Source organism: Siphateles boraxobius, unplaced genomic scaffold, assembly GCF_051911475.1.
Source record: "Siphateles boraxobius isolate OS27281-9 unplaced genomic scaffold, OSU_SipBor_1 55, whole genome shotgun sequence".
In the NCBI taxonomy this organism is placed as follows: Eukaryota; Metazoa; Chordata; class Actinopteri; order Cypriniformes; family Leuciscidae; genus Siphateles; species Siphateles boraxobius.
In genome coordinates, this window is record NW_027509181.1 from 11,171,544 (window position 1) to 11,315,722 (window position 144,179).

Here is a 144,179-nt window from a genome sequence, read left to right on the forward strand (position 1 = left end):
TCAGGCTGGCGGAGAAGATTTCAGAACTAGAGACACACATCCAAACTTTAATTGAGGTTAATTGTAAGAGTGCAGGGGCTTTAGATACTGCTTTGGATGTGACTAGCTTAGTGAACTCTGTACAATGTTCGGTCCCGGCTGCAGAGCCCGAGCAGCAGGGCAATTGGGTGACAGTGAGACGCTGTAGTCGCGGGATAAAACACCGCTCTTCTGTTCCGATTACCATAACAAATAGATTCTCCCCACTCAGTGAAACACCCACTGTCCTGTTGAATTTGCCCTTCTTGTTGAATTCTATTACACGGAACGTGAAAATAGAGACACCAGCCACCATTGTCACATGTTTGTTGGGAGCCAGAGCGCCTGACATCAAAGCAAATTTAAAAGTTCTGGTTAATGGTAATCGTAAATTCTCTAAGATTATTATTCATGTCGGCACTAATTATTATCGACTTCGCCAGTCGGAGATCACTAAAATGAATTTTAAAGAGGTGTGTGAACTCGCAAGTACGATGTCAGGCACTGTAATTTGGTCTGGCCCCCTTCCTGTTCGCAGGAGTGATGAGACACTTAGACAGCCAGCCATTGAGTGAAGACAGTCTACTAAGTGGTGTCCGCAAAATAATAAAAGATTCATAGACAATTGGAAACGTTTTTGGGACAGACCTGACCTGTTGAAAAGAGATGGTATTCATCCCTCTTTGGATGGTGCTGCTCTTCTCTCTAGTAATATGGCACATAGTCTCAGAGCTCAAACATGAACTGGGGCCCAGGTCAGGAAGCAGACAGACTGGCTAAACCGACCGTCTGCCAGCTGTCTCACGTCACAGAGGGCAGATAAATCTTATCACAAAGAGACTCTTCCATTTAGATATCATCATATAGTGACTGTGTCTGTTCCCCGAATTAGGAAATACAAAAAACTTCCAAACCCATCTAAGGGCAAAGATTTAATTGATGTTCAACAAATAAAAAATAGATATAATACAAATGAACAAGCTTGGGTTGCTGAATATTCAATCTTTTACTTCAAAAGCACTTATTGTTAATGATATGATTACAGACTATAACCTAGATGTGCTGTGTTTGAAACCTGGCAAAAAAACAAACAATTGCATTACTTTAAATGAGTCCACCCCCAAGATTACAGGTATATACATGAACCTCGTCTGAAAGGCAAAGGGGGAGTTGTTGCTGTAATTTATAGTAATATTTTCAGAATTACTAAGAAGTCTAGTTTCAAATATAATTATTTTGAAGTGTTGGTGCTTAATGTAACAATATCTAGAGTAAATGATAAATCACATTTATGATTTGTGCTGGCTACTGTATACAGAGTTAGTACTGGCTGCAGATAAAGCCCTAATTGTTGGTGATTTTAATATACATGTAGATAACGAAAAAGATGCATTGGGATTGGCATTTAAAGACATTCTTAACTCTATTGGAGTTAGACAACATGTGCCAGAACCTACTCATTGTCACAATCATATTCTAGATCAAATATTATCACATGGAATCAATCTTGATGCCGTTGAAATTCTGCAGCAGAGCGATGACATTTCAGATCATTATCTAGTCTTGTGTAAACTTCATTTAGCCAAGGCTGCAAAGCCTACTCCTTGTTACAAATATGTTAGAACTTTCACTTCTGCCACTAAATATTGCTTTATTAATAATCTTCCTGATCAGTTTCATCATCTCAGCATCCCAGATAGCTTAGAATAACTCTAATATTGCGACACAATAACCTTGATAATATTGCAACAGAAACTTTTAACTCTCTCTTATCCAGCACTTTAGAGACAGTTGCTCCTTTGCGCTTAAAGAAGATTAAAGAAAATAGTCCAACGCCGTGGTACAACGAGCACACCCAGGCCCCAAGAGAGCGGCCAGAAAAATGGCCCGCAACTGGAAGAGAACAAAACTGGAGATATTTAGGTATTTATTTGAAACAGTGGCTAAACTAACAAAAAAATAAAGCTTCAACCCCAGACATTTCCAAGCAGCAGAGCAGTAATAATTTTATCTTTACTTACAAGATTGATAATATCAGGGAGAAAATTATAACTGTGCAACCATCTACTACAGTATTGCATCAGGCAGTACATTGTAGTCTCCCTGAAGAAAAATTCTATTCATTCAGAGTTTTCTAAATTCGTTAAATCATCTAAATTGACAACATGTAGGTTAGACCCATACCGACTATGCTAGTGAAAGAGATGCTTCCAGAGGTCATATATTCTCTTCTTAATATCATTAATTCATCTTTGTCATTAGGATACGTACCAAAAACGTTTAAGCTGGCTATGATCAAACCGCTTGTTAAAAAAACGCAACTTGATCCTACAGAATTAGTCAATTACAGGCTGATCTTGAATCTACCTTTTATGTCAAAAATACTAGAAAAGGCAGTATCTTCACAACTATGTTCCTTTTCAGAAAGAAATGATATCTGCGAGGACTTTCAATCAGGATTTAGACTGTACCATAGTACTGAAACAGCTCTCATTAGAGTCACAAATTATTTACTCTTATCATCCGATCATGGTTGTATCTCTCTATTAATGTGACTCGATGTTAGTGCTGCATTTGACACTATCGACCACAAAATTCTTTTAAATAGACTTGAAAATTATGTTGCCATTAGTGGATTTGCATTAGCATGGTTTAAATCATACTTATCTGACCATTATCAGTTTGTAGCAGTAAATGAAGAGATGTCTTATCGATCAAAAGTTCAGTATGGTGTACCACAAGGCTCAGTACTAGGGCCGCTACCCATCATTAGGAACCATGGCATTAGCTTTAACTGTTATGCTGATGATACTCAGCTCGATATTTCTTCACTCCCTGATGAAACTTACAAATTCACAAAATTAATAGAATGCATAGCAGATATAAAAAAAACCCCGGATGACTAGCAATTTCCTACTACTTAATTCTGAAAAAACAGAGATTCTAATAATTGGACAAAAAAGTTCCTCACGTAATAACCTAGAATACTTTGTAACACTGTCTAATACTGTCTAGAGTTCTCACATGAACCAGGAAGTATGACCATATTAGCCCGGTTCTGTCAACACTACATTGGCTCCCTATTAAACATTGTATACATTTTAAAATATTGCTGATTACTTACAAAGCACTAAATGGTTTAGCTCTGCAGTACTTGAGTGAGCTCTTAACGCATAGTAGTCCTTCACGTCTATTACGATCTGAAAAATCTGGCCAGTTGATAATACCTAGAATATCAAAATCGACTGCTGGCGGTAGATCTTTTTCCTATTTATCTTTCTAGCATTGTCTGGGAAGCAGACACACTCTGTCAGTTCAAATCTAGACTAAAAACAAATCTCTTTGGCCTAGCATACACATAACACATTATAGACTTCTATAATTAAATGTTACGCTGCATAGTTTAGATCAGCCGGGAACACTTCCCATAAATCCTGATGTACATCATAAGAAGGATGGCGTCTATGCTAATATTAGTCTATCTGTTTATCCCGAGGTTTACCGCAGTCCGCCAGATCCAGGCCGTATCAGGATCTGAGAAAGGACCAGCGCCTGGACACAACAACAACAACGTGTAAGTGTCAACTAGTCAATCCCCTGTGAAGGCCTCCTTCCTTTTACCTCATTACTGTGATGAGGTTAGAGAGGACTCAAAAGCGAGAGTGACAATCACAGTTCTTTAATAGAATCAAAATGTCAGACCACAGGTAATCCAAACTGAAAGTTCAATAATAATCAGCAACCGAAGAAACCAGTAGAACTGGTGATATCACATGAACATAAATCTCTTCTGTGGTAGAGACGAACAGAAGGCTGATGAAGCAGCGGTTCTCGAAACTCACATATGGAACATATGGAGCTGGATACAGGTGACGAGCACGCAACAGGTAATCAGCTTCAGCCTTAAGCAGGTAAGGTTCTGTGGATGTACAATGACAAGCACAAAGTAATTCCAGCAGTAGAAGTTATTCCGTAGAACACGCACGATGACAGGACAGGACTGAGAAAGACTCTGGTAAATGAGTACCTGAGGCATCAAACAATCTGACAAAAAGACAAGGAAAGAGATGGTTAGAGAAAGCCAAGATAATGAGAAGAGATGAGGAACAGGTGGAGAGGAATGAGCGTAATGAAAAGTGATAACAGCTGTCAGTAATGAAGGTGAAAGCGAGATGTGTGTGTGTGTAACCAGCAGAGGGAGACAGAGAAGGAGACAGGATCATGACAGTACCCCCTCCTCAATGAGCGCCTCCTGGCGCTCCCGAGGAGGAACTCTGGCGAGACCGGAGGAAATCATCAATGAGCGAGGGATCCAGGATGTCCCGGGGGGAAACCCAGCTTCTCTCCTCAGGACCATACCCCTCCCAATCGACCAAATATTGATGCCCAAGACCCCGACGGCGCATGTCCATGATCCTGCGGACAGTGTAGACAGGAGAGCCCTCAATACGAACGGCAGAATACGAGGAGCGAGAGGGTGAGCGATTAACGGGCTTAATACAAGAGACGTGAAATACAGGGTGAACACGACGAAGATTAGGCGGCAGACAGAGCTTGACGGCGACAGGGTTAATGATCTTGACTATGCGGAATGGTCCGATAAAATGGGGTGCCAGTTTACGAGACTCAGACTGGAGAGGTAAATTGGAAGTGGAAGCCACACTCTCTGACCAGTAACATAGCGAGGGCTCTTGACGCAAGACCTGTTGGCAGCGATGCTCTTGGGTCTTCTAGAACGACAAAGCGCAGATCTTACCCTCTTCCAAGTTCGCTTGCAACGACTGATGAAAGCTTGAACGGACGGACAGTTAGAATTGGTTTCTAGTGATAGGAATAAAGGGGGTTGATAACCGAGACAACAATGAAAGGGTGAGAGACCCGTGGCAGAAGATGGAAGAGAGTTATGAGCATATTCTGCCCTGGGGAGCTGCTCTTCCCAGGAGCAGGATTATGATAGGCTAGACTGCGAAGAATGCGGGCGACAATCTGATTGGCCCGTTCGGCCTGACCATTAGTCTGGGGGTGAAAACCCGAGGAAAGGCTGGCGGTAGCTCCAATGAGGCGACAGAACTCTTTCCAAAACAGTGAGGCGAATTGCGGCCCCCTATCGGAAACAACGTCGATGGGCAAACCATGTAACTTGAACACATGATTAACCATAATCTGGGCTGTCTCCTTGGCAGAGGGGAGCTTGGCGAGGGGAATGAAGTGAGCAGACTTAGAAAAAAGGTCGACTACACTCAGGATGACAGTATTACCGGCCGAGGGGGGAAGACCGGTGATGAAATCGAGAGCAATATGGGACCACGGACGAGTTGGAACCGGTAGCGGATGCAGCAGACCATCAGGTGGGGGAATTACCAGTCTTGGTCTGGGCACAGACAGAACAGGAGGAGATGAAACGGCGCGCATCACGATCTAAGGTTGGCCACCAGAAACGCTGACGGATAAATGCGATAGTGCCCCAGACGCCAGGATGGGCAGTTAATTTGGATGAATGACCCCACTGAAGGACAGCCAGGCGTGTAGGCACCGGGACAAAAAGATAGCCCCTAGGGAAGTCTCGTGGAGTGGCGACATGAGAAAGAGAGCGCTTAACCTGTCTCTCGATTCCCCAAACCGTAGTACCCACCACACGACCAGGAGGAATAATCTCCTCCTGGGATGTGACGGTGGTCGAGGAATCAAAGAGATGAGACAACGCGTAAGGCTTGACGTTCTTAGAGCTAGGGCGGTACGAGATGGAGAAATCGAAACGCGTAAATAATAGCGCCCAACGAGCTTGACGCGCATTCAGTCTCTTAGCGGAACGGATATATTCCAAATAACGATGGTCAGTCCAGACTATAAAAGGGACGGTGGAGACCTCTAACCACTGTCGCCATTCACCCAAGGCCAGACGGATGGCGAGCAGTTTGCGATTACCGACATCGTAATTACGTTCTGCGGGAGAGAGTCGATGAGAAAAGTATGCGCACGGGTGTACCTTGCCATCAGAGGCTGACCGCTGAGAAAGAACGGCACCTACCCCCACATTGTCTAAAGTGCAAGAGTTGGGCAGTATGTTCTTGACGTTCAATTTCCAAATGCACCACGCCGTGAAGAGGCGTGAAGAGCGCCGGATTCCTCCTCCCATCGGTAGATCCGAAACGCTTCAGTTGATTATGTTTGTTTTTTTGTTTGTGATGATTCAATTCAGTTCTGTTTTATGTTTTAGGAGCGTAGGGGTGTCCTGACATTTATTTTGACTGTGTTTCTGACTGTGTTGTGGAAGCAAAATGGCCAGGATTTGTAATTTTCAGAGATTCACAGTAATGCACATTATTTGAACATGGTAAGGAAAATTATAAATATCAAGCTCACTGTAATACATAGACTTATGCTGATCCTAAATGAATGCATTTTTCCATTATACAGGTGATTACAACAGGATCCTGCTTGGAGATAGGTGTTTTATGAACCCATTCCCTGACCCAAACACCAGACCAGTTACAATGCAGCTCTAGCCAGGACAAGGGCACACTATGAAATTAACTTTGGCCAGCTAAAGGGAAGATTTAAGTGTCAGAAAAGCCTGAGGTTTGCACCTGACAGGGCCTGTGACATTGCATGTGCCATATTACACGACATTGCCAACATCAGGAAAAAAGAAAAAACACTTTCATTATATGTTTAATAAAAGACTAGACAAATATGCTGAGTTCCTTGAGTTTTATTTCAATTGTTCTTTGTAAAGAAAAGCCAGCGATCAAGTCATCTTTTGCCTGCAATAATAGATATCATGCAAGGTCAACAATAGTACTCTGTGCGAAATCGTGTATTTGCACTTACGCTGAGGTTTCCTTTGAAGCAACTCTATCTCTAGTGCCATTTTTTTCTTTAAGTAGTCAAGTTCTATTTCTCCCCCTAATTTTTGTTTTTTCAAAATACTCTATTTTCTGTTGAAGGCTCCTATTAGGGAATGAATATCACCCTTTGTCATTTGTGAGATGTTTGTGTCACACATGCCTCATGCATCAAATAAAAAGGAAAGGTTGTCTATACACTGCCCACCTCTGTATCACTGCTTTGTGCAGACTCTACTGAAGGCCTTTCTTATGTGGACTCCTGCAACTCATATTGCAGTCAGAAATAATAGGCACAAGTATAAATTAAGTAAAGTTATGTATGCACTTGCAGGTAGTCTACTTCCTCCAAATGACAGTCTTCTGAGAGGGTTTCTTCACTGTCCAGTGCAATGGAAACAAATGGGCATTACAAAGTGTTGCACTTTCTTCCCTTTTGATGTAAAGTTAGAAAAAGTCCACTTACTGTACATATTTCAGCCACCACTTTCTTAGGAAAATAAAAGTGTTGGTGTAAAACCGCACAAAAGAGAAAAACACAATATCATTACAATGAACTACACTGGGGAAAAATGCGATCAATAACTCATGGCAAAATATTTCTACATTAACATAAGTTTATCAGTTTTCACTTTCACAAGTCAAAACAGTTTATCATTGGTCAAGATTCACTGTAACAGTTGAAATGACTATACCAGCCTATACTTAATTTAATGCAGCAAGATATTATTTTACAGTGTACTAAGAGAATCTAAATCTCATTTACCAGTAATGAAGGAGTTGCTGCTAATGGTCACTGGATGTGTGTCTGGAAGAGCTGAACACAGGGATGCCCTTGTAGGATTACATATTTTATTTAAATGTTTAATTGAGCTTCCAATACAATAGTATAGAAATTGAGAAAGTTTAGTAGTCTGAATTTAGATATCAGAGTATCAGCAAGAGATTCATTGCCAGTCCTGTTCTCTCTATTGTAAGTTAAATGAGGCAGATGACTGAGACTCTCACCCTTTGTTCTAATGGCTCTCGGAGCCACTGTCCCAATCGTTGAATAGTCCGGCTGATTGGATTAGAATATTTACATGTGAATCACACTGTTAGTCTGATTGGATTAGGATTGGTAAGACTCTCAGTCTAGGGCCGTTTCCTAAACCTGTATACCTCATTTACATGCTTTTGTTTCAGAGTGCCTCCATCTCTATGTAACTCCTCCCCCTTTAAAGGTATATGAACTCTACTGTATACTGCCTTAGTTAGACTAGTTGACTACAGCGATGCCACAGCAATAAAGAACTCTGCTTAAAAGATACCCCCAAGTCTCCTGGTCATCGCTTCTGAGTTTTCTAACACTTTAGAAGAAAAAGGTTTACAACACCCTTCACAACCGGTCAATTCACATTCAACCCAAAGGCCAGCTCTTCTTTTTTTTTTAAGTTTAAAAAAATATATATTTTCTTTTTTTCTCAGCCTTTTTCTTGGTTGCTTTTATAAACAGACAAACATTTATTTAACAGTGCCCTTTTAAAAGAGACTAGTAGGCATAAGTAGGCTTAGGAAAAATTACCATTATGTAGAATATTTTTGTACTTCACTTTCACCATGTTCTAGTGTGGAGACTCTGACATGACAATGAACAAAGTAATTATGGGTCCCACTTTATATTAAGTGGCTTTAAGTACTATGTACTTATATAGAAAAATAAGTACAATGTACTTAGTGTGTTCAGGTTGTATTGTAAAACACTTTTGCTGCTATTGAGATGTGATACTGGTAAGATTAGGGCCAGGTGTGTGTGGTATGAGTAGGTTTAAGGGTAGGTTAAGGTGTAAGGGTTGGGTCAACTGTGTAATTACAAATGTAATTACATAAATTAATTACAGCTGTAATTACATGCAGGTATTTTCAAAATATAAGTACAATGTAATAACATGTATGTACAAAATAAGTCCATTGTATCAAATTATTATTTTCAATGTAAGTACATAGTACTTAAAGCCACTTAATATAAAGTGGGACCCAATTATGAAATTAGGCTTTTGCAGACTTTGAGGTGTTCCCTGGCGTTTTGCTTAAACATTAAAATTCAGCATAAACTTTTCTATTTCTTTCTCTGCTACGGAGAAAAATTGAGCGCGCTCTTTGGCCACGGTGAGCAGTCAATAGCAGCGTTGCTGATCAATGTTTCTACTATCGATACATATCCCCTTTTAAACCAGCGCATGAATGCGCAATTATATCTGATAACTCAATCCAGCTATACTAATCATAACCGGCAGGAGTGTTCGAAGAACCTAATTAGCCGGATCATGATGAGCACGATGATATTATCTTGGATGTCTCGTTTGAACTCGGATGTTTTTAGCAACGTACGAAGAACGGGCCCCTGATGAGTTTTTTTTTTATTGTCACGAAGCGGGTCATTTGATTGCTTTGTGTCCCGTTTAAAAAAAGAAAAATAAGACTAAACAGCATAGAGGAGTCGGTATACGAAGTATTACTAAACCATCGAAGCCAGTAATTGATGCAATTTTTGAACCTTTCATTGGTCAGGGAATGATTTCTTTAAGTGATTTGGAAAATGATCAAGTGCCTGCTACTATGTTGCGTGACACCGGGGCAGCACAGTCTTTTATTTTAGAAAGCTTGTTGCCATTTTCAGAGAAAACTTATTGTGGTTCTGATGTGTTACTGCAGGGAATTGAAATGCAAGTAGAGAAGGTTCCCTTGCATAAAATATATATTCAATCTGAGTTGATAACTGGTTTTGTAAAAGTGGCTGTTTGTGCTCAGTTACCTATAAATAGCGTAATTCTGATAATTGGAAATGACTTGGCAGGGGGAAAAGTTTTCCCTCTCCCTGAAGTTATTGAGAATCCGCTTGATGAAACATCCATTGTGTGCAAGCAAAATGCGGTAGATATCCGTGTTTTCTGCCTGTGTGATTACTCGAGCTCAATCACAAAAATTTCCCACCGTAATTGATCTTTCTGACATTTTTTTTCTTAATGAAAACTTGACAGATTCTGGTATATTACTGTCTGAGATGTTAGCGTCTAAGCCGCTGTCCACTAGCAGTGGTGCTGAATTTGGTTCCGCTGATCGCTTACTTTCTGTAGATCGCACGTTATTGGCTGTCGAGCAAAAACTATATCAGTCGCTCAAATTTTGCAGAGATTCTGCTGTAAATGCAAAAGAAATTGTGAATAAGCCAATTGGTTATTACTTTGAGGATGGAGTATTAATGCAAAATTAAATGGACACCTTCAGTGTCGGATAATTCCGGCTGGGATGTTGTACCAAATAGTCGTTCCCAAATGTTTTCGAGAACAGGTGTTAAGTGTGGTGGCGGCTCATGATAATGTGGCTGGCCATTTAGGTGTGGCTAAAGCGCTTTATCGAGTTTTGCGTCATTTCTTTTGGCCTAGGATTAAGTCAGATGTTACAAAATACTGCAGATCATGCTTGACAAATGGTTGGGAAGCCTAACCAGGTTACTTCCCCAGCAGCTTTTAAGCCGATTTTTGCTATTGGAGAACCATTTGAGTGCATAATATTAGATTGTGTTGGGCCTCTACCGAAAACAAAAGCAGGTCATACTTGCTTACGCTTATGTGCACGGCAACTTGTTACCCTGAGGCAATACCACTTCGTTCTTTGAGAGCTAAAGCAATTGTGAAAGCTCTAACTGTGTTCTTTTCTACTTTTGGACTTCCGAGAATCGTTCAGACGGACCAGGGAACTAATTTTATGTCCCGTTTGTTTAACCAAATTCTGTCTCAGTTGCATGTTAAAGGGTTAGTTCACCCAAAAATGAAAATTCTGTCAGTATTAACTCACCCTCATGTTGTTCCAACCTTGTAAGACCTTCGCTCATCTTCGGAACACGAATTAAGATATTTTTGATTAAATCTGAGAGCTGGATCACTCCTCCATAGGCTTCTAAGGGATTGAAACTTGCCAGCCCCGAAAAGTTATTAAAGATATCGTTAAAATAGTCCAAGTGACTACAGTGGCTAAATCTTAAGTTTATCAAGCGTCGAGAATACTTTTTGAGCGCAAAAAACAAACAGAAATAACGATTTTATATCAACTATTCATTTCCTTCTCTGTTGGCCTATCGTCAGTTAACTTAGTGTGATAGCGTAGAGCTACGTCACACGTAGGCTCACTATTGGCCGACGCTGGTGATGTGTGTGATGCGTGTGACGTACAACAACAGAAGAACTGCGCTATATCACTAGTGAACTGACTCGAGGCCTATAGAGAAGGAAACGAATAGTTGAAATAAAGTCGTTATTTATTTATTTTTTGTGCACAAAAAGTATTCTTGTCGTTTGATAAACGTAAGATTGAGTCCCTGTAGTCACTTGGACTATTTTAACGATATCTTTAATAACTTTTAGGGACTGGCAAGCTTCAATGTCATGATCCTGGTTTTTCCTATCCTTTTCCGCCCTCTTTTGGTCACTTTCATTATTGCTTTCACCTCTCTTACACGCTCTTAATTACTTACTCTCAGCTGTTCCTTATTTTCCCGCTGCTCTGCTCCTATTACTTCACACCTGTTCCCTTTTCTCTCTAATTACGTTTGCTACTTTTTCTCTCTCTTCCTCCTGTCTCTTTGTCAGGTTGTTTTTGACTACTGATGATAGAAGTGTCTAGTGATTATACCACTCTTACCTGTCCTGTCCTGTCCTGTCGGGGACTAGAAACGTCTTGCTGCAAGTATTTGTCTGCTTATACTCTAACCAGTTCTCTGTGTACAGTGCCGTGCTTGTCTATGCTGCTGCAGCTCCCCGCTGTCATCTGTCGTTACCTCTGCTGTGTGATCTAAGCCTTGCCCCAGCTGTGCCCGTGCTTCTACGACGGCTTTCGCCTTGGATCTTTTCCAAGAGGACTTCTCAGTTTGTTAATTAACGGCCACAAGTGTTGCCTGTTTTTGTTGTGTTTTATTACAAGAAGATTTCTGTTCATGTTTTGCTGCCGGCTGTTCCATTACTTTCATTAAAGAATAATATTGACTGTCATTTGCGACTGGGTCTTATCTATCCTTACAACATTCAATCCCTTAAGAAGCCTAGAGGAAGCCATTTTGGGGTGAACTATCCCTTTAAACATATCGTTTCCAGTCCTTACCACCCCGAGTCTCAGGGAGCACTGGAACGATTCCATCAAACCTTAAAAACCATGTTACGCACTTATTGTTGTTTCAGAAAAAGAATGGGACGATGGATTACCATTGCTGTTGTTCTCTGTACGTGAGACTGCAGGAGTCTCTGGGGTTTAGTCCCGCAGAGTTAGTTTTTGGCCATATAGTGTGTCCCCTTAAGCTGCTCAAAGAAAACTGGTTGTCTGAAACAAAGCCATCTTGCAATCTTTTAGATTATGTGAGCTCGTTTCTAGAACGTCTGCATAAAGCTTGAGATCTGGCTCAGTCAGCTTTGTTAAATACTCAAATAAAGAGGTAGTGTTTTGATAAAAAAGCAGCCATTCGTTCCTTTGTGAAGGGAGACAGAGTTCTTGTTTTGTTACCATTTCCTGGCTCTTTGTTGCATGAAAAGTTTTCTGGACCTTATGTTGTGGAGCAAAAGCTCAGTGATACTGAGTATATTATCTGTACCCACGATCGACAGAGAAAAATCTGCATGTGCCATATCAACATGTTGAAGCGTTATGTTGCTCGTGGTGAATAAGTTGAGTTAAACAGCTCTACTGTTCCAGTTGCTTCTCTTTCTGTGGTACCACCTTCCTGTGGGGATGAAGACGGGTTAAATGCACTTGGACAGCCCGTGCACTTCGATCCTCAGGCCAGAGTCTGTTAATGGTCCCAAAGACTCACTATAAAACCCGGGGAGCCCCCAGACTGTGGAACGCCTTGCCTTTGTTCCTCCGTGTGGCCTACTCGGCCGATTCTTTTAAAAGGCATCTCAAGATACTGTTCTTTAGACAAGCTTTTAGTTGACTGGGTTTTATTTTGGGCTCTTTAAATGTTGTAATTTTTACTGATTGTATACTGTTTTATTCTGTGGTTGCACTTTGTAAAACACTTTGTGATTTTATCTGTGAAAAGTGCTCTATAAATAAACTTTACTTACTTAAATCAACGGAGTATGCCAATGTCTGATGTCAGATTGAATAATTCTGAAATTTTGTCAGATCTTAATTCTCATTTATGTCATTTAACTGTGAATCACCGAGCTGCCTACTTGTTACGAAACCTGATGGTAGGCTACCCATCGATTTACGGATTACCGTAAGGTAAATGCGATCACAAAACCTGATTCATTTCCACTACTGTTAATGGAAGATTGTGTGGATAATGTGGGATCGGCTCAGTTTGTTACAAAGCTTGATCTTTTTAAGGGGTATTGGCAAGTTCCCTTAACTCAGTGCTTCTCAAATAGTGGGGCACGACCCCCTGGGGGGGCTCGGAGCGATGCCGGGGGGGCACGTGTGACAGCGTTTTTTGCCGCAGGGAGTAGATTTTTTTTCCGCCGAAAAAGAGCACACAGCACAGAGCAGGAGATATGAAGTGCAGATAACAAACCCTTAAGAGATACCATGGAAAATATTTAACAGGGATGATAAGAAAGTCGGAGAGAGACGTGGATAATGAGACAAACGTAAGTCTCCCGAAAGCTAAGACATGGAAATATGACGAAGTGTATGTAGCGCTTGGCTTCACTGTGACTACGATGGGAGACGAGGAAAGACCGGTATGTTTACTGTGTCTAAAAATGTTGGCAGCGGACAGCATGAAGCCAAATAAATTAAGGCGTCACTTAAATCCCATCTTTCAATTTAATTGTATAACTTAATTTATACAGAATCCTGTATGAAAATGTCAATTTAAAAAGACATACATAAGAATACATATGTTTTACAATACCCACGGGCAGAAATTAAGAAAAAAAGTGTACCTATTCTAAGCTTGGCTCCCAAAAACCGCCCTTTTCCAGAGAACGCGTCATATGACGTAACGACAGGCAAACATAGGCGCTGGTACCCTGGTTCTCAGTGTGGGTTTACGTAGTCTGAGAGGTGGTAACAGAAAAGAGAGCTTGTCGTTATCGTTATAGTTGAGTAGGTTTGAGTTGTCACAATGGTGAATTCTTGTGTTCGTTTTGGATGCAACAACTCCAACTTGTCTGGCCATTGGGTCCACCGATTTCCAAACAAGAAACACAAAGATTTACGTGCTTGGATACGTTTCATCCAGGCAAAGAGAAGCAATTTTGCTGCCTCCTCTGTGAAAAGACACACGGTGGTATGTGAAGAACACTTCACACTGGACAGCTACAACCAAGGAGATCTTATGGAATTTCGCATGGGATTTCGACGAAGAGAGTGGGTTAGGCTGGCAAATGGAGCTGTGCCATCGGTGCATGCAAGTCCACCAGCAAAATCTGGCGGGAGTGAAGAGTCTAAGGCCGTGTGTCCACCAAAGCGTTTTTAGCCAGCTGAAAACGCTAGACGCTCTGCTGAAAACGCCTAGCTGTGGGCCCTTGAGAGCGTTTTGGCAGCGCTGCGTTTTTTCAGTTGAGACGATTCGTTGCTATGATACAGAATATCCGCAGCACAGTTTACTTGTAAATGATTTCGTAGATAATTTGTTTCTTAATAAAAATTTATTTTTCATCCATTTTGTTCGGTAAGCTCTGCTTGTTGATGTCGTTGTACAGAAAGAATGTTCTGACAGTTGGTTGTGTGGTTTTTGTCCCGCCCCTCCTCCACTGTGTTTGGACAGCTGTGTAAAAAGTGACAGTGATGAGTGCTGCGTTTTACCCAAAGTTGAAAATTTTTCAACTCTCGGCGACCAGTAAAAAAACGCCGAGCGCTCAGCGCTTGAGCATTAAATACACGCTCAGCGCCTCGTTACGCAGTAAGTCTTATAATACCTTATACAAATTGTTGCATCGAAATGTAGCTCTGCATGTAATTTCTGCAAATGTATTTTTCTTGACCTTATAAGGGATTAGTCTTGGCATGACTTTTGCTGACTGTAATGATAATAGCCTTGAGAAGTTAGCACCATGAAAGCACGAAAGCCCGCCTAGCTGCCGTCAGCTTACTCTTGTTACGTTAACCCTGTGAGGCTGCACATGAGCCTCCTGACACTTATTTTATTGAGCTAATAAGATAATCTTTTTGAAAATGCATCCAAGTAATGCTTTACAATATTAGTTTTCTGGTTTTCTTAGGTACATCGAAGTTGCCTTGTTTTTCTTTGACTAATCGAAGCTGGTATCAACAGGGCACATGCGAGGGAATGCAGCTCGGGACTACTTTGAAAAGATTTTGAAAATATTAGCACTCTTTTAAATAATTAATGAATGGGGGATTTTCATGAAAGGACTTCATTTTTTAACATTCAAAGTTGTGATTTTGGTCTGTTTTCAGATTTTGGGAGAGAGTGCTGCCAGCAAAGACGGGGCGGGTGCAACTGCCACTTCAGATCCTGAAGATGATGGAGATGGAGACATCTCTACAATGGACCCTAAGCCAGTAGTGGTTCATCGTGGATCACAGTGCAACATAAGATGTTTACAACGTTCATTAGGTAGTCAGCTTATATCTAGCATTCACCATACATGCCATATACAATCACAAATAAGGATTACATGTCAAAATTTTTCATGATCTCCATGGTCACTATTTTGTAATTTACACTTTTCAGACAGTAAACATTAAAAATGATGAACTTCATAATGTTAGTAAAAGATATTTTGTACTGGGTTGCATTAGATAGTGCATGTGTTGTTACCAATGAATGTACAATGGTGAACAATTATTAAGATGAATCTCTTTCATCTAAGCTGTTTAGTTAAATCCTCAGATGGTGGATGTGGGGACTCAAACCGAAAGGTTTGAGTATCGCAGATCAACTCCACTGGCCAGTCCTGAACAAAGTAATGATGAATAGGCATTTTCTGATATCATCAACCATTCTGGTGATATGTCATGGAGTTAGGGATGGGAATTGATAAGAATTTAACGATTACGATTCCATTATCGATATTGCTTATCGATACGATTCCATTATCGATATTGCTTATCGATTCGATTCCTTATTCGATTCTCTTATCTTTTCTCATTGGGTGAGGGAATAAGTACAAATTTGTTTGTTTGTATTAACTTATTGAACTTATAACTTAACTTATTTGTTTGTTAATTATTATTAATTCGCTGACACAGCACAGAGAATTAGGGGTTAGGGGCAGCACGTTAACGCCGATAACTAATACCACCACTAATATATATTAATTATTTGTGTCTTAACTATACAGGTATTTCACTGCATCATCTTAAAGCTGCTTGCGTCTTGACTCTTCTCTCGTCTTTCAGGCCTGCGGAACTTGTGGTTATGAGCGTTACTGGCAAAACCAAGAGAAGGTGCATCGAAACATGCCTGCCTGCAACCTTTTACTCAGCGGTACCATCCACTTCTCATTTTGCATGGCTACTCAGACCATCAGGATGCTGAAGCAGTTTGGACTGCAGTCCATAAGTCCAGGCACTTTTCTCCACCATCAGCGCTATTACACTATCCCTACCATCATGCAGACGTGGAGGAATGAGCAGAGGGGGATCATCAGGGAGTTGAAGGAGACTGGGCGTGGATTGATCCTGTCTGGTGACTGCAGGTAGAATAGTCCAGCTCACGTCACTGATGTAGAAAAGGTCAGTGTGTTTTTGCATTAACCTCTAAATGTAACTGTTTTTGACGTTCTAGATCAGATTCTCCTGGACACTGTGCCAAATATGGTAGCTACTCCTTGATTGAGGATCGAATTAACAAAGTTTTGGATGTTCAACTTGTCCAAGTAAGTTGATGTCACACAGAAATCTTGTGTCTGATTTAGTTACTGATATTGCTGTTACTGTTCAGTAATAATTAGTTGGTTTTGCAGACCTCAGAAGTCCCAAGCGGCTCTTGGTGTGAGCTAGAGGGTCTAAAGCGGAGTATGCAGTTCCTGATGCGTTACCCCTTCTAAGGCCGTCTTGACCTTCGATTCGACCTCCCATTTAAGTGTGGAGACAAATAGGGTCTCAGGTAAAATGCACTCAGGAGTAGACGGGCGTTCGGAACAATCAAAAATGCGCAATAAAGAGTCGGGCTTGATGTTTTTGGAACCCGGGCGATACGAGAGAGAAAAATCAAAACGACCGAAAAAAAGTGCCCACCGAGCCTGCCTGGAGTTCATTCTTTTGGCGGTTCTGATATATTCCAGGTTCTTGTGATCGGTCCAGATGATAAACGGTACCCCCGACCCTTCTAAGCAGTGACGCCATTCCTCCAACGCTAACGTGACTGCCAACAACTCCCTGTTACCAATGTCGTAATTACGTTCGGCCGGGGATAAACGATGGGACAAAAACGCACAGGGATGCATCTTGTCGTCTGCGGAAGAACGTTGGGATAGCACTGCACCTACCCCCACCTCTTACGCTTCGACCTCCACCACAAACTGACGTGAAGGATCAGGGGCTATTAGGATGGGGGCTGAAACAAAGCAGCCTTTCAGTTTGGTGAACACAGCCTCGGCTGTGTCCGACCACCTGAACGTAGTTTTGGGGGAGGACAAGGCGGTCAGAGGTGCGGCTAGTTGGCTGAAATTGCAAATAAAACGCCGGTAGAAGTTGGCGAATCCCAGAAACCTCTGTAGGGCCTTACGGGAATCTGGGCTTGGCCACTCTACCACAGCCTTAACCTTCTCAGGATCCATACGCACTCCCTCAGACGAAATGATGTACCTTAGGAAAGGAACAGACTGTGCATGAAACACGCATTTCTCCGCCTTGACACAAAGCCCATTCTCTAGCAACCTCTGAAGCACTCATCGGACGTGCTGCACGTGTTCTTGGAGAGAAGAAAAAAATCAATGTCATCCAGGTAGACATATATGAACTGATCAACCATATCTCGCAGCACGTCATTGACGAATGCCTGGAAGACCGCTGGGGAGTTGGACAAACCGAAAGGCATGACCAAATATTCCACTCATCCCCCTCCCTGATGCGAACCAAATGATAAGCCTTACGTAAATCCAGTTTCTTGAAGATTGACGCTCCCTGCAACCTATCGAAGGCTGAAGACATCAACGGCAAGGGATAGGTATTCTTTACCGTGATGCTGTTCAACCCCTGGTAATCGATCCAAGGTCGCAGAGAACCGTCCTTCTTCCCCACAAAAAGAACCCTGCTACCGCTGGAGAAGAGGAAGGGCGGATGAACTTCGTTGCTAGAGAATCAGAAATATATTTCTCCATAGCCTCCCTTTCTGGAACTGAAAGTGAATATAACTTGCCTTTAGGCGGAGATTTACCTGGGAGTAACTCAATGGCACAGTCATAGGGACGATGCGGAGGAAAAGAAACAGCAGCTCGAGACTTACTGAACACCTCCTTCAGGTCGAGGTACTCCGAGGGCACGTTAGACAAATCCACTGCTTCCTTCTGAAACACAGAAACAGGCACAGACGGACAGGCAGACACTAGACAGGACTCATGACATGTATTGCTCAACGCCACAATGGATCTCTGGTGCCAGTCTACTTTGGGATTGTGACGGATGAGCCAGGGGTGACCGAGAACGATAGGTGCAAGGGGAGAGTTCATGATCAAAACTGAGAGGGTTTCTGTATGGTTGTCTGATGTGATGAGAGTGACTGGTCCAGTGATGAATGAAATGGTGGGAAGTTCTTGAACGTTGAGGGCGTGGATGGAAATCTTGTGTGTGAGTGTCCATGAAATTGCCTTCAGCTCCGGAGTCTAGAAGTGCTTGACTGTCGTGTGAGTGTGTTGTCCATCTCAGTCTTACCGGGAGGAGAGTAGATGATCATGAGGTCTTCTCAGCGGAGATCCCACCCGATAGTAGCCTCACAGTTACTATCGGGCTGGGGCCCTTTACTGGCCAGTTGCTCAGATAGTGCCCTGCCCCTCCACAGTAGAGGCAAAGGCCCTGGGATCTCGCCGAGCTCGCCCTACCTTTATTGGCTCGTGATCGTAGGAAGGGCTGACCGCATCTCCGCTGCTGAACCGCTGACTCGCAGCTCCTTCAGGTACTTGGCTGGGAGGGACTCGTCGCTCGACTCTGGACAGCCGTGCATCAACTCTTAAGGCCAGCTCAATCAGTCCATTGAATGTCGTCGGGAGGTCTAGGACATAGATCTCCCTCTGGACACGGTCAGCCAGCCCATGCAGGAACATATCCCACTGCGCCTCCTCATTCCAGTGACACTCTGCCGCTAAGGTCCGAAACTCGATGGAATAGTCAGATACAGATCTTTCTCCCTGAAGAAGGTTCGGCGAGCATTCTGGCCGCTTCCCTTCCGGCGAAGGTACGATCGAATACTCGCCTCATCTCAGGGGAGAGTGTCTGGAACGAGGCGCAGCATCGATCCTGGTTCTCCCACACCGCTGTTCCCCATTCCAGTCAGCAGAGTCAGCACAAAAGCGACCTTGGCTCGCTCTGTATTGAAAGTTCTTGGTTGTAGAGAGAAATGCATGGAACAACGTGTGAGGAAGGCTCTGCAGTAACTGGGCACACCGGAGTATGACTCAGCAACAGGTAGGCGGGGTTCCGACTGGAAGGGGGTCTCGGGTGGTGTGGGGGGAACTGGCGGCGTGGGCGGGCGCAGTGGGAGCTTGCAGAAGTTGAAATTGCTGGGTGAGCTCGGACACCTGCGCCACTAAAGCCTGAACAGCCCAACCCATGTTATTCAGACTCTCCTCCTGGGAATCCATCCTGTTGATGCTTCTAGCGATGAATGTCTCCAGGGAAATCGATGACGCACTCGCTGCTTCCATTGAATGGTCAGATCGTTCTGTCATGACAGGAAGTGAGGAAGCAATATTGTGAGTGAAATCTCTCTTATTTAGTCAACAATGAGTGAAGAAATGATCAGCAACACGAGGGCGATGAGTGGCGCAGGGACCTCGACGGACAACACAGGGGAATGGTGGTGACGTGGTGAATTCCAATGGTGAGAGTGAAGTAATCCAGACACAGAACGAGAAACCGCAACACTGAACGGAAACACCGACTCGCGAACACCAGACAGCAGCACGGGACAGGAACACAAACAGGAACCGGAACGCCAACAGGAAGAGGACACAAGAGACAGCACGCGGAGACATAAAACAACGATCTGACAATGGAGAGGAGAAACCAGTGAGTATATGAAGGTGAGTAAATGATTTGTTGATGAGCCGCAGCTGGCGTGCTAACGAGAGTCAGCTGTCACTGATGAGAGGAACGGAACCAGTTACCTGTCCCAACTTAATTGATATAAGTAGTGTAGAACATTATATAGAAACTGTGTCTATTCCTCGTTTAGTGAGGCCAAACAATAAATCTACTGTAGGATCTAGGAAAATTCTTATTGTAAGTAAACCAGAAAATCTCAATATCAGTGAACATAAACAATTTCTACAACTAGGTCTTCTAAACATTAGATCGCTCACACCTAAGGCGGTTATTGTGTCATGAGTGATCAAACAGAAGCAATTGCAGTTAACTATTTATTTAAATGATGAAATAGTAAGGCAGTCCAAAGTCCAGGCAAACAAGTTAGTCGCGCAGGGACTCCGATGGTCAGATGACAGTGCAGGGTGCAGTGGTAGTGGTGGTGAAAATCCAACGACGAACAGTAATCCAACATCCAACGAACAAGAACCGGAACAAGAGAAGCACACGACTGAACGAGACTGGGAACACACACACCGGGAACCACAAACAACGATCTGACAAAGGAGATGAGAAGTTGATGAGAATATATACACATGAATGATAGACTGCAGCTGGTGATGGGTGATTGCTGACGAGCGCTGATGAGCGGCACGCCCCTCTAATCAGCACACACACATACAATAACAGAACCACGAGACAAGGAGCAGACATAGGATTTACCAACCGTGACAGTACCCCCTTCCCTAGGAACGCCTCCTGGCGTTCCCGGACTCCCTTACCTGCCGATTGTAATCATCGATAAGGGAGTGATCCAGGATGTCTCTAGCCGGTACCCAACTTCTCTCCTCCGGACCGTAACCTTCCCAGTCCACCAAGTACTGGAATCCGCGCCCCCTCCGTCTTAGTAGGTTCCCCATCTACGAGACGCGGCGGGGGTGGGGGGGGGGGGGGTGGACGGGGTGGGACCGGGACAGGCGGATTAATACAAGCAAAAAATACGGGCTTAATTTTGGAAACGTGAAAGACGGGATGAATCCTCCTGTACACTGGAGGAAGATTAAGGCGGACTGTCACCGGACTAATGATTTTGGTGACAGAGAACGGGCCAATAAATTTAGGTGCGAGCTTATTTGAAACGGAGCGGAGAGGAATGTCCTTGGTAGAAAGCCACACTTTAGAACCGACGACGTATGCGGGAGGCCTCCGCCGGTGGCGATCGGCTTTGGCCTTGGTGCGTGCCCCCACTTGGAGTAGAGTCTCACGGGCTCTAGTCCAAGTGCGGTGACAACTCTGGACGAAGGCGTGGGCGGAGGGGACCGCGACTTCGGATTCCAGACTAGGAAAAATTGGTGGCTGGTAACCTACACTACACTCAAATGGTGATAGGCCCGTGGATGACACTGGCAACGTGTTGTGGGCGTACTCCACCATAGACAATTGCTGACTCCAGGAGGAAGGATTCTTGGACACTAAACATCGCAACGTTCTCTCCAAATCTTGGTTGGCTCGCTCAGTTTGACCATTGCTCTGGGGATGGAACCCAGAGGACAGACTGACAGTCGCCCCCAGAAGTTTACAAAACTCTCGCCAAAATTTGGACACAAATTGGGGTCCTCTGTCAGAAACCACGTCTGTCGGGAGGCCATGAAGCCGAAAGACGTGGTCAACCACAACCAACGCTGTCTCCTTGGCTGAAGGTAATTTGGGCAAGGGAATGAAATGGGCTGCCTTCGAGAACCGGTCCACCACGGTCAAAACTACCGTGTGACCCTGGGAGGGTGGGAGGGCGGTGATAAAATCTAGCGCGATATGGGACCAGGGTCTCGAAGGCACCGGCAGCGGTTGGAGTAACCCATCTGGAGGTTGATTGGAAGTCTTACCCGTGGCACAAACTGAGCAAGCCAATACAAAACTGCGAACGTCACGAACCATGAGAGGCCACCAGAATCGTTGCTTAACCAAAAACATGGTACGATTGACTCCTGGATGACAAGCCACATTGGAACAATGACCCCACTGAATGACGCTGGACCGTAAACTCTCCGGCACAAACAAATGGTTCGGTGGGCAACGGGTCGGAGGCGTTACCCCTTCTAAGGCCTTCTTGACCTTCGATTCGACCTCCCATGTGAGTGTAGAGATGAATAGATTCTCTGGTAAAATGCACTCGGGAGTAGACGGGCGATCGGAATGAGCAATATCATCCAGGTAGACATAAATGAACTGATCGATCATGTCTCGCAACACGTCATTGACAAGTGCTTGGAAGACAGCTGGGGAGTTGGAAAGGCCGAACGGCATAACCATATATTAAAAGTGCCCCCTAGGGGTGTTAAAAGCGGTCTTCCATTCATCCCCCTCCCTGATGCGGACCAAATGATAAGCATTCCTTAAGTCCAGTTTTGTGAAGATAGATGCACCTTGCAACCTCTCGAAAGCTGAAGACATCAACGGCAGAGGATAAGTATTCTTTACCGTGATGTTGTTCAACCCCCGGTAATCAATACAAGGTCGCAACGATCCATCTTTCTTCCCCACAAAAAAGAACCCCGCCCCCGCTGGAGAAGAGGAAGGGCGGATGAATCCCGTTGCTAGAGAATCAGAAATGTATTTCTCCATGACCTCTCTCTCTGGGACAGAGAGTGAATATAACTTGCCCTTAGGCGGAGACGTACCTGGCAGTAAGTCTATAGCACAGTCATAGGGACGATGCGGAGGAAGAGAATCAGCCCGAGACTTACTGAACACCTCCTTCAGATCCCGATACTCCGTGGGCACGTTTGATAAATCCACTGTCTCCTCCTGTAACACATGAACAGGAACAGATGGACAGGCAGACACAAGACAAGACTTATGACAAAAACTGCTCCATGATGCCACCGTTTTGATTTGCCAGTCTATTTTGGGGTTGTGACGGGTGAGCCATGGGTGACCAAGAACGATGGGTGCTAGTGGAGCGTCCAGAATGTAAAAGGAAATAGTCTCAGAATGATTGCTGGATGTGATGAGTGTAATGTCTTTGGTGATCAGTGAAATCGGGGGGAGTCTTTGTCCATTGAGGGCGTGAACGTCGATCGGATGTGAAAGGGGTTTGAGGGGAATTTGAAATCTTAGTGCAAATGAATGGTCCATGAAATTACCCTCCGCCCCTGAGTCCAGTAGTGCCCGACAATCGTGGAGGTGAGTTGACCATCGGAGCCTTACCGGGAGGAAGGTAGATGTCGATGAGGTCTTCTCGGCAGAGATCCCACCCGACAGTAGCCTCATATTTACTGCCGGGCTGGGCCCTTTTAACGGACAATTGAAAGCGAAATGTCCCGCTCCACCACAGTATAGACAAAGGCCCAGGGATCTCCACCTCTCCTTCTCCTCCCGGGAAAGCCGGGCTCGAGCCACCTGCATGGGCTCGTGATCGTGGATGGGGCTGACCGCGCCCTCGCCTCCTGGACGCTGCCTCTCGATCCCTCCAGGAAAACGATCAGGGTGAAAACGTTTGCTGACTCGAGACAGCCGTGCATACACTCTCAGAGCCAGCGCGATGAGATCCTTAAGTCCGGTGGGCAGGTCCAGGGCGTAGATCTCCTTCTGGACGCGGTCAGCCAGCCCATGCAGGAACATGTCCCACTGCGCCTCCTCGTTCCATCGTCTCTCGGCTGCCAGGGTTCGGAATTCAATGGAAAAGTCAGATACGGACCTCTCTCCTTGGCGAAGTTCCGCCAGTACCCTGGCAGCCTCTCTTCCTGACGCGGCCCGGTCAAAGACTCGCCGCATCTCTTCGGAGAGCCTCTGGAACGAGGAACAGCATTCGTCTTGGTTCTCCCACACCGCTGTTCCCCATAGCGCCGCTTTCCCAGTCAGAAGCGTCAGCACGAATGCCACCTTGGTCTGTTCCTCGTGAAACGTCCTGGGTTGCAGGGAGAAATGCATAGCACATCTGGTTAAAAATGCTCGACAGAATTTTGCTTGACCTGAGTAACGCTCGGGGACCGGAAGACGAGGCTCTGACTGGGATGGGTCCGCTGGTGGTGATGGGGGAATCAGCGGCGGGGGTGGCGCGGTGGGAACACGAAGATGTTGAAGCTGTTGGGTGAGCCCGGACACCTGCGCCACTAACGCCTGGACAACGCGAGCAGTATCGTGGAGATTATTTTCTTGAGTGTCCATTCGTTGAATACTGCTACTCACAAAATCATCCAGTGAGCTCGAGGAGTTTCCCGCTGCTTCCATGCTTTGGTCAGATCGTTCTGTCATGAGTGATCAAACGGAAGCAATTGCAGTTAACTCTATTTATTTAAATGATGAAATAGTAAGGCAGTCCAAAGTCCAGGCAAACAAGTTAGTAGCGCAGGGACTCCGATGGTCAGATGACAGTGCAGGGTGCAGTGGTAGTGGTGGTGAAAATCCAACGACGAACAGTAATCCAACATCCAACGAACAAGAACCGGAACAAGAGAAGCACACGACTGAACGAGACTGGGAACACACACCGGGAACCACAAACAACGATCTGACAAAGGAGATGAGAAGTTGATGAGAATATATACACATGAATGATAGACTGCAGCTGGCGATGGGTGATTGCTGACGAGCGCTGATGAGCGGCACGCCCCTCTAATCAGCACACACACATACAATAACAGAACCACGAGACAAGGAGCAGACATAGGATTTACCAACCGTGACATATTGTAAATGAAATGGTCACAGCTAATAGTTTCGATGTATTTTGCCTTACTGAAACCTGGCTTAAACCAAATGATTATTTCGGTCTAAATGAGTCTACTCCACCAGTATACTGTTATAAGCATGCGCCCCATCTGATCGGTTGTGGCGGCGGTGTTGCAACAATCTATAGAGATATTCTAAATGTTACTCAGAAAACAGGTCACAACTTTAATTAGTTTGAAGTACTTGAGCTAAATGTTACGCTCTTAGATGTAAGAAAGAAATCCCTATTATCTCTAGCCTTGGCTACTGTATATAGACCTCCAGGGCCCTATGCTGATTTCCTAAAAGAGTTTGCAGACTTTCTCTCAGATCTATTGGTCAATGTCGATAAAGCAATAATTGTTGGAGATTTTAACATACACGTAGATAACACAAATGATGCGTTAGGGGCTGCGTTTACAGATTTATTAAACTCCTTTGGGGTCAAGCAAAACGTCAGTGGTCCCACTCATCGTCTAAATCATACACTAGATTTAATTATATCATATGGAACCAATCCAACCGATATAGATATTGTACCGTAAAATGATAATGTCACTGATCATTACATGATAACTTGCATAATACGTACTGCTGAAATTTGTCATGTTGCGCCACGTTATCGACCAGGCAGAACAATCCTTCCAACCACTATAGATAGATTCTCAAATAGCTTACCTGATCTATCTCAGCTGCTCAGTGAACCCAAACAAACAGATGAACTAGAAGAAATGACTAGCAGTTGAGCAAAAAGGTTAGAGAAAAATAAAGCACCATGGAAACTCATAACTTAGAGCGTAAATGGAAACAAACTAATTTCATGGTCTTTAGAATTGCATGGAAAGACAGTGGGCCCTATCTTGCACCCGGCGCAAATGACTTTGTACACTGACGCATGTATCATTCCTATTTTGCACCCACGCAAAGCGGGCTTTTCCCTCCACAGACACACGTCGGTTAATTAAGAAATACACTTGCGCTCCCCGGGGCGGTTTAGCGCAAAGAGGAGGCGTGTTCCGGCGCAAACTGTCCCTCATGCTATTTTGCTGTTCTATAAAACAATTGCGCCACTGACCACAAAAAAAGTAGTCTAAAGTCAATGGCGCTTACATTCAGATGCTATTTTAAGCGCGCGTGCTTGGCCATAATACAGAGTGTGAACAACGCGCATACACTGTAGATGATTCTCTCATCTACACAGATGCATTTAACATTTTGCAAATGATACATTATTATAAGGAAAAATATAAAGAACCCGAGGGAAATCATTGTTGTGTCCATGACGATGGGGAAAATAGGCATAAAGCTTACACATTTACCCAAATTATTATATGCATGTTTAACCGAAGCTAATTTGGGTGGGTTTGTCCCATCCCCAATGTCACTTCTCTTTCTTTTACGGCCCTGACGAGAACATCGTTCTCCTAGGCTGTGAACCGATTCTGAAGCGCGCCCGGGAAATGCGCCGTTATAATAGTATTGCGCCATGGAACAAGCGCCATGGATGTTTAAGTTCATCATGCTCTTAAAGGGAATGTGATATAAAGCTCTTATTGGTTTGTTTCCCATTACGCCCAAATGACACCTATGAATAATGAAGCTACTTCAGACCAACCCCTTTTAGATTTGCGCCAGGCGCAAGAGGCATTTATCCCGCCGGGAAAATAGCAACAGCGCCGGGATCCGCCCACAAAGTTTCTTGCGCTTTGCACTTTGACACTTGCGTTTCAGATCGTTAAAATAGGGCCCAGTATGTCACGTTATAAAAAGGCTCTAAAAGCAGCCAGGGCTGAGCATCTCCGCAAACTAATAGAAAATAACAAAATTAATCCAAGGTTTTTATTCAACTCCGTAGCTAGACTAACAAATAAACAGACATCACCAGAGCAAAATATTCCGTTACAGTATAGTAGTAATGATTTTATGAATTTCTTCAATGAGCAAATAGAAAGCATCAGAAACACAATTGTAAATGTACAATCTTTTATGGTGTCTTATGATTCACCCTCAATTATCGCCCCTCAAGAACAACTACACCGCTTTACAACTATAGGACAGGAAGAGTTAAATAAACTTATCATTGCATCTAAACCAACAACATGTTTATTAGATCCAATACCCACTAAACTACTGAAAGAAGTGTTACCTGTAGTGGAAGAGCCTCTTCTCAATATTATAAACTCATCTTTATCTTTAGGTCATGTTCCAAGAATATTCAAACTGGCAGTAATTAAACCTCTCATTAAGAAACCGCAATTAGATCCAAATAACCTAGCAAATTACAGACCCATTTCAAATCTTCCATTTATGTCTAAAATACTAGAAAAAGTTGTGTCCGCTCAATTGTGCTCTTTCTTGCAAGAAAATTATATCTATGAAAAATTTCAGTCAGGATTCAGACCGCATCATAGCACAGAAACTGCGCTAGTTAAAATTACAAATGATTTACTTTTAGCTTCTGACCAAGGCTGTATCTCAATACTAGTTCTACTCGATCTTAGCGCTGCGTTCGACACTATAGATCATAAAATACTCTTGGATCGACTACAAAACTACACTAGTGTTCAGGGACAGGCATTAAGCTGGTTTAGATCGTACTTATCAGATCGTTATCATTTTGTCTGTTTAAATGGGGAAAAATCTAAGATAACTTCAGTAGACTATGGAGTGCCGCAAGGATCGGTGTTAAGCCCTCTGCTATTCTCAATATATATGCTGCCACTTGGTAATATTATAAGAAAACATGGAATTAATTTCCACTGATGACACTCAATTATATATTTCATCACGACCAGATGAAAAACTAACTCATCTAAATTGACAGAGTGTCTCAAAGATATAAAATGCTGGATGACGTGTAATTTCCTGCTATTAAATTCAGATAACGGAGGTATTACTTATTGGTCCAAAAAACTACCCACAAAACCTTGTACAATACAATACCTGGGTGTTATACTAGACCCCAACTTGTCTTTCGAAAATCATATTTCATATGTTACAAGAACTGCCTTTTTCCACCTTAAAAACATTGCTAAGCTACGTAACATTGCTATCTGTTTCTGATGCAGAAAAGTTAGTTCATGCATTCATGATCTCGAGACTAGATTACTGTAATGCTTTATTAGCTGGCTGTCCTGCATCCTCAATAAACAAGCTACAGTTAGTGCAAAATGCAGCTGCTAGAGTTCTTACTAGGTCAAGAAAATATGATCATATAACACCAATTTTATCATCTCTACACTGGTTACCTATTAAGTTCCGTATCATTTACAAAGTATTACTACTGACCTATAAAGCCCTAAATGGTTAAGCTCCTATGTATTTAATGGACCTTCTATCGCCCTTCAATCCATTGTGTTCTTTAAGATCACTAAATTCGAGGCTTCTGGTCATTCCTAGGATATCTAAGTCCACTAAACTCTGGAATAGCCTTCCTGATATTTTTCGAGGCTCAGACTCGCTGTCCCAGTTTAAAACTAGATTAAAGACGCAACTTGGGGGTGGTGATGGTGCAGTGGATAAGACACATGCCTTTGGTGTGAGAGACCCGGGTTCGAATCCACTGTGAGACACCAATGTGTCCCTGAGCAAGATACTTAACCCCTAGTTGCTCCAGAGGCGTGCGACCTCTGACATATAGAAATTGTAAGTCGCTTTGGATAAAAGCGTCAGCTAAATGAATAAATGTAAATGTATCTATTTAGCCAAGCATTCACATAATGCTTACCTTTTATACCACTGTTGAATCAGATCGAATGCAATAATTTTATGAACAGCAGCTATGCTAATTATCTCCCATCTGCTCTTCTGCTGTTATCTCGGGACGCTAGTCCCGAGCTAAATAGCGTTCGTCAGCTCCAGTTTGTATCCAGCCTCTCACGGAGACTTCAGATGCCCCAACACCTGCGATGAGATGACTAAACGCCTGTGAAGAGACGACTCGACGCCTGTGAAGAGACGACTCAACGCCGGTGATATGTTATGCCCTAAATTACTACATGATTAACTAACTGTATTTTTTCTATGTACGTTTCTGAAATGCACTTTCTGTAAAGCTGCTTTGAAACAATATGTATTGTGAAAAGCGCTATACAAATAAATTTGAATTGAATTGAATTGAATAAAAGATCCTTGTAACAATGACTATATTTACATGAACAGCATATTCCCGTCCTAACCGGAACACTAACTGCTTTCATACACGTACTCTGCAGTACATGCAAGCTCATTTACATAATGTCCGTTGGAACTAGGAGGGGAGTAGTATAACAAAACATGTGGACACCTATGTTTTGAAAGTAGCTACTGATTAAAAATCAGCTAGCAATTTCTACAAAATTTCATGATAAACTATGTTGTGCAGAAATGCACAGCATTTCCATCCCTGTCCAGACTAGCTGACCGTCACAGATATAAGCTATAGCCTACAGCCTACAGCATTCATTTAAAATCTGGGATCTAAATTAAACATTTTAAGACACATGTTGCTGGCATAGATGGTGACAATCTACATGGATGCTTGAAAAACAACAAAGTCGACAGCAATATTGCTACATATGATTTATTAAAGATACTGCAGTGTGATAAACATGGAGACAAAGTTAGCCACAATTAGCTATACCCTGTGGTCACTCACCAAGACACCTGCCCAATTCTCCACCGATTCTCCTCACACCACAACTCTATCTATCTCCTCTGTCCATTTACCCTTCCCCTTAACTCTGCCTGACCCCTCTCTCGCCTAGGCGGCTCATAATTATACGGCATTGGCCCATCATAAGAGTTGATATTAACCCCTACTGCAACCTCTTCACTGTCTAACTCCATTACGAAGAGATGAGATTTACCGGCAGTTGCTTCACATCCGATCGGAGCGTTTTTGACAGCGGAAGTAATTTTACTCACAATTTCTTTAAAAAAATCTTTTTTAATGCACATTTATGATTAATTTCTTCACGCAAATCGAGTTTCTGCACTATTTATCTACACGTTCATTCACAGGGATCTTCAACTTGAAAGATGGGCTTTAAAGACATTACACCCCAATTACGCTGATAAGCCGCTTGAGTTTTTTCAGCAAAAACGAGAGCTGAGAGTTGCAGTATCATGCTTCAAACCCCACTTCGAAAAGCTGTACACTGCAAAACGTGCTCATTGTAGCTATTAATCCTGACTTCCTCATTTTGATTAAAAAAATGACCACAAATTGTTTTATTCATTTTTGTTTTATAGGTTTAAGTGTTTTATATATTGTGCTCCTGAGTTAATGTTGCTGATCAATTTGAATTTATTATGATTCATTGATTATATTTAATTTTATTTTCAAAAAGATATAATCAAATAATAATCAAATAGTCAAAAAATTACAGTTTAAATAAGGATTGATTTTTTTTTTAATTTCAGGCAAACTGATGCACTTTAAATCTTTTCTGTTACAGACTAAAAATCAATGTTAATAAAGTTATTCTTTGTTGTAAGTTGATCTATATTTCTTTCTTTTTTATTTTTCTTTAATGTTAATAAGGATACATTGTTATGCAGAGGTGTACTTATAACAATTTTATAGACAAATGATAATATTTACAGTCGCGGCGTAGAGTTGGGGGGTGCGCAAAATGTTTACGTCTTCCTAGGGGGGGCGTAACAGAAAATAATTGAGAAGCACTGAACGTGCAGCTGAAATATCTACTTTTGTAACTCCAGACAACTTCCTGAATTATACTGTGATGGCTTAAGGTCTTCGGAATGCGCCGGCGACTTTCCAGCGTTTAATGAACACCATATTGGTGTTCATTTGTATATATTGTTGAGCTAATTATTCATTTAACCAACTTTAAGTTGTTATTTTTACTGTTTCGAATTGCATGCTGTTAACAAAAACACTGTTGAATCGTTTACTGTACAAATAAAAAAAATATTATATTATAAAAAATTCACCGAATAACTACATGGCAAATTAAGTTGTGTGCACATGCCTTACAAAGCATAAAGCTGCATTCAGATTTCAGAAGAATCATTGTAATGTGACATTTGTAATAAAAATGCTGAGGTGTTTCATCCGTCAGACGTTCTGATATTCGCTACTGTAATGAAAATGAATGTAACTTTTAGTAAGCAACAGAAATTCCCAAATTTAAACAAATAACCATTTGAATGTTTAGGACATTTGTGTTGTAAGAATACACAGGGAGACTTCAGATATAAAAATGCTGACTCGTTAGGTAATGTTTTCTCATTAAAATCAGATGATTTACCATTAATTCAAAGAATACTGGGGATGTCCAATACCAATATGGTTGCTTAACTTTTTATGATGTCATGAGCAATCCAGTCATGTATATCAGTGGTTGTAACGCTGTGTCCCAATTCAAAGGCAGCATCCTTCGAAGGATTCAAACTTCAAAGGCCACACCTTTGAATTCTGCAAAGGTCAGACTGAGCGTTGTTAAATGGGACGGTCCAGCATACGGAGGACTGTTCTTGTCAGCTAGCAACTGTGACAACTGCCTTTAATGAGTGACAGTAACGTTTGTAGTAGACTTTTTTGAAAGTTTTATTAAAGTGTCTGAAAACAAAACAGGGTTCAAAAACTCTAAATATGTTTACCATGGTCCATTTCTGTATATAATAAGGAGTATAAACTAAATAATCGCATCTTAGTAAGATATTGAACTGCTTTAAAGGTTTTTTTTTAATTTTACATTTGTATCATTAGATATTTGAGTAAGTTGAAACCCAATACTTACATTTAAAAGTGTAATATGACAATATCCTGTGGTCAAGAAAGGGGCAGTTGGGTAAGATGAGCCATTTTTTACTTATGTGAAGTTAAGAGAAAATTAGGCAGAAGTACAATGAAAGTATCTAGAGTAATTTAAGGATGTTTCCTATCATTTTAAATGATCAGAATACATCTATGACAAAAAGGTTCTAAAAATGTAGCTTGTTTTTCCTGTGGCTCAATTTGCCCCAGGTTAGGGGTAAGTTGATCCAAGTGACGCATTTTTTTGATGGTCTGCTTATGCAGCTAGCGGATCGTTAGGAAAGATTAGATGCATATGATCATTTATGTTTGGGCCTTTTTTGGGCCTGAAATCGCTGATACAACCTTTAAGAGATCACCAACTGAGCCAAGGAGAGGGAACTTTCCCTTTGGTTTTTGCTTGCGTTGTATTTTGTTACTTTTTGCATTTACATTTTAACTTCAACATTGTATTACACTTTCAACCATGCATCTTGCTTTACACTCTGATCTTGCTGATGAATAAAACACTCTTATTTTCTTTGTTTTCATTTTATTATTTAGTCTTGTATTATTTTTGTAGTAAAATAAACATTACTTTTGAGCTTACAATTTGGTTTACGTGTGTCCCTTGTTTTTGTTGCTTCCCTTGAGCCAAGGGTTGTAACAAATATCATAAATAATCCATGTGATATCATAAAATTAAAATAGATGGATAGCAACATACCTAGTGACTGAATGTTGTGATGCGTCAAAGTGACTTAGTTTTTGACTGTACATACAAGCACAAAATGTGACTACTCTTTTTTTTTTATTTATTTATTTTTTTTTTAATTCAAATTCCAGAAAAGCATACAATGACATTTAACATCATACATAAGTCAAACAGATATTGTGGAAAACGTTTAGCCCTTACATTGTACAGAGTAAAACATTAAATTATACAAATGACTTTTTTTTCAATTTGAGAGATGTTTTTATACACTTCTTATTTAAGTCATAAAATATTTTAAGATTAAAATGTGACTACTCAGAAACACTGCCAGACTTGCTTCAATCCTTCGAACACTGCAACTTAACTCTTAGCAAGCACTTGATCGCCACCTAATGGATAAGGGAAACATTACCTATAACAACATTAAAGTGAAAACAAAAACGTCTGTCGTGAGTGTTTGTGTGTATTTATGTCTAATTTGTGATATAAAACAGTTTAAAGTCCTGACATTTTTAATATTTCACTTTATTCAAAAGTGATTATTATTTGTTCTTCAATAAAGTTCTTTCATAAATTAGATGGTGTGGATATTACTTCAACAAATCACCTCTCATTGTGATATCTATCCCTAGTTGTTACATGTCACCCAGGTTGTAACAATGGAACTTTTTGTATCTATCATTAACTCACATAATCTGATTGTGTAGTACCCTGATAGCTCCATCACAGAGACTAATTGATAGATTTGCGTGTTTACATCTGGAAGACGTAGCCTACTTTTAGAGTGTTTGCTCATCTGCGATTACGTCTACGTTTCCTGTCAGATGTCAACATTGACGTTTAGAAAATTAAGATGTTTGTGATTTAGAATGTAGGCTAAAACTGACATCTTAAAGATGTCTATCAGATGTCAATAAACTGCAGATGCTTTCCAGATAAAGTGATCTTTAACAGACATCTTGCAGACATACGTAGCCTACATGTGCAGGTGAGTTTTATTAGACAAATGTGACTACGTATATCAAAGTTTGAGAGATCCAGCACAACCAACCTAGATAGCAAGGTGACATTGATTCAATGTTGAAATTCCATCAGAATCATCATTTTGGTTGAGGTTGAAATGTCTGAAATGATCTTATGTCCATCTTGATCGATTCTTCATCGTTGAAATAACATTAGGCTATTTCAGGGTGCAAACTTGATGTAAATTCGATGTTAAATTTCGACATTGATTCAATGATATTTTGGTTAAGGCATTAACATTGATTAAATGTTGATTCAGTGTTGGTCTTCTATCTGGGAACCACATTAGGCCTACTGAATTAGGCTACGCAAAGTTGAGATGTTGCCCAGACAGAGAAAAACAATAGGCCTATGTGGTGTCGGGAGGAAAAGATGCACGAGAGATGGGCGTATTTCCCCCGGGTTTAATGAAAAATTAGGCTACTTAAACGTCACACTCGTCCGCTCCGCATGGATTGAGTGAGAAAAAGTATAGGCTACACATAAACATTCAACTCTGGTCACAAATATAAAAAACAAATAAAAGAAAGAGTTCAAAATTCGGTAGAGCCGAGTATTGCCGTTGGTTATCTCTTCTCCTCACCGGTTAAATCTATTACTGACACTTCTCATTTCTCTTCTCAGTTCTCATTTCACCTCAAATTATCATAAAAGCACAAAGGCAGGGGTTAAAGTGGGCCGGAACGATCCGGAAATGCGTTCCGGCACCTCACATAAATTATTAAATAAATAGATTCATTAAACTCAACGAATCTCGCTGGTCCCGAGATGGGCCAACTGACCGACCAACCTCCCTTCATCCCAAGGAACGCGAGCGATTACAAATGCGCAGTAAAGTTAGCAAAGTTAGTTTTAGGTTCGATATTTCACCGGACATTTGTTTTCCCTAGGCTTGCCACTGTTCTATAGGGTCGGCAGTCTTTCAAAGATATCAATAGCAGGATTAGTTTTAACATTATGTAACCATTATCGACATTAAATATTCGTTCAAAATCACCTACGTGCATTAATGCTGCATATTTATACCTGAGAATGCTTTGACGCGTTTCCACAACGCATGCCTAAAGGAACGTCTGCCAATTCCACCAACTGCGATAGCCTATCAGTAGGCCTATTATTTAAAATTACTTTTCAAATTCAAAAGCTTGTAGAAGGTTGGCAATGCTGATTTGGTAACCTTGAGTAAATTAACTTATCTAAGAAAATGCTTCATAAAACTCATCAGTTGAGCCTATTTTTACTTTCTTCACTGGAAAAGACTATCAGTCAAAGTTCAGCTTTAGGAGGGGAAGAAATAGACTGAGAGAAAAAGATAGATTAAGATGAGAGAGCAGAGCAGGTATTGACAAATAATCTAATGCACACTGTCATGGTTTTAAAGCTATTTATTATCCCTTTTGTGGCCTTCAAAAGTCTTAAATTGCACATAGGGCCTATGTCAGAGAAATCAAAATTTTCTCTTGGGAGCATGCCCCCGAACCCTCCTCACATTTAAATGCACATGGCTGTGGGGTGAGCTGGTGTGGCTACAGTGCCAGGGCTCAATTTTTGTCCTAGTGTTCAGCAATTTTAACATAGTATTGTCATCCTATCAGTATTGATGGACCAAAATAAAACCATTCAAATATCAAGTAAATAAGTATTGTGATAGGCCCTACTTGGTGCCACAGTGACACTCTTGTCCCAAAAAGTATTGCTATACCACGATACTCAATATGTTGACGCACGGTGAGTCATTTTTCCCTGTTGCACCTACACAAAATTTGACGGTTCCCCCACCTGCCAAATCTCACTTTAACCACTGCAAATAATTGACCGTTACAAAAGTGTTAACCTCCACTAAATGCACTGAATCTTATTTCTCCCACATTACACTAATCCACACTCTACAATAACCCTATTATTATAATAATCTATCTTTATTTAAAATAAATGGCGAGTAAATTTGTTTTAATTTTGAAGTGTCCAAATACGTAGGCTACTGGTTCCATCCACATACAGCAGCACAATATCCCATTGTAAACAGATGCACACAACTTAAACGCTCGCGTCTTCGATTTTCCTCGAATGAAGAAGTTTTCGTATTGAGCGCGTCGACTTGTGAAAGATTAGGAGAAAAGCATTTGATTCTCTGATGACTCTCTAGCGCCCTGTCTCTTGAACAGGCTGCTACGGGGACAGCAGCTCTCGAGCTCTAGTCTTGCGCTCAGTGAGCGACTGCAGCTGGAGAGACAATAACAGCGACCCGTGCACAGGTAAGCAGAACCTGTCAAAGCTGCCATTTGTGATTTTAAATGCGATTTCTTTGTGTATGTCTGCTGGTTTCCATGCACTCTGTTCAAAGGATGTTTGAATCAAACAGACAGCATGCGTGTCCTTATCGCAATTTTAAATCGTCGTTGGTCAAGTCATGTTGTTAAATCGGGCCTATGCAGCTTACGTATTAATAAACTAATGCTCTGAATATAGAAGAATAGGCTCAAATATTAGGAGAAAATGCCCGGTCTCATAAGAAAAATATGTTAAGTGACTAACAAGATTATTCAGACTGAACCGAGCGTACGTGTAACGGTATTTATGGGACTTTTCACCAAATGTCAATCTGTTAACGTGCTCATGTTCAAGACTAGACCTTTAGACGCGTAAAACCTCTTTTCCCCCTGCACGTTACCTTTATTTTCATATTAGTGTCAGTTGAACGCAAATCGCTAGAGCAATTACGCACAATGTGTCATTTTTATTCTAGCAAAATATTTACAGACTGCTACAAAGAATGCGAATAATTCCAAATAAAAGAAATACAGTTTTCAAGCGAGGTTGTTTCTTTAGCTCCAAAAACGGAATGCGTATGCCTATGCAAATTCAAGCACATTGTAAAACAGTTTTTGTTGAAGGATGCTTTGTTGGAACGCACCACCTCCCTCCATCTCTACAGAACAGAGATGCGGCCATGATTCCAGCTCTTCATGTCGTCTGGTCTGACTGTGTTTTCTGAATTCAGCCTTCACAGTGTATGCGTTTGTTATCACGCTTGAGTTCTGTCGAATTTATAGGCGACTCCTTTTATTTCATTTCATGGTTACGCTTCGTCGCTGACTGAGTGCTGATTCTGTGTTCTAATAATTCTATGCAACACATTTCGCTAACGACAGTAGGCTACAGTTGTCTATTCATGGATGCATCGGTTAATGTAGCCTAGTAACCAGCATTATTCTTCATGTTCAATGCGTGCAATTCGCACATGGAGTCGTTTTGGTTGCCGTACGTACCCAATGTATAATCACGGTGTTAAACTGCATCCCTTGTGGACTGTAATCCGATTTAAAATGGGGGTTGAGTTGAGGGTTTTAAGGTGCCTCGCCTTTTTCCCTCATTACAGTTTTATATTGATTACATGAATGTACCGCCATTGCCAGTGTCCGATTACTGTTTGACGTTTTTAATTTTCATGACTGAATCTCAATAATTATTTCATATTAGAATCAGTCGAGCCACTCACATGGTTTAGAGACTCTGCAAAGAACCCTAGATAGGGTGTATCCACAGGCATTATGCACCTTTGTTGTATGAAAAAGAGCAGCTGTGACATTGTTACAACTCATTTAGTGTCCTAAAAGTCACACTAAAATCATCTGTCGAAGCGGTTGTAATTTAATTCAGAAAATGGTTAGTTAATTAAATTGATAAGGGGTAGCCTGATGGGGAATTTCAGCAGAAGCCATTACAGAATATTTAGAATCAAAAAACATTGCGGCCACTGAATCAGATGTATCTAAATCACATATAATTATACAGATCTATTATCTTTCTTCTGGGGGAAGAACAACAAACATTGCATTGATTAATGTTTTGTGCCATTTGTGTAAACATGTTGTTGCAAAAATTATCATTGTTTAGCCCCAGCATTATAGATATTTGCCATGCGCTTATTATTTTTAATGGTCACTGGAAACATCTGAGTAAATTGTTGTGGTTTAGTGATATGGACAGGCTTACAAAGAGCATAAGATCTCAGCCATAATGCCATATGAAGTTCTCAGACCAGTATGAGTGCTTAATTGGCATGGCACTGACAGAGGGGTTTAGCTTCCTGCAACATCAGTCTCCTCAGAGTAGTTGGCATGAGAGGCTGTGATTGGGATCTCTGCCACAGACCAAGTGATTTGTGTAATTTGAGGTGAATTTGCAGCTGCTGAGACTTAGGCCATTACCTCTCTGACAGAAGCGTGATGAGCAGAATTCCCAAATTCCACGTCTACATGCATCCACATGGTCCTTTGCCCTGAGAACTTATGCATGACTGTTCTGGAATGCTGTTAGTCATGATCTGAAACACATGGAAACGGGTACAAAAGTTTGAGACCATTAATAAAAATGTTTCTATATTTTGGCAATTTAATAAAATCACTATAAATTATATGATCGAAAGTATGTTGTTGAGTTGAAAAATTAATAGAGATTTCAGAATTCAGTATTCGGGTTGTTCGTTTGCTTTAATGACATGTGCTGCACTCAAACAAGTTTATGCAAAACCTGATGATCCATATTATACACTAGTCAAGAACATCTTGTGAGCTACATTGAAACTTGTTCATATGAATATTTCTTATTCATTTTAAATTACTTGGCTTTTGTGTGGTAACCGTATTATAAGAGGAGTAATTGACTCCGGTCCGTAGAATTATTAGAAAATAATGCACACCTCAAGTGTAACTCTGCTTCGCGTCTTGGCCGCATTACCACCTCGGGTGTGCATTATTTTCTAATTCAACGGCCTGTTGTCAATTATTCCTTACATATTAAAATGTTCAATATTACCATATAAATATTATTTTTTTGCAAAATTAATATATTTTTACCTGATTGGTGTGTGCTGCAATAACAATACACAAATAATATATTTAACAAAGTGCATCATTTTTTTAAATTAATATTTGTCTTTCCACCACAGTACAGTGGAACCATTCTACACCCTGCTCATGAAGGGAGTGACTCATCATAAGAGTCATTTCGCATGCTAGCGGGATAATGGAAGTTTGCTTATGTCATCACAGCAGTCAGAATACATTTTACAATACAAATCTGGCATCAGATTTACAGTCTGTATTCTTGTCATCTAATCCAATATTGGGTTCTACATACTAGACTGCCCCAGGGTCTTATGAAATCTTGATTTGGTTGATTTCATAAATGAGTCATGTTGTGATACACCTGTTATGTTATTGGACTGTGTTTGAATTAGAACATAACTGGCCCTGCCCGAAAGGAGGCGGGGATTGAAAGCAGTGAGAGAATATAACAGAGGAGTAACTGTGCTTCATAGCGATGCTGAGCAAATTTAGGTCAGGGATACAAGGGTAGTCAACCATGATAAGAGCATCACATACTTTCAGCTATTCTAAAGCACAAACGAGCCAGTGGAGAGCAGCGATTTTCAGTTTGGTGCCAGATAAACAAGCAATAACCCCTAAGGAGAGACACTCTGACTTTTCCTGTAAATATACACAGTCAGAGATACACTCTGACTTTCCTGGATATATATATATATATCTCTCTTCAACACAACTATAATGGTAACGGCACAGAGAAATGATATCGCTGGAATCACGTTCAGAACGATTTCTTCCAGCTGATGAAAGATAAAAACGTTGACAGCCAATCAGAATCCACCCTGATTTAATGAGCTCAAACATTCATAGACTGCAGCGCGTGCTTGGAATATACAGGGCTGCATTTTACAAAAGCATCGTGAGCCAAGTTGATTGTAGAGACCATTTGGTGGCAGTGGTTCTACGATCTACTTTGCCTTAAGCCCAGAACGATATAGTCCGCTTGTGTGGACTCTAATATCGTTATCATTATTGGTGTGAACGGGCCTTAATAGCACTAGTTAGTGTCAAAATAATTGAGATGGCTAATCAAATCATAGAAGTTGTACTTTACTGTTTACACATACTGCTTCAGTTTTTAACTGTGAAAGAGTGCGTGGTAAGATGTAAGTAGTTAACATTTCATATTTGACAATTGTTTTACGATAAATCTAATTGAATGTGGCAGGACAAGTAATATTTTGCGGTTTTGCATTTTGAACATATAAGGCATCTGAATAAGGGTGAATGTGTGCATATTCTAAAATAAAAATATGAATTCAAATTGATTTTTTTTTACAGAAGATTCTTATTCTTGTTCTTTAACAGTTCTTCTTTCTTTTTCTTTTTCTTTATCCCCTCAAATCCATTCAAATCATAGTTATCAAATTCCTTTAGATAAAAGAACAATTAGGCTACAACATGTTTGTGTCCTTGCCTCAGTATGTATGTTTTTGCAATCTGCAAGAATAGAAGCATAGGTTTTACATTTCATTTTTGTTGTTGGTTTTACATTAGAATTTCTAATGTTTTCTAGATTTCTTGGTGTTAGAAGTGAAATTTTAAGCACGGCTATTGAAATGTCCCACAAAACTACAAACACGACATTGACAAGAACAGAACAGCATATAAAAATCCAGAAGTTTGTTGACATCCTTTCAGTGTAACAGTGGGAGCTTTGCTTCATAAGACGTCTTGACACTCCATGGGAAGAATCAAATGCCCCCCTGCCCCCCCCCCCCCCCCCCCCCCTCGGCTCGATAACAAAATTTGGTCGATATATTAAAGCCGATAAATAGTGGATTATTTTCTTCTGCTGAGACCCTTCAGATATGCACTGTCCGCCATGATGGCTTTCTTGAAATATGATTGAAATCACTTCAAAAAGGAAAATACAGTAAAGTGCATCATGTCTGTCTGCATAGACTACATAACATTCTAATGAGAACATCATTATAATTGTGTCCTTGGGACATGGCTTTTAATGGACGTTTGTTCTTGTAATCAGCCTCGTTTTCATACCTATCATGGTGCTGCTCTGAATAAGGCCTATAAAGAAGGAAAGACCTCTGCGATCTGATCTTGTGTCCAGGCAAATACCCGTGTGTGGCGAACAGGACTGCCGAGGGACGTGAGAGAACGGCGCGAGGCCGGTGGTGCGATTGCTAATGAGCAACACCTGTATAGCACACCGGTCTCGCATCTCTCACGGAGGAGCGGAAGCATAAAGGGGGAGCGACGACATTAATGATCGAGAGAGGAACAGGCCTGATTTTAGTTGTTCTGTTTTTTGTATTTGTGTTTTATTTTAGCCAGCAGTCGTCCGCGAGGGGCTGCTGGCCGTTATGTTTATTTTGGGTAAGCCAGCAGTCGTCCGCGAGGGGCTGCTGGCGGTATTTTAGTTTGTTTTATTTTAAATAAAGTTTATTTTGATTGTTCGCCGGTTCCCGCCTCCTTCTTCCCTGAACATTGCTACACTGGTGCCGAAACCCGGGAAGAGGGAGGAACGCGCTGTCAGAGAGTCCTCGCCGCTGTGGGGAATCCGCGGTGCCATCGAGCGGGTGCGCGAGTCGCCGCCGCTCGCCGTGGGCCGGAGCCTGCTGCCATCCGCCGGGCAGGGGAGGAGCAGGGAGCGGGGGACTCGCGGCCATGGACGCTCGAGGCGGTGCGCTGGAGTGAGTTGCCGGGGGGACGGCCGAGCTCGCTGCCGGCCGCCTGGGAGTTGGAGGGGCGGCTGCCGTCCGGGAGGGAGCGGGGGAGTCGCCGCCGCTCGCCGTGGGCCGGAGACTGCTGCTGTCCACCAGCAAAGGGGAGGAGCAGGGAGCGGGGGACTCCTGCCGTCTGCCCTAGATCCCAAGGAGCCGTCGCCGTCCACCGGGCGGCGGAGGAGTGTCGAGCCGTCCACCGAGGGCTATACCCAGCGTCACCGCCAGGCACCGCGGAGGAGATCGCCCAGCTGGTGGAGGACCATGATGGCAGCGCGTTGTGGGAACCGGACCATGTTTTTTTTTTTTTTTTTTTCCCCTCTCTCGATCTGTCGCTCCTCATGCTTCCGTCTCCGTTTCCCTCCGCTTGTCGGTCCATACCCCCCAGGGATCGCCGCCGCCGGGGGGGAGTAGGCACAGGCTCGTGGGTACCCCCCCGGCCTGTGAGGGGCGATGGGGGTATGTGGCGAACAGGACTGCCGAGGGACGTGAGAGAACGGCACGAGGCCGGTGGTGCGATTGCTAATGAGCAACACCTGTATAGCACACCGGTCTCGCATCTCTCACGGAGGAGCGGAAGCATAAAGGGGGAGCGACGACATTAATGATCGAGAGAGGAACAGGCCTGATTTTAGTTGTTCTGTTTTTTGTATTTGTGTTTTATTTTAGCCAGCAGTCGTCCGCGAGGGGCTGCTGGCCGTTATGTTTATTTTGGGTAAGCCAGCAGTCGTCCGCGAGGGGCTGCTGGCGGTATTTTAGTTTGTTTTATTTTAAATAAAGTTTATTTTGATTGTTCGCCGGTTCCCGCCTCCTTCTTCCCTGAACATTGCTACACCGTGTTAAACATGTCCTGACTCCACTTAGTGAAAAATGTATGTGCACCATAACGCCTAATGCCTCCAAGGACAGTTGAAGAGCCCGTCTAACCAGGCACTAACATCTGTTGGTTTTTGTGTATCGGTGCCTTGTTGTGAGTGTTAAAGCATAAAAAACATGCAAAGTTGGCCCTCTAATGTGTATGTTTGTATGTGTGTGTGTGTGTGTGTCTGTGTGTGTGTGTGTGTGTGTGTGTGTGTGTGTGTGTGTGTGTGTGTGTGTGTGTGTGTGTGTGTGTGTGTGTGTGTGTGTGTGTGTGTGTGTGTGTGTGTGTGCGTCTGTTCAAAGAATGAGAATGATGAACTTGGCACGCTCATGGCCCTTCTGCAAACCAAACTAAAAGCGGTATTGCAAGAGTGGGTGCGACTACAGAATGCACAAGATCAACATAGATGTTTACACAGCACCTGGGATACTATGCAAAGACATATTCGCCACAGGGTACACATATAAAACCATCAAAAGTGTCAGCAACTGAACAAAGACATTCAGTTTGGATTCCTGCATTCAAAGGTGAGGTGAGGGTTAAAAGGTCTTTCAGCTCATACTGTGGAAAGGTCATTGGATATACATGGGGTCTGAGACCACATTGAAATTCCGGGATTCAAATTTAAATTTTAGCTATAAAATAAAATTATAAATAATAAACAGATTCAGGTCCTGCACTCTTTAGATCACTAATCAAAGTAAATTTGTACAAAGACGTTTGCAAGATCAATGTGACAGATGGTCTTTATTAAATGGGATGACATGATCATGTTTTTTTTGCTTGACAAACCGTGACATACCAAGTACTAAGACATTCTGAAAAACTAAAAAAATTTAACTTTTTATCGCAAGTGTGATGATCATATTTTAATTTGTAAAATTAAAATACTGTATATATAAATAGTGAAAAGAATATACTGTATATGAATTAGAAAAGTGCAAAGGACTTTGTGGATCCCACTGTCTTTTTTCTGTTATACTGCAGAATTAATTTGTTCCATTTGATGATATTAGGTAAATGGTAATAAATGTTGAGCAGTCATCACCTTCCAAGTGTACAAAAAAGCTTTGAGGAAAGGTGAGAGAGAGCAAAGTTCCTGAATCCTTGTGCAAACACTGTGTTCGAGACAGTTTGTGTGCCAGATGCGCATAAAACAGGTGAGATTTTTCCCACTGCCCAATGCAGTGCCATGGAGATTCCAGACAGGATTTTGTTGTGAACTGTTGTTTTAGTAGAGTAAGCATGGCAGGAAAACTCATAAGATCAAAGAGAAGTGCAATTTGTTGGTATAACAGGGAAAGTATTCAATAAATGCTAATGGGATACAACAACAGCTGTGTGTTGTACAGTCACACTGCTTGCTATGGCAGTAATGGTGCTGTTAATGCTCTACAGCAGTCTCGGGGTACGTTAACACAACAACGATGTAGTAAAAACGAAATGTTTTTCAAGTACAGACAACTACTTTGTCAAAACAATCACCATTCACAACGATCAGCGAAAACGACTAAAAACGCTGCATTATCATGCCAGGCCAGCAGTTTGGCGATGTCACGTTGTAATACGCATGCGCATGACGTCACCGTTTTCACAAATTTGCATCTTTGTTGTTTAAATGGAGACGATAATGGTATCATTTTCATAAAGTTGCACTTAGAAACTCGATTTCAAAAGTTTACGGTTTCAGGCCGCCAAAACTGTTGTCGTGTAAATAAAGGGCCAAAGCCAAAAAATCAGTTTTAAGTTAAAAGCGGTGTCGTGTAAACGACCCCTTAGGCGCATTTCTTGATTTCGCTTTTCTGTACTATAATATGCTCCTCATCACTCCAATGAATGTGTTTGCTATCACTGTTCAACATTTTTAACTCTCTTTCTCAAATGATAAATCTAAGCAATGCATGAAAGTTTTTTCCGCGACTGTAGCCTATAAGAAACATAAACATATAGGCTAAAGGAGTCGAAGCCGATGGCCTCGTGGACAGTGCTCTGACATGTAGTGTGGTTGTGCTGTAAATGTAAAAGTGAAGTATTTTAAGTAGTTGTTGCAGACTTTTAGAACCTACTGTATATAGTCTCATTTATAATATATATAATATATAGTCTCTTTTAAATTTAAATAGGGAGCATGAAGAATCATTTTCACATAAGAGGTGCATCCATTTTTGAGTCCAGCACTCTGTAAAGTCTCCTCTAGCACATCCCTAAGACTTTCAATGATTATAAGATCTGGACTCAGAGGAGCCAATTCAGGTGTGAAAATGAATCTTCATGTTCCTTCCTAACCATTCTTTCACAGTTTGAGCCTGATTAATCTTGACATTGTCATCTTGGAAAATAGCCAAGGTTGTTTAAATCCAAACAGCAATTTTTTTTATTTTAATTTTGGCTGGGCAGTGTATATAATTATATCATGTTGAAAAGTCATTACCTTCCCATTGTTGCACTAAAAAAAGAAAAGAACAAAAATATGCTGTTACTAAGTGCTGGATGTCTGCAGGGCTGGGCGCTGTGTAATGCGTTGGTTGAATTGTGCATCAGGACGGCTGGGAAATTTTCAACATGAGTAATCTTTGGACTGGGTAGCTAACTGAATAAGTATCACTAATCAGATGGACTTTCAGTATTAGTGATCATAGTATTACAAAATAATTAACACCTTTAAAACCTCAATGGTTTGGAGCCAGATTGTCCCGTGTTGAAACAACAGTTGCCTTCAGTGGCAAAAGGGGTGTTTTCTATTATTTCACAATGTGATTGATAATTACATCGTGTCATTATGTAAGGCGTGATTTTTTTACCTGGCAAATGAAAACTTTTGTAAGTGCACTATGTTATGTTGTGTGTTACAATGGTTTAAATAAAATGGCTACAGAAAGGCTTGCAAGAGGTGCATGGGGACACATTGGCTTGACTGCACTATTTTAAGCCACATGGCAGTAACCTTAAGCTAGTCCTGCATGTTTGGCAGTATAAATATCCAGGTTTGCACCGGCACTCTGGCTCTGTTTACTTTGAGCTTGTGACAGCCCTGTGTGAAGCCAATCCTGACGATTGGTTATAGATTCAACCCACGTTGTCCTTGGAAAAGTCAGTGGAGGACGCCACTACTGTTGACTCATTGAACTGAGAGTTGTTTTGGAGGTTTTCTGCTAATGGATTGTGGATTTTTATTGGATTTTAACCATTTTTTTTTCTTCTGTCAGCACTGAAAACCCATTTTTGCTGCAAGGAATCAGAGCAAAACAATCAGTGCCTGACAAAAGCATTTTACATGCTTCTCTCTCGTACAACCACTAACTTATTCTTTCTTTTTTTCTCTTTCTGCTTTTTATACCCTTCTTACTCTATCTTTTCTCCCTTACCTTTATCCCCCACCCTCCCACTCCACCCAGTATCCGCATTTGGACTTGCTATGGACCAGCAGCACGATTTCTTGAGCTCCTCGCCCAATAGCCACACAACTCACTACAACTCTGGCGATACCATGGCAACCTCTCTTTCTGGAATGACCATCAATGATCATCACCATGGCAACCAGTTCCATAAGGAGAATGGAATTGCGGTGGGGCTTGTGAGACCAGGGGATTGTCCAATGAAAGGTGAGCTTGCTTCTGTGGGAAAACAGGTTCATTGTGTCACAGCCAGTCAAAATAAATACATACCGATTACTTGATTAGTCAGAACTATTAAACAAGCTCTGCAGTGTGAACAGGGTGTGTATGTTATCATGACACATTCAAATATAGTCAAAGGACAAGTTTAATTGTTCTTGAAGGACGTACTGGTGTGGAATATGATCTACAGTCTAAAAAGAAATTTTGGGGACCTGGTTATGTTGACGAAATAATAAACTTTACATTAAATAAATGTTATATTGTGTGTAATTTAAAGCTGTAGTCCTTAACTCTTTTGTGTTCAAAATTTGAAACAATTATATAATGAGTAAGTACATCATGAATCCGTTTTCCAAACCGTGTTTTATCACTATGGTACACCTATAATAAGTGTTTATATTGGGACTATTTTAGACTGTTTCAGGACTGTTTCGGAGAAGGAGCTTCGGCTATAATGTTCTTTCGCAAGACGGATGCAGTTCTGTTTTTTTAACCGCTAGAGCGCCAAAAGTTACATCTTTAAACTGAAATTTCTGTGTTCTTTTTTTTTAAAGGAAATATTAACTTGATTACGTTGATAATTGGGCATTTCTAGTTCCCAACAGACTTTGCATAGGAATTGAGAAGGAGAATTAATGTTGAAGTTGAGTGTTTTTATTTTATGTGTTTTTTTGTAAAAAGAAAGACCTGTTAGTGTTTAATGCTGTTATGTTTGAGATTTAAAAGAGTAAATGTTATATTGAAACTAGACTGGCCTTATGAGCAATGACTGCAATAATGCCTGTGACAAGTAATATTTAGCAAATACATTTGCTGTTATTCTGATTTGAAATAGATAAGAATAATAGATAAGAACCACCACTCGATTGTGCTGAAATTGGAACGTTTTCGTTTTTTGAGTAACCAGCTTCAAAAAATTGTTTCTGCTGCAAATTTCTCTAACTCAATGTACAGTAGTCAACATATGAAGCGGATCAAAACCTTTGATCAAAGTCATACATGAATTTTGAACAATACCCGTTCTTATATTGTTTAAAAACATTTTTGATCCACTTCAAATGTTGTCTACTGCAGTTTGTTGTTTGAACATAATTGTATTAGATGTTATCATAACTCAAAAAGATTGATGCACACTGTTGTTGTTTTGTTAAGCCAAAATGTTTGTTTTTAGAGTGTATAAAGGACTCTTTCTTTCCTCCACAGCCAATAAGGATAAAGATATAATTACAATCATTCATAAACAATATCTATTAATATGTAGTGTACACTATTAAATATTATAAGGGCAAATGTTATGACAGACATAATCAAATATTTCTTGGCTGCCAGGGAAAGATATTATCAGGCAGTATGGTTCTGTATAATACATCAGAGAAAGATTTGCATGTTCCTACTAAATAATGAGATTATATTAATGATTTCATTAGCACATGAATTCACTGCATGTATGCTGATGTGTTATCCCACCGAATATCAATTAGCATGACCGCTAATGTGTGTTTCCTCCTGTCATGAGCAAATAAACGTATCAAATGAGGGAGATTAATTGATCAAAGGCACTGCAGGGCGTATGATTTTAACACATATTTTAGTGTTTCAGATTATGAATGTGGCCGCATTGGCTGCAACTCTTTGATAAAGCTTTGTGTATTAATTCCTTTACATAAACCACAAGGCTATGCTTGACTGGGCCTTCAATCCAGGCTTTGCAGCTGCGTCGTGCTGTAATCCATGCATGTGGGTCACGCTCTTCTCAGGACGCTCGCTGGTACTAATTCAACGCCTTCACACAACCTGCTTTCTTCTGCATGTGTGTGTGGTTTTGTGTTTTTTGTTTACAGACCATTAAGGCTTTTTGAAAAGCACACTATAATAAAATTGGTTCTCAGTTGGGTTACAGAAAATGTAAGAAGACAGTGTAAATTAAGGCATGTAAAGACGAATGGATGGATGTTGAGCAATTTTGAAACCCCCTCATTCACTTTTCTACCAAAAGTATAAACAGTTGTCAGTAACTGAATGAAACCAACGAAACTTTGCAGAGTTGGCATACTTCAATGTGATTGCCACAGTCGTTCTAGCGTATAGTGTAATCTGAACTAGTCAACTAGATTCTGGATTCTTAAAGCTATAGTGTCATGAGGTACTTGCTCTCATGTCGTTCCAAACCCATAAGACTTTCGTTTTATTTTAAACAAATGCAGATATTTTTAATTAAATCTGAGAATTTCTGTTCCTCCATTTAAATTCTATTCACCCAAAACTCTTACAGTTCATGAAGAGATCATAAAATAAATATCAATATGAATCGAGCGGTTTCATCAGTCTTCTAAAGAGACTCGATTTCTTTGATGAACAGTTTATTGAGGCTTTTATTCCCATATAAAGATTGATCAGCAAACATATATAGAGCACTCAAATATGGTAAACAGAAACTGTACTTGTTTGATGTGCAAGAACAAACCTCATTGGTTCTCGTCCTCAAATGTGCTGGCGAAACATGCAAAAATGAACCTTGTCACGCGTCAAGTAAGCGTGCTTGAGCATCCGTGACCAAATTTGAGTGTTCTATGTACATTCGCTGATCAATGTTGATATGTGAATAAAAGCCTACCTTATATTTGTTTATTTTATAAATTATTCATGTTGAAGTCCATTCAATCCACATGGATTTCTTTTACAATCTCATTATGAACATTTTTAAGCGTAGAATAGACTTTTTATTGGAGGGACAGAAATCGTTCAGATTTCATTCAAAATATCGTCATTTGTGTTCCCGAAGATCAATAAAAGTCTTATGGGTTTGGAGGATGTGGATGAGTAAATGACAGAGTTTTCATTTTTGGGTGAACCAACACTTTAAATAAATGATGCTGCCTGATAGCCCTGGGAAAATCCAGCTTTTCTCTCTTTTTTTCTAAATGTAGTTGCTTGTTTAAAGCCACTGCCAATCATTGAACTCCAAGCATGTGTAAGGAGGGGAAGGACAAACACAGTCGTTGTATTGACACAGACTCTTCTGTTGTATTGTATGTATTCACATAACCTAAATGGGACCATAATACTCTCTCTTTTTTCCTCTGCGACCCCCTGCATTCTTTAGTGCGTAGCTTATATTTCCCTAGTTTACAGCCTTCACTAGTGCACACTTTCTCCCCGTTTGCTCTTCCTGTAATGGCCCACTCAAGGAGGAAACATTACTCAGAGAATCTTCCACAAATAAATGGCAAATACTGCAATGGCACAGCAGAGAGTGAGTATGTTATAGATAGTAAAACTAGTACATTAGTGGCTGTAGAAGCACAGTATTAAACATTAGCCACTTTCACACATGTAAAATGTGGCCACACAGCAGCACAATACGGTTGTCAGTCTTGTGTTTGAGTCCTTAATGTGTTACCTTCACACACAATTTGATTATTTAAAGTGATACGACTTCTCAGTTTTATGAATGTCGCCATCTTTGTTATTACTTTGGTCACTGGCGTTATACTTACTGGTAAGAGAATGGCTTGACTCTCGTTTCATGCTCATACAGACAGTATTCGAGACGCTACTGTAAGTTACTGTGTGAACGGGACATTTCGAGACCTGTAAGTAAATGTGGTTTTCAATCACACAAACTGACAGTGTGAATGAAGCCCGTAAAACACACTCGTAAAACTGAATTGACGTTTCTGCTTATTACATCATATCTACTGTCCACACAAGCAAAAACGTTTTACTGTTAAAGGGATAGTTCACCCAAAAATGAAAATTCTGTCAGTATTTACTCACCCTCATGTTGTTCCAGCCCCGTAAGATCTTCGTTCATCTTCAGAACATAAATTAAGATATTTTTGATGAAATCTGAGAGCTGGATCACTCCTCCATAGGCTTCTTAAGGGATTGAAACTTGCCAGCCCCGAAAAGTTATTAAAGACATCGTTAAAATAGTCCAAGTGACTACAGTGGCTCGATCTTAAGTTTATCAAATGATGAGAATACTTTTTGTGCGCAAAAACAAACAAAAATAACGACTTTATTTCAACTACAGTGGGCCTCTAGTCAGTTGACGTAGTGTGATAGCGTAGAGCTACGTCACATGTAGGCTCACTATTAGCCGACACTGGTCATGTGTGTGATGCGTGTTACGTACAACAACAGAAGCTTACGCTGTTACACTAGTGAACTGACTCGAGGCCCACAGAGAAGGAAATGAATAGTTGAAATAAAGTTATTTAATTTTTTATTTTTTTTGCACACAAAAAGTATTTTTGTCGCTTGATAAACTTAATATTGAGACACTGTAGTCACTTGGACTATTTCAACAATGTCTTTAATAACTTTTCGAGGCCGGAAAGTTTCAATCCCTCAAGAAGCCTATGGAGGAGTGATCCAGCTCTCAGATTTCATCAAAAATATCTTAATTCGTGTCCCGAAGATGAACGAAGGACTTACAGGGTTGGAACAACATGAGGGTGAGTAATTACTGACAGAATTTTCTTTTTTGGTTGAACTATCCCTTTAAGATACCATTTACACATCAGTACCCAAATACTGATAAACTCTGTGATGTCAATCATCAGAAATTATCTTTATATGCTGAGCCATTTTCATTTAATTTATTTGATAACATTTTTGGACTTCAGAGTAACAGGCGTTAGGGGCAGAGCAACACACTTTTGCATTTGAAAGCACAAGGTGCCGCACAATAGTATCCTCTTTAGAGCCCCAGCACTGATGAATGGAAAAGAAGAAAGAGTCTCGAGACACATAAACACACTGCTCATGTGTGAGATGCTGAAAAAAACAGCGAGACTCAGTGCATGTTTACATAACAAAAAACTGCACAGCGGAACACAAAAACACATTTGAACCTTAACCTTAATCTCAACAGCGTGGATTAATTACGTCATCTCTGTCAGAACTGATGATTGGCCCAAACCAAACGTTTTTCATCAGTGTACTGACCTTATACATGCTTATAATGATAATCTAATGTTTTGTTCACACATAGCATGAAAATGGTTATTTACAAATAAGGTAACTTCGGTAGCACTTTATTTCACTGTCCTGTTCCGCATGTACATACTATCTACTTATTATAGTAATATAATAGTTACTAAATAGTATAATGTGATATAATAGTAATAAAAGTTACAATAACTGGGCAATAACTTGGTACATTTATTCCTAAGTACTTTCTTAGGTAAGTACACTGTAAAATACACATACTATAAAATTCATAGTGTTACACATTTATTTGAAATAAATGTATGGTTAATAATAGGAAATTGTCATGAATGCTCAAACCAATGTTTTCACCAGCCTTGTCCCATATGGTAGATGCATATTATATACTGGAAAAAATTGCAATAATAGTATAATTACAAGAGCAAAAACACAATGGATTCAAACAGTAAAGCTGAGTGTTGAGGAAGTGCATGTGCCTCACTGTCTAATGCAATCTACATCTCTCAAAGATTTAGCATTTATACTGTTTGAGTGCCAAAGTTTTTAAAAACGGTGTAAAATATTGACTAAATTCCTTTTAGATCTTTTGCACAATGTTCGTTTCTTGTTAGTTCAATAAAGCAGTTACTTTCCAGCACTCCAGGTTGTTGCTTTTATTGTTTGCCAGTACATTCAGCTGCCATCTGTTTCTGTCCTTATATTTTATTTGACAGTAAAATTAATCTTTTTAACTTCACACGTGTCTTTACAACAAACATTGTTGAATGAATTGTCTTAGCTAAGTTCAGGGATCCAGTTGCAGCTAGGCCAATTCTGTTAAGGTTGCACTGAGGTCATAGTACAGTGTGATTGATTGCTCCATCCATTGTTTGACTTTAATTTCTTACCTTTGAAGAACAGAATTATTCTTTGCTATATATAGTATATATGTTAAACATGTATTTATAAATATAGATTGTCCCAAACAACTCTAATGTTATTTGTGTTTTTTAACCAAAATTCTCTCACAGAGGAGTTTTCAGAAGAACAGGTGGATGTTGAGCTCGGTAGGGCTGAAGGAACCTCCTCTTCTGAGGAGAAGCAATGTGGTATGCATTGCGGCACTTCTAATAAAGATGCTTTGAAATGTTTGTCCCCCTTTTCTCTTTCAGTTTGCCCTTTATTATTTATTTACTTTTATTGATGTAATGAAATGCCTCTTACTAACTTTGCCTTGTTAAATATACAGAAGCTGCATTGTTCGAAGTTCACGAAGGTCAGAACAAGCGTTGTTAAAGGGGATGCTCTAGCATACGGGGGATTACTCTTGTCACCTAGTTAGCAGCAACTGTGACAGCTGACATGGATGATTGGCAGCAATGTTTGAACTGGACTTTTTTGAAAGTGTCTGTCTGGAAACATAACAGGGTTCACAACCTGTGTCAGTATGTTTATTTTGGTCAATTTATGTACATAATAAAGAGTATAAATTATCTATAAAATCGCATCTTGGTAAGATATGTCAACATTTGAACTGCTTTAATATGTTTGTTTTTTAAACACTTGTATCTTTAAATATTCCGGTAAGCTAAAAAACAAATCTTTTATTTAAATATTCAAAAAACTCCAATCATCACCAGTGCGCAATGAATCTTGGGATTGGCTAGGCTGCGAATGATCCACTCGTTCTCTCCTTTGCGGCCAGGGAAAGAAGAATGCGCTTGTAGGGCGTATTTGAAGGAGCCTTTGAATAGGTACAGCCTTTGTTGCACCGCTGTGGTGCATTCGGCCTTTGAAGGATGCAGCCTCTGATTTGAAACACAGTAAAAATGTCAAAACCTTCTTTTTTCCTTTATAATTTATGTTGTGTCATAGTTCATGTTATCCAGTTAATCAACCAGTTATTTGCTTGCAGCAGAGCACTTCAGAGCTCAATTAAAGTCTCACTGTAGCTGAGCTGTGGAGCTAAACCTTTCATTTCTGGCTTGCTTTTGTGATGTTAACAGCTGCTTCACTTTCACATGAAAACCTGGACTTCCTTTTGTAGCTTGGTGTGTAAAGCTGTTGAAATGATGTTTTATAGAGGGCCTGCAGGATTCAAGAGCAGAAGAGAATGAAGATCAGCCCCTGTCTGTTGTGGAAGTGGCGAGCGGTATGGACCTTCTGCTCCAAACACTTCTGCTTCTTTTGATTGAAATGCTTTGCCTGAATGCCCTTTTGTGCCTTCATTTTTGTGGATGCTCTTATGCCTTGCAACCTAATGTTTGTAATTTTCTAGTGTTTTGTCATATTTTAAGCCTGCTGGTTTGCATTTGGCTCCTGTTTGAATTTGGCATACTGGTAACAGGACCTCTCGCCTTTTCTTGCTTTGAAAATCCTTTTCATGTTGCGTTTACAATGGGGTGATTTTTAAAGTGTAAGATAATATGTATGCCAGCGAGGACACATATTAGTTTTGATACCACTGCTGGGGCATGCTGAGAGGTTTCAGGCTTTTAAATCAAAATAAACTCAAGCGAGACTCCAGCCCTGTTTTCAGTTTATTTCCCATTTGATTGGTCACAGAGACCTCCGCTCAGCTTTTTTTGACACGCTAGGTGTGATGTTTTTGCTTTTGTGTATAATTTGATGGTGTGATTTCATGCCAGGTAATAGTGTTTGCCTTGCCGTCCTTCGGATGAGATGTTAAACCGAGTTCCTGACTCTGTGGTAATTAAGACCCTGTTTACACCTGGTATCAAGATGTGTTTTGGGTGATCGGATCACAAGTGGACAACTCTAAATATAGTTGTAAACGGGGTATAAAACGTTTTGAGCTTGTCCACTTTCGACCACTTCCAGAGGTAGTTGAAAACGCATTCGACCGGAATGCTTTCATAGTGTAGATGTTCATGTGGTTGAATGTGTTCGAACAGCCACAAAAGACCATCCACTGACCTAATGCGTAAACATTATGGGAAGAGCTCTAGCCAGACGGGATTTAAACTTTATCGGCTGAAGACTCAAGTTTGGTTTGAAGATGAAAAATGTACCAAGCACAATGTTCTCTCTCTATTCTTGATTTCTAACACACGCTCACAGCGTTCGGCAGTTCTTGCGTCTGTCAGTCTAGAAACAAAAGCTACTACTCTTTGTATGTTTTTCCGTCGTCCTCGGGCACGTTCCTATGTAAATTACAGAGCTTATTTGACCATTAGATCAAAAGTTCTGCAAAAATCCATACATTTACCTGTCCATTTACCCTCCCATCGAAGACATCAGGATAGAATTGGTTGAAAGTAGACAAAAGAGACGGATTAAAACACTAGGTGTAAACGGGTATGTGTCTCCCTCGTCTACTTGTGATCCGAAAGACCAAAACGCATCATAATACCAGGTGAAAACAGGGCCTAAAAATCCCATGGCACTTCTCGTAAAAGAGTATAAGTGCAACCCCGGTGTCCTGACCACCTTCCCTCCAATGGCCCTTATCAGTCCCCATCCACTGAATCACTCTCTCCTCCACCTATAGCTCTTGTGGTGAGCAGTGGTCCAGGTGGATGCTGCACACTGGTGGTGGTTGAGGAGAAACCCCTGATATGGTTGTAAAGCGCTTTGGGTGTAAAGTAGTACATAGGAAATGTGCTATATAAATACCTCATTCATTCATTCATCCCTGCAGATGAAATTGCCAGATATTATGCTGTACAATTCTTTAATGTTTGTCTTTTATGTTTTTCTCTCTGTTTGCTGTATATCCTGACCAATATTAAGCTGGGGGAATGGCACCCACAGGTAAAACACTATTTTTACTCTTACCCAACTTATTCTCACATTTTACCAGATTAGTGTCTTGCTTTGTAGAATAGCCATTATGCTACATTAATTATGATCTGTGATTATGATTATGATCCTATCATGTTTTGGTAGTACTCCACCTCACTGATCATTATCTTGTACTGGTTATTTGTTTTTTGTGAATACACAGATGTGTTAATTTGATTTTATTTGAATAATCAAGAGCAACTAGGTACTTCTAAAGAGCAGACACACAAATGTGCAAACACTGTCACTCTGTTTATCAAGTAATATTTGCTCAACCAATGGCAGAAGGGTGGAGTGTTCGGAAAGCCTAATTCGTTTATATAGATTTTTTGTGCTACCCTTGTGAAAAGGAAATGCACTTGAATGTACACTTGTGGTGTACCTAAATCTTATTAGTATAATTTAAAAAAATAAACTTGCATATATTATAACAAGGAATAAAATGTGCATTTTGTATTAATGTCAATTTAAAAGTGTTTCTTTAAAGTATATTTATGTTTTAATCATCTTTTGTTGTGCTTTAGTCTCACTTAAGTCAAAAAAAGCACTCTTAAGCTAATTGCTCTTATTATAAATTTAAACTATAATACATTTTCATTTAATTACAAATAAATCTGTTCATTTATACACACTTAGTTCTGGTTTCACAGACAGGGCTTAGATTAAGGCAGGAGTAGGCCTTAGTTCAATTAGGACATTTAAGTACATTTTTTAAGCGTGCCTTAGAAAAAAAAACTTTACTGGTGTGCATCTTGAGACAAACAAATGGCATTGACAAATTCATTCAGATATGTCAGTTTCAGTTAAAACAGCTCAAACATGGATTTTAGTCTGGGACTAGCTTAAGCCTTGTCTGTGAAACCGGGGAATTATAATAAATGCACTAGTAAATGCACTGACAATAAAAAAGGAAATTGAAATTTAAGTTTTTTTTTATATATATGCTCAAGTGTACTTTCACAAGGGTAGTGGCCCAGATATGACATGCTCCACCTCTGTCCAGTTTTATATAAAAAAAAAACTTTTTGCAAACAATCATGCTCTTCAATTGTACCTATCGGCTCATATTTCTGTGTTCAGTGTGAAGTCCGGTTTCATCACTACTGTTTGTTTTGTATGTTAGCAAAGGCCAGCAAACCAGTTTGATATGTTTGCTCGAAATCTTTCCTCTACGGGTTTTTATTCCCTCCTTAACATGTGACCGTTTTCTTAGAACACCTTGTGTTTTTAGAGATGGAAAAGTAATGGAGATTTTGTTATTGCTTTCTATAAAACATCTGACCAGGCTGTGTCCATGGTGAATGGGACGTGCATTATTATTAGTGCAAGTATAAGGCAAAAGCGGCTTTGTTTCCAGCTTTAGCAGCAGGGTTTTCATCTGATGGTTATGATCAACACTTGGACTGGAGCTGTGTTGACCATCAGAGAATACAAGAGCAGGACGAAGACCTCCTCAGAAGCAGCTGGGCTGAACAACCAGTCCATTCACAACATCGGCGGACATCTGTCAGTCCAGACCGCACCAGGAGCCTTTCTCTGGAAAACGAGCCACCTTTGACTTTCCTGGTTCGCAGTGCCGCCCTGGAGGACCTGACATCCGTCGGGGAGAGGATCGTAGAAGCCAGGGGTGCTTACAGTGAGACCCTTCAGGAAGAGGAAGAACTGTCCTTTTACGACAATGAGAGCCATGCTGAAGAAAAAAAGCTTCCAGCATGGGCCAGCAGGGCTCAGACAACTCTCGCTGAATCTGTATATGCACCTTCTGAAACCAAAGAACATAGTTTTACAAGCACTTTACCTCATGAACACATGGACACAATGGGCACAGTGGAGGAGAAAGTTGATGCTACATTATCAGGGGTTAGAGTTGCTGCTGAAGATTCAGAAACTCATCCTCCTACTAGCACAAGTGGCTCTCCAAAAGGTGTCCACGGCTCCCCGGCAAGAAAATCCCTGGTGCCGGTGGCTCAGTTTAAAGGTCTGTGATGTTAAGTTCACAGAATCCCAGTGCAGTGTCTCTTCCTTGGTTTGCCTCCGCCTATGTTTTACAGAGCCGCTTAGCTATGCACCTCTTTCTGTCTATAATGAACATCCTACAAAATAAGCGGCGCGCTGAGGAGAACGGTCTGTTGTCCTGCAATTTTTTGCTACACATCGTCCTTTTTTGGGCACTCAGCCTTACTTTGTCATTCTTTTGTTTCCTCTGGTGGTCTTGCAGCCTGTTTTACGCTTATTGATGAAATCCATGTTTGCTGGCCGTGTTTCAGTCTGGCATGTCTGTGTGCATGAGTGTGTTTGCATGTGTTCACAACAACATCATCTGGTGTAGCACTGCTTTAACAGATCCCCTTACTTTTATTTACAGCCTTACCTTTCTCAAATGTTTCTATAGAGCTTAAATTATACAAAGGCTCGTTGAAATTCTCAATTGAAAAACATTAGCAATACATTTAGCAAAATGTAGTCAGTTTAACTAAGGCATTTCCACACTGTTAGCATAGTTGCAACCTAGTTAGCTGCCTAACTCGTGAAAATACAGAGGTTTTCACAGCAAATTCTATAGCAAAAAATATATATATAGTTCAGAACATTTTAATATTCTGAAGAACCATTTTCCACTGTCAAGAAACTTTTGGGCAATGTAAAGATTTTAAAGGTTCTTTATACCTTGTTTAAGAGTGTACTGGGGCTGGGTTTCAAGAAAGCATATGTGCAATCTTATCTTATTTACGCCTTCAGATTCTAAAGTAGCATCACATATATCCTTTATGAAAAAGGCAATCTCAGAAAACATTACGATGAACTCAGTGATAAATCCAAGAAGGCAGGCCAGGTGGGAGAAATGTTGACTATAAACCGAAACTATTCAGTACTTAAAAGAATTCATAAAAATATTTAGCGTCATTTGAGTCGTCAAACTCTAGCATCACAATCCATTGTGTGTCAAGTCTCCCGTTTTCCAAATTAGTCTCTTGTGAGGTTTAATAATGGTTAGAATTGCTTAGACACTGAGGCAGGTCACTAGGTTTACAACACATGTAGAGAGTCCAGTTTTTTTCATTTTTCAAGTTCATTCAAATTGATATATTGATTGTATTCACATTGGTGCATTTTTTGGTTCTTTACAGCTCAGTCCAAGACCAATGGTGATGCTGAGAAGAGGGTGAGTGCTAATAGCTATTTTGCATTATTCTTTTCTTCTCCTCCACTTTAATTTTCTTGCCATTTATTTTGCTTATTTGTACACCATGGAGTTTTCATCCACTACTGTTTTGCTCTCTATATAAAGACCAAAGTCAGACCCTGCTCCCATAAAACACCTTCCTCCCTCCCAAAAAAGTCCTTGGCCTCCTCTAGTAGATCTCCCTCAGTACCTGCAACCTGTGCTGGGCTCAAAGAATCCAGGCCAAGAGTGAGTACAGCTGCCGATGTCCTGTCGCTTCTGTGGAGAATGCTCTAAGCTGTTTTACTGGCAGTCTGCCCACTGCCTGGTGTGATTAACAGTATCTGCATCTCTCCTCTGCCTAACTGACAAGCATGTCATTCGCACAAATATTCTATCGTCGGTGTTAATTTTCATTAGCACTGACATCTGGAAAGGCAGCTGAAAATTGTCAATATGGTTTTAGACTTGAACTTAAACTTCAGCTGCAGCAAAGTTTTTGTGTTTCCTGTGAATGGGATCATAATTATTGAAAGTGCTTTCAAACTCTATGTTTAAGCAGGCAAACATATCATAAGGCCTATTTATGAGTGCCTCTTCAACTTCGAGTGGGTTTGGCTCTCTGAACTCTGAGGAGTTCCTTTTATTTGTCTACTAACAATGTCTATAAAATGGACTTACATGTATCACTGGAGAATTTTGTTATTTTTGTCATTTTCTGAACCATCATTTAATGTCATTTCCAACACATCTTTAAGTGGTTACATTTTAAACATTTTTGGAATAAAAATAGAAAACTCTTAAAAATGTCTTATTAATGCTAATGTTATATAGCATTTGTATCAGCAATTTAAAAAATATTTTTACACTTTTTGGATTTGAGAACAAATTAATATTACCAAAGTGTAATTAAAAATTTGTCATAAAACAATAAAACAAAATGATGAAAAAAATTGTTCCCTTTCGTTGTCACTCCGAGTTACGTCGGATGACGACGAATGGGGTTTCGCTTAGAACACCTATCAACTTCGAGTATTACAAAACGAGCCAATGGCAAAGAAATGCCATGGGTCTGCGGAATTTGCATGACGTAACTCCGCCCCACCTCGTGGGTATAAAAGGAGGACGCCAGCAACAGGCAGATATGTTTTTGCTTCGGAGCCAAGAGCATTTCTTCACTCCACAGTCATCTCTGACTTCGCTCTACGAGACGAGCTTCTCTCTCCGGTGTTGGTGTGACGGCGATCTGCAGCGAGCTCACAGTGCCTGCTGATCTGTGCAGTAATCTGCCAGTGTGTGTGTGTCTCCCTGTGCGCTTCAACATCGCGGAGTTTTTTCTCTCCTCTCATAAAAGAGCTCGCACGCGGCACGTCTTTTTAAAGACGGCTCGCCCGTGCATTTCTGGTTGCAGCGGACTGGTATCGGACTCTGATGGGCACGAGCGCTGTCTAGTGTGTTTGATCATGCTTGAACAGCGCTCGTGGGTGACTCATGTTCTCGCAAGGGAACGTGATCATCGCGTCATAAATAGGTCGAGACTCGGTGAACTCGCAAGAGTGAGAGTCCCCTCATCCACCCCCCGATCTCGGCGGGTGGCCAGGGTGACCTGAGGGTTACGGTCTGGAACAAGGCGCCGACTATGTGTCCGTGACCCCAGCCCCCCTCTTCAATGACGGTGCCCGCTAGTGAACTGCTGATTCCCGCGAGTCTACCCTCTGGTGGCCCGCGTGTTTCAGTTGAAGCTACAGAGGAAGATGCCATGTCTGTTGCAGCATCACTAGGTGGGCTTGAGTCTTCTGGAAGTGAGGGCTCGTCACAGCTGCCACCTTCCGGTGTGCATACGGCTGTGCCTGAGTCTGATCCGGAGATGACGGCCATGCTTTCCTGGGACGATTGGTTTTGGGTAAGGCCGCCGACCCTCGTCCGTGGCAAACCCCAATACCTCTCTTCCCGGACGTGCATGATGAGATCTCGAAGTCCTAGAAGACCCCCTTGTCTTCTCAGGACCGCTCGCTGATCTCATCCGCCTTTCCTCCCCTCGATGGGGCCGCTGCCCTTGGGTACACTGGGGTTCCCCCGGCTGAACGCTCTGTTGCGATGCTATGTGTCCTCAGAGTGCTTCTTCTCGGCGCAATCCTAAGCACCCGCCCGTGGCCTGTAGGTTTTCGTCTACGCTTGTGGCGAGATCCTATAGCGCCACGGGACTGGCAGCCGCCTCACTGCATGCCATGGTCATTCTGCTGGTCCACCTGACCCAGATGCTCATGGACCTGCACGAGGGCGGGACTGACCCAGGGCTCTTCACTGAGCTGCGCGCCGCCACTGACCTTGCTCTCTGAGCGACGAAAGTGGCCGTACGCTCCCTGGGTCAGGTGATGCTCACCAGTCTGTGGCTGAACCTGTCTGATGTGCTGGATGTCGCGCGGACCCGTCTGTCCGACATTCCCATATCCCAGGTCGGCCTCTTCGGCGGTGCGGTTGAGGGCTTGCCCAACAGCTCTCAGCCGCCCATGAGCAGAGTGAGGTTGATTCTGTCCCGACGGCCCCGCCGTCCGCTCAGATCCCTCGTCTGCCCACCGCCGAAGGCGCCCTCCCGCGGCTCCCACCCCGCCCGTTCACGGGCCGGCTCTGGGGGCCGCGGGCGGACGCCACAGCCCTCTCCAGCCCCGCCCCCCGCTACACGCCGGGTTAAGCGGCGCTCGTGAGACGGGCACCTCGGCGATGGAGCAGACTGAGGTTGATTCTGTCCCGACGGCCCCGCCGTCCGCTCAGATCCCTCGGTCTGCCCACCGCCGAGGGCGCCCTCCCGCGGCTCCCACCCCGCCCGTTCACGGGCCGGCTCTGGGGGCCGCGGCCGGACGCCACAGTCCTCTCCAGCCCCGCACCCCGCTACACGCCGGGTTAAGCGGCGCTCTTGAGTTGGGCTCCTCAGAGATGGGACTCAGTTCTTTCCAGGAGTTGGTAGCAGGACCACTCCTTTCCCCGGGGAGGGCCGGGGAAGAATCCTTATTCTCCAAAGAGCTGATTCTCCCGTCTCTGAGCACAGAGTTCTCGGACGTCACAGAGCGCCGCCCACAAGCCGTGCTCTCCTCGTCCCCCTCTGTCCCAGAGGTGGTTGACATGGCGTGCCGTCCACGGACCGCTTCGCCCCTGTCCCCCTCTGTCGCCAGACCCCTGGCAGAGCAGGCCCCCGCGGGACGACCAGCCTGGTCCTCCCCTGGCCCCTCTGCCAGGGCGCGGTTGCTAACTGTGCCCCCACATCGGGCCGCTATGCCGTCCACGTCTGGGCCAGTTACTCCGCTTCGCTGCCCCTCCGGGGGGACGCCTGTGGTCGCATGATCCCGCTGGTTCAGTTCCTGGGAGCCTGGTTAGAGCTTCCCCGTCTGTCCCGCTGGGTCGCGCGGACCATCAGGCTCGGCTATGCGATTCAGTTCGCACGGTCTCCTCCCCACTTGGGGAGTCCGCTCCACTTTTGTTGGTGGCTATGCCCCCATCAGGAGAGCAGAGATTGCCACCCTGCTGGCGAAGGGCGCAATCGAGACTGTCCCTCCAGCCGAGATGAGGTCAGCCGGCTTCTCAGCCCCTACTTCATTGTCCCTAATAAAACCGGTGGGTTACGGCCAATCCTGGACTTGCGCGTGCTGAACCGCTCCCTTCACAGGATGCCGTTCAAGATGCTCAAACGCGTTTTCGAATGCATACGGCCTAGGATTGGTTTGCAGCGATCGACCTGAAGGACGCCTACTTCATGTCTCTATTCTCCTTGACACAGACCGTTCCTTCGGTTTTCTTTCAGGGGCAGGCATCCAGTACGCGGTTTTCCCTTTCGGGCTAGCCCTGTCTCCTCGCATCTTCACGAAGGTCGTCGAGGCTGCCCTTGTTCCCCTTCGGGAACACGGGGTTCGCATCCTGAGTTATATCGACGACTGGCTGATCATAGCTCACTCTCGAGTTCAGGTTGCGAACACAGGGACCTAGTGCTTCGGCACCTAGCTCGTCTGGGCCTTCGGGTCAACTGGGAGAAGAGCAAACTTTGCCCCGTGCAGAGGATCTCTTTTCTCGGTATGGATATCGACTCGGTCGCCATGTCCGCGCAGCTTACGAGCTAGCGCGCGCGCAGTCACTGCTGACTTGCCTGAAAGATAGAACAGTTCGAGGGCAAGAGTGCGGTTCCACTGAAACTTTTTCAGAGGCTCCTGGGCATATGGCTTCTGCAGCCGCGGCAACGCCGCTCGGATTGCTTCATATGAGACCGCTTCAGCTTTGGCTTCGCGACCGAGTCCCGAGGTGGGCATGGCAACACGGCACCCTCCGAGTAACAGTTACTCCGACCTGCCGTCAGACCTTCACCCCGTGGTCGAACCTCAGTTTTCTACGGGCCGGAGTGCCCCTGGAACGAGCTTCGCGGCATGTTGTTGTAACGACAGATGCCTCCTCCACGGGCTGGGGTGCCATGTGCAATGGACGTGCTGCCGCGGGCTCCTGGACAGGACCCCGTCGCCTCTGGCACACCAATTGCCTCGAGTTGCTGGCCGTACGTCTTGCTCTGCGCCGCTTCCGGGCCGTGCTCAAGAACCAACACGTACTAGTCCGTTCAGACAATACCGCCACTGTAGCGTACATCAACCATCAAGGTGGTCTACGCTCCCGCCGTATGTCGCAACTCGCCCGCCACCTCCTCATATGGAGTCAGAAGCATCTGAGGTCGCTTCATGCCATTTACATCCCCGGAGCCCTGAACTGTGCAGCCGACGAGCTCTCACGGCTTCAGCCCCTCCCGGGAGATTGGCGACTCCATCCCCAGTCGGTTCAGCTGATTTGGGACCAGTTCGGGGACGCACAGATAGATCTGTTTGCCTCTCACGACTCGACCCATTGCGCCCTGTACTATTCCCTGACCGAGGGCACGCTCGGCACGGATGCACTGGCGCACAGCTGGCCGCGGGGCCGCAAATATGCGTTTCCCCCAGTGAGCCTTCTTGCGCAGACCCTGCGCAAGGTCAGGGAGGACGAGGAGCAGGTCATTCTGGTCGCGCCATACTGGCCCGCCCGGACCTGGTTCTCCGAACTAGTACTCCTCGCGACAGCACCTCCCTGGCCGATTCCCCTGAGGAAGGACCTCCTTTCTCAGGGACGGGGCACCCTATGGCACCCTCGTCCCGATCTTTGGAACCTCCACGTGTGGCTCCTGGACGGGACGAAGCAGGTTTGAGTACCCTTCCACCTACGGTGGCGGCTACCATCACTTCCGCTAGAGCGTCGTCCACGAGACACGTCTACGCGTTGAAGTGGAACCTCTTCGTCAACTGGTGCTCTTCTCTTCAAGAAGACCCCCGGAGATGTTCGATTAGTGTCGTGCTTTCCTTCCTTCAAGATAGGCTGGAGCGAAGGCTGTCTCCCTCCACCCTGAAAGTCTATGTTGCCGCTATTGCCGCACACCATGACCCAGTCGAAGGTAAGTCTGTTGGAAGGCACAACCTGATCATCAGGTTCCTGAGAGGAGCGAGGAGACTGAATCCTCCTCGTCTCCTCTCGTTCCCTCTTGGGACCTCTCAGTGGTTCTAACTGCCCTGCGGAGTGCTCCCTTTGAGCCTTTGCAATCAGTGGAGCTTAAGTTCCTGTCTATGAAGACAGCGCTCCTGGTTGCATTGGCCTCCATCAAGAGGGTGGGGGACTTGCATGCATTCTCCGTTGACGAAGCGTGCCTGGAATTTGGGCCGGCTTACTCTCACGTGTTCCTGAGACCCCGGCCTGGATATGTGCCCAAGGTTCCTACCACTCCCTTCCGGGACCAGGTGGTGAACCTGCAAGCGCTGCCCCCGGAGGAGGCAGACCCAGCCTTGGCACTGCTCTGTCCAGTACGCGCCCTCCGCGCCTATGTAGACAGGACGCAGTGTTTCAGGACCTCAGACCAGCTCTTTGTCTGTTATGGTGGGAAGCTGAAGGGAAAGGCTCTCTCCAAGCAAAGGTTGTCTCACTGGATAGTGGACGCCATTGCCTTGGCATACCAGCAGCAAGGTCGACCGTGCCCCCTTGGTGTGACCGCCCACTCCACCCGGAGTGTGGCATCCTCTTGGGCTCTAGCGCATGGCGCCTCGCTAACAGACATCTGCAGAGCTGCAGGCTGGGCGACACCTAACACATTCGCCAGATTCTACAATCTCCGAGTGGAGCCAGTGTCCTCTCATGTACTCGCTTCAACCAGCTAGTACTGGACCCGCTCAGGTGTCTTCGCTTGCTCGCCATTCCACTCCACGGACTGGATACGTGCGATATTCTCCTCAGGTGAGCTTCCCCGAAAAGCCCTGAGTTCCTCCAGCACTCCTGACGTTGGCGCCAGTGTCTATTGCCTGTGCGTCGGCTAGGTGCCTCCCGTGTGCATGGTCCCTCCTCTGAGCGACCCCCACATGTGTATTTCCACTGTAAGCCTCTCTGAGCGTGTGTCTTTCCCTTGGCAAGCCACCTTGCCACCCCTGGGGTTGAAATATTCCACCTGCGGCTGGACACCCCAGTGTTCTCCATATGTCTCCTTCGGGTCATATGTGTATTCTCTAAGTCCCCCCCCTCTGGGTTGGCAGTAATTGCATATTTCCCCTAAACTTTGGGATATGCTCCCCAGTGTACCTTGGTATTCCTGTGCTAAATAGGAGTCCTTCGTCCGTGCCAGTCTCACGACAGGGATCTCAGATTTACGCAGGGCACTGGAAGACAGCTGAGAAGGTGGCGTGATTAGACTGGTAACCCCATTCGTCGTCATCCGACGTAACTCGGAGTGACAACGAAAGGGAACGTCTCGGTTACGTATGTAACCCTCGTTCCCTGAGTAGGGAACGGAGACGTTACGTCTGCCTGCCACTTTCCGCTGTACCGCGGGGATCGCCTGAGCTCAGTCTTGGCTCCTCAGCGAAGAAACATATCTGCCTGTTGCTGGCGTCCTCCTTTTATACCCACGAGGTGGGGCGGAGTTACGTCATGCAAATTCCGCAGACCCATGGCATTTCTTTGCCATTGGCTCGTTTTGTAATACTCGAAGTTGATAGGTGTTCTAAGCGAAACCCCATTCGTCGTCATCCGACGTAACGTCTCCGTTCCCTACTCAGGGAACGAGGGTTACATACGTAACCGAGACGATTTTGTTATTTTTAAATATATAAAAGCGGGACATAACAGGGTCATAGGGTCATAAAGGTGTACATAACAGAGACATGTATGGACATTTGCAGTTGTTTTGTTATCCATAATTTCATGGAATATAATTATTAATGTGTTTCTCTTTCTTACTTACTTTCTTTTTTTCTTTTCTGTATATCTCTAGGCTCCTAGTAGCAGTAGACCTCATGCTGCTGGTACAAAGATTCCTGCCATGACTGCAGTTGCCAAAAATGGAAAAGGTAAGTAAGATTTTTTTTAGTTTCTTAGAGTTTTTAGATATAAATGTGTCATATACAGTAGTGGCCAAACGTGATGTCCAGAGAGGATATTTGCACAATATTAGCTTTTAATGACACTTTCAAAATATGAGGAGTATTATATTGGGAAGAATAATACCCCAAACTTGATTAAGTTATGGAAATGAAAAAAACATTTATTTGGCAAGAAAGGCAAACTTATGGGTTTTATTGTATTATGCAAAAAAAAAAAAGGCATAGAAAAACAAAAGCTCAGGAAATAAAGCATACATTGACTACAATGTAATCAGTTATAAATATTTTGTTGGTTCTCCCTTGTTTTTGATTAGAGCATAGAGTCACTAAACTTTACACATGTGTCATGTGTCTTCCCAAAGTTGAGCTTCATCGGTAGACCTGCGTGACTTATCACAATTCAGCTTATAATTTCGCAAAGGGTTTCAGTGGCTTTAAGGTCAGGGGACTGAGGAGGCCACTTGAAGACTTCAAAATGCTGAGCATGAACACTTTCATTGCGTACAACTTTGTTTCATACGCTATGTGTTTGGGATTGTTATCATATTGGAAAATACACATTTGATCTCAAAACAGATCCTCCATACTTGGCTACATTATGTTCAGTAAGTATCAGTCCATTTTCAAAGTGCCAGCAACTTTGTAGATCCTTCCAACACCTGCTGCAGACATGCAGCTCCAATGCCATTATGTTTCCCCCGCCGTGCTTAATGGCGTCACGCATGCATTTGGTATTAAAACACTCCAGTCGTCTCATACGAACATACCTGACACCATCCAATGCTAGGTGCAGAACATGCTCCAATCTTCCTTTTGTTCTTTGACAAATGCAAGATTTTTTTTGTGTAGTAGATAAAACTCATAAATATTTTCTTTACTGCTACACCTCTCAATCCAGCCTCTTATAGCTAGGTTGCAGGTCTCATCCAGATTTTCATCCTCCTGCAAAAATGCTCACTAGTCTTCCTTGACCAGCCACTGCATGTTACATTCTGCATGGCAATGGCCTCAATGTGCTTTAAAATAATTCTGTGGACAATATGACAATTCACATCCTAAACATCAGCAATATCCAAAAGCGACTGACCAAGCTATTGAATATTCAACAATATTCTCCTTGGTTGCAGAGGACAGCTTCTTCCATTTAGTCGTTTACGCTAAAACTGACAAAACAACATCTAATAATAAAGCTAATACTTGCCGCACGGTGATTTATTGAATTGTAGGCTGGGAATAATGAGACTACTTTGCCCAAAATGACTTCCGCACAATTCCGAAACCGTATGTTTCATTGCGTCATGACAAAAGATACAATTGAAATGTGGAATGCATACATTAGTTTTACACTACTACAGGCTCAACTTAACAACTTCCGCACAAAATATTTAATAAATATTTAGTTGAATAAAGGGCAAAGAAGCCATTTTCCTTAGGTCAGATATCACTTTTGGCCACTACTATCATCATTATCATAACACTATACTGTTTCCCAGACTCTCCAAAGACCCCGGAGACCAGTGGGCACAACAGCCCTGGCACTTCCAAATCCCCTGCCAGTAAAGCTGCGGGTGGCAAGCCTCCAAGCACAGGAAATGAAATTAAGAAGATTGCAGTGATTCGCTCGACCCCTAAATCTCCAAAGAACCGTTCTCCTACATCGCTGTCCGCCGCTGCCCCCCTCCCTGATCTGAAGAACGTGCGGCCAAAAGTCGGTTCCACCGACAACCTGAAGCACCAGCCTGGAGGCGGCCGGGTAAATCATCTTGATTTGATTCACTTCAATGTTCGGTTTGCAGTTGGGTTTGAGATCAGATTTAAATCAGATATTTTGTTTATATATTTATATATATATATATATATATATATATATATATATATATATATATATATATATATATATATTTTTTTTTTTTTTTTTTTTTTTTTTTTTGCACTGTGGAAAAAATTCTGCCAACTTCAACTTAAAAAGTTAAAGCAGCAAATGAACATTTCACCTGAAGTTTTTAATAATCAAAATTAAATTTGCCCTACAAGTCATTTCTACTTGCATAATATTAAACTGTTGAATTATGTATAATTTTAAAAAATGAGTTAAAGTAATGGAAAAAAATATTGCCATGACTTATTGATCATATAGTTTTTCTACAGTGTGGTCAAAGAATGAATGTGTATGGGAAAGACAATTTGTTGTTAGTATTTATTGTTAAATAATCTCACAGTTAGTTATATATTTTTAGTTCAGTTATAAAACTCGACGCAGGCTGATAGGTCCTTAACATGCAATCTACTAGCAATCACATATCACATAATTACCATATGGCATGCAAGCAGATTGGCCTCTGCTGATCCTGCAGCCAATGAGATTGCTTGCTCAATGTTTAAATAGTCTGGTTCAGTGTTTGTTGTAATTAGTCCTGCATCGCCCTATCAGAGTTCCTCTGAAACCCTCCACCTCCCCCAGCTCCACCTGCCTAGATCTGCTACGGGACTTATGTATGTCTATTTATGCAGCAGCAGCATATCTTACATGCTCACAGCAGCGCGTCTGTGTATCTGTTAGCAGTAGCAAGTCCATACTTGCTCAGCAGCAGCAGCAGCAGTGTAGCAGATCAAGTCCGCCAAGACCAAATACATTAACATTGCCATATTCAATAGCATGCTAAAACTATTCCAAGAGTTGTCATGATTGAATTTGTTTTATCAGTAGTTGCAAAATCGCTGATATATTACACAATGTTACGTCTTTGCATATTGTTTCAATCTCATCAGCTAATGAAAATTCACCGGTTTATCATCAAACATCTCTCTCTTCCCTAAAACAATAGTTTTTAAGTCAACTCTCCCCTTGTTCTGTCTTTCACAGGTACAAATTCTTGATCAGAAGGTGGATTTCAGTAATGTGCAGGCAAAGTGTGGCTCCAAAGCCAACCTCAAGCATATGCCAGGAGGTGGCAATGTGAGTAGCTACGGAATAATTCGAACACACAAGTTTTATTCCTACCAAGTTATTATCACCTAACTGTATTTGTCAGTGGCTGTCCCTACATTATCAGTAAACTACGGTAGCTTGTTTCCGCCACTGAATAAAATGAAAAAGTAATTGCGATTTTCTTTTATCCCACAATTCTGACTTTATGCAAATATCAAGTTTATATCTTACAAGTAAAAATCAGAATTGTGAGAAAAAAATCTGAATTGCGAGTTATAATGTCAGAATTGCGGGATATAAACAAACAATTAAGATTTATTTAGATATTATATCTCGCAATTCTGAGTCAAAGTAAAAAAAAAAAGTCAAAGTCACAATTATCTTAATTCTTTATTCTGTGGCAGAAGCAAGCATTTTGAAATTGTTTTTTAGTTTTTACATTTTCCGTATTCATTTTGCTTAAAGTTTTAGTTATTTTGTTGTGTTTTGTAAGTTTTTTTTAAAGTGTCTATTTATAAATTTTTATTTCAGCTTTAGTTATTTTAGTACATCAATTTAAACATTGCATTACAGCTACTTGCCAAGACAACATTTCTTATTTTCATTTAGTTTAAGTTTTTTATATATATAATTTCAGTTAATGTGAATTTTATATTCCGAAAATGTTTTAATGATTATAGTTTTAGTTTTCAGTTCATTATAATAACCATGGTAAGAATTGACTAATATATTATCTTTAAGTCTTGTAATGGTTACATTTTCCAAGAATGGTAACTATCCAGTTGTCCGAACAAACTAAAATGCATGCCGTTCCAAATAATATGTCTTTATGCTTCATGAGAATCGGGGAACCTTTAGCATTTTATCTTCTCTTTCATGAAAACTTCCAAACGTTTCTTTTAAACAGGTACAAATTTTTTATCAGAAGTTGGACTTTTGTAATGTCCCTTCTAAGTGTGGCTCCAAAGACAATATCAAACACACACCTGGGGGTGGCAATGTGAGTTACTATGAGATAAACCATTATCCAGATCCGGTTCACCCTTAAATTTACCATCAGTCATTTATTCCTTACCAAAAAAAGTATAACAACCTGCTCCTTTTCCAACTGATGGAAAGAAGTCAAGACTAAAACTCCCTACCATCCCTTATGACTCAAGATGTTCCTGAAAAGAAGTTCCTCAAGAAGTCAGAAACACTGTTTGACTTCAGATCTCTGCACTCTTTCAGGTAAAAATTCTTGATCAGAAGGTGGACTTCAGTAATGTCCAGTCAAAGTGTGGCTCCAAAGACAATGTGAAACATGTACCTGGAGGTGGCAATGTGAGTAACTATAGGATGAACTCAACGCCCTCTGTCTTGGTTCTTCCTGAAGTTATGACCATTTGTGAAAAATTTGTTAAATCAATCTCATTCAATTTAGTAGGTCTGTCTGTTACACAGTCACTTTTAGATTGATAATGAACTGAAAAAGAGGGTCTTTACTACTGTTGAGTTGATTGTTAAAAACTTCAAGACAGTCAAAAGTGAGAGGGAGACAAAGCCATTATAGTGAATTCATGTTTTATCTTTACCATTCACAAACCCATGGCTCTTCCTCTCTAGCAGTTCTTTCTACCTCTAAGATAATTAGCAACATAACTCCTGCTCTTCCCCAAATTTATAATTTTCCATGTAACAATACTGGATCAGAAGTTGGACTTTAGTAATGTCCAGTCAAAACGTACCAGGAGGTGGCAATCTGAGTTACAATGGGTTGAACTCAACACCTTCAGTCTTAGTTCTGTTCTAAATCCTGCTCTAAAAAGCCTTTCCTAATGATGAACTATGTTAGTTTCCCTCGGTTGCTCTCTGGGTTCCTCTCTGGTCCTGAGTTAAAAAGACAGATAACTCCTTGTCTTCCCCAAACTGTTCACTCTTTCAGGTGCAAATTCTTGATCAGAAGTTGGACTTAAGTTGCGTGCAGCCTAGGTGTGGTTCCAAAGATAATATCAAACATGTACCAGGAGGTGGAAAAGTGAGTAAACAGGGGACCGTTTTTTGTTGTCTCAACAAAAAGTCATACTAAAGAGACTTTAATACTAGGGATGCACTGATATTACAATTCTGGCCGATACTAATAACTTGATTATAATTTCCAATAAATGTTGAAATGTTAAAGGGTCACTCCACCTCTGGAAAGATGAATGTGTATTTAAAATGGGTAATATATGTAGAAGAAATGTGAAATTATTTTTGAATTCGGAGCTTTCTTGACTGAGAAAAGACAGAAAATGTATTTTTGGCTTATGTGGATGAAAGACAACAACTCCCAGAATGCACTTGCTTCGCTGCCCTAGGAGGCCACACCTACCGGTAACAGAGCGCAGTAGTTAAACAACAAGTCTAGGCTACTAGTGAGTGTCCGTGAGTCTGCCTACAGTCGCCATTCATCATGTTTACTGTGGCGAGCAGGACGAGTGAAGGCCGTGTGGAGAACGACGCGAGGCCGGTGGCGTGATTACTGATGAGCGACACCTGTGAGTCGCACCGGTCTCGTATCTTTCACGGAGGAGCGGGAATTTTCTTAGCAATGTTAAAACACACATCAACCGATCACTTGTTTAGCGTTCATGTAAACACTACATTCAGATTCACCAATCAGAATGAATTCAGTTAGATTGAAACAAAAGCTGTGCATGTAAACAATGAATGGCGACCGCAGAAAGCAAAAGCTGAATCCCGGACATTGACGGCCGGACATGTCTGGGAAAAAGAGGACGGTAACCCCTAAAGTTACTACTCAGCTTTCTCCACATAACAAGAGCCTGCTAGCTTACCTTCCAAAAAAGATGGCTGACACTATGTGTAATCCCAATCCTCAATAATGCATCCGTATGCGTATTCAGTACCTTCGTCTATATTTTCAAAAAGTTTCTGCCGGTGAAATCAAACGCACTGGCACTGATCTTTGATTGGTCTGTTAGCGCATTAGGTCCAGCCCCCTATGGGCGGGTTTGAAAGGGTGAGATCTAGTGCTTGTAGTCTTTACAGAAATCCCCCTGTCTTACACTTCCTCCTACAATGACGTAAAATGACGATTTTTGCGTCATTGTAGGAGGAGGTGAAAAAGGTAAATAGAGGATTTCTCTCGTCTCAGGGGAAAATAAGAGATTGTTGCACGACCATTCAATAATATAACTGTGTTTCTAACAATGGAAAGCTCAATGCAAATGGGTGGAGTGACCCTTTAAAGGACAAGTTCGGTATTTTACACTTAAAGCCCTGTTTTAAGATCGTTTGTGATAAAATAGAACGGTTAAGATTGAAATTTTTCGGTTCTCTATTAGCACCCACCCACCTCGACAATGGTTTCATAGGGGCACTGGAACAATCATTTTATAAAACGCATTAAACTTTAGTTTACAAAGACGTGAAACTCACCGAGTGGTCTGGGTTGTTCACTGATATGCTCACACAAAAATTGCTGCAAAAGATGCTTTCCAACAAGTTTTATCGTAGTTTTTGTTGAGTTTTTGTGGTCAGCAAAGAAATCTGTGGAAGAGGCAAAGGCTGCCCTTCAAATTGGTGATATCGTGGGGCAGGTACAGCATGGAAGAGGGGGTTTTGGGCTCAGTTTAGCTCCTCCTAAATGGCACAAGGCAGCCCCTGCTCAAAGGAGGAAGCTCGTTGTCAACGAGGTGCGAAAGCAGGAGGAGAGGATGAGGTGTATAAAAGCTATTTCCCATGGTCTGAATCAGCACGCATTGTTCAACTGACTCAGCAGCAGAGAGGAGCAGCAACTGGCTGTGGTTGAGACGGAAAGAGTCTGGCTGTCTGTGTACAGGCCGCCATGCAACGGTTTCGAACAATTCTTGAAAATTTGATGAGTCTGTTGGTTTATTTGTATAGTTTGCATAGTAATTACAGTTATTACGTTCCTGTGTATTTTGCGTGAATGAGGATTGGTGTTTGGACAGATATTGTGTTTTGCGGTAGTATACCATACGGAACTGTTGCCACTGACTGTTTTAACGTCCGCAGTGGGGCTCGACAGCCTTAGTCAAACGGGTTGGCGTGTATGGTCGGGTTGTGGAGAGGTTGTGAGAGATTGTGGTTAGGTCAAAGGAGCAGCCTCAGCAGCAGGAGGGATGTAAAGGTCAGTAAGCTGGGCTGAGTTGAGTGGGGGACGGAGGGAGGTGACTCTGGGACGCCAGAGTCACTGTCGTGCCCTCTTGAGGTGTCGTGGGCTAGTCGACGAAACACTGAGGACGGAAGGTGCCCACTTGAAGACCCTAGAGATGTCCCCTACTCTGCTCAATCCAGACGGTTGTCATGAGGGGACCGCACTGTGGTTGCAGCCGTTGAATATTAACACCAGACAGAAGGAGATTCACATCACTATTTGGAAAGAAGCGTAAATGGATGGAGAAGTATAGGTTACTGTAAAGCTACGTCATAGTTGGTGCTTATCTTGGCGAAAGCCGAGTACAAATCAGCATGAAGTTTTAACATCTACTCTTGTGTAATGGAAATCAACTCTATTGACTTGAATTGGATGTTCTGTGAAGTACGTTACTACTCCGCCGCCGGGAACGGAAATGGGGTTGTTGGTATTCTTTCTGTAGTTATGCAGTCGCGGTATCGTAGGCTACGCGATCCAAACATTGGCAAAGGTGCATTATCGCCACCAACTGGGCTGGAGTGTCTATTATTCAAGCTCCCAACGGAAGAATGTCCGGTTGTGAGGCGTTTGAAAAATATGTCCACAGTTTTACACCGAATGGTAAAACACCTGTTGGATAGGATCTTTTGCAGCGATTTTTGTGTGAGCATATCAGTGAACACCCCAGACCACTTGTGAGTTTCATGTCTTTGTAAACTAAAGTTTAATGCGTTTTATGAATGATTCTTCCAGTGCCCCTATGAAACCATTGTGGAGGTGGGTGGGTGCTAATAGAGAACCGAAAATTCTCGGGACAGCAGCATTTGTCCAAATTTCAATCTTAACCGTTCTATTTCATCAGAAATGATCTTAAAACAGGGCTTTAAGTGTAAAATACCGAACTTGTCCTTTAAATGTTAAAACGGTATGTTAAAAAAAGTGAATCTCAAGTTAAGTCTCAACATCATAATGTGCAATATAAAAGATGGATATTTATTTTGAGCGAGTGTAACTTGTAGTAATCATTAATTAAAGGGTTAGTTTACCCGAAAAATGTAAATTCTGTAATTAATTATTCACCCTCATGTCGTTCCAAACCCGTAAGACTTTCGTCCATCTTCGGAACACAAATAAAGATCTTTTTGATGAAATCTGAGACATTTCCGTCCCTCCACTGACAGCTACGCAACTGCCACTTTCAAGCCCCAGAAAGCAGAGATTGTTGTGTGAACGTGTTCATATTTTGTAAATAAAGTAGTAAATTACGTTTTTTTTTGCTCAAACAAAGCACTTGCGTCACTTCATAAAATTGAGGTTAAACCACTGGAGTCACATGGATTGAAATTAAAATTAAATGAAATAATTTTTTTGGTCCCACTTTATATTAAGTGGCTTTAAGTACTATGTACTTACATTGAAATTAATAATTTGATGCAATGGATTGTGTACATACATGTTTTTACATTGTACTTATATTTTAAAAATACCAGCATGTAATTACAGCTGTAATTAGTTTATGTAATTACATTCTTAAATACACATTTGACCTTCCCTTATACCTTAACCCACCCTTAAACCGACCCATACCACCACACCTGACCCTAACCTTACCCGTATCACACCTCAATAGCAGCAAAAGTGTTTTACAATACAACATGAACACAATAAGTACATTGTACTTATTTTCCGATGTAAGTACATAGTACTTAAAGCCACTTAATATAAAGTGGGACCATTTTTTTTATTTCGAGCAGTATAGTGACATATAACAAAGGCAATAAAGAAGCATTTGTTCCGATCTATACAACAAGGTAAATTCACCTTACTTTAACAACATAAATCAGTCAGTTGCTCGAAACGGAGTATTAAGAAGTCCGACTTATTTAGACCCACCCCGATCTATTACAATTAAAAAGAAAAACAAAGATAGCTGCTTCCTTAATTGTTAACGTTATCATAACTCTCAATTACATATTAATATATACACATATGAAAAAACACAAACATATATTAATTACACACCATATACCGCAGGACAGGTAACAATTATAGTAATACCAACAATGGCAATCAGAATACCTACAAGGTAAGATAACACAGCCAACATGAATACATCACCAGACGATTAAGCCCCGCCCTCCTTGTACTGTGACAAGACCTTCTGTTTATAGAGTGCTTTAAACTGGTGAATGTTTTGACATTGTTTGTATTCAAGCCTCAGACTATTCCATAGTTTAACCCCGCATGCAGGCACACAGAAACTCCTCCTGGTGGTTTTGAACTATGGTTTTGAAAATTTCACATTGCTCCTCAAACTATACAACTGCTCTCTCTGTGTGAATAACTTTTGTATGTTAGTAGGTAATAGGTTGTGAAATGCTTTAAATAAGAATTGTGCCGTGTTGAATTTAACAAGGTCCTGTATTTTTAATAACTTTGATTTGTGTGTTCAAGATATTTAGCCTTGTGTATGGTACCTATAGCCCCTATTTTGTAAGATAAGGAGTGACTGTATTGAGTTATTATAATTATTTCCCCATACTCCAACACAGTAAGTTAAGCACGGAAGAATCATGGAACAATACGGGGTACGGAGTGTCTTGTAATCAAGGACATGTTTGGCTTTATTTATTATTGCAAGGCTTTTGGAGACTTTGGTTTTTATGTGTCTGATGTGAGTTTTCTAAGTTAGTTTATTATCTATTGTAACTCCTACATTTTTTATTTCAAAGACATTTTCAATTTGTATCCCATTTATCTTAATCGTCTTTTTCGGGTTTGTTTTATAATTACCAAATAAAATGGCTTTAGTTTTATTTAAGTTTAAAGATAATTTGGATTACTTTAATGATGTATCTGGGGCTTGAAAGTGGTGGTTGTGTAGACTTGTCAATGGAGGAACAGAAAGCTCTCAGATTTAATTAAAAATATATTCATTTGTGCTCCGAAGATGAACGAAAGTCTTACGGGTTTGGATCGACATGAGGGTGAGTAATTAATGACAGAATTTTTGGGTGAAATAAACTAAACTATTTTTGGGATAATCTAAATGTAAAAATATGGGAACTGAGCATTCATAATTAAAGCTGCAGTTCGTAACTTTTTTGGGTTAAAAATTATTCAAAATAAATTTTTGAGCAAGTACATAACCAGCCAGTGTTCAAAAATTTGCTTGCCTTAGCTCGATTCTAAACGGTAAGATTGTAATAATGTTTTTAATTCCATTGGTACTGGTGGACTTCCGCAGGAAATTCGAGCGTGTCTTTGCGTCATTACGTCACATCTGTACACATAAAGAAGGTGTCCTGGCTAGTAGGCTATATTGCGTGTCAGGATGTTGGAGGATGTTGGAGGTGGAGATTTATAGCCTTTTCTCACAGCACTTGATATAATTAAACTTGTCATATTTGATGGCGGATCCAGAAAGGTTCAAACGGCAATCACCAGTGACAACTGGAGATTCACCCGTTGTAAAATGCAAAAGACTTCGGAGCGGCTACAGAAAAAAAGAGACTGCAACCGGCCCATGCGAAAACAAGGATAATTATCGGAAGGGCATTAAATGTAGTCACGTAATGCTGATGTTGTTACATTTTTTTGTAAATTTGGAGTGCTGTCACTAAAGAGAACAACGACAAAAATCGGTGTTGCCTACACCGTGTTATCCTCTTTTTAAAATTTGCACCTTGTTGACTTAAATGGGGCAAGTTTTAAACCTGCTTAACATCCTTGATGTGTCATTACAAGTGATTTTATTCAGAGTGAACACGGTGAATCTGACTGCAGTAGATGTGAAAGATATGAATAAAAGTGATGTTAATTCAGCCAGTTCACATACCTGTATTTACTTCCTGTTTTCGGTCGATGTCCACAGTAGTCGATTGTTGAGTGCGCGCAGTGGTACTTAGTTACCAATGATTGCGCACGTGCACTCGACAATCGACTTTTGTGGACATCGACCGAAAACAGGAAGTAAATACAGGTATGTGAGCTGGCTGATTTAACATCACTTTTATTCATATCTTTCACATCTACTGCAGTCAGATTCACCGTGTTCACTCTGAATAAAATCACTCACATGGCTGTGCACTTCTAATGACACATCAAGGATGTTAAGAGGCTAAAAGCAGGTTTAAAACTTGCCCCATTTAAATCAACAGGGTGCAAATTTTAAAAAGAGGATAACACGTAGGCAACACCGATTTTTGTCGTTGTTCTCTTTACTGACAGCACTCCAAATTTACAAAATATGAGCTCAATGTTAAAGTTGACCGGAGTTTTCCTTTAACATTAACAATTTGAGAACAAAGTATAATTTACACGGTTTGACGTGATATGATAAGCGATCGTTCAGTTTAATCAGCGTGATTTACTGCAATGCTTTTTTTCCCTTAGGTGGTCAGAACAAAAGTGGATGTTACTTGTTCAGATGACATTTTCCAGTGAAAAGTTTTATGTTGGTCATACTTCCAAAAAGTAGAATCTGTGATTCCGAATGACAGTATCCACAACACTGCGCGGTGACTGACAGCCGCACATTCTCCTCAAAACATTGGATTCATCCGCGCTATTCCGTGCCGAGGCACAACCCACGTAAAGTTGATAATTCTGCGAATAAATGCAATTGCAGATATCGTACAGAGATGGCGACAAAGAGGAAAAACTATGGACTGCAGCTTTAAATAGTCATAGTACTAATCTATTGTGTTTCCCTATTTTAAATGAATGCATTGTAAATACTGCTTGGTTTCTTGGCCATGACTGTATGACCACTCACCCTCTAAAACTCATTAACAGGAATGTTTACATGCACTAATTTTTGTAAATCAGAATGAATCCAATATGATTTCAGAGTCTGTAATCTTTATTTTATACAAACCCTAAATGTTGCAATTCGATTCATATATTTGATTACATGTGCATTAGATTTATTCCAAACAAAGCGTTCAGAACCAGAGAAAGCCACCGCAATGTCAATGGAGTCCGTTGTCGGTTTTGCTTTTATGACATCTAAAAAAGCTGATATTTATGTTTGAAGAACTTTTTTTGTGCAAATATTTAGTAAATATTCAGTCTCATTCCACTGAACAGTTTGTAGGACATGAGATGTAAGTAAACGTACTTATGATCACGGGACATAACTGCACATTAATGTGATGTAAAACATATTTAAACGTGTGCAAGGTATTCTTTTAATCCAATTGAGAAAATAGTTTACATGCTTTCTTCTTTCCTGTTGATCAGATTTTTTCAGATCTACACCATCCCTTCCAATCTGATTGAAATTTAATTTGATTGTGGTGTTTGCATGAAGGCTTTTCAGTCCATCAATCTGATTAGTATTTGGGTGAATGTACGCATAGCTACTGTTTTTGTGTTGTTTTTTTAATTGCTTAGCTTTTTCACACTTTCTTTTCCAAATCTCCTAGGACACAAGAACATCAATTACTTGTGACCCTACATACATTTAAGCATAACTCAGAAAAACATACATGCTGTTTTGTGGCATTGACATTCCGAGCAAATACATTTCCTGCGAGACATGTTAGAAACAGAAACCTCCCTTACTTCAATAAAGTTAAGCATGTAATAAACAATTCTCCATATAATTAGAAGACTTTGATTTTTGACTTTTAGGAAAACCTCTTTCCTTACAAAAACAGATGACCACCACTGAAACCTAACCCTTAATGCCAACTGGCTTGTCATTATGGGCAGTCATTACACTTACTAAAGTACCAGTGAGGGATCCCTAGAGATCCTTATGCGCTCAAGAGGAGTTGCACTCCTCTGCTGTTGAAGGCACAGAGGGGTCTTGTTGTAGCGCTCTGGTCAGCAGAGCTTGTCTTTGTGGTGAGCAGTTGGATCGAGCTAAAAGTTGACCTCACTCTGAAGACACTGAGGCCTTTTTATACAGAAAAACCCCCCAACAGCTGTGGCTATGAGGTCATTGCTTCTATTTTTGGAGCAGGAATGGTACACAATTGTACCGTTCTCATGTTGTGTCTTCAATCCATAGTCTAAAATGAAGAGCATTGAAGAACATATCTTTTTAGATCCAGTGACCAACTAGATAATTAATGTTGTGGTTCATCATACTTGAGTTTAGATTACATTGCTATAAATACAAATTGGTTTTAAAAATTCTCAGAGATGACTAAACCACCAAGAGGATGTTGCATTGAAGGGACTGAAAAGTTTACTGACCAACTGCACTTTAGCACTTGTCTGCCATTTTCTCAAGCTTTTTCTCTTTTTTATGTTAATTTAAGTGTGTTTGGATAGATTTTAACTAATTTAAAATTTTAGATATTTGCCTGGAAAAACATTAAAACCCTTGTTTTTTTGTGTTAAAAAGGTCCAAATCCTCCACAAAAAGATTGACCTGAGCAATGTGCAGTCAAAGTGCGGATCGAAAGACAACCTACGTCACAAACCAGGTATCCGTAGACATCCATTTGGATTTTAAATGCCACCCACAATCGAAGCTCAAGCTTTTCTCAGCAGTTTTAATGCATGTACATAATTGGCCATTTAATATAAGTCATGAGTAATTTCACCTGCCTTTTCAAGGTGGAGGAAACATTGAGATCAGGTCTGAGAAGCTTGATTTCAAGGCTCAGTCAAAGATTGGATCTCTGGACAACATTAAACACGTGGCTGGAGGAGGCAGCAGGAGGGTAAGACGACATGTCCTCCACTGATGGGAAACGATACTCAAAATATTCATTCTCCACCTCTGCTGTAGAAACTACACACCCTAAAGTTAAATATGAGCGTTTATAAATCCTTATTATTTTACAACCATATCTGTGTAAATCTATCTCAGGTGCTCTCTGGGTTTGAATCATTTAGTTCTTTAGATGGCTAGGCTTAAAAAATCCCCTGAACTAATTTAACTCCTTTAAATTCTCATCTCATTGCCCTTTGTTTTGATTCCATGAGCTTCAGAATTTAAAGAGGGGGGAATGTTTTGTTTTTACTTGTCTCTGCATATTAAACTGATTAAAAATGTATTTTAAGAGAAAACATGGCATACTTCATCTTTAATTTATTTACATTTGTGTTACCATCGTTTTCCTTTTTGTTGAACCCATATCATTTTGTTTTTCTTTCTGTTTTGGTTGGTGTTCATTTCACCTCTCATTGGCCACCCTGGGGTCCGTCTCTAGAGAGAGAAGGGGAGAGGGGCAGATACGCCCCAAGATGAGGGCCTCCTCACCCCAGACCCCTCTGATACCCCCACCCTCTCATCTGCCAGTATGTCCCCAGAGCCCATCCTCCTCAGCAACCCCCAGATAAAGATTGAGGACTCCAGTAAGTATTCAGAGAGGCACGTGCCCGAAATAGACAGAGATATCCACATTAAATTATAAAAAATCAAAAAATCAAAATTAACCATCACTGTACTCTCATATATTTTTATAATATAATATTTGGAGAGTGCTCAAATATGGGGACACGTTACTATTAATAGGGGTAGTTCACCCTAAAATTTAATTTTCTCACCCTGGCGTTGGCCTAATTCCGTTCTTTCCTTTTCAGACCACAAAAAGAGAATTTTTTGTTAAATTTCCCTTTTGCACTCCTCTAATGGCAGTGAATGGTGAACAGCATCAAGATTTTTTTTAAAATATGCAAAAGTAGGCTATCCGAAATGACATGTCATATATTCAAAGTGTCCTGGGAGTATACGGTTCTTTACTGGAATCCGTGAAGAACCTTTAACAAGTCAAGTCAAGTCACCCTCATTTATATAGTGCTTTTAAAAATATACACTGAACAAAATTATAAACTTTTGTTTTTGGCCCCATTTTTCATGAGCTGAACTCAATGATCTAAGACTCTTTTCTATGTACACAAAAGGCCTATTTCTCTCAAATATTGTTTACAAATCTGTCTAAATCTGTGCAGGTGAGCACTTCTCCTTTGCCGAGATAATCCATCCACCTCACAGGTGTGGCATATCAAGATTCTGATTAGACAGCATGATTATTGCACAGGTGTGCCTTAGGCTGGCCACAATAAAAGGCCACGTGAATTGAATGTTCATTTCTCTACCATAAGCCGTCTCCAAAGGCGTTTCAGAGAATTTGGCAGTACATCCAACCGGCCTCACAACCGCAGACCACGTGTAACCAGACCAGCCCAGGACCTCCACATCCAGCATCTTCACCTTCAAGATCGTCTGAGACCAGTCAGCCGGACAGCTGCTGCAACAATCGGTTTGCATAACCAAAGAATTTCTGGGGAATTTCACCAGGGTCCCGACATTTACATTTACATTTATTCATTTAGCTGACGCTTTTATCCAAAGCAACTTACAATTGCTATATATGTCAGAGGTCGCACGCCTCTGGAGTAACTAAGGGTTAATTGTCTTGCTCAGGGACACATTGGTGTCTCACAGTGGATTCGTAACCGGGTCTCTCACACCAAAAGCATGTCTTATCCATTGCGCCATCACCACCCCCATGACTGCAGTTCGCCATCATAACCGACTTGAGTAGGCAAATGCTCACATTCGATGGCGTCTGGCCCTTTGGAGAGGTGTTCTCTTCACAGATGAATCCCGGTTTTCACTGTACAGGGCAGATGGCAGGCACCGTGTATGGCGTCGTGTGGGTGAGCGATTTGCTGATGCCAACATTGTGGATCGAGTGGCCCATGGTGGTGGTGGGGTTATGTTATAGGTAGGTGTATGTTATGGACAATGAACACTGGTGCATTTTATTGATGGCATTTTGAATGCACAGAGATACCGTGATGAGATCCTGGGGCCCATTGTTGTGCCATTCATCCACAACCATCACCTCATGATGCAGCATGATAATGCACGGCCCCGTGTTTCAAGGACTGTACACAATTCCTGGAAGCTGAAAACATCCCAGCATACTATATATACAGCATACTCACCGGACATGTCAAATAACTATTTGTTGCGACGAACAACGGTTATATACACTTCAGAGAAGAAAATACATGGATTGTATTTCAGAAAACTGAGGCGCTAAAAGAGTCTTACGAACGCACAGCCGAGCACAGAAAACCAATGGCCAAGGTCAGGATTTGCTTTAAATAATACATTAAATTTCGGTTTGTTTTTCACCAAACCCTATCGTATACGCCCCGAACACTTGGAATATATGGCACATGTCGCATAGGATCATTCTGGGGTATTTTTGCATCTTTTGGTCGCTAATCACTGCCATTACATGGTACAATACTTTTTACAAATACTTTTTTATTTATTTTTATTATTCTCCTTAATTCACTTAATTTTCAACTATTCTAAGACACTACAGACACCACAGGTGAATATGTTAGAGAAGCTCAGTTGATGAATCATATAATTCAGAAAACTTGAGGCAAATTTTTTGTCCTAATGTACTGTTTAAATATGCAAATAATTTCATTATCTAATTTGCATACATTTCCAGAATTGAAATATGAACATTGGATAAAGCCAGGTTTAAAATAATTTTCATTTTGTTGATATATTAGAGTTAAAGGTTTTTACAAAGGGGACTTTGGATGTCTCTTTTTTTAACACTGAAAATACTGTCAACAGTCAGAATAAAATACATTTTCACTGTGTTTTATGAATAAATTGTTATTAACAGATCCATCTGTAAAAACCTTCAGAAGATATAGGAGTAAAACTGGAAAGATTTTTGTATATAAGTGCTGCTGATGTGAAGATTGCAGGCTCCGTTGATGAGAAAATCTCAATAAAGACATGTATTGTCATTTAAATCTACAGACAAATAGATAATGTAAAATGTGCATTTTGGATTTTTTCTTTACACTAATCTGAAAGAAGATAAGATACAGATACAAAATCTCAACATTGACCAGTGCCTGAAAAACAATGGTTTTGTCTGTAGTGTCTTAAAATAATCAAATAATCACTTGATAAATCCATTTGCAAATAAGAAACCACTTAGTGAATTAATGTGCAAATTGGTAGATGGATCAGTAATCAACAAAGATAAAATATTTTATACAAATGAATTAAAAACAATTTGCTCATTGCTTATAATAAGCTTGCACAAGTATCTTGTGAAATGCATCTTGGGTGCCATCTCCTGGCACAGAGTGATGGGAAATCAACTGTACAAATGAGCAACTGACCAACAAATGATAACTTTATTTTAAGAAGATTTTAAAATATATGTTTAGTTTAAATTATGTTTATATTTATATAGAAACTTATTTCAAAAAGTTTTAAATGACTTTTTTTCTCATGCTTTTTTATGCTGCTTTATCCCTTTTAACACCATCTTACACATTTTTTATTGTTTGACAAATTGATTATTTATACATTGATCATTCGAGCATGTTATTATTCAGCATTTTGAAGGTACACAACAACTATTTCTGATTTTATAACATCCAAGTCCTGACCTGCAGCTTAATGGTCACTAGAGAGCAACAGTGATGTCAAATGATGGAATGGGCTTCAGAATACAGGACTTAGATTAGTATTTGCTTTCTAGGAGTTTCCAGTACAGAATGATCCTGGATGCCTATACATGGTTTTATGGGTGTTTTCACTCGAGAATTCTGTGTTAATCTCCATCCAAGAATCCCAGGTCCCCTCTGAACCAATATCCAGTTCACCTCAGGCATTTCATTTATTCTTGTTAGTTTTCATATATTTCCTTTCCCCAGATTGAGTCGCACAAACTGTTGTTCCGCGAGCAGGCCAAAGCGCGAACCGACCATGGCGCAGAAATCGTGTCTCTAGACGAGTCTCCACATGGCCTGAGCACCGTCTCCTCTTCTGGCAGCCTCAACATGGCAGACCCGCCGCAGCTTTCCACCCTCGCCGACCAGGTGTCTGCATCGCTGGCCAAGCAGGGCTTGTGATTGGACCGTACCACCACCCAGCCACGCCCCCAAACCCCACCCCAGCAAAACAGAACACACACTTTCACCTGCCTGATGGTATTCTAACCTCTCTCTGAAAGTCATTTTGTGGCCCAGAAAACAATGCCAAGTAACGTTTGGCAATCACTGTTCGATTTTGTAATACTTCAGATTTGTTATAGGCCAATGAAGCTGTTTTAACTCTGAATTGTGTATGAATTTGCCTGTTCACTTATCCTTTGCCAACCCAGGGAATTTAACAATTGGGAATTTCTTCCAGTAGCCCACCCTTGACTATATTTAGCGGCACAAACTTACGTTCATGTATTTGAATGGCTTTTGTTGACCATTTTTTATTTTCTCCAGGCATGCCTGGTTTTTGGTTAGTACTGGATATAGGACAGTTCAGACAGAACTCGTTTTTCACTTTCAGAGAGGATTGTTCTCATTTTTGAATCAGGATAAAATTAGATAGAGATTATGAATAAGTCGCTTAGCAGTGCTTAAAATAAAAATTAGAGCATTGAATCTTGACTTTGAGATTGAAAGAGGCTTAAAGCCCCACAGTCCATTTCTGAAATGATTTGCAAGGTTTGCGTGAAGAAAAACAGGTGCAGAACAGATCTCTGTTGTGCTGTTGGTCAGAGATTACACTTCCTGCATTGAACCAGGAGATTCAGAGTGATTCATAAAGAAACTTTCTTACAGTATTATTCTGCGGATGTGAGATGTTTATGATATGAAAACACTTTTTTGTGTGCCTATTGGCAGTCTTAAAATATTGATTTGAATTATGTTAGTGCTTCTTTGAAAATGCCTCTCCTACTGTTTTTTTGTTGTTGTTGTTTTGTTTTTTGGAACTAACAGAACATTGAACTTGCATTTATATTTTTAACATGCATAAAACAAAATATCTTCAAATTGTAGCTACTTGTTTACAGCTGTTTTGGACACTTTTATTGGTAACGCTTCAGAGTAAGATTCAAGGTTGTTAGCATTTATTAATGCAGTAGTCATCATGAAATAAAAATGAACAATACTTCTACAGCATTTATTAATATAGGTAAATGTTAATTTCTACATATACTAATACATTTTTAACATTTCATTTATCTACTAACAATAAACAATAATAAATTAACCTAGATTATAAGTTGCTGTAAAAAATTGTTCTTTGTTGTTTGAGTCATAATGCATTAACTGATGTTATTGCAAAGTGTTAATTAATGTCAGGTTGCAGGTGAGAAATCTGGACATTATTTGAAATCTCTTGTGGGAAAACACAACCTATGCATCTGTACTTTTTTCCCATAATACTGCCAATAGTTCCATTCTTTTCCTGCCATGACAGTTATCATTTTTGAGATGAACTGCCAAACTGTATTGTAAATTTGGCCACTACACTGATAACATCTTCACGAAAAACCATCACCTGAGCACAAGCATGCCGTTAAACAATGGTCTGTGTCACCACCTCGTGAACATCCGCCACTTCCACTTTAGAGCTGTAAAATGTTAAGTCAAGGTATTCCAATCTACTGAATGATGATGTAATGACCTTAACCAGTCATATGGCTTAAATTCTCTCCTCTGCACTGCACTATCACAGAATGTTTTAATGAGCTTTGAATCACTCCACACTATCTTTGCTCCTTGCATGCATTTCATGTAAGCAGCCTGAGATACGCCGTTGCCTCTTACACGTCTACTTTTGCGTATATCCCGTAATCGCTGATGTGCTTATTAGGAATCTATGTAGATAGTAGTGGAAAAGAGCACTACTCAGACGGCGACCCCTGTTTCTTTGTGTTGGAGAAGGAGCTGTGTAACTACCATTAGATATTTAATGTATGTTTATTGTATGTTTATGACTGTATGTTAATGAGGAACTTGGAAAAAAGAAAAAAAAAAGAAGCAGAGAAGTTCAGAGACCATGCCTGCATAACTTTAACCTGCATGCTGAGTTTGTACATGGATTGGCGACACGTTTCTGAACGTTTTCTAACTAGGGTGTTTTTTGGAAAGGTCGGCAGAGTTAGGATATGGGATAAGGTGTTTTGTTCCGCTTGTGATGTTGTGTTGAGGGGGGAAGTGAGTGTGTAGCAGACAGAAGAGGGAAAGAAAGTCTGTCCTTAGGTTTAAATGTCTCGCTCTATAGCAGCACACCTGCGACATGGTTTTGGGTGCAGTTTTGCCATTCTGTTGTCACTGACTCCATACACCATATTTGCGGTTGTAAATTTTAGCTTGGGAATTGTGGTTGTCAATATTGTGTGTGTGTTTATATTAATAACTGGTTTACAAATATTCTTGTTGATGTACATGTGAATTTGGAAATAAAGGATATTAAGGAAATGTCTACTTTTTTTATTGTGCTTTTATTATTACTCAAAATACTTATACTAATACATACTCGTGGTGTCACTGTGTTCAATAGAGCATATTGTTCCAAAATCGTAGGCCAAAAAAAAGTCAAATAGACATAATTTTTTTGAGGTTGGGTGGTTCTTGTAAAACTTGATTTTAAATATATATATATATATATATATATATATATATATATATATATATATATATATATATATAAAGCTTATTTAATTTTGCAAAGGTGTCAGTTCATATTAAACTTTCTCACAGAGTATAAATGAATCTGTTTACATGAAAAGCATTTTATATTTTAGAAACATTGGGGCTTGAAAACTACTTTTAGGCTACTGTTGCCTTAAAAGCTTAAAATCTTGTCGGTTATCAATTTTCGGTAAATGAAGCAGATTGATAACAATAATAATAATAAAAAAGTTACAACTGGAATACATTGCAATGAACTTGACCATGTCCCTGTCGGAAAGTCTTCTCAAAAGGGTTTCAAGACAGTAGTCCTCCATAATTATTTGCAAACATTCAGTTCTGCCTCCATACTCCTTTGCAACCCCTGCATGATCAAATCAAGTCATTGCTCATATATGAATAGTATATCATTTCTTTTACACAGACATGAATGTTGTCACGTCACATTGCAACAGCATCAAAAGTGACCATTGTCGCAAGTAGCGCAAGTGCATTAAAACAAGTTCACCAAAAAATGAAAATTCTGTCATTAATTACTCACCCTCATCTCGTCCCAAACCTGTAAGACTTTCGTTCATCTTCGGAATACAAATTAAGATCTTTTTAATGAAATCTGAGAGCTTTCTGTCCCTCCGCACAGATTCGGTTGAGCTGTTCGCTGATCAGTGTTTATATGTGAATAAAATGCTAAATTCAATCTGTTCATCATATAAAGCAATTGTGTATCTTTAGAAAATTTGGACCATGCTCAATTCATATGGATTAGGTTTGCAATCTCTTTATGAATGTTTTGAAGTGTCAAAGTGGTAGTTGCATTGACTGTCAAGCTCTCAGATTTCATCAAAAAGATCTTCATTTGTGTTCCGAAGATGAACGAAAGTCTTACAGGTTTGGAACGACATGAGGGAGAGTAATTAATGACACAATTTTCATTTTTGGGTGAACTATCCCTTTAATTACATCATAAATAGAACAGGGCATCAGTTTACTGTCAGGGACTCTCGTGCCGAATCAAAATCCCTTTAAGACAAATCATTTGATTCGGCGGCCATCTTTGAAACGCCTTTCAGGTTGCTATTTCAGTCAAGCAAGTGCAGCTCCTTTCTCTTTGAATGGGGAAACATCACATTCTTTTAAGCTGTTCACTTACGATTAAATTTCATAGTTGAGATCACAAATGAAATCTGACAATTGTCTCATAAATGTAGTTTATGTTAAAATAACATTAAAAAGCTGTAAAAGCCAATGTGCATGTGCAGTCCAGATCATTGACTGTTTCTATAGCAACTGAAGCTTCTAACAGAAGCTGCAGTGATGTGATGATTGTATATTTTTTATTTATGCCTTATTGTGTGTTGCACTTTCTCACATTCATAGTAATATGAGTGCACAGTCTTTCTACAGTGCTTATCATAAGTGAACCTACCCATGCTAATGGGCTAATGCATGGGTGTTTTCATCCAGTGTGGACCGAATGAAATTCAGCATTTAGTTGATCCTGATGATAACCACTCATTGTCACAGTTTTAAACACGTCAGCTTTCTTCTTCCATGAGGGGGTTTGGCATCACGGCATCTTTGTTTCCAGGCAGACCATTAAAGAATGTGACACACATCTCCCGGAAATCCTGTAGAATTCACCCAATTAGATGACGACTTCAAAACTCCTGAAGTGATTCCAATTTTGTGTGCCAAGTGCATCAGATGTTCAGCCAGCGGTCTGTGGGCATGACGTCTGAGGCCCTGTCCCAAATGGCACACTTCATATGCACTTTCGGTGTTATGGACTTGCGATGGCTGCCGCGTGTGCATGTGTTAAGTCCAAGAGACTGTAGGCTGTCCCATTTGTTATTTTAGGTTTCAGAAGGGTGCTTGGCAAGCGCCCACTTTGCGGTCGATATGCGCCCTCGATGCGGATCTAGTGTGATCAAAAGCAGTGTTACGCCACGAAAGTGCGGAAGACCGTGAGTGTTCATTTAGGGACAGTGGGCCTGAGGCTGAGACAATAATGGATTCTACTGGCTTTTGTCATGTCGGACTGATCGTGTCCAGTGCAGACACAGTGTCAGAATCATTTCAGGGTAAATGCTGATTCATGTTGACAGCGTTACATCAAACAATGAGACTTACAATCTGAATGGAGTTTGATTTGATTTAATGGTACTATTTACAAAAGGGTGTTTTCTTTTTCTTTTTTCTGCAAATGATTTAACTTCTGAAACAGTCCAAATTACAATGAAAACTGTCTCAAATAGCTATGAAGAGAAAGAAACATCAAAGAAATAAAAAAAGACATTGTGATTGTATGAAAAAGAAAGAGACAGGGCCACAACAATAATGTCCAGTTGCATAGCAAGTAGATTCTCGAAGAGGCGACAGTGCTGAGTAAGAACACTAATATGGGGTCACATAAACATTGACTAAGTGAAGGAAAAACAGACACCTTGCTAACACAAGACTCCGTAAAACTCCATAACCTGAGAAGGGCAGGTCTGTGTGAAACATCCGACTCCTTTACGAAGGAATACAAAGTACAATCTCAACAGATGATGTAGAAAGATCCAGGAACATTTAAGGACCGAAGTGTCAGATCTAAACTAATGTGCACTAAAGGCTTTGTTTTGCAGAGCTTGCAATTTTTCCATTACATTGTGATACATGATGTCATAAACATTAGCATGCTCCAAATGCTGCTATGAAATTGTTAAAAAGAAAGAGAAAGAGGGGAGGGTCGAAGAAGAGAACAAGATATTGACGCCCTGTGAAGTGCTTTTTAACTGAGGAGAATATCTCTGCTTGGTGCACGACCATCAACTGAGAATAATGCGGCAAGTATTTTTGTCAGGTTTTGGTTTTTCACTTCACAAAACAAGAATACATTTAGAACAAGTCAGCAGAGAGGCACCCTTTGGTCAAGCCCTCTTTAAGTCTGCTACACAGTGCACTACATAGTGTTCACCTGACAGGTTAGAATACCACACTAAGTCCCAATGATATATTTAGCTGACTATGAAAACATTTATGGAAACAACTTTCATACATCTCATTTACATTTTTCTTTCATTTTTCAGGTTTAGCTTTACTATGTTCGGTAATATTCACTAAAAACTGTGAAAATAATTGGCTGATGTTTGAATATCAAACAACAGAAGTCCCGACAGAATCTTTTTTTTTTTTTTTGATTAGTATGAGTTTTTTCTCAATTAATGCCATAGGAGGTGTGGTTTTAAGGTTGTTCCCATTAGTGGGTGGGATTTAATGAGTTCGTCGTCACGGCGAGGAAGCGTCACTCTCTGACTCCGCCCTGCAGTGGGCGTCGGCTCTGATGACAGTGGGAAAGCTCAGTTGATCCTTGTCCATCTCCGGCTCCACAACTGGGTCCTCAGGCAAGGGAAAACTCCTGAGTTCCCAGGGCTGGACCGTCTGCCAGGAAGACACACAGAGTGTTAAGAAAAGCATATGAAATCAAACAATGGACAAATCTATTTTTAGCGCTTCTTAACAAGGGCCACACAGTTCTCTTACGAGAGGTTCTCTCATATTGCGTAAGTTTAGCTTACACTATGGGTAAGATTCATCTTCTCGAGATATTGAATCCAAAAAATTATGCTTAATTTTGTATTCATTGTCAACGCAGTGCAGCAGCTAGCAGACCTAGAGCAGGCCATCTCGTGTGCTCATTGGCTCATTGGCGTGTGCCCTGCGGGCAACTGCTGCAGCCTACCAGTGAGCCCGGCGTGGCGTGACGTCACGCCCAATGAAGGGCGCCCGTGCCTTTATAGCGTCACAGCCCGCCAGAATGGGCGTGGCTTAGCGTATAAAAGTAGGGGCTGTAGGCTGACTTCCTTGATTTTTCGTCTCTTCAGCGAGCTCTTCGCATCGCTGGATCTGAGAGAAGCCACCGCCGCCGTCGAACAAGCAAAACAGCCAGCTTAGGACAGCGCTGAGGAAGCCGGCCGTCTTCGCCACCTTCAGCCATCCGTGCGAGCTACGCTATCCGGCGACATATCCTTTTATCTCTGTATTCTGTGTTCTACACTTCCTAAAAGAGCAGCGAGACGTGTATTTCAAGATGTCTCGCACTTCCTATGGCTCGTGCAGAGCCGCTTAGCGTTGGAGACCGCCCATCTGCGCTCTCTGCCTGGGCCAGGAACACGCAGCCTCGCCCTCTCGATGGAGGATGCGAACTTCCGATGTTGACCCTGCGGGCTCGAATCGAAGTCTTTAACCACAGCGCCGCGCGGCTAGCTCTCTTTACGTTACAAGAGAGTTTCCCCGCCCTCACGCCCCCGTTTCGCGCGTCATGCAGAGCCCTCTCGAGCTCTCTGCATGACCCGGACGGGCATCATCTGTGTCAAATGTAGGTCCCGTGCCCACTACTAGTGCGCGCGCCCTCATACAAACACTGTTCCCAGTTCTGCTCAACCAACGAGCACGCGGCTAGCTCTCTTTATGTTACAAGAGAGCTACCCCGCCCTCGCGTCGACATTCGCGCGTTATGCAGAGCCCTCTCGAGCTCTCTGCATGACCCGAACGGGCATCAACATACGCAACGTACTGGATGCGTGGTAAGAGCAGAAATTTTTATACAGTTCTGCTCGACCAACGAGCACGCGGCTAGCTCTCTTTACGTTACAAGAGAGCTACCCCGCCCTCGTGTCCCCATTCGCGCGTCATGCAGAGCCCTCTCGAGCTCTCTGCATGACCCGGACGGGCACCATCGGTGTCACATATAGGTCTCGTGCCCACTACTAGTGCGCGCGCCCTCATACAAACACTGTTCCCAGTTCCGCTCGACCAACGAGCACGCGGCTAGCTCTCTTTACGTTACAAGATATCTACCCCGCCCTCGCGTCATGCAGAGCTCTCTGCATGACCCGGACGGGCATCAACATACGCGATGTATGTTCACCCGAGGGACTGGTTTATATCTCTAGATCTGAATGATGCCTATTTTCAGATTCATATAATACCCCGTCACAGGCAATTTTTGAGATTCGCCTTCGACGTTCAGGTATATCAATACACCGTCCTGCCGTTCGGCCTGTCCCTAGCACCCCGTACATTTACGAGGTGCATGGACGCGGCGCTCGCCCCCCTGAGAAGTCAGGGGCTGCGAATAATGAACTATCTGGACGATTGGCTGATATTGGCACAGTCAGAGACAGAACTGCTATCTCACAGAACAGTGCTTCTCAATCACTTGGAAAGCTTGGGTCTCACGGTCAACTGGACCAATAGCTCATTACTGCCCAGCCAGTCAATTTCCTTTTTAGGAATAGAACTGGACTCGGTGACCATGACGGCTCGTTTATCGATACAGGTGGCGGCACAGGTGGCATTTATCGACACAGGTGGCTAGGTGGTGTATCTTTCCAGAAGGGCAGCTTCCTCCCTTTGAAAACATTTCAAAGGATGTTAGGCTGTATGGCATCAGCTGCAGCGGCGCTTCAGCTGGGCCTACTCGCGCGTCCCGCCGAGCCTGGGTTTCTGGCGGCCAGAAAATCAGAGTGACTCAGACCTGCATAGCGGCTCTGCAGCCCTGGTAAGTAGCCGACTGGTACCAGCAGGGAGTGATGATGGGAACCATCTCTTATCGGAAAGTCATTCGACAGACGCGTCCATCTCGGGTTGGGGCGCGCTGTTCGAGGGCAGACCGGTCTTCGGCCAGTGGTCAGACCAAGAGAAGTGTTTTCACATAAACTGTCTGGAAATGATAGCGGTCGAGAACGTGCTGAAGCGCTTCCTCCCGTTCATACAGGACCAACATGTTCTTGTCCGCTCGGACAACATGTCTGTGGTATCCTATGTAAACCATCAGAGATTTATCCAGAAATCTCTGCAATCTGACGGAACGCCTCCTTATTTGGTCTCAGATGCACCTGCGTTCGCTGAGGGCGGCACATGTGCCTGGCCATTTGAATGACGGCCCAGACAAACTGTCCAAGGACAATGTTCCCCCAGGGGAATGTTCCCTGCACCCCCAAATGGTCCAGAAGCTGTGGCGCCTATTCGGCAGAGCGGAAGTCGACCTATAAGTCGACCTACACGTATGCTTTCCCTCCGGTCTCTCTGTTACCACAGGTGATCAAGTGAATCAGGGAAACGCGCCACTCAGTGCTCCTCATAGCCGCGTTGGGAGAATCAGATTTGGTTCCCGGAACTAGCACGGCTGTCACTTACAGCTCCCGTGGCCGATTCCGGTGAGGGCAGATCTCCTCTCTCAGGCTCGCGGCGCGATCTGGCATCCCCATCCAGAGCGCTGGTCTCTGCACGCATGGTTGATCAACGGGTACTCGTTGCCCTGCCAGAAGGAGTGATGAACACGATCACGCAGCCTAGAGCTCCTTCCACGAGAAGGCTCTACACGTCTAAACGGTCGGTGTTCTCCGGATGGTCCCCCGGGCACCGGCTCAGTGCACTTTTATACGCTAAGCCACGCCCATTCTGGCGGGCTGTGACGCTATGAAGGCGCGGGCGCCCTTCATTGGGCGTGACGTCACGCCGGGCTCACTGGTAGGCTGCAGCAGTTGCCTGTAGGGCAGCCAATGAGCACGTGAGATGGCCTGCTCTAGGTCTGCTAGCTGCACTGCACTGCACTGCGTTGACAATGAATACAAAATTAAGGATAATTTTTTGGCTTCAATATCTCGAGAAGATGAATCTTTCCCGTAGCGTAAGCTAAACTTACGCAATACTCGTTCCCTCTCTTGAGAGAACCGAGGTTACGTTAGTAACCGAGTATCGTTTTTCAGCACTCTTGGTTCTGCAAGTGTTTTTCCCATGCATTTTCTCCATAGGCATTTTAAAAGTCATATAGTCATAAGTCTTGAATCAAAATTAATAGCAAAAACATAAAATATAAAGGGCAATACAAACGGTAACAGTTTATAATAACTGCACGCTATTAATAATTAGTTAAGTATTAGTAAACAGTTATATCATCATTTATAAAGCATTTATAGACATTATTAAGCAGTTTATAAATACAGCTATAAATGCTTTATTCTTGATTTAAAAGCACATCTATAATGTGGTTAATATTTGTATTTTCATACTTTATTAATGATCAATTTATCATTTCTAAATGAAGTATTGCATTATTTATAAACCAGTTATTTAAGAGTTGTCAGTGGTTTATAAGATTACTTAAAAAGTGTAAGTAAATGATTAATAAACTATTTAAATGTACATTCATGCATATTATTCAGACATATAGTCATAGTTAAGTGTTAATAAATGCTTTATTAACACATATTTATACTGTAATTCAGGGTTAATTCGGGTAGTTATAAGGCATTTAGTAGTGGTCCGTTAACTATTTTTGTGAGCTCATCTAAAGTGAGGACTAGTTATGCCTTGTAAAGCTTTTAGAAAGGAGATTTAAAGGCTGTTAAATATTTCTATGTTCTGTATCACTTTATTATTCCTTTATTTTAACCAGGAGAATCACATTGAGATATTGCTATCTCTTCTTCCAGAGAGACCTGACTGGAAGATCACTGTGTTGTGTTTGTTTCATTTTTCTGTTTAGAAGATAACTGAGTCTTTAAATCTCCTTTATAAATGCTTTACAAGGCATGAATAGTCCTCACTTTAGATGAGCTCACAAAAATAGTTACTACCTGAATTTACTCCATTTACTTACACTTTCTAAGTGATCTTATGAACCACTGACAACTCTTAAATAACTGGTTTGTAAATAATGCTATACTTCATTTAGAAACTATGAATTAATCATTAACAAAGTATGAAAATACAATTATTTAACACATAGATATGCGTATAAATCAAGAAAAAAGCATTTATAGCTGTATTTATAAACTGCTTATTAATGTCTATTAATGCTTTATAAATGATGAATTAACTGTTTACGCATGCTTAACTAATGATTAATAGCGTGCAGTTATTATAAAGTGTTCCCGAGTAGGGTTCACTTTATAAGCATTTTCCTATGGAGGAAATGAATATGATTTATTTTGTAAACTGCTGAGCACAGTTAAAGTGAACAGCCTGAGGACATGTGCATGTTACCTTCTCTTCAAAGGTGCAGTCTGAAGTGGAGCCGCACGTGTCTTCGCTGAACAGCAGTCTGTGTGTGTCTCTGGTGTACGGTGTGTGTGCGTCCCGCGAGCAAGGCGTGTCGGGGCTGGGTGGGCTCAGTGGGGACGGCACTGGCCCGTAGTCCTGCAGCAGGTGGAAGTGACTTGCGTCTGGGGAAGAGGGCTGGGAAGGGTTCGTCCCGACTATTGATGGTGTCGTTTGCCCGTCCAGGGATTTATAGGACCTGAGGAACGATATGGTTAACTATTAACTCAAAATCAGGAAAACCTTTCTTTGGTAAGATCAAGTGGGACGAGCACCTGCTGCATCTCCTCTTGGCAGGTGCCAGAGCCGTCCATCGCCAGCGAGAACGTTCCTGGTCCTCACATGGCTGATGGTGTTTCGAGAACATGGCATCTGAAAGGTCCTCCACCTACACAGAGAAATTATTAGGTGACATCGCTAATAAGGATCGACGATATTTGGAAATGCTTGAAGAGGAAAAAAAGATGGATGTTTTACCGGAATGTTATCGTCTTCCTCTGCCAGTGGTTGGGCTAAGGTGTCCACTTCTCTCCATCTGAAAAACAGAGTAGACATTGTTTTATACATTATATAATGTATTACAGATATTATATTGTGGATTACATTGTAAGCGACAGAGACACACCTGGGTGTGAGAATTTCTTTGTACTGAAGTTTCTCCACTCTGGTGGTGGCAGCCACTGACATGGGAATGACGATGTTGTTGATATCAAACGGACTCTCGCCTCTTCTCCTCCGTATGGGCTGTGGAAAAGAACAAAAATGCAAGTAATAAATGAAAAATGATCACAGCTACTCTGTACCTTAAATCCACACTGGAAATTGGTGGCAACACTGGCTCGGCCTGTTGTTTCACAGTTGAAAAGGAAACGGATGAGACAGAAAAACAACGATTTACTAGAGACGCAAGTATACGCATCAAAATTGAAGTGTACAACAATACTGCTCACTAACAATGTATTCGCAGAATTAAATTAGAGATTTTTAAAGACCATTTTTAAGGCCTGCACAAATAAAATTATTATTCTATGTGCATCCGGTACAAACCCATACAATCTCATTCTATTAATAGTTAAAATACTCAAGGCACGTTTTATTCAAAACATACATATGCACTGAAATGATACATTACATACCTATTAGAGGTCAACAAATATTGTATTTTACTGATATGATAATCTGTTTAACAAAAGGCAATAGAAAGTATTGTGCTGATACTAGTAAAATCTATTAATCTTAGTCATTTCTTCTTGTTACATTGAGGCCCAGAAAGAAGCCCCAAGAGCTTGTTAAATGAAATGCCAGATGCTGTATATTGTGTAACCAAAATATCAATAATATCCAGAAAAAAAAGTTATGATGCATAATGCAGGGCTTTTAATTATACAAAAGCCTGAAATACACTGGGAATCTTATTTTGAAATATCTATGCTTTAAATACTTCCAGCTGCTCATTCAAAAAGATTAGTGAGATAAAATTTGCACTCTCACAATCACCTTCAACGTATTACATTATATACATCAGAACGTGCAAAAGTGGCACATTTTGACTTTGAATGTGTTTTGAAGGTTCACATAAACCATCGCTGTTGCATTTTTCTGTCCCTAAATTTAAGCTCTCAAGTAATAAATAAGAATTTTTTTGACTTTTTTTTTTTGACTTTTTTTTTGCATTTTTCTCCCTCGCTTTTCCCCCCCGATAGTATAGTGGCAAGAAAGGGGGACGGGATTAGAACCACAAGCTGGGTTTCACATTCCGAAGTCACCCAAAGTTTCAATCGTGCCACGCTCCAGAGTGCTATGGGCTGTAAATAATGAACGTACCACGCTGTTTCCCAGAGGAGTGCTGCTCTCCACGGGGAGGGAGAGCTGTCTGGTCAAGGGACTGGTGTTGGAGGAGTGAAGGCTGGACAGAGACGGACATGGACTGCCAGCATCCATCATGACTTTTGGTGCTATATGAGAGAAGGAAATATATACACACACATATAAGACTGATATGTGCTTATTGAACATTTAATTTCAAAACTGCAATTGTTTTAGTTTAATTGTACAGGTGTATTTTTTGCCCCTGTATCTTTAATTTCATTTTGATGCCATTTTTCCCCAAGCCCCCATTAATTTCCGTTAATGCGTACACCCCATTCATTAAACTGACAAGAGATTTTATGCATGCCTCATTTTATGCTGCTGCCGGTGGTTGTGTGTGGCTGAAGTAAAAGTATTAATTAGAATGGATTATTTAAAGGGGTCCTATTATGTTTTTTCAACTTTCTTTAGTGTGTAATGATGCTGTTTGAGCATGAAAAAGGTCTGCAAAGTTACAAAGCACAAAGTCACTTCAAAGGGAGTCAGTATATCAGTAAGGACTGTTTCTGAACTTCCTGAAACGCCTCTATTGTAGCCTTCAGTTTTCCGGGAACAAACATTTCACAATATTCCTAATTTAAATAATTCCCGGCCAAGGCATACACAAAAACAAGGGGCAATGCCTGGTTGATTCGTGTTAGTAGCGTGTTGTGATATTGGTAAGGGGTGTCACATATCACATGCTCGCAGCGGTTGACCAATCACAACACTAGTCTAGCCAACCAATCAGAGCACATTGAGCTTTTCAGAAGAAGGGGCTTCATAGAGAAAGGAACTAAACAGAGCGTTACTGGCAGACTGGGAAGAGAGGAGCTGCAACTATGTCAAATATGTGGGGGGAAAAAAGTGTTTTTTGAACATTCAAGCATGAAAGCCTATTCTAGTAGAGCCCCCCAAAAAATCAAGACTTTAAAAAAGGACATAATACCACCACTTTAGGACATATTTGGAGTCATTTTTGTATGGAAGGCAGTGCACTCACAGTCTGCTCTGTCCAGTGAGTGCTCTCTGACTCTCTTCCTGTTGTGACTCCGGACCAGCACACGATCCGCCCTGCAGGGTGTGAGTGTGTCCGGTTTTGGGACACATGAGATGTTGTCCACCTGCTGCCTGTGCAGTTTCTCCAACCTGCTCTTGTGACGGGCCAATCCTGACAGAGAGAAAGAATTAAAAGTGAATTACTTTGGCCACTTAGTCGCAGACTGTGAGAATCAACATGTTCGTGTACTTACGGACTGCGGCCGCATGCGAATTTGACAGTCTGAATTTGTGTTTAGAGAGGAAGGATGATGATGATGATGATGATGGTGGTGGTGGTGGTGTGATGGAGAGCTTGTGTTTGAGAGAGATCTTCTTCGGCGGTTTGATCCGGTCAAAGGGACGAGTCTGCCAATGAGACCTCAACACCTTCTGCAACTGTAAGCTAAGAGCCACGTCTGAGAGACCAACCAGAGGAAGAAGAAGAAGAAAGAGTTAAGACGAAATTGTTACAATTAAATGATATTTATCACATCTAGGGCCCTGTTTACATCTGGTATTAAGATGGGTTTTGGTCGATCGGATCACAAAAGAAATCAGAACAGAAGTGGTTGAAAGTGGACAAAAGAGACAAATTAAAACACCAGGTGTACACGGGTATGAGTCTGCCTTGTCTACTTGTGATCTGATCGACCAAAACGTCTTGATACCAGGTGTAAACAGGGCCTAGAACTGCACCAACTAATTAATAAAATTGATAATCTGTGGATTGTGAATTTCTGACAAAGATAACACATTAAAGTGCATAAAAAACCTCAATTGTTCAGGCTTGGTAAATTCTTTAAAACTTTATTTTATTTTATCATTTGCTGAATACATAAGCTTTCCATTGATGTAAGGTTTGTTAGGATAGGACAATTTTTTTCCGAGATACAACTATTTGAAAATCTGGAATCTGAGGGAGCAAAAAAAATCGAAACACTGAGAAAATCGCCTTTAAAGTTGTCTATTTATGTTCACGATTGTGCTGCATTCACTCACAAAAATAAATGTTTTATATATTTACGGTAGGAAATGTATCTTCTTGGAACATGATCTTTACTTAGCCTAATGATTTTTGGCATAAAAGAAAAATCTATAATTTTGACCCATACAATGTATTGTTGGCTATTGCCACAAATATGCCCATGCTACTTGTGACTGGTTTTGTGATCTAGAGTCACATTTTATATAGCAAAATGATTTCACTACACACACATTATGTGTAATCTATATATAGTGATATTAAACCATTTAAAATGGTTTTTATTAATATATGCATGTGTGTGTGTGTGTCTACATCTCACCCGATTGCATGGACAGAACGGGGTGGATGCTGTGGTCTTGATGTGCAACTCTCTCCAGCAGAGGGCAACCATAAGGTAAGTCTGGTTTGGAGAGAGGACATGCAATCCCACACATGACACATGAACCATTGACCTCACATCCTAGTGGAGGCGAAAACGACGCTCTCTGAACCTGATAAAAGGAGGAAACTCACTTCAGATACACTTTAAAATAAGCAAAAAAGGTTCTACAGGAATATTAATACATTCATTTACACCAACAAGCTTCACACAAACCTTGCCATTGAGATTGTGGAAAGTGTTTGGGTGGATTAAACGTCGTCTTCTGCAGGTCACCAGCGGGCGTGTTCGTGCGGATGTAGAGCTGCTGTCCAGACTCGAAGGACATGTGTCGGACATTTCTGCCACGCTACTGAAACCAGAAAATGTAAAATGCAGTTTTTGCCAAGCTAATGGATGATATGACATTGAGATACAAGACACCACTGCATTCACCCTGTCTGGGTTCATTTTGCAATAATGGCTGGTTAATAATGTAAAATTAAAGTTATATTATAATGTTAAAGTTTTTAGGGCCTATTTCTATTAGATGCCTAGATGTACTTACATCAAATAAGGAGCTGTTAGGCATGTACTTAAACTCTAAAAAGTGTGCGTGTGTGTGTGTATGTATATATGGTGCTGCTGTAATGTGTTAAATCTAATCTACACAATAAGTGCATTGTATACAATGATTAATTGAAATGTTAGTACATAGTAGTTAAAGGCACAATATAAACTGGGTCTAGTTATAATAATGTGTTAGCATATGGTAACAACTAAAAAGTTTACTCCAACACAATATGAAATATTAGCATTTTGTCCAAACCTAAAAGAGATGTCGTTTTCAGATTTGTCTGTCAAACGAGACTGGGATTCTGTGAAATTCTGGGATGTTGGTGAGGTCAGGACATTCTTATTAGTCTCCATTATATTCATGGTTCTCTGGCAGGAAGGGGCGGAGTCTCCCAGCTCCACAGGACCCTGCAGAGAGCATGTGAAAAATAAAAAACTACAACTTTATACAGCTAAATTAACATTTATTTCCATTAAACTAATTCCCAACATTGGATACGTGTTTTTTTTTTCTTTTCTTATAACACAAACACTTTCTACCACACACACACACACACACACACACACACACACACACACACACAGCGTGTCTGCTAACCTTGCTGGCGCGCAGTTGGCGGTAGATGTCGACCTGCTGTCGGATGCGGTACTCCAGGTCTGATATCTGAGCCTGCAGCCATGTCCAGTGACTGATGATGGTGGCTCTTTCCCTGGCAAACCGGCCTTCTGCTCTTCTCCATCTGAGACAGAAAAGTGATCCATCCGGTTAAACACGTTTAAGTCAGACATTTAGTTGTTTAGCTAACTAGGAGAGTCGTTAGAGGGTTAGTTCTCATGGTCTGTTTACTTCAGGGAGTAGAAACTGGCTGTGACGACTCAGATAAAACAAACAGGAAACCCTTTAAATTATTCTCTGTAACTTTTCCAGCCCTGATGGTCCAGATTACAGACAAAATCAATAATTTTGACTGTAATAATGATGCATAACACAGAGGGCACTGCTAAACACATTCAGCACAGACACCCACTTACACATGCCACAATACTATTCATCCCTTTTTTAAATATTGCCATAGTCTTTGTCACAGCCCTGCAAAACAAAACTTGCCAGCTTGAATTTCAACCACTTCCTTTGCAACCAAGAGATGGCAGAAAATGGAAATAACGTAAGACAAGGGGTAGGTGATAAGACCAAAATATATAAAATACAAGTATTTTTTTCACAATAACCATATATAGCCTACATCATGATATAGTTCTTTTTATTGGAAATAAGGTTATGATGCCAAAATTTCAGATGAAACTGAAATGTCACAATTATAGATTCCACACAAACCTAGCCTAACTAAATGTAAGTTGAAGCTTACCAAAGACAAGTAAATAGTCAGAAATATAATCAAAACAAAGAATCTAATTACAAGCAATGAGACAAATACAATAAAATAAAGATACAAATGAAATAGAGTGGTCTATCTAACATGAGTAATCTAGTAATAGTGTAGGAATAAATACTACAGAAATTGAATAATCAAACGTTAAATAGTCTTCATGGTATGAATTGAATACACAATGATTCTTACTAGGGCTGCACGATTTGGGGAAAATGTCATATTGCGATTATTGAGGTCAATATTGCAATTGCGATATAATAAACAAATGGTTTAATTAGTCAACTTGCTTGGTTCTCAAGGAAAATGCACACACAGATTAGTGATAATCCTGAAATGTGTATTTCTCAACTCAAACTAGCAACAACTACTGAATGATCGATGACACCTATAATGATCAATAAGCCATTGATGTCTGGATAAAAATATAACAACTTCCTGTCTAACAGGTAGGACATACAGAAATTGAATAAAGTTATCAAACAGTCTGTGCTGCATAAATTTAAAAATGTATATATAGTCTAATCCTTATTAAAGTTACAAAAGTTCTTTAGTCAAGAGCAGTGAGTGTTTTCTCTGTTCCCATTGTTCTTCGATTAACTTTAACGACAGTGATAATTAGTGGCTACTGTGTACTGTCCCTTTAAAACCAGCTGCTGCTGACAGAGACGCAGATCTCACAGATTCTTTCTTATGCCGATTCTTACTGAAGTTATTCAGTCAAGAGCAGTGATTTAATATTTTTCTTTTGTTGTTTGGTTAACATTAGGTATATGAGGCTTCTGTCACTTTGAGACCCTAACACACAGATCCAATATACTGGTACACCAATATACTGGTACACATCTGATTTTATCCCAATTGTTTATGACTGTTCACGTGAACACTCGCCAAAACGGGCATTTTCATAAACCGTGAAATACTCAAAGAAAAGCACAATAAAGAGCGAAAAAGAAAAATTCATTACTTATACTGTGTGAAAAAACATCTTTCAGATCGGCATGCAAGTACCAAATTGAATTCTGTTTGAATTTATCTTGTCGTGCTTGAATGGTCTAAACTGGCAAGGCTTTAAAAAATGCATAGAAAATGATCAACTCTCATGGCGACACAACACTGCAGAGTCATGTGAGCGTAACCGCAATAGATAATAATCCAAAATTTCTACTGGCCCTCAACCCTACGGCACCAACAATTTTTATTTTATTTTTGTACCATTTTTTGTGTGCATCTACCCGTTTATATAACATTACTACAACCCATGATTTACCATTGCTAGTTTAATTGGAGTGTTTCATATCTTATGGGGAGGACAAGCTTTTCATTAGGCAAAAATCTGAGTAGTGCGAGATTTTAGTCAACATTTGAAAGAGAACTTTCTCGAGCAAGGTTCATGGCTGGTATTGTGACTACAAACACGACACTGGCTGTCCAAGCTGATCTATCAGGGTTTCAAGACACTCCTGTAGTGTGATCGGTACACTCCTACACAAAAGAACAACACCATCTAATGGAAAATGTCCCTCTCAGAACCACCAGCACACATGGGACAATCACAAAAATTACTATGTTCTGACCTGAGGTCGAATGTTTTTGTAGAATGACTACATAATGACTCACAAAATACATCAATTTAAACTCAAATCAACATTTAACATCTATTTATTTAATAAATTAACATGGGATGGGATGAACATGAAAAAAATGGGATGATGTATAGTCAGATAATCACATAACATTTAATTTGTGTTAATGATCAACTGACTGTACATTATCACTTCCATGTAACAATTTCAAAAGCCAGGCCTACATTGAGTCCTGCTCTGAATAAAGTGACTGAATTATTCATGCTAATTGACTGCAGCCCATTTAAGAGGTGCCACACTAAACTTTGAGCATGCAAAATTTCTTCGGAAAACATTATTCAACGTAGAATACATCCAGAATGTAAAAATAAACTATTCCACTTTACTGCAACCCTACAAATTTATTTTGTTTCAACTAATGCCGGGTTCAGACTACAAGATATGAGTCTGATTTTGGCAAAATGCGTTTAACGTAGGGTGTCGTGGTGATTCGTAAACAACAATGGGCATTTGGACAAGAATCAATTGTTTAATATCCCATAGTGTGTTGTGTCATAGTGGACAGAAAGACTAGCATGTTTAATTGTTTTGGTCCTCCACAAGGGGTTCCATCACATCTGTTTTGACAAATAGGCGCACAGAAGCTTTCAAACATGGTGGTATAAGAAAAGAGAGCCGATGGTAGTGGTGCTGCTAGGTAGAATTATACAATGGAGGAAAGGTTCATTGAGCTACGGCAACAAAACTCCTGCATTTATGATTTAGGTTCTCCCGAGAGACGACCACGACAGAGTGAAAAAAGATAAATGATGACGAACGATAGCGGAGGCACTACAGCAACCCGGTGAGCACCGGAATTAGCATTAAGCTAACACGCAGCTTCAGTAGCCATTGTTTGTAGCTTCGACGACATCACGCGCGCAAATAGTGATTGGTCGGGAAGCAATATGTAGTCTGACATTTCTTGTCCACGACAAGAATTTAGTCAAGATCGCAAAATCTGACAGCAACTATTTTAACAGACAAAAACATTGTGTAGTCTGAACCCGGCATAAGAGGTCAAGCAGAGACGGATCAATCTTCTATTGGTCATACATCTTACCATATACAAATTTGCTGTCAATGTTCACAAAACTTGAACTTTGGAATGTAGCAAAGTTCACTTTCCTGTCTCCTACATTTACATGCATATCAAATCAAAATCAAAGTTTATTTATAAAGCACCTTAAAAAACACACTGTGTACCAAAGTGCTGTACAATTTCAAACAAATTAGATAAAACACAATAAAATACAATGAAGAATACAATGTAAAAATACTATAAATACTATAAAACACTATAAATATAAAATCAAAGTCTAGCGGTCAGCAAAGGCTTCATCAAACAAATATGTCTTAAGCTGAGATTTAAACATGGTTACAGTAGTAGAGGATCGGATGAACATTGGTAACCCATTCCACAACTTAGGAGCAGCGACCGAGAAAGCACGATCTCCTTTAGTTTTTAGACGTGACCGAGGAATATGAATGGAAGTCAAAGGAACGAAAAGTGTAGAGTGATTGCCCCTTTAAGCGTGATTATTAACGATATAACAATTGCTTGATTGTTGTAATTCGTCGATCTACTCTTCCATACGTGGGACGTGTGCGTTTGGACGACGGGGAGGGCAACAACAAAGGAGTCGTCCTCCCTCGCCGTGCCTGCTGTGAAGTGAATCATCTTGTAATTGTGTTTCATAAATCACATTGGGCTGATGGAGGGAGTACAAAGACAGAGTCATTTAGCATGAATGTTCTCCTGCCTTTGTTCTTGGATTTCAGACTGTGAGACAAAGAGACTGGATGAACCAAAACACAGATAAATACCAGCTGGCTTATCAAACCTGCCTGTTATTTTTCACTCATACAGATCCAGGGTTACACTGTGTTTTAGGTTAAAGCGAGAATGAAAGCAGTTTTATAACAGGGAGGGATACATTTCTGCTCTGTAACTAGTGAGTCTCGTGAGCTTTTTTTGCTTTCGACTGCTAGAACGTTTTAAGGAGTTTGCTAACTGAAATAAAACCTGAATAAAATACTTGCAAGTGACATTTAAAATTGCATCTTGCAAAGCTATCACAAAAACTGGGCTAAAATAGTCAATTTTAAATTGCACAGAACTATATTAACTAATACATTATCATTTGTAATCAAGTATATTTTCACTTTCTATTTTTATTGAGCTCTATACAATCACATTCCTGAATGCATTGCACAAAGAAATCTAAAGCTTAAAGAATACAGAATCAGTTTTGACATGAATGCTTAGCATACGTGATAGAGCTGCACAATTAATAATTAAACACCCACACAATTTTATTCCTAAATGTCAATGATTCAGCTATTTCGATTAAACCTTTAAAAATCACAGCGGAACATTAAAATCTGTGTTCACGCTGTCGCTGCGCTGACCCAGAGGAAGCAGCTATAGGTATGAAACAGCTTCAGTCTTTTCAACCACACAGTATCATTTCTGTCTTACAATAATTTTTTATCATCACAGAATTACTGGGATAAACGTTTATAGTTCAGATATAAGCACTAATATCTATGGTATTGATCAAAATAGAATAAATCACCTTTTGAAACCAACTCAACACTTTAAATTTGGATTGTATAAATTACACCAGTAGCTGGCGACAAGGGATTGCAAAAAAAAAATTGTCATTGAATTATTCAAGAGATTTGTACGCCGATTCATCCAGTAATGAAAAAGTTAAGTCTTCAGGAGGGAGTCATTGAATCATTCATTCAAAACTGATTTTTTTTTTCAAACAATTTTAATAGACTGTTTTGTTCAGTAGTCCATTCCAGATCAAGAGAGAATCGTGATCTCTATTTCACGAGTACTAGTACGCATACAGCTGAATGTGTACGAGCTGAACATTTGCGAACACAGGCCCTCGACACATACACACTAAACAATGTCTAAAATATTTCTATTATAACATTACGAGCAATAAAAATCTATTTGTACTAGTTTAAACAAGACTTGCAAGACCATCTTTTTAAGAGCTCCTTGCAGTTTTCTGTCAAAAAAGATAGATGGTTTAACAATTTGAAAATGAAGGAATTAAGACAGAAATAAATATAATTATTGTAATTTTACAGTTGTAATGTAAATTAAAATTATTATTAAAATTATTTCAGTAAAATAATATAAAAGTAATAATTATTTAGTAATTTTGTCATTTAATAATGTTTAGCTATATTATTATTTAGTATAGAGAAAATTATAACAATAACATTTAAAACTATCATTATATATATTACTATTATACCATTTTGAAAATAACTAATAGAGCAACCTTAGCCATCTAAAAAGCACAGCAAACCAGGAATATTTTTGATTAAATTTTAAATTGCAATCAGCTTTTTTTTCAGGCAAAAAATTATTTAGATAAATTAGATTTTATTCCCTTCAAATCGTGCAGTCCTAGCTGTAAGCGTAGGTTTGTAGAACAAGGGGCATATATAAAAATCTGAAAGAATTTAAGCATCGGGGTCGAAAGCACAGCTGTAATATTTGAGTAATGACGCAAAAACATGCACAAGGACGAAAGCAAGAATGGAACAGATGGATGGAGAGAAAGAAAGAGAGGATAAAAAGAAAAGAATTTGAGGTGGTTAGGCTTGGCAGAGAATGCAGAGGAATTATGGGGGGAAATGGTGAAAAGGGCTGGAGAATGCAAATGGAAAAAGAGAGTGTCTGAAAAAGTGAGAGAGGAAAAAGTTACGTAACACGAGTCGGCTCGGCTCAGACAGCGGGAATGGGAGGAGAACATAAGAGACAATAGTGAAGGAGGATACTACAATGAGAGAGATAAAGACATGACAGAAAGAGCTGAAAAAAAGGAAAATCATAAAAGTCCTGACAAAATGACATGCGTTTATGATGGGTTACATTTCCAAACATCATACCCCCAAAAAATATATCAGCTCCTGTCAAAGGCCAACAGCAGATTTGGGGATATAATGAAAGACTGAACTATTTTCATAAATTTAAACACAATACCAATAAACATGACAGCCCGTGCTTATCTGGATCGTAACACAAACAAATACAATGATAATTGTCTTTATCAGAACAAAAAAAGGCACTTCTTGTCTTGTCTTTTTCAACCCCTCAATTTCTTTACACCATAAATGAAATCATGCAACAGTATTTCTTTATGAAAATGTTGTTCCAAACCTGTATGATGTTCCTTCTTCTGTATAAGAGTATAAGATAAAAACATTTTTCAAAATAATTTTGTTCCACAGAAAAAACAAAAACGTCATACTGGTTTGGACCGACATGAGGGTGAGTAAATGATGACAATTTTCATTTTTGGGTGAGCTATCACTTTGAATCATAATGACCACAAACTTTAAATAAAATATGCTAAAAAGTTATTTCTGTGATGTGAAACACGACCTGGACATGTCTTTGTGAGATTCACCCACACTATTATCAACATAAGCCAACAAACATTCCACCATCTGTCAACATACTCAAAGGAAAATAGACAATTGTTTTGTTTTTTTTTTTAGCAATTTTTCCAGTAAATGGAAGATAAAAAAAAGAAGAAGAAAAAAACATCTCTAACGCCACTAAACAACATTCACTTCAGCATTTGGTGGATTAAAGTGGTCTTTAATTGCAGTGATATTAAATCTTCCATTTGCATAGCAGCTGTGTTCCATTAAAAGCTTCCAATAATAAGTGTGGGTGTTTGGGATCAATGTCCTTGGATGTACAAAGTTTAAATTCATCTTGATTTAACTGCAGTCAGGGGTCAACAAGCAGGAGTTCCTCATACTCCAATTTCCCAACCGTCACACTGTGATGTCATAAGCATGTGCCCAGACAGATTAGTCAGAGAACGTTGCTTGCAAATGATGAAACGGCACTGAAAATCAACAACCATGAAAACAAACACATATTTAGTGCAGGATTATCATGCGTTCAGCCAGCAAACACACACCAGGAACAGATTCAGGCAATGTGATCATGCTGTTTAGTGAAACTGGGGCATGTTTCAGTGAGTTCAAATTTAACATCCAAAATCTGCATTCACGGATGCCTGATTATTTAGGTCAAAGGTGTAAAGCCAACTCAGCAAGCTGCTAAACGGCTCCTTTTAAAACAGCTTCCATTAATAAATCAACCTTAAAACCTAACATCGGTTTCAATCCACTTCCTACGTTATCTCCCTAAATATTTAATCAGATAAAATATGATCAAAATTAATCTAAATGTCATTGGGCTGATCTGCAAAGCAACAGGATGTGAGCACCAATATTTGAATATATATATATATATATATATATATATATATATATATATATTTTCAACACAACTGGTTTGAAATGTGTGTTTCTGTTAGGCAGAGCTCACAATGCCTAAACTGTTATTCCGTGCTCTTGTCTGTATATGCGTAAGAAAACAGGAGGTGTGCACAAAATTTACACATGAAAGTGAAACAGCTAGAAAAACTCTTTTTTTATTTTTTATTCATCACCTGTGGTTTACTTCGATTTCAATATTAACCCAAACATCAGGGTTCTCCGTATCGCCCCCTCTATTTTCACCTACGATGAACCACTCCCCCTCAGGAGCCAAGCAGGAAATTTAACCTTGCTTAAGTTTTCAAACAAGTCCACAGCTGAGGAGGACAGGACAGCCCAAATTACTTCAGACTAGACTCCATAATGACAACAAGATCTATGATCTCACTGTACAAACAAGGTCGGAGGGAAAATTAACAGTGACTCTCTACAAGGTTCAGGGCATGAACACACAGGCCTAAAGTCACAAACATGCCCCCACGCTCCCTTGGGACTCCCGTGAACAGCCCATATGTAATATGCCTGTGATAGCAATGAAGTTACAATGGTTTGATGAGACTAATTCAAAAGGCGCAATTGACTTACTTGTGCACTGTTTTATGCCATTTAGTAGAATAAATAGTGTGACTAGTGTGTTCAGACTGAAAATACCAAAAAGGAAAAATAAAAAAATAACAAGTGGAATGTTGGACACTTTATGCATTTAACAATCACAGCAATGATCTAAACAAAATCAGTTTTTAAAACCACATATGTACGCAGTACGCAACAAGGGGGCTCAATTGGTCTTAGAACAGAGCCTTTTACTAGGATTTTTTCTTCAGCATTGTGAAGTACATCTGAGTTATCGAAAAGAAAAAATGTAGGGCATGGACTTGGTTGTTGATTGGATTTTGAGATGTGTGGGCGATACTGTAAAGTAAAAAGTTCACAATAAGATCTATAACACGCATTTAAGAAAATACATGGGTGAAATTTCCATTTCATGCTGACTTTAAAGGTAGGCTCTTTCTGAAAACAAACATTTGACTTACAGTTTAATATGACACTGGTCCACATCCACCCTGACAAGCTCCTCCTCCTCGACGTCGCTCTCTCCTCCTGAACTGCTCTCTGTGGCGTCCGAGTCAAACTGAGTCTCTGTCGCGTGCAAATGTGTGGTGCCGCTGAGATGCAGTCGCTCCAGTTCCGAGGCCACCCTGCCACCCTTCAAAAACCGACTCAAATTATGTGAGTGCGTGTCAACAGAAGCACGAGGCCCTCTCCATGCCCCTGGCTCCGCCCTACGGCTAGCTGTCGGGGTCAGAGTGCGGTCCAGAAAACCAGAGAGTTGCTGTTTGAAATGCCGCTCCACCTGTTTGGCCTGCACTACCTGCAGACGCTTGCGCAGACGCAGCAAGCGGCTTTCGATGTCCGTTTGCCTGTGTTGGCTCTGTTGAACCCGATCCTTGAGCAGAGCCTCCAGGTTGGGTGTTGATAGGGTTGAGTCGTCATGGACTGGGGAAGAGCTAAGGGACGAGGGACAGTTGTCAAAGCCAACAATATTGCTACTGTTTGCTTCGACAACCATTCCACCAACGGGACTCTCCAGTTCTGCTTTAACCTCAGACAAAGCAGTGAGCTCCCTATGTGATGACACACCTTGAATGCTTGGTGTCAAATTCTGTTGTGGCTTCACATCACCGTTTTGTCCGCTGGTTGTGAAGGTACCGACGGACTTTGAGGACACGGATAACAACGCTTCCCCGTTGGTGGAAGGCTGGTTGCTGTCTCCGTTCACTGTGGCCACACTGCCTTTCTCAGCCACGGCAGCACTAGGTACGGCCACTTTCTTAGAGAGTCCGTTCACAGGCACCATGGTACTCCCAGCTCCGCCACCGTTGACAAGGCTCTTCAGTTGTCCTCCAGTCAGCTCGAGGGCGTGACGCTTTCGCAGCAAGAAGTCGCTGCCAGCAGCAGCGCTAGGGAATATGGAGCCGCTCAGCAGGCCGTGGCTCTTTAGCACCGACTGCTTGAGGACACCTTGCAGCTTCAGTGACTCCTTGACTTTGATGGACGGGGACAATGATGTGACATCAGAGCACAAGTAGGGTGCCAGTTTGCCCAGAGATGGGGCTTTCGACAGGGGATCCTGCTCCTGACCCTTGACGTTGTGGTAATGGGTGAAGTTCTGACCGTCGTCGGCGTTGACGTGACACTTGCCGTTGCTGTGGGCGCCAGTAGAGTCCGAGACAGAGTCGGAGATGAGGATGTTGCTGGCGTTGCTGTTATTCTCTGTGCTGCCGGGGGACAGGGTGGACGAGGGAGAGGCGAGTTTGAAGCGGATGTGGCGGGCTTCGGCTGGGGCGTCAGTCAGAGCGGGCGCCATCGCAGCCATGCAGCCTGCACCTCCAAACCTTCACTCCAGCCCACCTGCACAGCCTGGCTGCAAAGGAAGAACAACACATTTAGGAGACTGCTTATATGCAGAATATTTTGAGACGTAAATCACAAGAGTATATACTTTATACAAATATATAAAGGCTTTTACTTAAAAGCCTTTATATATAATGCATTAACTGTGCCTTGTAATAAACCTTATAATACATTGTATGGTCTCATGAATATCTGCAAACAAGGTTATTATACATATAATACTATTCACTGAACACACCTTTAAAACAAAAAAACTATTTCAGATGTAACAAGAATCCGCAAATATTATAATGCATTTTACATTACAGTTATATATGAAAAGATATTATACATTATAATGGATTGTACATAATGAATACCTTTATAATGGATACAGTATACATAAAGTCATTCATCTTTAATAACAACCTCCTGGAGACACAAGCTATTTAAATAAGCCCTCTTAATTTTAAATACTTCACCAGGAAATACTCAGACAAGCAGTTTGCAACTCATTGCACTTGTGTAATCTGCATATTTATGACTAAAAAAGATATTCAGTGAGTGGGGCTAGAATCTCCATTTATCCACACGAATTGTGTGACATTATTACTACAAATTCTTATCCAGAAGGTTTTCTTATAAGGCGCAGAGCTTCAAGGCCTCATTTTGTGCCTGAAATTGTGGAGGCTTTCATAAATAATATAGGCCTAGGCCTACTTGAAACCCAATTTGCAATCTCTGGACGATATTCTTTCTTCAAAATTCAAGCCAGCAGGCCTCCAATGAGATTTTTTTCACCATTCCTAACCTAACCATTCATTAACATTTAATAATAACCTGCTGGAGAGACAAGCTATTTAGTCCACTTAATGTGTAATACTTCTCCAGAAAATATATTTTACAACCCAATGCAGTTCTTTTATCTGCCTCGTTATGTTTGAAATAGTATATGTAATGGATATGACCTCCCCCAAAAAATGAATTGTATAAGGAGTTTTCCTATCTTAACGGTTTTCTTTCAACCGGACTTATTTTTAAGCCTCAGATTTCAGAGGCATTCATGAGGAAAATACCTGAAACACAACTGAGGGCTCTGTCCAATATTCCCAACAAGATTAGTTTTTGAGGGAAACACCTCGGAACAACATGCACTGTTTAACCATTCACACACACACAAAAAACAGGAAAGTACACAAAAAAAATTAATTGGGTCAATTGTGATGCCATATTGGCTTTGAACTAAAACACCAGATCAATTAAAATAAATACAAGCCAGAAGATAACTAGAGATAACAGAGTGAATGAACACAAACAGGACTGTTTTATCAGCACTTCTTGAACATGAATTTGCCCTGATGCTCTTCACCTTAATAAACTCACAGACCTCAACAGAGAGGGGAGCATTATCATAGTCATTAGTATGGAAAGACCTACTCTATTCAGGCTTATGTAAGAGCAAGCCTCCTCATTGCCCCCTCCTCCTCCTCAGACCATCTGTGTCAACGGAATTAGGGATATGCCTTTAGGCCTCATCAGATAAGAGACTATCTCTCCATGAGTACATGTAGAAGGTTCTGCTCATGAATTACTGCCTTATAAATACCATAACTCAACATTAGCATTATAACATTTTACTGTTAATAAAGCATGACAGTGTTCCTTCATAATGAAATTAATAGCCTTTACATTATTAAAGGAAGTATACTGACATGACAGAAGATGCTGAAAGATTTTACTAATATGTCATGATATTACTTGGCAGCAGTCTCCCTTGAGAAGTACACTGAATAAGATTTCTTAAGTTAAGCTAGCTTTTATTCGATTTACCAGTGGTGATAAATGATATTTGTTTAAAAAATTACCAACTGCTGTAAAAGCTGTTTATTTTCATGTGTCTCTCTCAGATATGCTTTGTAAGCACAAGCAAAAAATAAATAAAAAACGTTTAATAATATTATTAATAAAGCTAATGCTTTTAGTAACTCGTTCAATTCCATGACATGGCTTGGAACCATGTCACCATGACTGGTGGTCATGTGATGTCAACATGGTGGTGCCCGTGAGGGGGCGACCCCGCGCTATGTAGAAGAAACTGCTTTTTCTTGAACACTGATGTTTTAATAATATTTCTCAAGAGTGAACTTAAGTAATTTATAATTAGCAACACATTACCGAGTGCATACTTAATCTACAAACATTAAAACAAAACGCCGTGCCGTGTGTATTATCCGACAGTTATCGTGTTTGAAGACCCTAACTAGGTTAATATGTCAATGTAGTAAACATGACAAATCCGGTTATGGTTTAACAAAGGAAGGGGCGAAGCGAGCGTACCTTAAAGAACCCACGAGTCTGTGTTCGCGCGAGTAATTTCAAATAAAAATCAAATAAATGCGGGAATTTCGCATGACTGCGGTAACAAGCGAGCTCCACCAGAAAATAATACAGGAAATACAAGAATAATAAACACTTAAGTTCGCCATAAATAAGGAATGTGTATTAAATTAACGTTAAATTCGTTTCTAAAAGCTCAGACACGAATGCCTGTCTAGCTTCTTACAACCAAAACGCACAAGTCTAATATTCCCCACACCACTTCCGTGCATAAATTAAATAGCATTTCAGCTCAGTCTCGACGTAGGCTAGATGCTCATAAAAATACATTGTAAAGGGCCAAAGTTGATTTTAATGCATTCCTGAATATCTCTCAAGCACCGTACAGTAAGCAGGACATTGCTATGCTCTCAAACGGCCTTGATTGCGTTATGCAAGTCATTTTAACCACAAATTTGAACGAGAGCCGGCTTTAAACATAAGTTGTTTAGTAGAAAAATTAGGCCGCGTGTTGTAGTAGCATCAAAAAAGCGAGGATATATGCGTCCCTTACTATTAAAATGGTGAATAAATAATACAAAAGAACACGTGTGAGTTTATTGCATGACAAAGTACTAGAGAGTAATCCGTTGTAAAGGAACAAGAAGCGACCATACCAGCTTTCAACGCCCCATAAATAAATTTGTACATATTATTCTTGCACATACAACAGTTCATGGAATAAAATGAGTTAAACAGGAAGCTAAGATATGTGTGCAGGATTAGGTTTATGTAACATAAGTGTTGCTGCTCGAGATCGTCCACTAACAAAGAAAAAGGAGGAACCTACCACGTGACGGGCGCGCGATCCGAGGGAATTTCGGCAACTATTCCACCGACCTTTGGCTTTAATAGCACAATAATGTCACCAAAGCACAAAATAAGCCGTTTGGTCAGGCAACCTCGCCGCCTGTGCCATATCCGTGTCCGCTTCGTGAATAACAACCCGGTTTCAGGACCCCTTTTCGTTATCGGCTCCGGAATCACGAAATGGGCGATACTAGACAACACCTTGCTGCTGCTGTCCCCTTCAGTGGATCATGGATAGCAAATATATATATATTTTGTTGTATATTATAAATCGATTGTTTGCTCAGATACGAATTCTTTTCATATACGCCTTTATTTACAGATTTGAGGTGTCATAGACCACCGGTTTCGAGATCATTTTCTCATCGTTGGAGGGAGAAACGCACGAAAGATGGCGCCTCGTTCGTCTCCCTTGGATTTGAGCCTGACAAATACAGATGCAGAGCGTGTAGCGAGAGAGCCTGTAGGCGGGAGACATTCTCACGCCCGCCGCTAGAGTGACCGCAGACCCGCAGCTCAGCGACTGGCCACTAGAGGGGGACTGCGCATGTACTGAGAATTGTATTTAGGAAAAACATAAATGTTTTTTTTTTTTGGTATGTGGTATATATTTTGTTGTGAAAAGCAGCGCAAAGACATTGAGTATAAATACAAGCAGCAATATTGTGAAATATTATTAAAATTTTAAATTATGTTTTTCTAATTGAATATACTATACTAAAATATAATTTATTTCTGTAATGCAAACCATGAATGCAAAGCGGAATTTTCATCAGCCATTACTCAGTCTTCAGTGTCACGTGATGCCTCAGAAATGATTCTAATATGCTGATTTGATTCTCAGTTATTATCAATGGTGGAAACAGTTGTGCTTCTTAATATATATTTTTGGGAACCAAAAAGTGTCACAGGTTATTTAAAAAAGTAACTGTTTCCTACATTAATAATGAATCAGCATATTAGAATGATTTCTGAAGGATTATGTGAAACTAAAGACTGGAGTAAATATACTTAAAATACAGCTTTGCATCAGATAAATAAATTATATTTTAAAATAGCCCATAATCAAATAGAAAACCATTATTTTAAATTGTAAAAAAAAAATCACAATATTACTGTTTTTTTCCTGTATTTTTGATCAAATAAATTCAGGCTTGGTGAGCTCAAGATACTTCTTTCAAAAACATTAAAACTAATGTTTCCAAACTTTTGACTTGTGCTGTAGATGGTTAGCTATAGCTTAACAACAAATATAGCCTATTTAATACATGTCTACATTAATAATACAAAACAATACGATATGATTATCCCACATTTCTGACACAAAACATTTTTTACAGTAAATCCATGGTAAATGTTGGTGATTCGTATATTGAAAAGACTTCTAACCCACATTCAGGATATGTTTACTGCATATTATTGGACAGTGGTTATGTAGGCCCAGTGTTGGATGTAGTAATGCAATACTAAGAAATTTAGTTACTGTAATCTAATTACTTTTTCCTTGAAAACAAAAAAGGTAAGGGATTACTCTTAATTTTTCTGTAATTTAATTACAGTTTGATGTAATTGCATGAAATACTGTATAACCATTCTAAAACAATAGTGGATTTAGCATTAAAATTAAACCTCTATATTGTTAAAATGTATGTTTTAATGTAACCTAAATACTTTGGTCAGTTCAAGATTAATAGTATATCATTTATTTTAACGAATTAAGAGCAGTTTCATGTCTATCCTTGTATTGTTTAACTGGTCAAGGTTAATATGGGCTTTAGAAAGTAATTAATAAGTAGGCCAATGCAATACTTTTTAGAGAGAACCTCAGTAGCCTAATCTAATTACACTGTTGTTGATGATGTAATTAGTAGGCCTAGCATTAATTACTTATTTTGAGTAATTTATCACGTATAGGCCTATTATATAGCCTACTATATTATATTCCAATGTCCAGTCGGATAATGTTTTAATGTCTTTTTTGTTCATGCACTGAAAACAGTTTATAGTGCTACTAATGGTAAAATCCATTAGATTAGGTTTATGTAGTAAGTAAAAAAAATAAAACTGCGCTCACAACGTCAGCAGGTAGGAAATTACGTCAGATAAACGTATCGCCAGAACTACAAAATAAGGGCATGAAATTGCCTTTGATCAACATTAAACTGTTTATATATATATGTTTATATTATATATATATAAAATTAATTTGTTATTATTAATGCATTTTCTCTCAAAAGTCGGAGCATTTGTTGGTTGTAGCTTATCTGAGGTCACTTAACTGTCCTTAGCCTATTTCAGTTTGTAACTGTCCCTGCACTGGCCATTATAGAGCGCTGCGCCATCTAGTGTTTAATTGAGGGATAGCGCGCTGCAGTACGTGCTGAGTGTGCTGGTCCATTTGGCTCTTTCCTGCTATACAGTAGCTATTTCACTACGTCTTCTTAATGTATTTGGTGATATTAAAAATGTGAATCATATTTGAGAATCTCCCCGGTTGCTATACAGTAACTTCAAACAAGAAAAAACTGCAATTTAATTCAGACATCATACTCACCCTCCTGTTAACTATACACAAAATGTAAGACTAGCCAGTTTATATGAAAAAAAAAAGATTACACATAAAAAAATACGACTCTTTTAAATAGATCAAATAGTTTCTTAAAATTGTTTTTTAACAAATTTAAAATCTCCTCATTCACACTTTAAATTTAATGATACCGGCTGGATCTTGATTTGTGTTGCTTGTAACATTCAAGCAAAAACTGTAGATATTTTGTAATATTGGTACTAAATTCATACCAGAAAACAGCATGACATATATATATATGTATATATATATATATATATATATATATATATGACATGACATGTAGCCTATAATAAAGAGGGTACATTCCAGTTTTTTTTGTGTTTTTTTTTTGATGTTCTGCTGACAGACTTGCTCTCTAACCCAGTAAACATTAGCTCATTCCATTGAGGTTAATTTTGCCCAGGTCACCTTTACCATATCTCAGTCCTCTCTGACACTTTTTGCAGCCTGTTTCTCCTCCCTCTCTTACCCCTTCCCACCCACCCACAGTCTGGGAAGTAATCCTATATATATGGGTTGTTCACCCTGTACTTTCTTAAGCTTTTCCTCAGCTCTCTGACTTTTGTCACACAAACAAAGAAAAATGCCAGAAGAAGTTCCTGCTCAGTGCAAGGTTAACAAAGATGAGCTGGACAAATGGTGAGTCATATTTCAGTAAGGATATATCAAAACCAAATACATTAGATTGTATCTGGTGCTTTTTAATGAGCCTGTTACATGCTTTATCTCAGCATGAGTTTGTTTGAAACATAAGTTTTTATCATGCATCACAAAACCTTCGTGTGTATAGGTTATCTGTAGTGGTTTGTGAATGAGACGTGTTGGATACTGAACGACAGGAGAGAAGATTGAGCACATGTGCAGGGGGGAGCAGGGTTTGGAAGTGATGATGGAGGTGGAAAATTACCCATGTTAGCCATCATGTTGCTAAGTTTAAGCATGTGGCTGCAACACTCTTAGTACATTTGATGTCAACAGACTTTAGTTTGCAATGCATGTTACAATAGGTTCTGAATAAAGCTCATGTCATTTTCCCCGCATTGTATGCGTTCTCGCACAAATGATTAACCTCCATCTGTAATTGTTAACAAAGCAAAGTGCTCTATTTCTAGGTCAAAAGGTCAGAGGTCAATGCACTCATACAATGGCACAATATTGTGAACTTTACGGTGAGTTGCACAAGTTGTTCCATTCACAATCTACTTTATGACTATCTCTTAACTGATTTAGTCAAGAGCACTCATCATTTGCAGTGCATCACTTCTGCCACTTACATATAACATTTGCATTTGTAAGAAACAGAGTATTACATTATGTATCAAATTCATTAAATAACCATTCAGTGCAAATCAAGTATTTGAGATACAAAAAGAATACAATTAACCATGTGGTCCTGCTCAGATGGTGGTAAAAAAATGACAGTTTTTTTATTTATTTAAATGAAATTAATGTTTTTTATTTAATATTTTGTATTTTTAGTTTTTTTTTGGTACTAAATTATATTTATAGCCACGTTATGATCCTTTTATTACCTGTTAATCACTTTTTGAGCATAGACCTGAAAATGAACTGTTGTGAATCTTGATTGCTTTGGAGCACAGATTTAAGTTTGGTCTCTTTTTAAAGAAGACAGATTTTAGAAAAAAAAGTTTTCAAGAGTTATACACGTTTAAATTTATTATTGTGAAAAATGAAAAAAAGTATGATTTTAAATTTCTAAATGAAATATATATATTTCAAAACATGCCTAAAACTGTGAGAAAATAAAAGCCATAAATCTAAACAAGCTGTGTTGCAAATTTGAGGTTGGTATCTCAAAAAATGAGCTTTCAGTAAGATTTTGTGGGCGCAGTACCAAAGGTTTCCATTAGATGAAATTTGCTTCCCAGTCGTTTCCAATGTGGCCATTTTTGTCCGCGAACAGTTGCCTATAAGTATTTTTTTCAGTACCATTAACCTTTTTGAATCAACCAGGATATTGTGTGTGCGTGTGTGTGTGTGTGTGTGTGTGTGTGTGTGTGTGTGTGTGTGTGTGTGTGTGTGTGTGTGTGTGTGTGTGTGTGTGTGTGTGTGTGTGTGTGTGTGTGTGTGTGTGTGTGTGTGTGTGTGTGTTTGTGTGTGTGTGTGCGTGTGCGCAAAAAACTTAGTTACCAAGTTTCGTACAGTTCCAATGAAAAAAAAAACATAAAATTGTTCTGTAAAAATGACCACACGGCACTGTTCAAGGGTATGACCATTAAGTCAGATAGGCCTTTATGCATAAACACATGCAGACCAAAATATAAATATGTCTCATATTTGAAAGCAAAAACTTTCACAGCAAAATGCTGTCTCCGTTTGATGCCATATTTAGCATGAACTTTAAGTAATGTATATCTCTGATGTGGTTTTAAATAGACTCCTGCACACATGGAACGGCGAGGGAGTGCTCACAGCTCACCTTACAGCTCCTATATTGCTTTATCTGCGGTATTTATGAGGGTAAAGGGTGCTGTCACGTGCAGAACCTGGCTAGTGTGTAAGAATTATTTCTTATCTTTTTTTTAAATTAGATTTTAGCACATATAAATCTAGGGTAGTTGATCATGATAGTGATAGAAAGTATACATTTTAGATTTTATGTGCCACTAATAATGTGTTTTTAAAGTTACCATGAAATAAAAATAGACAATTCTTGTTTTTTATGAAATATTGCATTTATTATGAATGGTTCATCCGTGCACATCATAATTTTTTTTAATTCATGTGTCTTGTAATCTTTAATCAAAATAACCTTCCTCCCTCTATCAGCAAAATCTCTTCTCTTCTCTGATGAAGTGTCATGTTGGCTTTATAATTAATTCTGAATAGATGTGAAAGATGTAATTCAACATAAGTTAAGTGTTAAGTGTTAACTTTTAGTTGGCTTTCAGCATGTCACACTGCAGGACTTGTCAGTTTTCCAAAAAAAAATGTAGTGCCCCGTATTATGCTATTTTAAAGGTTCCTAATGTTGTTTTGAGTATCCTACAATAGGTTTACATGCATCCAATGTCAAAAAAAAAACACTTCAGTGTTCTCATGCACATTACCTAGTTTGTCAGAGAGTCTGAAAACAGTTTGTTCAAAGATTCAGTCTTTTTAAACCCCTCCTTTCCACGAGTCTCCTTTGCTCTGATTGGTCAGACGGCCCAGTCTGTTGTGATTGGTCTATAGCTAACAGCCATTTGAATTTCAGCTCCTGAGGCTTCCTCAGCTCTTGATACACAGTGAAGTGAACAGGAACGATGGTGTCCTTTCTTTCCTTATCAATTTCAGCGCAAGTCCTTTTGAAGTGCATGCAAAGTGGAGTGTTTAAAATAGCGTCTTCTTGACAACACAAAACAAACTGTTCCCGTCTCAGCTACAACTACAGTGTTTGGGAGCGGGTCAAAGTAGCTGTTGCTCACAGTCAGCCAACCAAGGCCATAGGCTGGCATTATGCTAATTTATTACATTGTTACGTAGGTTTGTAACAGGAAGTGAGACTGGAATTGTTGACGACTCGTTTCGGCAGTTGAGAAGTGATTCTTTCTTTTGGGAGACAATAATTTTATTTGTCATGCACTTTGATCTTTAAAACATTGCAGAAATGTTACATTCACAAACAGCAATATTACACACTGCATGAAAGCTGATATTGGAAAAAGCATATTAGGGGTGCTTTAGAACCAACAACCCATATCTTAAAAAAGCAAAACTCTAAAGACTCTTTCATGTGATGAAGTAGCGGTGCATGACCAGCTTAACCACACTTATATATTTCCAGTGTTCAGGGGAAGGGAGCAGAGGGCTGTAAAGAGCTGCTGGAAGCCTTTGAGGCGTGTGTGAAGGGGGCCACGGCGGCTTCGTGAGGGGGACATGATTTTACATGTAAGTATTTTATTATGTTTTTATTGAACTTTTATACTCTTTGAAATTGATCTGCAGTACTTGATCATTTTTTTCGTATCACATAGAGTATTTCATTACAATAGTATTGTGAAATGATAATGTCTTCTGTCTGGACGAATGAATGAATTGTCCATTCTGATTTTCTTCTGCTATTTTTAACTAAGGTCCTTCCTTTCTGGGTCCTCCAGTGTCCTTGCATTCTCTCACATTGTACTGGACTGAACCATTTTAAGGGCAGTGAAAGGGGTGCAAGTCCTGGAAAGCAATGGAACTGTTTATTATGATCCTGAGAAGTCTTCTCGGTGTCCCTCATGTCGTCCAGGCTATTTGTAACTGTGAAAGAAAGAAGTACCCAGTTTTTTTTTTTGTTCAAATTTACACTGTGAAACATCACAATGCATTTCATCTGATTTTGAATAAATTACTATAATTGTTTATTTATTTTGCCATTACTCTCACACACTCAGAGGTATATAAAATAACTGACACTAAATGTCTTCATAATAATTAACTGTATGCAGTGATTGATTTACCTTGAACTGCAGTGGTCTGCTTACTTGATAACTCATGCCAAGTACACTGCAGTGCTGCTCATTCGGTATAAGTGCAACTGACTGTCAGCACTATCTATTGAAGAAATTCTAAAGGTGCTGACAAACAAATTTCATATTTCTCACCACATAATAATCATGCTGTTGCCATGTAGTTTTTAATGGTATACTGCTAGCTAGGACCTTCGTAAAATTTGTAAAAGATTCACACAAAAAATTGAAATTTGTATAACTGGGTTGACGCATCATGGTTGTGACAGAATATATGAGCAACACAATGACGTAAAATAAAATAATAAACTCAACAGAGCTTGTGTGACCTTGTTTAACTCTTAACATGTGAAGCATATTAAAACTTTGATATTGCCTGATTTCTTATTTTTATCTTGAATATTGACCAGAAGATGTATACACTTATAGAAAAGGTACATTTCAAAACCGTTTAAAATAAAAAAAAGTATTTTAAAAGTAAAAAAAAAATATATATAGGCTATATATATATATATATGTGTGTGTGTGTGTGTGTGTGTGTGTGTGTGTGTGTGTGTGTGTGTGTGTGTGTGTGTGTGCTGGATGTGCTCAATTAATTAGATTTTAGCCTTCTTTAATTTCCTAATATTATTTAACCGAAGCTGTTTGATGCTGTTGTTTTTCTGAATTGTTGCTACTTGTATATCATGGTTTTTCGTTTGTTGTTGTTTTTGTTGTATATATATATATTTCCATGACCTAGGCTATAACACATGTTTGGACATGTTTTAATAACAAAAACATGTTTTAACGTTTAAAACAACGTTTTGAAAAAAAATATTTCCAAATGTTCTCTAAACGTTCCAATCTTCCGATTATTTTAAATATATTATCCGATATATTCAAACTTTATTTTTTGGGGGAGGGGCATGCTAACCTTTAGGGAATTTTCTATTTTGTTCTATTTTCGTTTTGTTTTTTTATTTTGTTCTATTTTCATTATCTTTTTGCAAACGCTATGGGAACATTAGCCTACTTTTAAAACATTTCTGAACGTTCTGATACAAGTAGGCTATTAAAATATTAGTCAAGCGTTCAACTAAAATGTTTCAGAAAAAAATGATGTGTAAATAGCTAACGTTTTTGAGCTAACATTTTGAGAACATTATTAAAGGGATAATTCAGATTTTGGTTCAAAAGAGTATTGGCCTGCTGCTGTCAGCATCACAGTGGTGCTCGTGAACAGCGTCAGAGACTCACAGAGGATGAGTAGGCTAAATAATGACATCTTTTTCATTTTTTAGGGCGAACCTTTACAGACCAGACAACTTTGAACTAAAATTCTATTAACGTCACTTAATAAAGAATGTTTTTAATAACATTTGAGAGAAAACCTTGACAGAGAACACACCTGGAACAATGACATCACGGCGTTCTTTTGAATTCTATATAGGCTACTTGATAAATTGTATTTGTTTGTTGTTAAACTAACCTTGTTACAGCATTTACATAGGCAGGCTACTGTTGCCCTTTTGTTGACTTGATTGCTTATCTCCTATTTTGTAAGTTGCGCGCTTTAGATAAAACCGTATGCTAAAAAAATTGAGAAAAAGAATATGTAAATCATTGAGTGCACCAACATATAAAATAGCCTATCATTGAAGCATATACTCGTAAAAATAAAGGTTCCAAGAGCGGATTGTCGCAGTGATGCAATTTTTGGTTCCCCAACGCCTATCTATAAACAGTTCTTAAAATAACTTTTTTTTTTTTTTGAATATTTAAAAAATCCAAAGAACCTTTTACTTTAAGAGATTATTTGATACCATGAATGTACCGCTTTGGTACGTTTTTTTCTGTAATGTCCAGATCTGTAGCGAGAGGTGCAGTGGGGGAGTGTGTTGAGAGGGAGGGTTGATGATGATGAGGAGGAGGAGGGTGTGGGACCCGGATGCTGATGCGAGGAACCAGAACGAAGAAAATAACGCTTTACAACGCAAATACCGTCAAGAAACACAAGATATCAGCGATCAGTGCGCAACGTATACATTTGCATCAAAAACATCAAATCCCTTCCTCAAAAGTGGCCAGCGGGCGCGAGCGTGCGCGGGACCGGCGGAGAAGAGAAGGATGAGGATGAGGATGCTGCGGTCTGAGCTCAACATCAGCAGCACAGATGAAACAGATCGGGTAGATCCGATACAGTGATGCGAGAGAAACCAGCGCAACTTGGATCTCCTTACAGTGACATACACGATCGGACTTGAATTTTGGGCTTTGTTGCTAAATATGAATCGGGATTATATTTACCTGTTTGTCTAACAGTAAATGGTAAGATTCTGGTGCTTTACCTGTGATTCAGGCCTAGCATAAGTGTACTGAAGGCTTGAGTCCACTGCTATTGTAGGCTATATACAGTATACACTAGTAAGGAGGACTTTCTAAATGGTGTTCGTTATCAGGGTGATGGCCAGCTGGTAGATACATCTAGAAACACTGATCATAAGTCTACTAACAGCAGCTCATCAATACTGCACCTGGCTCTCTGTCATGGCATGCGCTGTGAATTAAAAGTCTGAGAAGGGTGACTTTGATTGGCAAAGCTATGAATTAGCCTGCTTTAATGGACCTATACTCTATATCTTTACATTGCCATCTGTATCTTTCCACTCTGTTACATACATGACTCACAGCACAAGTCTGAAAGATTTCAGAATAATTAACAGGCCCGTGTGACTGTTGCCGAGACAGATTTTAGGGAATCCCAAGCTCAGCATGGATATATTTCCGGGTTGTTGCAGACACCTGCAAGACTATTGTAGAAAAACTCAGCTCAGAAACAGTACGCTGTGATAATATTGCATGCAGTAGCAAGTTTAATAGGAGCCAGGCCGCCACTATGTCTAAGGAACTGTCAGTGACCCAGACAGCTCAGTATGTGGGGCCGTATCGACTCGAAAAGACTCTGGGGAAGGGCCAGACAGGTAAGGAGACGTCGGTTTCGTCTGTAATTTCTATTGTTTTTAAAGCCGTCATCGCTGATGAATTGTCTGGTGAATGTCAATAGGTCTGGTGAAGCTTGGGATTCACTGCATCACTAGTCAAAAAGTAGCCATCAAAATAGTCAACCGAGAAAAGCTCTCAGAATCTGTGTTGATGAAGGTAAGGAAACAGTAATATTGTACTTTTTATTGCTGTAGTTTTTTCGTAATGTCACACATCACTAATAATAATTCATTTCAATTTAAAATCATATTCAATTTAAATGATAATATTCTACCTGTTAAAAGTATTGTGTTTTACCATGGTGCAGTGAGGGTATCAGATACTATGGTATACTGCATGATTATCATATTCCCATGTTATTTGAGTTTCATTGAGATACTGTTATAATTTTTATTAATAATTATAATTCGTTTTTAATTTTTAGATTTGGCAAAAATTAGTTGTTTTGCCATTTTATTAGCTGTTTTTAAATATGTTTAAAATTTTTGTTATTTCAGTTAATGTTGATTTTATTCCAAATTCCGTTTCAAGTAAAAATGTTTTTTTTTTAATGGTTTTAGTTTTGGTTAATTATAATTACGCATACATCATGTACTATGGTATTAACATGCCTTTCCAAGACCAAAAAACATAGTATTACCATGGTACATGTATCAAAACACAGAAACACCCTGGTACTTTTTGGTATGTTCATGCTAATGAAAAGCTACTTTATTGTGCTTCAGAATTTGCTATTTATAAAGATTTTTTTTTCATTCAACCAGGTGGAGAGAGAAATTGCAATATTAAAACTGATCGAACATCCACACGTGTTGAAACTCCATGATGTTTATGAGAATAACAAATACCTGTGAGTTAGAACCCTTTCACATGAATTCTTATAGGCTTCACTCAGAACACATTGTTCTTTCTGCTTGTCATTTGTCCCTTTTAAAACATTTCCTCCACATTCATGCAGGTATTTGGTATTGGAGCATGTTTCTGGTGGAGAGCTGTTTGACTATTTGGTGAAGAAGGGCAGACTGACGCCTAAAGAGGCACGCAAGTTCTTTAGACAAATCATATCTGCTTTGGACTTCTGTCATAGTCACTCCATATGGTAAGACACAAATGCGCATACTCACACATACACAAATAATATAAATAAGAACGATAAAATAAAATACAACAGTGCCCTGGGGTGAAGCCATTTCATTTTTTTCTCCTAATATTTTGTTAGCTCATGAAAATCATGAACATATTTTTCCGTTTTGTTGAAGGTATGTGCATAATGGTCCCACATTGACTGCATCAGAAATTAGATTTGTTTGTTTACTCACATTGTATTTACAAAATCATACTGTACTAAAAGCAAAAATAATACAGGAAAATACACCATTTACAGGTGGTTATTTTGAATAGGTTTTCAATTGTATTTGAATATGGTGACAAAAGTATTTGCATATGGCCTTTTGCCCCAAGCTGTTTTGAACCAAAACCTTCTTTTTCATTAATGATGCTGCTCCTTCAATATTTAATCAAATAAATATCATTCTAGGTTGTTATAATGCTAAATGCAAATTAACAAAAACTAAAATGAAAGTGCCCCTATTATGCTTTTTCGAATATACCTTTCATGCAGTGTAGCTGTTTGTGAATGTAAAATGTCTGCAACGTTTTAAAGATCAAAGTGCATGACAAATAAAGTTATTGTCTCAGAAAAGAAAGAATCACTTCTCAACTGCCGGAACGAGTCGTCAGTAATTCCAGTCTCACTTCCTGTTATAAACCTACGTAACAATGTAACAAACTTGCATAATGTCAGCCTATGCAACCTATCGTAAGATACTCCATAACAACATTAGGAACCTTTAAAACAGCATAATTGGGGCACTATAAAGTGAAACATATAAAAATATAAAGAACATATAAAAATAAAATCTAATTCAAATTGTGTTTTTTTAATGTATTGTATATCGACAATGGTTTGTTTTCAACGTGAGCATTAAGTGGGGAGTTTTTAGTCACTCATTTCCATATGTGGTGGTTGTAGCTCTAGTCTCGAAGATGAGCAGATACAGGTGTATGCCTCTATAAAGACAAGGATGAGTGAAGGATTAATGTTTCGGAATATGTTGTACCCTGAGCTGTATTTATATCAAAGTATTTTTTTCTGTGGAGGGTTGTTGGTGTGTGACGTGTTCAGAGCCGCTTGTCCTCTGTGCTCTTGTAGTCATAGAGACCTAAAGCCAGAAAACCTTCTGCTGGATGAGAGGAACAATATCAGGATTGCAGACTTTGGCATGGCCTCACTACAGGTGGGAGACAGTCTGCTAGAGACAAGCTGTGGGTGAGTATTTTGTATGTGCGTGTTGTAATACTGTTGTTTGCTTTATTGCACATTGCAATAGTATATGGTTTATGACATGGATATTTTTGCGAAAATTATATGGAGCTTTCCAGCTTTGTTAAAGTACAAAATAAAAATAATTGTTAGCAAATGTCATTTAGTTTAATGTTTTGTTATCTAATGCAATGACATTCATATATTTAAATTTTAAAAGCGCAGTAAAACCACCCTGTAAAACTCACTTGTATATAAAAAAAGGACTACAAAAAGAGAAGATATGATCATGTTGATCCACATTGAAATATGGCAGTACATTGTCGAACACATTGTAGTAGCGGTACTTAAGTACACAAAAACATTATAATGATTGCCAAAGAACTACTGAATGCACCTTTAAATATCCAAGTGTTGAATAGGGTTACTTTAAAAACACTTGTTCACTTAGCTTTGGCATTTTTTTTTTTTTTTTTTTTTTTGCAGTAGGATAGAACTTGATAAATGAATTTGTTCAATAGGCTAATATAAAGTCATTTTATATAGCCCAATCTAGCAACTAGAGAAGCAGGTTAGATTTCTTCAGGACAAACTTTGAAGTTGGCTTGACAAAGGCTTGTTTAAAAGTTGTACATTTTTTTTAAAGTTTGATGTTTAAATATATACTGTAAGAAAAACAGCCAGTTAGCTAGCTAGACATTGATATCATGATTTATAATATGTAAAGCATTAACATAGCATGCTACTAGTTATTATTAACATGTTTAAGCACATTTGGCTAACGTAATTTGGCATGTTGCTGGCATCTTTAACGTGTTTCTAGAAGTTGTTAGCATGTTTCCAGTATGTTTTAGCTGGTTTTTAGAATCTGCTAAAATAATATGTTCATGCTTTAACGTGTAGCTATCATTTTATTAGCATGTTGTTAGCATGATTTAGCATTTTGTTAACATGTTTTAACATGTTGCTAGAATGTTTTAGCTCATAGCTAGCATGATGCTACTATATTTTAGCATGTTGCTAGCATTTTTAGCAGGTTTCTAACATTTTTAACACCTTGCTGACCTGTTGCTTAGATTCGTCTGTTGTGTGTCGATTTAACACATTGGTTGGGTGTTTCTAGCATGTTTAATCACACTAAGCCAGAACAGCCTGAAAGTCTGTGCAGAGTTTTGCGGTTGTGTAAAGGCAGGGTTGCCAGATCTGCATATCAAAACTATCCCAAAAGTTGCCTAATGACTATATCCCAAATCAAAACTCAAAATTTTGCCATTTTTATACTTAGTGATCATAAACAGATTTCAAAAAGTCTCCCTACCAGAGGCCCACCTTAACAAAACTTAACACTTAGTACAGTTTTAACATTGGTGGAATATAACCCAATACAAGCATTTCAGTCAAATACAATTTATGCAATGTGTCAAACCTTTAAACCTTTAGGGGGAATCAACCAGTGAAAACCATGAACTTGGCAAACCTGGATCTAGGCTGCATTAATTTTAGAAATTTGGGGCAGATTTACTAGCGTGCGCCAGCGCAAACCCTCTTTTGGCATTAAAAAACTACTGTCAGGATTTACTCAAGACACGCAGAGAAATATTAGTGCTGACAAGGCATGAACAGGGTTATTTTTACGGCTGACCTTATTGCATATACATTTGCAGGAGTTTCCTGATCAGACACAAAATTTATAGGAGGAGAGTATTTAAATGAATCATGCAAGGTGATTTACTAACCATTATTTAACACCCGAAAACCACTGGATGCTAATTTGCGCTGCTCATGGTAGATAGCGTTGGTCATTATGTAAATGATTCGGCTGTGTCTGTGTTCTTCAATTTGCACATCGTCAGTAGATCACGTGCAGAACTTTCCACTCCTATTTTTGAAATTGCGCTCTCATGCTAATTTTCCCTGTTTATTAAATCCGGTCCTTGGAAGAATCAGCATTTTATCAAGTCACCATTCCTATTCCTTACTCCTTAACTACATATCAATTCCATTTAAATAAATGCTGCAGAGTTTGTTTTTTGTTTGTTTTTTTGTTAATGAAAATCCTTTTTAAAGTCTATACCTTCTCACACCCTTCCGTACTCTGTTTTCCCAAACTATTTGCAGATCTCCTCATTATGCATGTCCAGAAGTTATCAGGGTAGGTCAATAGATCCAAAAAGTAACATAGATGTTTTAAAGCATCATTCTGTCTGAAAGTGTACCATTGACCTTACTACCATCTTTGGCTTCTACTGTAGGGTGAGAAATATGATGGTCGACGGGCTGATGTATGGAGCTGTGGAGTCATTCTCTTCGCTCTGCTAGTGGTGAGGAGGGAATCGCTTCAGTTTTAAGGAGAGCTTCTCAGAGGGCATTTTCCTCACTTATCATCTATTACTCATTTTTAGCTCAAAGGTTGTTAAGCAAATAAATGCAACACTCCTTGCATGTCACTACCATCTGTGTTTATGTATGTGGGTGTTCCTGTCTGCCGTCCACAGGGCGCTCTGCCCTTCGACCACGATAACCTGCGGCAGCTGCTGGAGAAGGTGAAGAGTGGAGTGTTCCACATGCCTCATTTCATCCCACCCGACTGCCAGGCTCTGCTGCGGGGCATGATCGAGGTCGACCCTGAAAAAAGATTCACGGTGAGGGCGTACTGTGGACTCTGAATAAGCATACTTGTTGTTACACTTGGATGTTTACAATGTAGTGTTCTACTCAAGACTCAAGAAGGTCTTGGTCTTGTCTCGGTCTCAAGTCTCGACCTATTTGTACTGTACTCAGTCTTGTCTCTGTCTCAGACTAATGCCCGCTACACATTGTACGATTTTGGGCTGTCCCAGATGAAAAATGACCAATCGTGGCGATTTCTTTGGTCGTTGCTCCTACATCGTAGGCTACAGTTAGAGAGGTTCAAAGACGGTTGTTGTCACTGTCTTGCGGCCAAAGATAGCCTGGGATAATTTTCTGACAGTGTCATGATCATCTCAGTGTGTTTTCTATGACCTACATCTACTGACTAGGGGTGGAACGGATCGCAGTTGAACCGTGATCCATAGGCTACCGGTCAGGCCCGTTTGTGAGTTTTAACTGGTAAATTTAACCTTCATAGAGTGAAAGTTTATAATTTGGACGTGTTTCGTCTTGCCAATTTACACATTCAAACAATTTTAAACGCAGAAGAAGAGGAGAAAATCGGGACTAGAGCGTTATCTGTGCGCACAGCCACACACACGCAGAGAGAGAGACAGACGTGCGTTTCAGATAAAGCGCTCGAACACCGAATTGATTCCTCTTTCGCGTTTCCCTGCCTTGAACAGACACATAAACACAAAATTGTGTTTAAATGCCCGCCTCGGCAAGTATTCTCTCATTTATGTCGTAAGTGAACAGTTATACAGTGAACAGTTAGAAAAATACCGAATGTTTGCCAGTTTTTTCGGTCTGTGCAGTCGTTCTTAAAGTGACAGCACACACCTAATATTCCTACTGCTGTCTGTGTCATTAATATTAATAAAACAACAAAATACAGCTTTAACAAAGATGAAACTATATCCAATTTCTACAGTGAACAAATAGTGTTATTTTACATTAAGGTTAATTAACTATTAATTTCTGTACCTTAGCCTACTGTTAGACTTTGTAACATTGTTATTTAGTATTCTTCTCTGCTTGTAATTTGTGTATTTGTTCTTATTTTATTACTGATTTTATTACTAGAACTTCAAGTGACCTTTAAGTAATAAATGAAAAGCAAAGTTACCCCCCTTTGCAGATCCGAAAAATGATCCGATCCGTGGCTCAAAAACAGTAAATGATCCGAAACATGAATTTTGTGATCCGTTCCACCACTACCACTGACTACCCAATAAAAAAGCACCATGAAATGGCGTATTGATCAACGCGACATGGCACTCTACTTACCTCAAGCTCCATTTGCTTTTCCCTAGCATGACTGTCTATATTCTCCTCTTTCACTTCCTCCTTTTTTTTCTGCGCACATAAAAACCACAATTGCAAAGTACGATTCATCTTGCTCTATTTGTTTACCACTGGCACATGCTGATGACGTTTTATTCTTCTATACTAACTTAATGTAGCCTACGATTAAATAGGTGTCATCATCTTTTAGTCTACATACGCGTCGGAACCAAATTTATTAGATCTATGTGGTACAATGTGATTTTATAGGATTGCCGATATCGCACAGTCTGTAGTTGGCATAAGAGGACTGGGGATTTTATCTCTAGACCGATCAATACAACAACTGCGAGGATATGACTAAATTGTCGGTGCATTGCCTGATTTATTTGTAAACATCATTAATGTGATTGGATGTAAAACTTCCTACTTCAAATGCAATCAATAACTTATTTCTAATTTGGTTTCTTTTTGTTACTGTTGTGCCAATTCAGAAATTAATGGGGGATTGTGTCAAAATGTCACCAAAATGAATACAAATGCCTACAAAATTCAAGATATGATTGTGAAAAAGCACTCGTATGAGATCTTGCTTTTATAACATTTAATAATTAAGCAATATCACAAGAGAGCTGTTTTCAAAAATATGAGCAAGATTGCAAATGTTATGTTTATTTTATACAAATGTTCAATTCAATTCTTTATACAATTGTAATTGTACCAATTTAGACACCTCTGCAGTGCAAAGTTGAGCTTTGTTGTTTTGGTATCGACAACCACTTGTCTTGGTCTTGGTTTAAATAGTACTCAACACTACTCGAGTTATAGCGCCATCTGCCTGTCAGCAGATTACACTATTGACACCATCTGTTGTCCTTCCCCTGTAGCTAGAGGCCATCCAGACACATGCCTGGTATCAGTAAGTATTGATTATTTATATTATTGATTATTTATGTTCTTACTATCTATCACTATAGTTAAGATGTAGTGAAAGCATATTATTTATGTTTTTACGGCTGTATTTTATTAATAGATCTCTGTTTTTATTAAAATGATTTCAGCCTGTGTCTTTCACAACTTGTAAAAACGTAGATGATTTGTGCAGGCAGCTCACGTTGGTCTCTGTGTTTGTTTGTGTGTGTGTGATCAAGAGCTGGACGTAATGAGCCGTGTCCGGAGCAGCCGCCCCCGAGGCGTGTGTGTATGGGCCGGATCATGTCTCTGACAGAGCTGGACCCGGATGTGCTGGACAGCATGTATTCTCTAGGCTGTTTCAGGGACCGGGTTAAACTGGCCCAAGACCTGCAGTGTGAAGAGTGAGTGCAAATACCATGCACGTTTTCGCCAGAAAACTACTTAATGTTTAACATTTTTATTATTTATCTCGCTCCTTTCCTCAGAGATAACCAAGAGAAGATGATCTATTATCTCCTGTTAGACCGTAAAGAGCGCTATCCCAGCTATGAGGATGAGGATCTTCCTCCAAGAAATGAAATCGGTTTGTGTCTTTTCCCCTGGATTGTTCATTTACACAGTTAGACGAAGGATTAAATAAAGTGCAGTTTATAGAATCCTATTTTTTTGACAGTTTAACTAATGGTCAGCATCAATTTACAGGTACTCATGTGAAACCATGCGGCCATTTACATTTAAACATTTGGCAGAAGCTTTTATCCAAAGCAAATTACGGTATTTTCCGGAATATATCTGAAATCTGCTGCGATTTATTTTCCGAAGCGACTTAAAGTGCCCCTATTATGCTACTTTAAAGGTTCCTAATTTTGTTTCGGATTTTTTTTTTTTAAATTTTCTCATAATATACATTGCACCACATCCACCTTAAGTGAATTTGCAGTGCTGAAAACATCGTCTTCTCGACATGAGATTCAAAGTAGACGTTGTTGACGGACAGCCAATGAAGACCATAGGCTGGAATTTTTTACTTTGTCACGTAGGTTTGTAACAGAAAGTGCAGTTTGGGCAGGTCCGAATCAACTTTTGCCAGTTTAACGACGGGTGGCGCGCGCGGCACATGGTCTAAAAGGGTTTTTCCTATTCTCTTAATGAGTAATGGGTGTGTTTTGGGCGTAACGTGAAATAAACCAACCAGAGTCTCATCTCCCATTCCTTTTAAAAAGCCAGTTGCGTTCGCGCCATGGTGGATTCGCTATTTACATGACGGAATTTGCAAACGGAAAAACTGAATGCGTCTCCAGAGAGCAAGCGGATCTGCTCGTGCGCGAGGTTAAAGCAGGGAGACCATCTACGGGACAAACCGGATTCCACCATATCTTTATGTACACAATATTTATTTTTTTACTTTGTAATCCTTTTATTTTTAATATTTGGCATGTTTGTGTGTTGCTTCGCATCCCTGTGTGTAATAAGCAGAGTGTACGCCTATAGGCGCACATTACTAACGCGCTCTTTAAATTAAAAATATATATATTGCGCCATTGACTTTAGACCAGGTTTTTGTTGGACAATGGCACGTTCTATTTCAGTTGCCTCAAAATATCAACACGCAAACAATACGCCTGAACACACATCGTTTTCAGACCAGCAGCACATGGGCGCATAAATAGGCGCAAATGCATTTGCTATTTAAAGGGACATTGTGTAGGAATTTCTCTCATCTAGCGGTGAAATTGTATTTTGCATTCAAACGAATTGTGCTCTCCAGCGCCTCACTTTTTCAAATGCGTGATGCATCTACGGTAGCTGTTATGTACCAAAAAGCTGTGACAGGATGTCTTCTAACAGCACTTCGTCGAGTTTTCCTTCTGGTGAACAGGTTTGTTATTTCAAACAAACTGCAACTTGACACAACAAACAAACAAATGTTACAGTATGAATAATAACAGTGCAATGCAGCCTTTTAAACTTGCCACGCTTGCAAACTTGCAAACTTGCGCTGCATTGCGCTGCATTGCGCCGGGTGTAGATAGGGCCCAATAACTTTATTTTTCATGCATTTTTATCTGTAAAACTTTGCAGACATTTTACATTCACAAACAGCTACATTACACACTGCATGAAAGCTAATATTCGAAAAAGCATAACAGGGGCGCTGTAAATAATGCAATTAACATCAAGAACACAAAGTGCACACGACTCAACTTGACATCGCAGCCTATACATCATCAAACTAAAATGCAGTCAGCCAAACAGAAAGTTAAAGCTCAATTTATCTTTATATAACATGTACATTTTTCATTCTTGTTCTGTATACTGTTACATTTGAAGGATTTTTTGTGGAGTGAGCGGAACAGAAAACGTTTACAGTGTTTATAATGTTTGTAAATGTTTCGTTTCATTTACAAGTATTTTACAATATTTCTGAATGTAATGATAAAATGTGACTTATGTTTGTTTTTTTTGCTTTCAACAATGCAATTGGATCCGGTGCGCCTTTTCCGGAAATTACAGTGCATTGCATTCATGGTATACATTTTATTAGTTTTCCTGGTAATCGAACCCACAGCCTTGGCGTTGCTAGCGCCATACTCTGCTGTTTGAGCTACAGGCAAACTATAAACGTTTTGTCTTTCTATATAGACCCTCCACGGAAGCGTGTAGACTCACCCATGCTAACCCGTCACGGCCGCTGCCGGCCCGAACGGAAGAGTCTGGAGGTGCTGAGTGTGACGGAGCAGGGCTCTCCAACACCCCCACGCAGAGCGCTGGATACCTCCACGCACAGCCAAAGGTACACACACACTCATATACACGCGTTAATGCACATATGGAACTTTGTAAATATTGATTTAGCTCTATTGACTCTTGACCACAGATCTCGATCTGTTAGTGGAGCGTCAACTGGCCTTTCTTCTAGTCCTCTGAGTAGTCCCAGGGTAAGTGCCTGTTTGCCAAACTTTTTTATTAAAGGGATTGTTCACCAAACATGACAATTCTGTCATAATTTTGTCACCCTTATATTGTTATTATGAATACAAACAGAGTTACTCAGCAGCAGTGTTGACAAAAATATAATTTTCCCAATACATATTGATACTGAAATATTTGCAATGGTTTCGATAATCATTTTCTGCAGACACTCTCTTCTAGTATGTTTAAGAGCAAAGCACAGCACTGTATTCTTACATGCTAGCAGGTTATGATACAGTGTTTTTTAAGCGTCTCAGAGCGACTCGATTCACAATAAATGCAGCAAACTCTACATGCATTTGGGAATGCAACATGTGCCGGTTATGCTTTTTCTCAATCGCATAATCTCCAACATTTTTGTGGACAGATAATTGCAGCATTTCACTAGATTTGCAATAAGATGCATTTTTAAACCTGTTGTCACAAAAATGTAAAAGGCTTCCCTAAAGGTTTTAGCCAAAATGAAAGCCTGAGTGTTCAACACTTGCAAGTGAAGATATCAAGACATAAGTATTGTAATTTTACTTCTGCAGTGTAAAGTAAAATAATTAAGGTACTTTTTATGAATTTTTTTTATTTTATTTTGTCGAGTTGTAATACAATAGTAATATGTTTAATAATAATAATACATTATTGTTTTTATCATATAATCCCACTCAGAGCTATCAGGCCTGAGTGATCTCAAGCAGCCAGTTTCAGTTGATCAGAAAATACTTTGTTTGTGGTCAAAAGTAAATTAACTTAGTGTTCCAATTTTATGCCCTTAATGATGTGGCATTGTTTTTTGAAAATGGTATTGAATATTAATATTTTTCAAGGTATTGTATCGAAGTTAGACATTTTTCGAAATAATTGAAAAAAATACACAAAGTAGTCTTTATGACTTGTGTATTAAATTTCAATTCTTCTAAAGTGCTATAATAGCCTCGTGTGAGCAATAGACTATCATTTTGTAATGCTTTACAATAAGGTTTTGTTTTACATTGGTTAACTACATTAGTTATTAACATGAACTAACAAAGACAAATACTTCTAAAGCATATATTAATCTTAGTTAATGTTAATATCAACATTTACTAATGCATTACAATCAAAAGAGCTAAATATTAATATAATTGAATGAATCTGAGCTAACATTAACAATGAACAGTTGTATTTTTATTAACTAATGTTAACAAAGATTAATAAAAACAGTTGCTCGTTTGTTAGTCAATGCATTAAACAACTAATGGGACTTTATTTTAAAGTTTAGATTTATACATTCACTTTTTTTACATTTTTGGATGAACTATGCCTTGAGTTAGTCTTTTGTTTGTCATTTTTCCAAAAAGGCTTCTTATATCATTATGACACAAGTTACAATATTTAGCCATTTATTTTATCATTCACATTTTCTGAATCGAGTTAAAGGGTTAGTTCACCCAAAAATGAAAATGATGTCATTAATGACTCACCCTCATGTCGTTCCAAGCCCGTAAGACCTCCGTTCATCTTCAGAACACAGTTTAAGATATTTTAGATTTAGTCCGAGAGCTTTCTGTCCCTCCATTGAAAATGTATGAACGGTATACTGTCCTTGTCCAGAAAGGAAATAAAGACATCATCAAAGTAGTCCATGTGACATCAATGGGTTAGTTAGAATGTTTTGAAGCATCGAAAATACATTTTGGTCCAAAAATAACAAAAACTACGACTTTATTCAGCATTGTATTGTCTTCCGGTTCTGTTGGGTAACCGCGTTCAGTGACGCTGCTGACGTAAGACACTGCTGACGTGTTATCTGGTGCGCCCGAGCTTCGTTTACAGTCTGAGGGAGACGCACGCTGGAAACAAAACAATCTTCACAAACATGTCTAAGGATTTCCACACAGAGGAAGACTTGCATTTTTTTGCCCAGCCATATTTATTTGAACCCGAATACACGGACGCACCAGATACACGTCAGCAGCGTCTTCCGTCATCAGCGTCACTGCGGACTCGTGAACGCGGATCCCCAACAGAACCGGAAGAGAATACAATGCTGAATAAAGTCGTAGTTTTTGTTATTTTTGGACCAAAATGTATTTCCGATGCTTCAAAACATTCTAACTAACCCCCTGATGTCACATTGACTACTTTGATGATGTCTTTAGTTCCTTTCTGGACAAAGAGAGTATACCGTACATACATTTTCAATAGAGGGACAGAAAGCTCTCGGACTAAATCTAAAATATCTTAAACTGTGTTCCAAAGATGAACGGAGGTCTTACGGGCTTGGGACGACATGAGGGTGAGTCATTAATGACATCATTTTCATTTTTGGGTGAACTAACCCTTTAATATGAAAATGCACATCAGTCAGTCTTAGACACACACACACACACACACACACACACACACGTCCCCATACACCATCACTGTGCACTAATCCGTATCACCTGCCATTGCTCATTTTCACTCCTGTTTCTCTCTCCATCTGCCACGGCCTTCACTCCTCCACCCGATTCTTCTCCTCCTCATCCCATCAGAGCCCTGTTTTTACCTTCAGCGAGCCAGAGGTAGTTGCCGCCACCAAAGCGGGAAGCGGCAGCACCGTCACTCGTCCCAATCGATCGCATGAACCCAAAACGCAGACGCTTCCATCTAAAAATGCACCTGAACGCCCCCAACTCCAGTCCATGAAGTCCCTCCCCCTGCCCGCCTCCACTTCCCGCTCTCCCTCCCCTTCTCCCCTCTTGTCACCCATTCCCCGTTTCCTCTTCTTTCCTTCTCCATCTGCGGTGCTGAAGTCGGTGACTAAAAGCTTGTATCCCATGTCTCAGGTCACCCCTCAGGGCTCTCCCCTGCCAACCCCCCTGGGTACCCCTGTGCATCACCCCCACCCCCCCACCGCTACCCCACCCTCCTCCTCCTCTTCCTCTTCTTCCTCCCGAGCCGAGGGAGGAAATGTGGGCGTGGGCTCACTCTCCTTGACCCCACCCTCTAGTCCAGGGGGAGGCGGTGGCATGGCGGCCAGTAGCTCCGCCCACTGGAGGACACGCCTCAACTCACTGAAGAACAACCTGTTGGGGTCGCCGCGGTTCCACCGGCGCAAGCTGCAGGGTGGGTGCAGGCCGCTATCTTTACGTTTTGAAGTACTTAATCAAGTAGAGTTGGGGTTTTCAAACTTTTTGGTGCCATGGACCCCTAAAAACTAATTTCTGGTGATAAATAAAAAATATTATATCTGGAATATATTTACCTTCTATTAAGTTGGCACTGTATCTTTTTTCTTCCTATTATTAGAGTACTTTAAGATATATAAACTTAATGAAAAATTAAGTTAATAATAAAATAAATAAATAAATAATTGATTAATCTCATTATTTCTGACCTTAGATACCAGAATGAAACAGTAAAAGTTAAATCATATTTTTATTTATTTACTTGCTTACCCAAATGTATTTCAATTTCTCTGAACTTTTCTGCAGACTCCCTTTCAGCCAGGGTTAATATCATTAACTAACATAATTTTCATTTATTTAAATCAAATTATTAACATTAACTGCAGTAACGATTAAATGTAAAAAAAATAGTCAGTATTAATCGCATAACATAAAAGTTTGTAAATATATAATATATGCAAAGTACACACACACACACAGACACACACACACACACACACACACACACACACACACACACACACACACACACACACACACACACACACACACACATATATATATATTTACAAATTTCTTATGTTAGATGCGATTAATCACAATTAATCGATTTGAGAGCACTAAGAATAACGTAAATTTATTTTATTTCAGCTAATTATTTTTCAACATTTCTCTTTTTCTTTTACTTTAAGTTGAACTACTAAATTACAACTAAATAAAATTAAAAATAAATAAATAAAATTTGCAATAATAATACTAATAAAAATGACAAAAACACTAATTTAAAAAACAAAATGACTAACTTTAACAAAAACAATTAAAGTGAAAATAAGTAAATATAAAAATGAAATCTAATTCAAAATATTAACAAAACCTATAATATAATAGTATATCAATGATACTGTTTATATACTCAGTAACACTGCTTGCGTCCCTCTGGTGGTGCCTCGATCTCAGTTTGAAAACCCCTGAAATATAAAACTGTCAAATAATCAAATTTAGTTAATGTCTGGTTGTATTCAGTCAATGTTTCATTCTTACTCTTACCTTTCCCATAGTGCCAACCACAGAGGACATGTCCAGTTTAACACCAGAATCCAGCCCAGAGTAAGAAACATTTCCCATCCCAGCACATGTATGATGCCAAGAAGTCTGTCAAAGAATCATCTGGATAGAGTTGCATTCTATTTTGAAGGGTTTACTGTATATTGTACATTTTATGTTACATTAATTAATTCCCTGAGGTCCACTTATAATGTTATGAAAAGGTTTTTGTCCTCCAAAAACAGGAATAAATGAGCTATATATGGTTTTTGCTACTTTTCCTGTAGGTAACACCCACTTTGCATATGAAAAAGAAAAAGTTTCATTAAAGCAGTTTATAAAATTCAATTCCCATACATTCTAAATAAAAAATATTGCAAAAGCTCAATGTCTAAGAATCTAACATTCGACAGGGAATATTTTAGTGACATCCTCTAGATTCTAAACATGAAATGTTCCTGATGTCAACACTCACATTTTGAATAGACGTCACGGTGACTTGTATATGCTATTGAGAGAAATATATTGACATATTATAATTCTTCATTGTGCTGCATTATTTTGACGAGTTTTACAGCTTTTCCATGTGTCTGTCTGTCTGTCTGTGTTTGTGTTCCGGCAGGCTGGCTAAAAGGTCCTGGTTTGGGAATTTCATCAGTTTGGAGAAAGAAGAGCAGATTTTTGTGGTCATCAGAGACAAACCTCTTAGTTCCATTAAAGCTGATATCGTCCATGCCTTCCTGTCTGTAAGTCTACCTGATTTGTGCAGCTTTTTGTCGATGGATTAAACATTTTAATAAAATGTATTACATGGCATGAATCAGATTAATCTAAATTAATCACATAGACACTATTGTTCAAAAGATTGGTGTTTTGTTTTTTTAAAGAGTTATCTTCTGCTCATGAAGGCTGCATTTATTTGATCAAAAATACAGTAAAAACTGAATTATTCTGAAATATTATTACAATTTACACTAACTTTTCTATTGTAATATATTTAAAAATGCAATTTATTCCTGTGATGCAAAGCTGAATTTTCAGCATCATTACTCCAGTCTTCAGTGTCACATGATCCTTCAGAAATCATTGTAATATGCTGATTTACTGCTGTTTTTTTATTATCAGTGTTGAAAACAGCAGCTTAATTAATAGTTAATGCCTCTTTGCTGAATAAAGTATTTATTTATTTCAAAAAATATATATTACCCACCCCAAACTTTAAAACAGTAAAGTGTATTAATATTTGATTAGGCCAATCCACACTGCATTATTGTGACAAAAAAAAGCATTGAACAGTTTAAAAAGTACTTTTTTTCACATCACAATGCTTTTAAGACATGTCGACAAAGTAAAAACAAATCAACAAACATCTATAAAATATTATATCCTTTTACAAAATTAACAAATATTTTACCAGTTTGTCACTCTTTATGCAGACAAAGCAACAGCAGACCAAAAAATGCAACTACATTTTGAAATTAAGCCCCCCCCCCCCCCTCAATAACGCAACTCATTAAAAGACTAAACGTTTTTAAAGTTTTTTTCTTTCTCTCTTGCTTTTGTCTTCAGATTCCCTCCCTCAGTCACAGCGTAATCTCTCAGACGAGTTTCCGAGCAGAATATAAGACTTCTGGAGGTCCGTCTGTCTTCCAGAAGCCTGTCAAATTCCAGGTAGACATCTCCTTCTCTGAGGGGGAAAGAGAGCAGGAGCGGGAGAGAGAGAGGGATGGACAGAAGGATTTTGGAATATATAGTGTAACTTTTAGCCTCATATCAGGTAAGAACTGCTTTTTTATAAATGATTAATTGTAATGATTTATTTGCTCACTTCCAGTAAAGTATCAGAGCATTTCATTTGTAGTACAGAAACAAAACATGTGTTTAAATCACGCAAGTTTACAACGTCCAGCTGCGACACCAGCGGGTAAAGTTTCAGAAGGAGATAGCATCTGTTTTGCTGCCAGTATAAAAAATGTAAGAAAATATTAATATGCTGGTTCCTGTTAAATTTAATTTTTTGATTTAATTAATTTATTAATTTTAATATTTAAAAATGTTCATGAGACTTTGATTTGAATAAATAGTATGATTATCTAAATTATTATATAGCAAGTGCTGTCATGAAACACTGGTTGAAACTCAATCTACAGCCAATGCATTTGCCGCTCAACATTTAAATAGCTGGTGAGCGTCACTATAGCAGTTTGCAGCGCGCTTTCACAGCTCCTCTGATACCCTCCACCTTCCCCAGCTCCACCTGTATGGATCTGCTATGGGTCCTTTTATATACAGCAACATGTCATGCTCATAGCAGCAATAACCTACAAAAACAGAAATATCAGCAGCAGCCTAAGCACATCTATTCCACCAAGACCAAATATATTAACATTGTCATATCCATTACCATGCTAAAAATGATAAATGTAAAAATAAATGTTGTAGCAATGGTAAGATAAAACTATTTTCCATTATACTTTAACATGGAAATCATTCAACTTGGTCTATTTTAATGCATTACATTTAAATGTTCATGAGACTTTGATTTGAATAAGTATGATTATATAAATTATAATATAAAGAAGTGTTACAAGTGTAAAAAAAATGGTGCCTTTAACATGGAAATCGTTTTCATTATTTGATTTCCCTTCATTTATAACATTTACATTAGACTAAACTGCACTCAAACCCATAAAGGGGATTTTGCCGCCTCATTTCAGAGGTCCACTACACACCACTGACGTTATATGATGTGTGTGAATTTATATTTGTAGGTCCAAGTCGCAGATTTAGAAGAGTTGTTGAAACGATTCAAGCCCAGTTGCTCGGTGCTCATGAACAGTCCATGACGCAAACTCTTTCAGGTAAGAACAAACACATATCATGAATTATTCCAGCCTGTTTCCACTCCTCCGTAGCTTTTTTTTGCCTCATGCCAGATGAGAAGAACGGTCGCCCTCCTAGAACACCAACCAGACAAAACTCCCGGCGGTCCGAGGGCGGAGGCGATCGGTGTGAATGGGTGGAGCGCGGCGACAGTGGGGTTTTACTCCAGCGCAGGGGTTCGGGAAAAGAAAGAACCCGCCTACTTTCCTCCAGTGGAACACAATCACAGCCCTAAATGAGAAATATTGTGAATAATCAGCAACCCATCAAGATATTAGCCATGATATGATACAAAACTACTCAAACTTTCCTTTTCCCCTTCTCACTTCAGAACAGCATGATGGTAAAATGTGTTTTTAAAGGAGCTTTTTGAAAGCCTAATGAAACCAAATACTGATACACAAACAGTAAACCGGCCTCTTTGTGCAAGAACACGGGATGCAATGAAGCAAAGAATCATCTCCACTGAACAATAACACTACATAAACTTCTGAGATCTGAGGAACACCTCTGAAAATGATTTAATTGGTCATCCTGGACAATGCTTTGATTTATGCGGTATTTTCTCTCATGTGATTTGGATGTAATGTGCAAAACTTGAGTCTTAAGAGTTTATAATGACATTCGTGAAAGGTTCCGGTTGTGGGTAGCACACCATCTGTTCCTTTCGGTCCTGCTATCTGTTTCAGCAATCGAGTAATTATAGCAACAGAGATCTTTGTCCAATTAGTCTGAATTTCTATCCTCCAAATCATGTTTTTAACAAAAAGAATATTTAGAGATCCAGATCCAAAAGCTATCAGCACCAAGAGTCTGCTCAGTCATATGCAATAAAAATCAATAAGCTACAAAAGATTCAGTTTAACAAAGCTGCACACGCTGAATCTTTTAAAACATGATTACCTCTATGAGCGGACAGACTCATGATGATTTTATGACCGTAAATAGTACCGTTGCTCACCAGCCCTTCGTCATTATCTATAGACTTCATTTTCACTCACCACAGAAATGCTGCATGCTGAATAACATCACCCCTCACAACAAGCGTCACCCCTAATGACTGAATGTGATTGTAAAACAATTCTGTGTGCGTTTACACATCGAAATCTGGCCTCTATTAACCCTTTTGGCAGCTCAAAAATGACTAATGGACGATTCCCATGACTGTTGTCTCCAACAAGAGTTCAGATGTAACGTTTCTCTTTTAAATGCCAAAGGGAACGGGAATCTCTCCAAAATACGAAAAGGATTTTCATCCCAATTCTCTGTTGCTGCAAGACTTTTGGTTGAAGCCAACCAAGTGAATGTCATTGACTATTTTACTTATGAATTTTGATTTTTCGAAAATAATTACCGTAGTTTGTATATTATTCTGGGGATTGAAAAGGAGTGTCTATTAGGTGTACATATCTATGTTGGAATGTTTGGGGTATTAAAAATATATTTTGGGAGAATACAATAACGATTCCAAAAGACAGTGAGACCATTAAAAAACATTTTTGGTTCCCTAAAAAATCTTTCGATGAACCTTTTTTAAAGTGCCCCTATTATGCTTTTTTAAATATTATCTTTTATGCAGTGTGTAATACAGCTGTGTACAACAAATAAATAGAATAAAGTTATTCTAATTCTTATTCTATCCTGAAAAAATCGATTCTGAACTGCTGAAATGAGTCGTCCGTAATTCCAGTCTGACTTTCTGTTACACACCTACATACAATATAACAAATTTGCATAGTGTCAGCCTATGCTCTTCATTGGCTGCCCTCGAACAACGTCTACTTTGACCCGCCCCCAAACACTGTCGTTGCTGAGACTGCAAGAGTTTGGTTCATGTTGTCGACATGTTGAGAAGTTCCGGTTTTCAGTACGGCGAATCCGCTTTGCATGCACTACAAAAGAAAGAGGACTCACACTGTAATCGATGCGGAAAAACCGACACCATCATTACTATTCGTATCACTGTGTATCAAGTTCTCAGGCAAATCTGAAACTGTAATACAGATATGGTAATGGACGTTTCGTTTCTGACACGCACTGATAGCTGTAGACCAATCACAACAGACTGGGCCATGTGACCAATCAGATCAGAGCAGGCTCTCGGAAAGGAGGGGTTTAGAGAGACTGAATCTTCGAACGAACCGTTTTCAGACTCTTTGAGAAATGAGGTGATGGGCAATATATAATATGAGACAAAGTGTTTTCTGATATTGGATGCTTGTACACATATTGTAGAAGACCTCCTAAACAAAATTAGGAACTTTTAAAATAGCATAATAGGGGCACTTTAAAAGAACCATTTTTTTCTTAGAGTAAAGAACATTTTAATAATGTGAAGACATTTTTTCCACTGTAAAGAACCTTTTGTGCAATGGAAAGGTTTGGATGTTAAAGGTTCTTTATGGAACCATAGATGCTGATTAAGAGTCTTTATTTTTAAGAGTGTATGGCAAAGGACGCTTTGTGAAGAAAAAAAAGCAAACATACACATTTTGAATTTAAAACTATAAATTATTGGTTGTAAAAATGAAAAAATACTGTGTAAAAAAAAGAGTGTAATTTCTGTCACTATCATCACCGAACGGAATTGCGAAAATATTTTCAAACAGATTTCTTGACCCTCCCCCTCATCTGTCATTCAGACAGATAGCCCCTCCCCAAATTCACACTATTGGTTGACTCAAATTTGTTTTTGTTTTTTCATGCAAAATAGTTTTAAATTTCCCTCTAAAATACACACTTTCAGCTTTAAGAAGAAAACAGAATCGCAGAAAGGACCTGAATTTGAATCTCCTTTGCACAGTTTTACCGTAATGACAGCAAAAGAAAGAAAGACTTCCTCTGGACATTATCTAATGTGGAAGATATGCTGTACCTTACTAAGAGGACAATTAATAATGAATGGTATCCGAAACAAAATAAGCCATTGTCTAGGCCACGGACCTTGCTCGCACCATCTCACGAAATATGTACATTCACATAAATTTGTCTCTAATTATGATTATGAAACAGTATAAAACATAAAATTGATCTCTTTGTACAGCACTGCTTTGTCATCGTGCTTCCGTGCAGCGGTTATGCAACTGATCCAGCATAATATATCTGAAAGAGGGACCTCTATGACACTCTCTCTGTATAAATGGCTTTTCTGCTCAACAACTGTCATGATGAATCCTGTAAATGTGATTCTGCAGAGTTTTGTGTCTGTCTGTATGTCAGTTCACTAATCTTTTCCATTTTTTTCTTTTATTTATTTATTATATGGACATCAGTTGGAACTAAACTGCTCATTGTATCATGTGACATATGTACCATCATATCATATTTATAATATACATATAGTTTATAATATTATTTAAATGTATATTTATAATATACATATATAGGCCGTCGCTAGTGGGGCGAAAGGTGGTGACGATTTTAGGGCCCCCAGCTTTAACAGGAATAACAACAAGACTAAATGACTTAGGTACATGTTAAATCTGGCCAGGTTTCATTAACTCTTCAATTTCTGTGGTTATGTATGTATGCGTGCAATGTCTTTCCAACCCCTCAACAGAATTTTAAAATATATCAGTGAATATATGTTGACATCTCATTGAATATGAGTGAATGAATTATAGTATTGCATCTGGAAGGTTGTGCACAGTGTTTGTTCATAATGCACACAGGTTAACCATATGGTATATGGGTGAGTGCTCTGCATGTCAGACCACGTTGCTCTCTGTATATCTGCTTTGAAAGTAAATGTGTATGGATGTACAGTTGGAATGTGTGTGTGTGTGTGTGTGTGTGTGTGTGTGTGTGTGTGTGTGTGTGTGTGTGTGTGTGTGTGTGTGTGTGTGTGTGTGTGTGTGTGTGTGTGTGAGTGTGAGTGAGAGGGAATTATAATGGATACAGGATGGTCTACGTAATCAGTTTGATAGGGATCAATAAAAAGAACCAACAAAGCCATCTTTGTGTTACTACTCATCTATCTCATCTGCTTACAATGAAAATTGACTAAAACCATAAAAAACCTATAAGTGAAATAAGTTAAAATGTAAAAAAAAATCCTTAAACTTATTTTATTTCAGCTATTATATATAGTCCTCGTAATAATATAAATATATATATATATATATATATATATATATATATTAGGGCTGTGAAAAGATTAATCGCGATTAATCGCATCCAAAATAAAAGTTTGTGTTTACATAATATATGTGTGTGTACTGTGTATAATTATTTTGTATATATAAATACACACACATGCAAGTATATATTTAAGAAATATTTGCATGTATATACTGTATATATTTATTTATAATTTATATTATATATAAATATGAATATTTTATATATAAATAATTTTTTCTTAATGCATGTGTGTGTATTTATATACATACAAAATAATTATACACAGTACACACACATATATTATGTAAACACAAACTTTTATTTTGGATGCGATTAATCTTTTCACACCCCTATTATATATATATATATATATATATATATATATATATATATATATATAGAGAGAGAGAGAGAGAGAGAGAGAGTTTATCAACATTTCTAATTTAGTTTAGGTTGATGTAACTAAAACAAAAAATAATTAATAAAAACTATATAGACCTATAGTTTTTTTTTTAAAGTGACAGAAAAAAACAGCACAAAATTATAATTAAAATTAAATTAAAACTTAAATTAAAATGAAAAGAGAAAATATAAACATGAATACTAATTCAAAACATTAATAAAAATATAAGAGAATAATGGATCAGCTTCCTCCCATCCTTAATTATATGAGAACACAAGTATAATAACAGAATATAAATATAATTTGTCATTCCTTGTGAAAGTTATTATAGAAGCCAGTCCGTATGCCTAGCCCACCGATTGTTCTGGGATGATTTCACAATCAATTGACAATTAGTATGATGTATTAATAATACAAATTTAAATATTGTGTCTGTAAACTGTACCTTTATCATGTGCTACCTTTCATTTTTCA

At 39.9% G+C, this 144,179-nt stretch overlaps 3 protein-coding genes and 1 long non-coding RNA gene across 24 annotated transcripts; 3 read left to right on the forward strand and 1 right to left on the reverse strand.

The window, feature by feature from the left end:
* The first annotated feature begins 35,393 nt into the window (after positions 1-35,393).
* On the forward strand, positions 35,394-84,919 carry mapta (microtubule-associated protein tau a). Of its 18 annotated transcripts, none has more exons than XM_077206209.1 (16): positions 35,394-35,496; positions 45,072-45,278; positions 51,260-51,337; positions 52,312-52,380; positions 53,982-54,002; positions 57,161-57,195; positions 57,322-57,444; positions 64,511-64,586; positions 66,113-66,372; positions 67,483-67,575; positions 68,779-68,871; positions 69,473-69,565; positions 78,051-78,132; positions 78,266-78,372; positions 78,865-79,009; positions 82,367-84,919. In XM_077206209.1, the coding sequence occupies exons 2-16, from the start codon at positions 45,092-45,094 to the stop codon at positions 82,369-82,371; spliced, it is 1,467 nt and encodes a 488-aa protein (XP_077062324.1). In that variant the 5' UTR covers positions 35,394-35,496; positions 45,072-45,091; the 3' UTR covers positions 82,372-84,919. The 18 variants fall into 18 exon arrangements, with proteins under 18 accessions (XP_077062324.1, XP_077062328.1, XP_077062325.1 ...); XM_077206208.1 differs by lacking the exon at positions 51,260-51,337 and adding an exon at positions 48,397-48,546 and having other exon boundaries at positions 35,403-35,496; XM_077206213.1 differs by lacking the exon at positions 69,473-69,565.
* A 2,351-nt stretch (positions 84,920-87,270) lies between these two features.
* On the reverse strand, positions 87,271-112,446 carry kansl1a (KAT8 regulatory NSL complex subunit 1a). 2 transcript variants are annotated; one of them, XM_077206204.1, is made up of 14 exons: positions 111,933-112,446; positions 107,407-108,797; positions 98,627-98,768; positions 98,282-98,436; positions 97,690-97,825; positions 97,414-97,585; positions 96,322-96,525; positions 96,072-96,239; positions 95,045-95,175; positions 93,846-93,964; positions 93,698-93,755; positions 93,496-93,608; positions 93,167-93,419; positions 87,271-88,555 (listed from the first exon to the last, which is right to left on the reverse strand). In XM_077206204.1, exons 2-14 carry the CDS (start codon positions 108,747-108,749, stop codon positions 88,403-88,405), a joined length of 3,147 nt encoding a protein of 1,048 aa, XP_077062319.1. In that variant the 5' UTR covers positions 108,750-108,797; positions 111,933-112,446; the 3' UTR covers positions 87,271-88,402. The 2 variants fall into 2 exon arrangements, 1 of the variants encoding a protein (XP_077062319.1); XR_013195608.1 differs by lacking the exons at positions 87,271-88,555; positions 93,167-93,419; positions 93,496-93,608 and having other exon boundaries at positions 93,846-94,064.
* Positions 112,447-115,035: 2,589 nt separating this feature from the next.
* On the forward strand, positions 115,036-119,312 carry LOC143714777 (uncharacterized). Its single transcript, XR_013195607.1, has 3 exons — positions 115,036-115,181; positions 118,330-118,433; positions 118,619-119,312. It is a non-coding gene; the product is annotated as an uncharacterized LOC143714777 (long non-coding RNA).
* A 1,627-nt stretch (positions 119,313-120,939) lies between these two features.
* Positions 120,940-143,134, forward strand: brsk1a (BR serine/threonine kinase 1a). Of its 3 annotated transcripts, XM_077206205.1 has the most exons (21): positions 121,287-121,306; positions 121,777-121,959; positions 122,043-122,137; positions 122,746-122,831; positions 122,940-123,080; positions 124,194-124,310; positions 126,423-126,456; positions 126,557-126,625; positions 126,800-126,946; positions 129,110-129,141; positions 129,374-129,538; positions 129,623-129,720; positions 131,652-131,666; positions 131,781-131,931; positions 132,016-132,076; positions 134,618-135,191; positions 136,312-136,360; positions 136,920-137,043; positions 137,867-138,074; positions 139,069-139,158; positions 139,234-143,134. In XM_077206205.1, the coding sequence occupies exons 2-21, from the start codon at positions 121,875-121,877 to the stop codon at positions 139,413-139,415; spliced, it is 2,523 nt and encodes an 840-aa protein (XP_077062320.1). In that variant the 5' UTR covers positions 121,287-121,306; positions 121,777-121,874; the 3' UTR covers positions 139,416-143,134. The 3 variants fall into 3 exon arrangements, with proteins under 3 accessions (XP_077062321.1, XP_077062322.1, XP_077062320.1); XM_077206206.1 differs by lacking the exon at positions 131,652-131,666 and having other exon boundaries at positions 120,940-121,959; XM_077206207.1 differs by lacking the exon at positions 131,652-131,666 and having other exon boundaries at positions 120,940-121,959; positions 134,912-135,191.
* The last annotated feature ends 1,045 nt before the right edge of the window (positions 143,135-144,179 follow it).

Bases quoted from the DNA above. Each gene is read 5' to 3' on its own strand.
- mapta (XM_077206208.1), top strand. From the start codon at position 45,092: ATGGACCAGCAGCACGATTTCTTGAGCTCCTCGCCCAATAGCCACACA. The intron at 57,196-57,321 runs GTGAGTGCTAAT...CTCTATATAAAG, and splicing joins ATGGTGATGCTGAGAAGAGG to ACCAAAGTCAGACCCTGCTC. The intron at 57,445-64,510 runs GTGAGTACAGCT...GTATATCTCTAG, and splicing joins TCAAAGAATCCAGGCCAAGA to GCTCCTAGTAGCAGTAGACC.
- kansl1a (XM_077206204.1), bottom strand. From the start codon at position 108,749: ATGGCTGCGATGGCGCCCGCTCTGACTGACGCCCCAGCCGAAGCCCGC. The intron at 95,176-96,071 runs GTGAGTGCACTG...TCTCTCATATAG, and splicing joins CTCACTGGACAGAGCAGACT to CACCAAAAGTCATGATGGAT. The intron at 88,556-93,166 runs GTAACATGCACA...TCTTCCTGGCAG, and splicing joins ACTGCACCTTTGAAGAGAAG to ACGGTCCAGCCCTGGGAACT.
- brsk1a (XM_077206205.1), top strand. From the start codon at position 121,875: ATGTCTAAGGAACTGTCAGTGACCCAGACAGCTCAGTATGTGGGGCCG. The intron at 123,081-124,193 runs GTAAGACACAAA...GTGCTCTTGTAG, and splicing joins TGTCATAGTCACTCCATATG to TCATAGAGACCTAAAGCCAG. The intron at 126,947-129,109 runs GTGAGGGCGTAC...CTTCCCCTGTAG, and splicing joins ACCCTGAAAAAAGATTCACG to CTAGAGGCCATCCAGACACA.